This window comes from Xylaria bambusicola, assembly GCF_022495145.1.
Source record: "Xylaria bambusicola strain CBS 139988 unplaced genomic scaffold F5B22scaffold_60, whole genome shotgun sequence".
NCBI lineage: Eukaryota > Fungi > Ascomycota > Sordariomycetes > Xylariales > Xylariaceae > Xylaria > Xylaria bambusicola.
The window spans coordinates 1,009-134,536 of NW_025953613.1; the positions used below are offsets into that span (position 1 = coordinate 1,009).

General features: G+C 46.1%; 32 protein-coding genes and 1 non-coding gene across 33 annotated transcripts; 15 read left to right on the forward strand and 18 right to left on the reverse strand.

Annotated features, from left to right (window-relative positions):
* Positions 1-3,642: 3,642 nt before the first annotated feature.
* On the reverse strand, positions 3,643-7,185 carry F5B22DRAFT_470697 (uncharacterized protein). The gene has a single exon (XM_047972149.1). The coding sequence runs from the start codon at positions 6,973-6,975 to the stop codon at positions 4,042-4,044; it is 2,934 nt and encodes a 977-aa protein (XP_047826437.1). The 5' UTR covers positions 6,976-7,185; the 3' UTR covers positions 3,643-4,041.
* Positions 7,186-7,808: 623 nt separating this feature from the next.
* Positions 7,809-9,467, forward strand: F5B22DRAFT_470701 (acid protease). Its single transcript, XM_047972150.1, has one exon. The coding sequence runs from the start codon at positions 8,088-8,090 to the stop codon at positions 9,336-9,338; it is 1,251 nt and encodes a 416-aa protein (XP_047826438.1). The 5' UTR covers positions 7,809-8,087; the 3' UTR covers positions 9,339-9,467.
* F5B22DRAFT_470713 (uncharacterized protein) lies at positions 9,468-11,254 on the reverse strand. The gene is made up of 2 exons (XM_047972151.1): positions 11,065-11,254; positions 9,468-11,017 (listed from the first exon to the last, which is right to left on the reverse strand). Exons 1-2 carry the CDS (start codon positions 11,133-11,135, stop codon positions 9,598-9,600), a joined length of 1,491 nt encoding a protein of 496 aa, XP_047826439.1. The 5' UTR covers positions 11,136-11,254; the 3' UTR covers positions 9,468-9,597.
* A 235-nt stretch (positions 11,255-11,489) lies between these two features.
* Positions 11,490-13,994, reverse strand: F5B22DRAFT_660630 (squalene-hopene-cyclase). The gene has a single exon (XM_047980308.1). It carries the CDS (start codon positions 13,909-13,911, stop codon positions 11,587-11,589), a length of 2,325 nt encoding a protein of 774 aa, XP_047826440.1. The 5' UTR covers positions 13,912-13,994; the 3' UTR covers positions 11,490-11,586.
* Positions 13,995-15,633: 1,639 nt separating this feature from the next.
* F5B22DRAFT_470734 (cytochrome P450) lies at positions 15,634-18,126 on the reverse strand. Its single transcript, XM_047972152.1, has 6 exons — positions 17,879-18,126; positions 17,747-17,815; positions 17,363-17,682; positions 16,588-17,307; positions 16,053-16,525; positions 15,634-15,989 (listed from the first exon to the last, which is right to left on the reverse strand). Exons 3-6 carry the CDS (start codon positions 17,579-17,581, stop codon positions 15,821-15,823), a joined length of 1,581 nt encoding a protein of 526 aa, XP_047826441.1. The 5' UTR covers positions 17,582-17,682; positions 17,747-17,815; positions 17,879-18,126; the 3' UTR covers positions 15,634-15,820.
* Positions 18,127-22,904: 4,778 nt separating this feature from the next.
* F5B22DRAFT_470752 (uncharacterized protein) lies at positions 22,905-24,253 on the forward strand. The gene has a single exon (XM_047972153.1). It carries the CDS (start codon positions 22,985-22,987, stop codon positions 24,080-24,082), a length of 1,098 nt encoding a protein of 365 aa, XP_047826442.1. The 5' UTR covers positions 22,905-22,984; the 3' UTR covers positions 24,083-24,253.
* An 8,384-nt stretch (positions 24,254-32,637) lies between these two features.
* On the forward strand, positions 32,638-33,785 carry F5B22DRAFT_624571 (uncharacterized protein). Its single transcript, XM_047976133.1, has 2 exons — positions 32,638-32,957; positions 33,030-33,785. The coding sequence occupies exons 1-2, from the start codon at positions 32,817-32,819 to the stop codon at positions 33,420-33,422; spliced, it is 534 nt and encodes a 177-aa protein (XP_047826443.1). The 5' UTR covers positions 32,638-32,816; the 3' UTR covers positions 33,423-33,785.
* Positions 33,786-33,787: 2 nt separating this feature from the next.
* On the forward strand, positions 33,788-35,722 carry F5B22DRAFT_470802 (MlrC domain-containing protein). Its single transcript, XM_047972154.1, has one exon. The coding sequence runs from the start codon at positions 34,006-34,008 to the stop codon at positions 35,524-35,526; it is 1,521 nt and encodes a 506-aa protein (XP_047826444.1). The 5' UTR covers positions 33,788-34,005; the 3' UTR covers positions 35,527-35,722.
* A 197-nt stretch (positions 35,723-35,919) lies between these two features.
* Positions 35,920-36,258, forward strand: F5B22DRAFT_650914 (uncharacterized protein; the record flags this gene model as incomplete). The annotated part of the gene is made up of 1 exon (XM_047979385.1): positions 35,920-36,258. One exon carries the CDS (start codon positions 35,920-35,922, stop codon positions 36,256-36,258), a length of 339 nt encoding a protein of 112 aa, XP_047826445.1.
* Positions 36,259-37,315: 1,057 nt separating this feature from the next.
* F5B22DRAFT_624576 (uncharacterized protein) lies at positions 37,316-40,252 on the reverse strand. Its single transcript, XM_047976134.1, has one exon. It carries the CDS (start codon positions 40,068-40,070, stop codon positions 37,779-37,781), a length of 2,292 nt encoding a protein of 763 aa, XP_047826446.1. The 5' UTR covers positions 40,071-40,252; the 3' UTR covers positions 37,316-37,778.
* Positions 40,253-40,599: 347 nt separating this feature from the next.
* On the forward strand, positions 40,600-41,064 carry F5B22DRAFT_470817 (uncharacterized protein). The gene has a single exon (XM_047972156.1). The coding sequence runs from the start codon at positions 40,653-40,655 to the stop codon at positions 40,929-40,931; it is 279 nt and encodes a 92-aa protein (XP_047826447.1). The 5' UTR covers positions 40,600-40,652; the 3' UTR covers positions 40,932-41,064.
* On the reverse strand, positions 41,025-43,302 carry F5B22DRAFT_470808 (CoA-transferase family III). Its single transcript, XM_047972155.1, has 6 exons — positions 42,856-43,302; positions 42,596-42,798; positions 41,816-42,528; positions 41,676-41,764; positions 41,545-41,623; positions 41,025-41,483 (listed from the first exon to the last, which is right to left on the reverse strand). The coding sequence occupies exons 1-6, from the start codon at positions 43,125-43,127 to the stop codon at positions 41,118-41,120; spliced, it is 1,722 nt and encodes a 573-aa protein (XP_047826448.1). The 5' UTR covers positions 43,128-43,302; the 3' UTR covers positions 41,025-41,117.
* Positions 43,303-44,545: 1,243 nt separating this feature from the next.
* On the reverse strand, positions 44,546-45,456 carry F5B22DRAFT_650917 (endoglucanase; the record flags this gene model as incomplete). Its single annotated transcript, XM_047979386.1, has 3 exons — positions 44,546-44,625; positions 44,721-44,941; positions 45,047-45,456. The coding sequence occupies 3 exons, from the start codon at positions 45,454-45,456 to the stop codon at positions 44,546-44,548; spliced, it is 711 nt and encodes a 236-aa protein (XP_047826449.1).
* A 1,091-nt stretch (positions 45,457-46,547) lies between these two features.
* F5B22DRAFT_470940 (NAD(P)-binding protein) lies at positions 46,548-48,871 on the reverse strand. Its single transcript, XM_047972159.1, has one exon. The coding sequence runs from the start codon at positions 48,475-48,477 to the stop codon at positions 46,855-46,857; it is 1,623 nt and encodes a 540-aa protein (XP_047826450.1). The 5' UTR covers positions 48,478-48,871; the 3' UTR covers positions 46,548-46,854.
* A 580-nt stretch (positions 48,872-49,451) lies between these two features.
* F5B22DRAFT_470902 (thioredoxin-like protein) lies at positions 49,452-50,897 on the reverse strand. Its single transcript, XM_047972158.1, has 4 exons — positions 50,869-50,897; positions 50,329-50,754; positions 49,941-50,218; positions 49,452-49,830 (listed from the first exon to the last, which is right to left on the reverse strand). The coding sequence occupies exons 2-4, from the start codon at positions 50,657-50,659 to the stop codon at positions 49,708-49,710; spliced, it is 732 nt and encodes a 243-aa protein (XP_047826451.1). The 5' UTR covers positions 50,660-50,754; positions 50,869-50,897; the 3' UTR covers positions 49,452-49,707.
* A 449-nt stretch (positions 50,898-51,346) lies between these two features.
* F5B22DRAFT_470830 (uncharacterized protein) lies at positions 51,347-55,122 on the reverse strand. Its single transcript, XM_047972157.1, has 2 exons — positions 54,541-55,122; positions 51,347-54,480 (listed from the first exon to the last, which is right to left on the reverse strand). Exons 1-2 carry the CDS (start codon positions 54,746-54,748, stop codon positions 51,434-51,436), a joined length of 3,255 nt encoding a protein of 1,084 aa, XP_047826452.1. The 5' UTR covers positions 54,749-55,122; the 3' UTR covers positions 51,347-51,433.
* Positions 55,123-57,659: 2,537 nt separating this feature from the next.
* Positions 57,660-61,609, forward strand: F5B22DRAFT_470984 (PGAP1-like protein-domain-containing protein). The gene is made up of 2 exons (XM_047972160.1): positions 57,660-58,368; positions 58,428-61,609. Exons 1-2 carry the CDS (start codon positions 57,820-57,822, stop codon positions 61,281-61,283), a joined length of 3,405 nt encoding a protein of 1,134 aa, XP_047826453.1. The 5' UTR covers positions 57,660-57,819; the 3' UTR covers positions 61,284-61,609.
* Positions 61,610-62,465: 856 nt separating this feature from the next.
* F5B22DRAFT_471006 (major facilitator superfamily domain-containing protein) lies at positions 62,466-64,946 on the reverse strand. The gene is made up of 3 exons (XM_047972161.1): positions 64,688-64,946; positions 63,670-64,619; positions 62,466-63,587 (listed from the first exon to the last, which is right to left on the reverse strand). The coding sequence occupies exons 1-3, from the start codon at positions 64,769-64,771 to the stop codon at positions 62,972-62,974; spliced, it is 1,650 nt and encodes a 549-aa protein (XP_047826454.1). The 5' UTR covers positions 64,772-64,946; the 3' UTR covers positions 62,466-62,971.
* A 954-nt stretch (positions 64,947-65,900) lies between these two features.
* Positions 65,901-68,260, forward strand: F5B22DRAFT_624596 (serine incorporator/TMS membrane protein). Its single transcript, XM_047976135.1, has 3 exons — positions 65,901-66,312; positions 66,392-66,471; positions 66,544-68,260. The coding sequence occupies exons 1-3, from the start codon at positions 66,262-66,264 to the stop codon at positions 67,853-67,855; spliced, it is 1,443 nt and encodes a 480-aa protein (XP_047826455.1). The 5' UTR covers positions 65,901-66,261; the 3' UTR covers positions 67,856-68,260.
* Positions 68,261-71,157: 2,897 nt separating this feature from the next.
* On the reverse strand, positions 71,158-75,136 carry F5B22DRAFT_660640 (fungal-specific transcription factor domain-containing protein; the record flags this gene model as incomplete). The annotated part of the gene is made up of 4 exons (XM_047980309.1): positions 74,173-75,136; positions 74,078-74,102; positions 73,598-73,722; positions 71,158-73,537 (listed from the first exon to the last, which is right to left on the reverse strand). Exons 1-4 carry the CDS (start codon positions 74,391-74,393, stop codon positions 71,158-71,160), a joined length of 2,751 nt encoding a protein of 916 aa, XP_047826456.1. The 5' UTR covers positions 74,394-75,136.
* A 2,526-nt stretch (positions 75,137-77,662) lies between these two features.
* F5B22DRAFT_471105 (GPI ethanolamine phosphate transferase 1) lies at positions 77,663-81,524 on the reverse strand. Its single transcript, XM_047972162.1, has 5 exons — positions 81,062-81,524; positions 79,442-81,000; positions 79,202-79,389; positions 79,005-79,149; positions 77,663-78,948 (listed from the first exon to the last, which is right to left on the reverse strand). Exons 1-5 carry the CDS (start codon positions 81,237-81,239, stop codon positions 77,950-77,952), a joined length of 3,069 nt encoding a protein of 1,022 aa, XP_047826457.1. The 5' UTR covers positions 81,240-81,524; the 3' UTR covers positions 77,663-77,949.
* A 195-nt stretch (positions 81,525-81,719) lies between these two features.
* F5B22DRAFT_624613 (chromosome segregation protein Csm1/Pcs1-domain-containing protein) lies at positions 81,720-83,813 on the reverse strand. The gene is made up of 3 exons (XM_047976136.1): positions 82,845-83,813; positions 82,390-82,788; positions 81,720-82,330 (listed from the first exon to the last, which is right to left on the reverse strand). Exons 1-3 carry the CDS (start codon positions 83,656-83,658, stop codon positions 82,116-82,118), a joined length of 1,428 nt encoding a protein of 475 aa, XP_047826458.1. The 5' UTR covers positions 83,659-83,813; the 3' UTR covers positions 81,720-82,115.
* Positions 83,814-84,231: 418 nt separating this feature from the next.
* On the forward strand, positions 84,232-85,701 carry F5B22DRAFT_639358 (P-loop containing nucleoside triphosphate hydrolase protein; the record flags this gene model as incomplete). Its single annotated transcript, XM_047977705.1, has 4 exons — positions 84,232-84,327; positions 84,385-84,670; positions 84,736-85,108; positions 85,158-85,701. 4 exons carry the CDS (start codon positions 84,232-84,234, stop codon positions 85,699-85,701), a joined length of 1,299 nt encoding a protein of 432 aa, XP_047826459.1.
* A 595-nt stretch (positions 85,702-86,296) lies between these two features.
* Positions 86,297-87,940, forward strand: F5B22DRAFT_471167 (cystathionine beta-l). The gene has a single exon (XM_047972163.1). It carries the CDS (start codon positions 86,561-86,563, stop codon positions 87,887-87,889), a length of 1,329 nt encoding a protein of 442 aa, XP_047826460.1. The 5' UTR covers positions 86,297-86,560; the 3' UTR covers positions 87,890-87,940.
* An 8,338-nt stretch (positions 87,941-96,278) lies between these two features.
* F5B22DRAFT_639360 (carbohydrate-binding module family 50 protein) lies at positions 96,279-100,722 on the forward strand (the record flags this gene model as incomplete). The annotated part of the gene is made up of 10 exons (XM_047977706.1): positions 96,279-96,464; positions 96,504-96,857; positions 96,894-97,190; positions 97,221-97,307; positions 97,338-98,157; positions 98,232-98,235; positions 99,322-99,430; positions 99,718-99,771; positions 99,935-100,130; positions 100,259-100,722. The coding sequence occupies 10 exons, from the start codon at positions 96,279-96,281 to the stop codon at positions 100,720-100,722; spliced, it is 2,571 nt and encodes an 856-aa protein (XP_047826461.1).
* Positions 100,723-101,459: 737 nt separating this feature from the next.
* F5B22DRAFT_650931 (ATPase, V0 complex, subunit E1/e2) lies at positions 101,460-102,053 on the reverse strand (the record flags this gene model as incomplete). The annotated part of the gene is made up of 3 exons (XM_047979387.1): positions 101,460-101,592; positions 101,820-101,903; positions 102,043-102,053. The coding sequence occupies 3 exons, from the start codon at positions 102,051-102,053 to the stop codon at positions 101,460-101,462; spliced, it is 228 nt and encodes a 75-aa protein (XP_047826462.1).
* A 404-nt stretch (positions 102,054-102,457) lies between these two features.
* Positions 102,458-104,006, reverse strand: F5B22DRAFT_471334 (NAD binding domain of 6-phosphogluconate dehydrogenase-domain-containing protein). The gene is made up of 3 exons (XM_047972164.1): positions 103,582-104,006; positions 103,153-103,523; positions 102,458-103,038 (listed from the first exon to the last, which is right to left on the reverse strand). The coding sequence occupies exons 1-3, from the start codon at positions 103,624-103,626 to the stop codon at positions 102,528-102,530; spliced, it is 927 nt and encodes a 308-aa protein (XP_047826463.1). The 5' UTR covers positions 103,627-104,006; the 3' UTR covers positions 102,458-102,527.
* Positions 104,007-104,386: 380 nt separating this feature from the next.
* Positions 104,387-105,683, forward strand: F5B22DRAFT_639362 (pyruvate formate lyase activating enzyme; the record flags this gene model as incomplete). Its single annotated transcript, XM_047977707.1, has 3 exons — positions 104,387-104,479; positions 104,513-104,732; positions 104,860-105,683. The coding sequence occupies 3 exons, from the start codon at positions 104,387-104,389 to the stop codon at positions 105,681-105,683; spliced, it is 1,137 nt and encodes a 378-aa protein (XP_047826464.1).
* Positions 105,684-106,871: 1,188 nt separating this feature from the next.
* Positions 106,872-108,562, reverse strand: F5B22DRAFT_624640 (Arp2/3 complex). The gene is made up of 6 exons (XM_047976137.1): positions 108,353-108,562; positions 108,045-108,286; positions 107,554-107,976; positions 107,401-107,501; positions 107,298-107,346; positions 106,872-107,245 (listed from the first exon to the last, which is right to left on the reverse strand). The coding sequence occupies exons 1-6, from the start codon at positions 108,412-108,414 to the stop codon at positions 107,163-107,165; spliced, it is 960 nt and encodes a 319-aa protein (XP_047826465.1). The 5' UTR covers positions 108,415-108,562; the 3' UTR covers positions 106,872-107,162.
* Positions 108,563-108,719: 157 nt separating this feature from the next.
* Positions 108,720-112,165, forward strand: F5B22DRAFT_624642 (WD domain-containing protein). The gene is made up of 2 exons (XM_047976138.1): positions 108,720-108,898; positions 108,967-112,165. Exons 1-2 carry the CDS (start codon positions 108,882-108,884, stop codon positions 111,854-111,856), a joined length of 2,907 nt encoding a protein of 968 aa, XP_047826466.1. The 5' UTR covers positions 108,720-108,881; the 3' UTR covers positions 111,857-112,165.
* Positions 112,166-113,572: 1,407 nt separating this feature from the next.
* F5B22DRAFT_650936 (uncharacterized protein) lies at positions 113,573-115,975 on the reverse strand (the record flags this gene model as incomplete). The annotated part of the gene is made up of 4 exons (XM_047979388.1): positions 113,573-114,254; positions 114,309-114,669; positions 114,725-115,087; positions 115,159-115,975. 4 exons carry the CDS (start codon positions 115,973-115,975, stop codon positions 113,573-113,575), a joined length of 2,223 nt encoding a protein of 740 aa, XP_047826467.1.
* Positions 115,976-125,929: 9,954 nt separating this feature from the next.
* On the forward strand, positions 125,930-128,038 carry F5B22DRAFT_471880 (uncharacterized protein). The gene is made up of 2 exons (XM_047972166.1): positions 125,930-126,016; positions 126,239-128,038. Exon 2 carries the CDS (start codon positions 126,401-126,403, stop codon positions 127,517-127,519), a length of 1,119 nt encoding a protein of 372 aa, XP_047826468.1. The 5' UTR covers positions 125,930-126,016; positions 126,239-126,400; the 3' UTR covers positions 127,520-128,038.
* Positions 128,039-128,914: 876 nt separating this feature from the next.
* On the forward strand, positions 128,915-129,010 carry F5B22DRAFT_t174. The gene has a single exon. It is a non-coding gene; the product is annotated as a tRNA-Ile (tRNA).
* Positions 129,011-133,528: the final 4,518 nt, after the last annotated feature.

A 133,528-nucleotide genomic window follows, 5' to 3' on the forward strand; every position in this document is an offset into this window, starting at 1 on the left:
TTAATATTATAATAAAATAATATTTAAAAGTTTATTATAGTTATTATTAAAATAATTAAGTAAATTAATTATTTTTAATTAAATTTAAAATAAATAATTAAATATTTAAAACTATAAAGCTAACCCCTTTCTTTATAAATTATAATTAGTACCCTATTATAAAAATTAAATTAATAGTGGATTTAATTAAAACTAAAATAAAAGCTTAATAAAATAAATTTTTAATTATATTAAATATAATTAATAGGATTTAAAAAGTAATAAAAAAAGCTAAAATATTAATAATTATATTTTAAAAATATTATATTAAAAATATAAATATATATTAATTAAATATTTTAAGCTATATAATAGAAAATAGGGTTTAAATTAATATAAAAAATATTAAAATAAATTAACCTATATTAAAATTAAGAAATAAATAAATAAGCCCCTTTAAAATAATAAAAATATATTAATAAATTATAATTATATAGCTACTTTAATAATATAAAATATTTTTAATATTTTATATATTATTAATATATTTAATAAAAGAAGGCCTTTTAAAATAGTTAGCTTTAAATAAATTATATAATAATAAAGTAAAGGGGATAATTTTATAAAATAATAATAAAATTAAAGAAATAAAATAGTTATTTAAAAAGATCCTAAATAATAAAAGAAAAAAAGTATAGGATTTAAATATAAAATTAAATAATTAACCTTTTATTAATTAATTTAGGAATTAATAATAAACTTTAAAAGCTATAAGGATAAATTAATAATATTTTATTATTTTAACCCCTTTAAACTAGAATTATTATATTAATTAAAAATACTTTAAGTAAAATAATTATTAAAAATTATACATTTATTAAAGTAAAGGTATAGGTAATAAAATATAAGCTATATATAAAAGGGGATATAAAAAAAATTATAAATTTATTAAAAAAAAAGATTAAAAATTTACTATTATAATAAAGGTAGATTAAGGAGCTATAAATAATAAAAATAAAATAATTAAATATTAAAGCGTTATTTAAATTAAAACTAAATTAAATTAAATTAAATTAAAAAAAAAAAAAAAAACTAAAGTAAAATTAAATAAATATAAAGGAGTTAAAAAAAGAATAATAAAAGCTAATAGGATTAAAACCTATATTATTAAATTAAACTTATACTTTTTTTAATTATAGCTATATTAATTTAAAACTAAATTATTTAAAGGGTAAGGGGAAAGAAGTTAAAAATTTTAATAACTTTATTATTATTAAACTTTATAGCTATAAAGTTAAATAATAAAAAATTTTAAATTAAAATATTAACGTTATTATAATAAAAAAATAATAAAAATAAAAAATAGGAAAATAAAGGTAAAAATTTATTAAAAAAGAATTGTAAAAATTTTCTTTAATAAAACGTTAAACTATAATAATTATATTTTTAAATTAAAAATAAAATAATTAAAAGTTCTTTTAAATATAAACTTCTTCTTTATTATTAAAATAAGGATATAATTATAAAGTAAAGGTAAGCTAATAATAATAATTAAGGTAAATATTATAAGTAATATAATCCTTTTAAAAATAAAAAAAAATTAATAAATATTAAAAAAATAATTATATAAAGGTAATATATATTATTTTTATCTTTTTAATATTTATAAATATATATACTTTATAAATTTTCTTTTTTATATTTTTAAATATAAAGGTAAAATTAATAATTAAAATAATAACTTTATAATATAATATTAATAAATATATATATTAATATAATATAGTTAAATTAATAATAATAGTAATAATATTAATAATATATTAAAAATTAATATATTAAAATAAAAGTAAATTTAAATTATAAACATTTTTAATTATTAAAGGTATTATTTATTTAAAAAAATATAATTAAAAATTAAAAATAATAAAGGAAATTATAAAATAAAAATAAAATATTAATAAAATATAATTAATATATTAACTTATATAAATTATAATGCTTATTATATTAAATATAATAGATTAAAAAAATATTACCTTTAAATATATATATAAAGTAAAATAATATTAACGCATCTCCCACTTAACCTGGCCACCCAATTGAGCTGGCCACCCCCCCAGCCCATACAAGAAACGTCGGTGCGCTAATCACGTGATAATTTAATAACTTTACGAATATTAGTCGTATTAAATAATAAAATATACCATTAGATTCGTAATAAAAAGAACTATTTAACGGTACCCTTTACTAACTCTTACGACTTATATTCGCGGAGTTATTAAGCAATACGCTAAAGTAAGCGCTAAAATAATCCCTGCTTAGCGCCACTTTAGCGTATTGCTTAATATCTTGCTTAATAAATTTTATAAAAAATAGTAAAAAATACCTCTGGATTCCCCTTTAAGTAACGGATTCAAAGGTACTAATTATTAAATCGTACGGTTAGTATTCGTAAAGTTATTAAAGATTGAAATAATGGGGTTTTATATAGATTATTGGGGTGGCCAGGTCAAGTGGGAGATGCGTTACCTTTTAAATAATATTACCCTTTTTATAATATATATTAAAGTTAATTTAAAAGTAATAAAAGTAAAATTTTTTATTTATAAAAATAGGTATATATATTAATATAATAATAATAATAATAAATAAAAAAAAATAAAAAAAGGTATAGGTAAAGTATTTAAAAAAACCTTTTTTAAAAAATTAAAAATAAAGCTAAGTATTATAATTATAAAAAAGTAATAAAATAAGCATAAGAAAAAAGAAGGAAAAATAAAGAAGCATATAGGATAAATAATTAATTACTATAGTAAAAAATTCTATTATAAAGCTATAAGGCGCTACTATATTACCTTAAAAAAGAATATAGCTTAAAATAAATAATATAATATATATATTATATAATTATATTATAAGTAAATTTAGACTTATATAATTAAAGTTAATTACATTTAAAAGAGGAAAGTATTATTATAGAATTAAGGAAGTTTAATTTCCAATATATAGTATAAATTAAAGAACATTATATATAACGTTAGGAAAGGGAATAAGGGGCGAAAACTAGAACTTCCCTCCTTATATAATAATAGAACAAATATATAAAACCATAGCTGGGCAGTACTGTAACAAACGGATAGTCTCCTCGGTGGTCTGCTCCTTTGCATGTAGTGCAAGTTATCGCTTTGCCATCACCACAACGAGCAACCCTGTTCTCGATGTACTGCGGCATTGCGCTTAATATCTGACAAAATAAGTTCATCGGACAAGGTTCCACATTCACTGATGCTTTCAATTTCCAGCTCAAGCCTCTGCCCCTATCGGCTGTTCTGTTACAAAAGTCATATGGGATGAGAGTTGCTACATCGGCTTCAGTCAAGGATATGTCGGAATTTTCAGGCCGATTGGTGGTGTCCCCTCGGGTTTCTTTTCTTTGCCCATGATTATAGGGAACGTATCGCGCTGTTCTCGCTGACAATGCGATGAGATTGCCAGCTACTTTTGAAGATGGGAACGGGGAAGATAGTGCAATGATTCGAATTTAAGAGAGGTCCGGGATGTCTGAATGTAAGACTTGGAATATTTGCTGAATAAGGGGGTAATCAGTGATAAGTGCAAACGACGGGGCAAAACTAATAAGGTGTAGTATCCAAGCCTCCTTGCAGAATCATGTGTTAAACAAATTTCATTTACTCGCTCTCTTTGAAACGCTTTAGATCTTCAAATATTCATTCATTGCAGCCTAGTCCCTAGGTGTTCTATTTTCGGGGACCTTACGGGCGACTCCAGCTTAAGAACATAGATGCGCGTCCCGCAGATTAACAAGTAATAGCCCGTTTGCTCTGGTAGCAGAAACCCATTCATTCATTCATTCATTCATTCATACATCTGCGATGTCAATTCTTTGTATATTCCTCCGAACAGTCTTGGGTATTCTGCCTCGATGATGAGAAAGCAAGAAACCATCCCCCCACATACCTATTACGACCCGAGGCTGAAGACAGGTCCATTTCACCCCTTTCTCAAGATAGCACTTCCACTTAACCCACCAGTGTCTACCTACATTACGGTACACTGGTCATGGAACGCGCCGCTTGTTCTCTTCAAACTTGGCTGTTGTCCACATCGTATTGTTGACTCCAAATCCTCCCAGTAGATATGATTCATGAATCCAGCTCTGGGGTTCTGGAACTCATGGGCCATGACCCGCAAGCACTCCTCATCTTGCAGATGAAGGGCAAGATAGGCGAGGCCAACTCGTTTATGCTTCTGCCATTGTCGGTCGGTCTCGTACGCCTGCACGTATAATGGGTTCCGGAGCTTGTCTAGCTCGCTCTCGAATTGCATGAACAACACCATGAATCGAGCCATAGTCGAGACGTAGTTGAGACTGGACAGCGGTACATCTCCGCAAATGTCGTTAGAGATGTCCACCTTGAACAGCGCGAGAAGATCTGGTCCTGACAACTCAAGCTTGCCACCCATGCCGCGTATCCCGGGAAGACTGCCTACCGTGTATCCCTCTGGTACCATCGCCTTCCGAAGAGCCTCGGGAATTGGTTGCTCTGTTCTGATTTCACTAGGAGGAGTCATATCGTACGCCATCAAATCCTCCTCGGAGATGCCTCTGGCCCTTGCAAGCTTGACTAAATATGTGTCCTCAAGTCTTTTCTTGCCCGTGGCTGGATCGGTGATGTGCTTTGCCTGGCTGATACGATAAACCCCTAGTAGGGATGGCATTGGGATATCACTGTCTGGGATGCGGTCGGGATTCCAGCCTGCTGCATAACACGCCATGAGATATGATTTAGTTTTGAAAAATTGGTTGTTTCTGAGTTCTTTGACGTCATCAACGGTGCGTCGAACCCTGGGGCGTCGTGTTCGCAATTCGGCGACCCTCTCTAAGAGAGCTTCGCCAAAGTTTGAGGTTGGCACTCTACCATTAGTGAAAAAGGCTGTTGTGAATAGGTCTTGGAAAGATGCAAATAGCCCTACTGGCTTAGCGATGTAGCCTTTCTGGACGAGCATGTTGTGTAGGTGGATCAATAGCACTGGCTCAGGGAGCGTATCAAGGACAACAAAACTGTACTGGTAGGCTTCCCTCAGCCCTTCTTCAAGGCCCACACCGCAGAGGAACGGTGAATACTCCCAAAGACCGTTAGAATTAGTAGTTGTGAATCGAGACGGAGCGATATTAGTGAGGCCAGACATGTACTTCGATTCTCCCAGCCAGTTGATGAAATCATACTGGACGGCTTCCAACAGTTGATAGTTCGCCTCGTGACGTTTCAAATCGCCGTGAAGTATTCCGTCTTTTTGGAACAGCTGCCGGAGAATATCCACCGCCTGGAGAAAGCCTGAGCCGGTCCGCTTATTCTCTCGATCAAGGAATAGGTCAACATCTCGCCGTGACCGGAAGCCCTGGGCTGGTGCTCTGAGGATATGGCCTCGGAGTCCACTGAGAGACCAGCCGCGAGAAACAGAAAATGAGTCAACAATACATTGTAGCTGGAAGATGTGATGGGGGAGGATTTTGTGGCGAATATCTGAACCCGACTTTTGCATAGCAAGATGCGTGACTATACCAGCAAATTCATTCAACCCATAAAGCCGCCTGTGCTTGTCCCAGGGGCCAGTAGTAGACCAGTTCACCAATTCCAACCTGTGGTGTTCCCCTCGCATGGTGTTGCGCTGCACGACAATAGCCGAGAAAAGATTCACGAGATCATAAAGCCAATTGATTGTGTAAGATCGGCGCCACTTGAGTCTCTCGATGTCGCTAGCTCGTTGAAGGTCGAGATTTGGGTCCCAACCGCTGATTTCACTGAGCATGTGCTTTGTTGGTTTTCCACTCCGAGTCTTCTGAAAGTCAGTAACGAAGTCAATAAGGTCTCGGTATGCATAGATCAAAAACTGCTCTTTGACGTCGATAGCAGTTTCCCGAACCTTCCTGGTGTTGGTCTGATCTGGGCTTATCTGATGCAGCGCTATAGTGAAGCCTCCTTGTGCCTTATCCGAGTTGCCACGAGTGATGGTGTTCATGACAGTTTCGTAGGATTCATGTCCAGGGAAGTCGATAAACATGGCGGAAGCTGAACACTCAATCATATTAATGGCCAAATTCGACACTGCGCCGGCAACGGCGCTGTTGAGCCCGTTATATGCCACGTCATGCCACAATCCTTGTAGATAGGCTCGAAGCGAGGCCCAGTCCTTGACAAGCGCATAGACAGCCATCAGGTAATCAGTCATAATACCTTCCTTATCCTGGATGATGCGGTAGCTCTCAATTGGGACATCATCAAGGCTTTGCGATGCAGCCGTTGACTGTTGTTGCGTCGTTTTCGTCCTTGTCTTTCTCTTCTTCTTGTTCGCATTCTTCCCACTTTGTGTCTTCTTTCCTTTGCCGGATGACTTCTTCTGCTGCTGGCGTCTTTGAGAAGCGTGATGCTGTTGATGTTCCAAGTCAGACCCATCATCAGAGGTGCCCTGATCCCCCAGTACGGTATCTTCATCGACACGGAGACCAGCGAATTTGTTGGTGAAGAGAATCTGATCAAGGTCGGCTTGATTGTCGGGAAGAGGGTCTTCCGATTTACATTCTTCAGCCCATGCATTGCCCCCTAGCACCTCGAAGGCTTCGACAAGGGCATCGATAAAGTGCTTGTGAGAGACATTACTCCGCTCGACCTCGGGGTCGGACTTGTTGGCAACAAGCTGCTGGAAAATCCCGTAAGCAGCGGTCCGCGCCTGGATGACTGAATTGAACAAGGCTAGGATGGTAGACGGGATAGGATCAATGTGCTTGGCTATAAGCTTAGAGAGAGACACGAGGCCTGCAACAGTGACCTGGCCGTTTGTGTTGGGGGATTTGGGGACCTTATCGAGCAGAGTGGGCTCGGACGCGATGATGGTATTGGATGCTTTAATGATCCAGTAGATGAGGCGGCTCGTGTCTCGTTTGTAGGCCAAATACAGATTCTGTGAGGCCATGATGGCCCCAGTGAGCTCAAGACTCGAGCAAGTCTGAGCGGATAGGAAAGTGGTTAATTGGGAGATTAGAGTGACGGTATCTCCAGTCGCGCTGGGATGCAAAGTAGTACTGTTCCGGGTGTTGTATGTGCCTTGGTAAGTACCTATGTACCCGGATGGGTAACACAAACACTCGTGACAGTGAAACGCATGACGAGGTAGGTACGTACCAGGCGGTGAGCAGAACCACGTCACCGTGTGGCCGTGCTTTTCGTTGATTTGTTTATTTTATTTTTTCAAGATAATTGCAAGAAAAACAAGTAAATCGTTAACCTTGGATTTCCTCCATGTAACTACCTACTTTAGGATTGATTGCAGGTCTCATGACGATCATGAAGGGGACTTTTGCGCGTGTAACAGGAAAGTAACCAATACCGGAAAGGACCACACCGATCCTAGCAGCAATAACAGATTATTGCAAATCATTCTTCTCTTCCTGTATGGGAGTGTTAGTTATGTTTCGATATCATATTTGGCGGTACCTGTCTTGATGGTGGACTAGATCACCTGAATAGATCTTAACTTGTGACTCAGTTTATTACTCCTCATCTCCGTAAGACTGCATGTATAATCGTTGTATTTGACACGAGACCGACAAGCATGGTAGCCTGGGGAAGGATTCTCACCTTTACGACGAAGTGGCGCTCGTATCCACCCTGCGGGCTTAGATATTCCGATACCATCAATACTGTCATATCTGTAAGTGTGGCTTCTCAAGATTTGTGAAAACATGAATATCGAGTCTAATACTACGTACTTCTCAGGAGAGCCGCTAGCCAGGTCTTTCGCTAATACCGAACAGGAATAGTTATTATCAGTCATTAATCACAATTCAACCGCGCTTAAGGATTGAAAGGAATCCCAAGCATACGATAGTCTTAATGTGGAATTCACAACGCTTCATCTTTTAGTCTTGATGGTGACTCAAGGCAGGGTGTATAAAAGTGGAAGACATGAGCTTCTAGAGAAGCTTCTTTCTAAGTTGAATCCAATCCTTTGCACTCGCAGCCTCTCAAATAAGCGCTCATTCTTGTAAATTATAAATTTCCTCTATCTACCGATACATACCGATCATGCATTCAACGGCAATCTTTCTATTACTCAACTTCATTCCCTCCCTCTCCGCCCGTGCCACGTTGCCTCGTAGGGGACAGGCAAACCTTATCCCGATCACAGCTAAGAAATCCCCCGAGGGGAATTTCTTCGATGTGAAAGTTACACTCGGCGACACCACATTGAAACTGTTGGCCGACACTGGTAGCAGCGATCTGTGGGTAGCACGCACCGGGTTCCAATGTTTTGACCGGATGAACAACACACAGCTCGCACCTCCCGAGGTATGCATGTACGAGGACGTCCCAAAGTACGATCCATTGGCATCTTCGACCTTCTCGAAACTCGACAACCTGACATTTGGCGCTTCTTACGGCGCAGGTATCGCGCTAGGCATCGTCGGCACTGAAGAAGTGAAGATCGCCGACTTCAGTGTACACAGTCAGACGATCGGTGTCGCTGATCGGATTACTATCCCCGGTGATGGGGCGTCGAGCGGCATCCTTGGACTTGGGTATCCTATTTTGACTTCTGCACATCCGGGGAATAGTGTGGCTAACGATACGCTGTCGCTCCTCACGAACAAAGTACTCTATAAGCCACTGCTCTTTCATATGCATGCGCAAGGCCTTATCCCGTCCTGGTTTAGCCTCAAGCTTGACAGACTTCGAAAAGGCCAGTCAGTTGGGAAGGGAGGGACCCTTGGCCTTGGTGTATTACCCGATGTAAAGACCAATGGATCATTCGTTACTGTACCCGTGGAGGTCACAGACGCGCTACCAGTCGAGTTGACCGGTGGCAAGATCAGCGAGTGGACATTGACCGTAGATGGCGCCGTCTGGAGCGCCGGGGATTTATCAGGGGCTGCTGAGACCAACAGTACCCATTTCCAAGCTGTGGTTGATAGTGGGAATTTCTTTAATCAGCTTCCACGCGAGATCGCCGACCAGATCAATGCGGAGTTCACGCCCCCTGCCTCGTACGATCCTGCCACAGACAGCTATCCTGTCAGCTGCGATGCGATTCCGCCTTCATTCGGCATCGTCATTGCTGGAACGACGTTCTCCCAGCACCCCCAAGATATGATATTTCAGCTTCCCAATGGCACGTGCCTGTCAACTATCAAGCGGTCGGGAATGGCAGAAGGGATCGCGCTCAACTTTCTCGGAGCCTCCTGGCTTCAGAATATTGTTGCTATGTTCGATTTTGGCAAGAACGAGATGCATTTTGCGCGGAGGGCAGATGATGGCGCTCGCTGCCGACTGTCGTGATCTTTTTGGCTGGCTAACTTCAGGTTCCTTGTATTGGACTACAAGTTCTTTGGTATGCCTAGTATTAGGATTTTGTAAATTGATTGACTTCGCTTCTCTCTTGAAAGATCCCTTTCCTATGTTAGATGGATTATTTAGGTATCGGGAATCCACAGTGCTAGCTGGGGCGTCGATATGAAAGTGTCAGTGTTACTTTAGACAGCCTCCCCTGCGTCTACATAGACTTCTTCAATCCTATCATAGAGTCATTTAAACCATGTCAAGGAACGATGCCTAAGTTCCGCGCTACACCAGTTAACCCATTAACTCTTTCTTCGAAGACATCGGTAGCTTGCCATTCTAGCGCGACGGGTCCAGGCGGTGTCTGGTGCTGTGACGCAAAGTGCATAGCTATCTCAGCTATGACCCGACTGTTGAACATACCCTCACGACTACCACTCATGCTCAACAAGAGATCAAGAGCCCTCTTGAAAATAGCATGATCGGTACACTTCGCGATGACCAAGAAGAGGGGCGGGATGATGCCTGCTTCGGCCCCAACTGATCGGCTACCAGCTCCTCGAGCTCGAGTTATTGATTCGATTAGGTCGAGAATTTCATTGAGCGTGTGGTGGCTAGTGGACTTAGATGGTCCGCTAAAAACAGCTGGATCATGAGGAAAACTATGCGATAGGAGAAGACGAAATGTGAGGTAGTGAATGCGTAAAATCGTAATAGCTGGATCTTGCAGTGTTTCACGCACTCGAGAGGATTGTGCGTGAAGTAGTTGGTCGAACTTTCTGCTCCATTCCGTGTACGCGACTTCAATCGCTTGCTTTTCAAGCTTGACATCGTCTGGTAGATTGTGCTCTGACCAAAACTTAAATGTATTATTAATCATCAAGAAGCGCAGCATGCCACTTTGCAATCCTATTAGCTCTGCTTGTGCGTTGCCAAGGCTTTCAAATGCCTGGTAAGCTGATACCTCGGACTCCAGCCTGAGAGTTGGCCTGAGAAGAGGTAGCCGAGCATCGTCGAACATACTAGCCTGTAGATCTAGTCGAGTTAGCATCTGCTCTAGCAAACATATCTCCTCGTGATCACGATTATTAGGAGAAGTGCTATCTGCTTCTCTTTGATGGGCTAGGATTGCAATCCCGCTATCAAGATGCCGTAGAGCCGACTCAGTGTTGCCTTGCATATTCTCAAAGCTGAAGAAGATCACTGAACAAATGAGTGGTACAAGTGTCGACACACTTTGCTGATCAATGCCAGCGCTCATATACTTGCGCAGCGATCGCATAGCTCGACTGTAGTTTACCGTAGCCTCGGTAGAAGCTGAACCGGTAATATCTTCAGTCGTTGTATAGTACTGATGAGCACAACTAAGAGCAACCAGAGCTTGACGAACTGAGATATGATCGTGACTGTACTGTAGCACAAGACGAGTCCAGAAGTCCGAGGTCAGGTGGCCAGTCAAGTCGTCGGCGCCTCGGACACAGAAATAATGAAACAGCCGCCGATCTTGTTGGCTCCCAGGGATACGAAACGGAATAGCATATGCTGTTATTTGCGATACGAGTGAAGAGTAGCCAACCTGCTGAACTCCAATTGTGGTTGAGTAACCGCCACAAACCTGTCCCTTTATCAAGCATCGTCGACAATTGGGCCTCGTCTCATCGCACTTGATATGTCGTGCTCTAGAGGTTGTCAGAGCGAATGAAAATCATTTGAAGGGATTACGTACTTGCATGACTTACAGCCACTCCTAGATCTCTCACCTCCCCTTCGTCTTGATTTTGGTTGAGATGGCAACATGAGAATATAAGACGAAGAATGCAAATTTATTGGTTGACTGTAGGTATTTATGGTCTAAAGGGCCATTATATCGTATAGAAATTTAAATTGTAGTGATCCCGATACATCAGTGTTGTTAATCAGACAGCAGAGATGGGGAAATAGTAGTAAATTGGTCTCGCTAGGGGTGAGTGAAATCAGCTTACGGCCAACCTTAGCGTGCACATGGTTCAGCCCGTGAACAAGGCTGAGCAACCTTGTTGCAACTATATTTAGCTCGTCATCGTCTGTATTATTCCCGAGTGGGACAAGTTCCAATCGGGATCTTCGCATTACCATTCGTCAAACGATTAATAAGATAAATCCTATAAGAAAGTCGCCATACATGAACCCAACTTACATACCTATTTCACCCAGTAGAGGTAAAATGTATTCCTCCGCCTTACGTACATTTCCATGTCTTTATATTACCCTAATCAAGTTTTTCTAGTCGGACCTTGCTTGAAGACAGCGGCTTGTTCCCGTATCGCTTGATATAACCTGCAATGGCTTTGAGTGAGAAATGGAACTTGTACAAAGGATACCGATAACCACAGGGCGGAGCGCAAATCGCCTCGGGGGTGCCAGGTAACCAATCGCCCTCCTTCTGCTGGGTCTTAATTAGATAATTAACACCACGCTCAATGGCTGTTCGGTTGGTGCACCGAGCCGCAAGGAGTCCGATGACAGCGTACGCTGTGTTTGGCACTTGACTGCCCTTTGGCTCATGGACATAATCCCTCGCCATGTAACTCTCGAGGGCCTCACCCCAACCGCCATCCTCTGAATTTTGGTGTCTTAAAAGGAACGCGCACGCCTTAGCCACAGCTGGGGAGTTCTGTTCAGTATGGCCTACGCAGGCAAGGCCTTGCAAAGCCCACATCGTCGCAAACGAGAAACAAATACCCCACGTTCCGATCCATCCTCCATGCTCAAACTGGGATTGTAGTAAGAAGACGGCGCCCCCCTTAAGACACCGGTCGATGTCGTCTCGGCGGTATCCGGGATGCTCAGCGGTAAACTCTGATAGCGCCTTCATAACGGATGCCGTGGTCTCTGCATACCGGTGCTCGGTCATAATGTTTTCGAAGGCATCGGTAATATTGCAAAGCTCGAGCAGCTCCGAGCCACGGACGTTCTCATAGGCTCCGAAACCGGAACCACAACTCTCCATACCTATAAGTGAGTCTACGGCGAGCTGGAGACGTTCAACTGGAATCTTCGGAGATACAGAGGAGATCTTGTAGCTCTGAAGGATTGCCAGTACGGTTTCCGCTGTTGCATCTGAAGCAAAGTATCCTTGCATCTTGGTACTGTACGGCCACCCACCCTTAGTTGGATGGCGATTAGTACGATGCATCTCGATGGGGTCGTGAAGGAGTTGCGAGTCTACTAGAAATTCAAGGCCTGCGTCTATGGCATCCAGCTCAGCGGGGGTGGCATTACCGCCATTCGTTACTTGGATAACAGAACAGATTGCTTGCATGGTAAACGATGTCTCCCACACGGCATTTCCATCGGTACCTGATGCTGCTAGCCCTTCCCGACACATCCATAGGCCATCTGCGAAGTGCGGCGCCATACATTGGACCCATTGGCTGTCGCGCCCGTAAGCGTGCTGAAGTACAACGATGTCAACTGGCCAGTAACCAGGCGAATAACTGCAATACTCAGTAGTATGAACATCAGCTTGAACTTGAAACAACACCTCTTCTAGGCCTCGCCGTCGCAGCGTCCTGATGAGTGGTAATTTCGTGAACTGCTCCCAGTGGCCCATGGACGAGACCATAGCAGATTGAAGCAACGACTTAGGCTTCAGTAGGTCAATATCATTGACATAGGACCTCAAAGCTGTCCAGTCTTTTATATCGCTATATGCCTGCTGTGGATATAGTTCGTTGCGGATGGCCTTAATCAGGTCATCTTCGGGTGCTTGAAACCGGTGTCCGTATAGGTAGGACATACCCATAAAAAGATTGCGAATCGGCATCCACCAATTGGCAGGGTTGCCTTGGAACCAGCGTGGAGTGAGAGTTAGCTCCGACGGGAAAGGAAGAATGCCGTCCCAGTTGTATAGGTTCATGATGCAGAGGAAGAAGCGACCCCAACTCGGTATGCCAAGCACGCCGCCCATCGAGGCCAATAAATCGCATGCCTTTTTGCAGGTAGGATGGGATGTTTCCAAACCCAGAACACGTAACATCACGTAGTTCAAGGCAGTACCTATCACGGTTGAGGGACCTGTGATGTAAAGACCCCAGCCACCATCATCGTTACAGGTGTTGACGAGATATCGGCACAGCTCTTGTCTAAAAGGCAGCGGGATGGGGACCCCCACGATGTAACATGCAAAGACGATGCCAGGAGTTACAAACACAGGTCCATCACAGTTTGAACCCCAACTCCCATCTTCCATTTGTAGCTCTCTTAGGAAATTGGACCCTTTCCTCAGCACCTCCGGCAACTGCTCGCTTTGGGGCTTATCCGAATGTTGACCAAGGTGCTGGAGCTCTGGAATTCCTCCATTTTCGAGACCTAGCCAATATCTTTCTCGGAATGTCTGGTGTGGACTTTTTGACAATTCTTCGGGGTTGTCAATATATTTCCACGTATGCCGACCTTTTTCGGCATGAAGTCGCCAACGGCGGAGGTCCGTCCATTCGCCGCCTTTATTGCCGGTAACATGATTGTTACACTTAGCATAGTTCGTATTACTATCCATAGAGACTTCAAGTAAAGATGAATCCTGATCGGTCATGGTTGTTGTTAATCAAGAGTTCGAGGTGTGTATATCAGTACAGTACGCAGATCTTTAAGTTGTAATAAATAGGGGGTCGTCGGCGTTACCATCCAACATCATCATTTTGATTGCGATCCGGCTATTTAAATAGAGCTTATTCTTGACTAAAAACCGTTTATATGGTCAGCAAGTCATATCAACTGGGGGGACTTAGAAATTTCGAGGCTGGATAGTTACAGCCCACCACTTCATGAATTGAACGAGAGGCAAACTAGCGCCAGCCATAGAGCTGATGCATAAATAACAGCAATCGCTCGCCTGAACAATTATGTTCCTGTGGGTGTGAGAGGTGTCTTGGATCCTTTCTCCTCATTGGTTTTTGATTACCTTGTGATCGACGTGCGCAAGATTACTTGAGCATTGATATCGGAATTATAAAAGAAGCAATTAGTATTTCGTTATTGATGTTTGTGTGGTATACATGGTACCGATGATTCAAATGAACGTCATTTGTTTCAGTGGATGACGATCAATGTCTCAAACTTCATGATTCAGCTGATCATCCCTAATAGCGGCAATGTTACTCATGGCTGTTGATATCAGAACTCATTCGTCTGATTGCTCAAGGCTCAGGCTAAAACTTCCGAAGTGGTTGGTGTAGGCACGATATTATAGGAGTTTCCGCGCCAGCGAACCAGGAACGCCGCAATAGCATATCAACAGAGAATGAAGTTGTTAATATATTATCTAATGATAATCCTAGCGCTAGAGAATTAGTAATCGGCGCCTGGAGAGTCAATCTCCACGTCAAGCCCCTTTGCTTCACCGAATCATGTCACTTGGCAGTAAAGTGATTTTGAGAACCGGTTTCTAAGACCGGTCAAAATAGTGCATATCAGCCCCCAGAAATCATATTGCACAGTACGGATATCATGGTAACACCTTTCACCATGTGTAACCCCGAGCGCCTTGCCGCATCTTCATATCGGCGACCACCACCCGATCCAGTTCCGACTGGAGACACGACGACGTAAAGGCTACACAGACCTAAAAAGCGGATCACAACGCCGAACTTTGGATTGAAGACTAGAGTCCCTTCATGAATTTCTCACTGTAGCCGACTTCGAATCCTCTGATGATGTGATCAACCAGTACTCCACATCCACCTTCAGCCCCGGCAGTACTGCCCCGGGTCCATCGTTCCGAACCACCAATTGACAAGTTGATAAACACCTCTTATTACCTCTCGTGGATTTGCGCCACTCGATGCCGATGCGGACCCAGTGGGTTTTCCATGGCCACTGCTGCAAGAAGGGTGCCATGGCTATCGACAGTGTGACTGAATTCGGTGATGTTTGATGGTACTTGACTAAGAAGATTGATGAAGGTTCAGGAGGTGAGTCACCTTTATCCACATGTTATCCGCTAGTGAAGGGCTTTCAAGGAATGGTACGATCTCTTTTTCCAACCTTTCACGTATACTCACCTAGTGCTTACCAGAGTCCCAAGAAATGATTTCTTTATGAGGCTTTAGTGAACCTGGGTGAGGCCAATCAGACAACGGCTCAGTACTCCCATTACCGTGATGCTTCCCTTGAATACCTGGAAGTATTCGGGTCCTAGATGGTGCCAATCATGATAAGCTGTGTCCGTATGACTTTAGGCAGCTAGACATAGATAATCATAGATCTTGCCTAGAGGTCCGAATACAGGTAGTAAACTTTAGGAATATGAGCAGTGATTTGTATTTGTGCTATAAGGAAGCCTTTGTGTATAAATGAGAGTTATCTAGGCCGTTAAAATAACTTGAAGAACTATTATTGTTTGGGAACTGAAATGATTAATTCCTCTCCTGAGCATGTATCCCCACGTAGATCTCCACAGGTAGGTAGAACCTCATCGTATGCGCCTAGTCATTCCACTGCAGTCAATTCAACTTTCGTTTACGTACTACCATCTCAGCTGTTGAGTCATAGAACTGTGTATCAGCTATCTCGTACTTCTTTATATCACCCTGCAAGGGCTTGATGTCATAGTGAAGTATCAGATAGGCCAGGAAGAGCTTTATTACTCGTGTAGCGAACCAACGCCCACGACTGACAACGCAATCCTCATCAGCATAGAATAACAACAGTTATAGAAAGACGGTGTTAACTTACCATGCGGCTCGACCATAACTAAAGAAAAAGTAGGTATCGTTGGGCTCTGATGACTCCAAGCTCCTGTTGGGTTTACCTTCCACTCTCATGTTCGCAAACCGTAGAGCATCAAACGTATGCGCATCTGGGTATATTGAATCATCTGTGTGGATTGCCTCTGCAGGTACACCGACCCAGGTACCATGGGGTACGTGGGAACCATCAGGGAGCATAATGCCATCTTTAGGAATGACTTGCTTCGTAAGGACAAATGCCAATGTGGGATTGAGACGGCCGGTTTCGCGCACGCAACTGTCGATGTTGACTAAACATTCCAGTGAGTTTGGCGACGTCCAGTCCGCATCAGACTTGAATATCGACTCAGCTTCTTGACGTAGAACCGAGTATATATTTTGTTGTTGCCCTTCATGACCAAAAATGTGTACGGCACAGGCTACAAGCGTCGAGTTTATTGAGAGACCTCCCACTGCCACCTGTCATCAAGGTTAGTTAGGCATGTATGCCGAATACCGAAGTAGTGCACTGGGTAGCTCACCAAAAACATTAGTAATTCGGATATGAAAGTGGCCTCGTCCCTGCCAAGAGGGAATTCGAGCTTCCTGACAGTTCGGATACACTGAACCACAAAATCAGAAGACTCATCGACGTCGTTGGCTCTGGAATCAAGCTGGGCGATTCGCTTGGATATTACTGATCTGAGATAGTAGGTTATACATATCTTCTTAACGGCCATGAGGTATAGGTAAAGAGAATTCGCAACAATCAACCTCAGTAGTCCCACTGGAAAGAGTCCAACAAATTCAAGGAGTATCCCTAGGCCATAATAGAAATGATGTAGGAGGCGCCGAAATGCTTTGTCGTTACTCAACTCCGATCCTAAAAACACACTAATAACGGCATTATCGGCAATTTCTCGGACTCTTTGGATGAGCCGTACTTCTTTCCAGCACCCTTCTGCATCGGTACCCAAGCCTGAATCGATAGCATCTTGGATGCACTTATACATATGTGGTTGTGATGCGTCGAGCGTCAGATTAAGCCCCTTGGTAAGGCTCATCTTCATGGCGATCTGAAGCTTTTTAAAATCAAATGAAAAAGGAAAGTATTTGACACTCTGCCTATCATAGTTCACAGGCTCGTGATCCAGTATGCTTTCGGGCTGCCGAGCGAGCCATTGAACATACTGCTGTGGGAGCAAGACTAGCGGGCGAAAGCTTGGGGTTGGGATTACGAATGCATGTTGTCTGGCTCCATACTGGTTTTATGTAAGTATGCAACAAACGCTTCAGAGTGGCAGTGAAAACACCAACCTGTCTGTAACCCTGGTCTACGGTATTCAATGTCACAAGTAGCTGGCTTATGGATGCTCGGGACGCGAAGAACGGTCCACTTCCGAACCCTACAGTTGGAAGGCCTTTTGGGAGTCTTCTTCGAGCAAATGACTCCAGGAATATAACATAGAGAAGCACAATGAAGAAGAAAGTAGCGGATACGGCGACAGCCGCACTCTGGACATGTAAAGCCAGCATAATTCGGTGAGAACTTTGCAACGCGATAATATACTATGAGCATTGGCTGCGCCTTGTGACTCAGATGAATAAACAGGTTTGAAAGAAAATATAGGATAGGTCTACGCAATTATATACCTAAGTTAGCTAATTGAGAGTAACACAGTAGCGCCGATTCTACCTTACCTCACAAAGTACTATCGACGTCCGAATCTGCTTGTAACCGGCTACGCCTCCTGCAGCCCAGGTGTGTGCCTAAAGTGCCATGGCTTGTCAGCTCTAGTGGTTGACCTTGGTCTGAGTATCGTTGCCACAAACTACTAGTCTCCATAGTCCACCAATATGTTCCAACCAAGGAAGGGCTAAAAGGCCTCGCTGCTGACTGCGAAGGTTTGTCTCACTGGAGTCTGCAGGCTGCACACGTAAGCTGGCGTATGATGATGTTCAACGCGTGTGGCAATCTGCGCCTTATAATGGGAGAATAAGTGTGAAGTGATAATAATACTGACTGCAGCTACAACCTAAGAAACATGCTCAGGTGGAGTACAGCCCTCTTACCTCTTGAGAGGCTCTTGTAGATGGGTGAAAGTAATAAGCTAGCCCCCCGCCTTGCGGGCCACCTTCTTACGGGCCACCTAAAGTGTTAGTACTGTACACTCAAGTCTCATATAAACCTTAACAATCTGTATTTTACGAAAAAATAAATAACTAATTGAAAAACATAGCTACAATTCCTAAACTTTAAAATTAGCTATATAATATAAATCTCTATATATAATTAAATTATAAAAAATATTGATCTATTGTAGGAAGTGTATTTAATTGTTGAAGTTATGGTAGTTTTTTTGAGGTGTAATTTATATGGGAATTTACACAGTGCCATACAAAAATTTTCAAACCTACTAACTTCAACCTGGAATACCTATACGAAAAAAAATTGTAAAAATAAATATAATGTATCAAAAAGTGCTAAATTGGTTAATGAATTCAATTCCTTCAACCGTTTATTTTTACCATTTTTATTGGATTTATAGTACGCTGTTGAAGGTAAAAATATTACCTTTTTAGGGTAATATTTTAGGTGAGAAATATACAGTGCGGCGCGCACTAAAATACTATGCATTTTTCTACCTAAAATATTACCCTAAAAAGGTAATATTTTTACCTTCAACAGCGTACTATAAATCCAATAAAAATGGTAAAAATAAACGGTTGAAGGAATTGAATTCATTAACCAATTTAGCACTTTTTGATACATTATATTTATTTTTACAATTTTTTTTCGTATAGGTATTCCAGGTTGAAGTTAGTAGGTTTGAAAATTTTTGTATGGCACTGTGTAAATTCCCATATAAATTACACCTCAAAAAAACTACCATAACTTCAACAATTAAATACACTTCCTACAATAGATCAATATTTTTTATAATTTAATTATATATAGATATTTATATTATATAGCTAATTTTAAAGTTTGGTATTTATATATGCTTTTTTCAATTAGTTATTATTAATTATCTATTTCGTAGTTTTGTATATAAACACCGTACAGTATAGGTGGCCCGCGATGAGGTGGCCCGTAAGGCGGGGGGCTAGCTTATCCCGTAGTTACTAGGATATCATCAGTTGTGAATCTCTAAGAAACCCTCCGTAATGTCGAAATTGTGGCGTTCTGTATGTCTCAGTTTGATACCTTGCTGATAACCTGAATGATAATGCAAGCGTAGCAACCGAGGTAATCCAATACAATCTTTCCTCTGATGGTGTTTATCATCATATTTAGGGGGGTTTTTTTTTGGTTTTTTTTTTTTTAATAACTAGCACATCTAGTATCTGTATAAATAGCTGCTTAGATTTATATTTGATGATAATACACCGGTTGAAATTCAACTATTTATATTTTTAAGCGGAGTGTTATTGCCATTCTAGTTGCTATTAAGAACCTTTTGCTATCATCTTATATACGGCCGTTCTTTTTTTCTTTTTTAAGAGGCCATCTCCATATATGTATTAAGCGCATTTGTCGTCGGTGAAAGTTTATGAAGTCAGCTACTGTTTCATCGTAACTAGCATTATTCTATATAAGGCTAAGATTTATCACACTAAATTCTCTCACTTATAAGCAGGTTCGAATGATTATCTGTTTAAGCAATATTTAAATCAAACGTGTTGTTAGTCGATGAGGAGCTGTTGAGGGTCGAGAGGTGGCACGTACTCACTAATAGGCTCGGAAGTCCATTATGCGAGTACCTTTAGCAGCTCACATAGCTGTAATACTCGTCTCACTACATGGCTAGCAGTCTCACTACGGTCTCGCGCTTGAATTGTTTTATTATAAGAAACCTGGATCTCTATCACGTTTTGGTGCATGTTTAATCGCCTCTCCTCAAAGGTCAGCTGCCTTTTTTCCAATCGCACACAATGTTGACTTATGCACTGCGTAACCTAAACTGCTTGGAATCGCGCTATGACTCAAGCCAATCTACGTCATATGAGTGGCCTCTCATGATATATTATTTTAGAAGTCAGCCAGCATATCACACTATCACACACGTTGACAATACATAGCTCTCACATTCAACTGAGTGCTTTTTAGGTAAACCGTATTCTAACCGTGTATTTCACTAACTACACCCTAATATGCCTTATCTTCACTCCTTGCTGTGCCTGATATCGAATTAAATGTAGCTCCATAGCAGACCATATCAAACGGGTGCCTTGTAGCCATTCCTTCACTAATTAAGATAGGTAGTTGCAGGATGAGAATGCAGATGAACTGATATCAGCCGCCTTGCTAACCTGGTAATACCCGTGCCCCTCTTATACTCATATCTAGAGTGGTCTTCAGTGCTAGCGGCCACACCATGAATAACCACAATTTATATCATGTTCTCACATCCCTTAACCTCCGGAGACCCCGCGCTCCGCGATGAGTCTATTTTGGAAAAGGTAAATGAACTTGATTTTCATCTGTTTCTCGTGCCCTTCGAAGCTTAGAAAGCTACCGTCTATACGGAGTGAAGGTGAGGCCAATAGGCGTTATTATTGTTTACTAATAGGTCTTATTAACAAAGGGCTTGAACAGGGAGGTAGTGGTATATTTAGTCATTCTGCAAGGAGCATGAGTACTATCAGGTTAATAATATAAGCGGGTTTTAATTGCGATTGTTTAATGACTATTCCAGGACAATACAATACCTTCTTGCTTTTATGATAGGACTAGATACAGCCTCATCTTGCATGGTCAATAAGTTAGCCTTAACACCCCCAAGTTTACTAGGTTGAAGCTAGTAGTCACGTGACTACTGGCTTCCTACTTCCACTTCGGCCAGTACTCACCTTAGAGTAACCTTCTAGATAGTAACAACTTCACTCAATCAGAGAGTCAATTCATGTCTCTACGTATTATATACAGACTCCAACACACTGCTTCATTGCAAAGTGTTAGGCTGTCTTGGGTGCCACCACACATAGCTAAGTGAGCGGCTATATTGGGCTATTACAGCGGTATCGGATGGTTGAAAGTTCAGTTATGAAGCGCGTTCTCAAGTCTCTTTCTAGGAGGGCGAGGGGCCTTCTGGCCCTAGGTACTAAATATCCCACAAGATACTAGGCAGGGTAACGAGCGCTTTCATGGCGGGGTTAGAGAATCGATACCCCAAGAAAAAGCCCGGTAGGGCAACCAAGCTACCTATAGGCACATCTTGGCGGGAAAAGCCCCTCGGAAATTATATAAGTAACAGCGCGTTTATCCCACATGTAATAACCCGAGAGAATACAAGTGTTATGATACCTTTCGGGTACCTATTTTTGAACGTAGGTGAGTCTATACAATAACCGTTAGACTGCTCGAACGTCTAACCGCGTCGTTTTTGACGTTCGACACCTAGGCATTCTGGGTTGTAATCTGGGCGGGGCGAACTGCAACTGGGGAGTTACTGTAACTGTCACAAAGTCGTGAAACTAGGTATCGCCACGTGTATGGAGGTCGAGGTCGTATATGTCCATCACCGCCAAGCCTGATGTATCCTACGTACTTCCATTTCAGTGGGGATTGCACCTATTTGGAAGTACCTAAGTTTGACCAAATTGACACGCCATGATTAAATTAAACCCCAACCCTGGCCGGGGGAGGTCTGTCCTAGACCCTTCCAAGCTTTCGGTGCATGGTTCGCCCAAGGTTCGCCAATACCCACTTGAGGCTCCTGGTTGCCTTCCAAGTTCTTTTCATGAGGAAAGAAGGCAACAAAGAGCCTCAAGTGGAGCGTTGACGAGCATGGCAGATTTCTGTCAGGTACAGATTTCATTTGCTGCAAATCACCCGCATGGCATCCTGTGCTAAACTTTTGGGTAGAGCCGGCCAACCTTGTGCACCAATACAATCCTCAGCTTTCGCACAGCGCGGTCAAGACCGCGTGGCAACCTCGCACCAAGCTTGCTACCTACCAGAAATGTATCAACAGACGTATCTCGGTCATCTCGGCTCTCAGGCATATTGCCTGGCGGAGAGTTCCAATATCCGCGTGTTGGCGCAGATTTGCAACCGAAGCCGCTTTCCCCGCATCGTCTCACTTCATCGTAGACCTTATACCTCAAATCGCATTGTTCGAATGAGGAATTCCGGCCTGGCGCCAAAGTTGTTATCACTCTACTCGGCTTCTAGACACAGATGCGATGGCGCTAGACGGGGGTGTTGAAGTAGTCTGTGCAATTCGGGCGAAATGTGCGTTGCATACTCCTCTAGTGGGATAGAAGAATCATGAGATTATCTCGAAATGCCTCTCAAGTGTGCCGGTGCTCGGCCTCAAAAAGGTACCAGAGCAGTATGCCTCATATTGGAGGCATCCTATATAAAGATACACAAAGCCTGGCGAGGCGAACTGAGAAGATGCCTGTTCGTATTGCAATCCCATATTCAACCCACCATCCTTGAGTCCATCGTTGAAGACAATACAGTAAGTCAGCGAACTCGCCCAATATTCCCCGAGTATATCGAATGCGATGATCGATACGTGGTGTCCCTCTGTCATTAGGATGCTAGATAATCCTAGCTAACGACTACATTGGTGTAGGCTTCTGAGTCGTCAAACACATGACGGCTGATCTAAAATGCGTCCGGAGGGCTCGCGAGACCCTACGAGGTCATCGAGCGGTGGCAGCAGTGATGCTGCCGCCGTTGATCATGACCACGGTCACGAACACGACGACCAACATTGCATTCACGACCCGAATGCTAATGCTTTGTTGTCTAGCGCCAGTTTGAGTGACATGCCTTACAATGGGACTTTTCTAGCCGGCCAGACTTCTGTTCTCACTGATCGACTTTCCGTCATGCCAACCAATACATTGGTGAGTACTGGGTTCTTTGTTAGTCATAACACCCGTTAGCCGGTGGAAAGTCAATTGTTAACCACGGTGTAGGATATGGATGGTTTCGCTAGGGAACATTCGTTGTATTGTTACGAAATTGCATCAACTTACGACCCGGGTCTCTCATATGCCTATCCTACGCCGGGTTCTCTGTTGCCTCTGTCTTCAGCAAATGGATACGTAGAAAATGGAAGTGACATCTCAGGATACCTGGAGCCTCCCACCCCGACGCAAGCAGCAGCTTCAGTACACTGGGCCCCCTCATTGGTACCGACGTATACTGGCGAGCTGTCAACAGTTATCCCATCCCCTCAAACACTAGATACTGAGCTCGTCAACGCCAGTGACTGCTTTGCATCAACTCATTCATCTCAGGAACCAGATGCATCTGAGATACCTGAAACTCTTGAGAGCAGTATTTCCAGCATCGTCGACGATTCTACTCAGCAATTCCCAGCTTATCAGTCGCCGGCTTATAGCTCTGATCCGGTGTCTCTGGAAGAAGGTTATGCAGCGTATGAGAACGACAGTCTAAGGTATCGGGAGTCAACTTACCTTACCCAGAACATCCGCTACGACGGGTCAGCCAGTAGCAGCGTTCTTCGCGGTGCTTACCCTAGCAATTCCGGCTATCTAGGTGATAGCACTGGCACAGACTTTACCCCAGATGCTTATTATCCTTGTTCCACTTATGCTAGCGGGGATATTGCTGACTATCTTCCTGGTGCCAATACTCATCCTATTGCATCTAGCTACCCCAGCGTTGAAAACAGTCCGACCAATACTGGAGCTTACCCTGCGCAGATAGAGGTTTCACTGGCAGACCAGGCTCCAGTATCGGTGCACACCACGTCGCCACCATACCGGTGCGACGAATGTAATACAAATTTCCGCAGCCTTGGGGAAATGAAAAGGCACCTCAAGACGGTTAAAGCCCACAAGAACGAGACAACCCCGAACTACCACTGCTTCTGCAATAAAACTGATACCCGCAAAACAAATCACCAACGTCATGTCAGAAAATGTCGCCGGCCCCATGTCACTCAATTCATTTGCATATGTGGCAGGCTGTCCAGTCACCAAGATGATCATGTGGCGCATATCAAGGGTTGCAACCCGAAGCGCCAACGTCGACAATTCATTGCTTCTTAGGTGGAAACATGGGCCCAGACTTTGTCGAAGCGATTTCGCGACCTCATGATTTGGTAATTTCGTCTTGATCTTTTTCTTTTGTCTGCTTTTTGGTCGATTTCGCAACTAGTTAGGCCGCGTTAGCGGCACCTCGCAGAGGGGCAGTGCTAATAAGTCTCCCCTACCATTCCGCAAGTCTTTGCAATATGCGGGACGTCCATTCTTTACATGGAAAATATCCACGAGCCTATCGCAGTAAGCAGGATATCCGTTCTTTAGATACACGAAAGGTATAGAATATACATTTTCCTGCTGCGACCTGCTAATAGCCCCAATGCAATGGCACACCTGTGATTGACCTACATGCCTCCATGGATTCGAAGCGAAACAAAGCTTCCAATCAATTCACCACAACCCCTTCTTCTGGAGTCTAATCGTCATTGTAGGGGGTACTTCGCAGACTTAAGCTATAAATTTGTCTCATCTCTCTACTTACCAGCAGCCCAACTAAAGGTTTGTTTACCAAGATAAAAGTACAAAAAGAAGACACAAGAACCTACACATAAAACAGCATATACAACAGCACCCATACTACCCCTCACTTCCTATAAGCGGGGTTAAATATGCAGTTATCGATCTGGCTCCAAGTTGCTAGCACCTTTCCTTCTATTTATTATCCGTACGCAAGGAAATGTTAGTGCAATTATAGGTGCACCACCAAAATCCTTAATAGACGCTAAAAATAGCTATAAACCTATAAAATACCAAAAGGGTCTGCTTGGCAAAAATTATTAGATTTTTATTATATAGGACCTAAAAATACCGTTACAACCTACTATAATATTTAATAATATATATATAGGAGCAATAAAACCTAATATACCTATGTATACCAACCTCTAACTTCCGAAGTGGATAAAGGTATAATTAATAAACCCCCTATAGCTTAAAATAGTTAAAAAGAATAAAAATAACAATTATAAAATATTACTTTAGGAAATAATTATTAAATAATATATAATAATTAACTATAAAATAAAAATCTATAAAGAGGTAATTATTAATTTAATAACTATATTTAACGAATTTGTTAAATTATTTAAAGGAGATGTTAAAGCGAATTATTAATAAATAACCTGGAATTATATTAAAATTCTAGGTTAATACTTAAATATAGCAGTATATATTTAATCCAAAGGTAATATTATTATACCTTTATACCTAATTAATATATAGGTTAAAATAAAGATATTAATAGTTCCAATATTTTATATATTTATAATATTATATACTGAAGTAATTAATAAGGGTAGAATTAAACTACCTATTAAATCTATACTTAAAGCAAATCTAATAAGGTTAATAACCTTATAAGTATTATTAAACTATAACGTTATATTAATAATAATTATTAAAGCCTAAAAGAATATATATATATTTATAAGGTTAAACGAAAAAGCGCTTACATTTAATTAAACTAATACTTATATAATTAAAATATTATTCCTATAATACCTAGGTTTCTTAAAAAATATAATCCAAAACGTAATATTAATAAAGATAGGTTAAGCAATTAAAGCTATAAACCTAATTATAAAAAATAAAATTTTAAAAGAAAAGAATATAGGAATAATTAAATTAATTTTATAAGCCTAAACTATAAAGCTATTAAAGAAATAAATAATATATATAATATTATAAATCTTTATAATAATAACCAATTATACTATTAATATACTTATACCTATTATATAAATAATAATAATAAAAGAAATTAAAATATAATTAAAGGTAACTTTAATAAATATATATATATTATATAATAAGGTAAACCTATATATAAGAAAAGTTATATAAATAGTTTCTTTTAAATAATTAATATAGCAATTTAAATTATTTTTAATTAATAAACTTTTATAATAAAAATAATATTAAACCTATATTATATAATATAACCCTAAATATTAAAAATACTATATAATTAGGTTTTATAACTAAAAAGCGCTATATAAAAATTATAACATATTAATAAAATAATATAAACCAATAATTAATAAAATATATATAAGCTTTTAATAATATATAAACTACTATAGCCTATACCTTATTAACTATAAGGACTACCTATATAAGCTAAAGAAGGTTAACAATAATATAATTCTATTAATATAAGTTAAAATAAAGGCTATCCAATATATTAATAATAAAGTATATAATAATAAAAATATACTATTAATATTAGCTATAACGGAAAAAGAAGTTATTATAATAAGCTAATTAAAATAATAAAGTAATAGGAATAAAAGGAAGGCTTTATTAATACCTTAAAAACCTATACTATAGAACTCTAACCTATAAGGATATACCCCTTAGGAACCTATTTAAGAAATAACCCCTATAGACTAATTAATGGAAAAATCGTTTATAAATAATATTACTTTAAAATCTATATCTATAATTAATAAAAATAAAAAAATAGGGGAAAAGTAAAAAAAAAATAATATAAAGGAAGAAATAATAATAGTTATAATAGCTAAGTAATTAATTATACTAATACCGCTTTTATAAATTAAAGATATAAAAAAAGCAATAGCTATAATATATATTATAACTAGATTTATAAAAATTAATAAAAAAGTAATAAAAGTAATAAAAGTTACCTAAAAGAGATAAAAAAGTAAATTAAAAGGTAAAGCGAGGATTATTAAAAGGGACCCTAATTTATAATTAAAAACCACTTAAAGGAAATAATAATAACGTAGGCAATCTATATTATTATATAAAATATAAAGTATAAAATAAATAATTATTTTATACTTCTATAAAAATATTAAAAAAAAGAAAGAAATATTATTATAGTTATAAAGCTATAAATAAATAAAAAAAAGAATAAGAAAATATAAATTTATTAAAGATATAAAAACTATAGGCTAATAGATATTTAAAATATTAAAAAATAAAACTAGCCTAAGGTTATAATATACATTTAAATATAAAAAGAATTAAAAGTTAAAATAAAATACCCCATATATTATTAAGATTTAATATAATTAAATATTAATAAATATAAATTTTTAACATATTATAGGGTATTAAATATAAAGGTAATAATAAACTATATTATAATATTAAAGCTTTTAAAAAATTGCTTAATAATAAATAACCTAAATATACATTATCCGGATTAAGAACCAGGAACTATAACCTTTTACGGAAGGTAAAGGGTTTTAAAATAATCAACAAAAATAAATATATACTTTATAGAAAAATTAAATAAACTAATATATAAAATAGGATATATTATAAACCTACCTTTTTTAAATATACCCTATATTAATAGTTAAATAATAAAAGAATTAAAAATACTATTAAACTATAAACCGTTAAATATAACTCTTCTATAAAAACGATTAATTAAACCTTAAAAAAAATAAAGGAAAATCTATATTAAAAATAAAAAATTAAAAAAATTACATAATATAATTAATATTAAGCTATATATATTATTAAATATTAATATTATAAATATACCTAATAAAGTAAAAGAAGTAGCTAAAGTATTAATAAAGCTTATTTTAATATATATAAATACTATTAAAATTAATAAAGGTAAAAAGGGTAAAACTGCTCCTTAATAAATATATAATTATATAAAAGTATAATTAGCATTTAGGGAAACTTAAAATATAAAAGATAAAGATATTATAAAATAATAGTTCTTCTTAATAGTATAAAAAGTAAAAGTGGAATATTAAAAAGAAAGGATAAATAATATAAAGTTTAATAAAAACCTTATAAAAGTTATTAATTAATATTAATAAAAAAGTATAATTAAAGTACTACCTTTTATAAATAATAAAAATATTATAAAAGGTTAATAAGGAAAAGCAGAATACTTTATAAAAAGGATCCTTTAACGATTTAATATAAATAACAACCTATTAAAGGTTAATTTAAATAAACCTATAGGAATACTTAAACTAATAAAATAAAAGGAACCTAAATTTAAAGTATAGGTACCTTAAATATTAAAGCTACCCTAAAATACTAAGGTTATAATAAATAAAGTAAAAAAATATATTATAAAAGTTATATTTATATTATTAAAAAAAATTATATAATAGTTAAATACCTTATAATAATATAGCTAATAATAAAGGAGTATTATAGGGCACTATTAAAAAAATGCTTAAAATATAATACCTTTTTAAAAGTATAAAAATAGGCTAATATAGTTATATTACCAAAGGTAGAAAAAATAAACTTTATAACCTATAGGTTATAAAAACTAATTACCCTATTATTTTATATAAGGAAGGGATTAAAATAATTTATAATAAAAAGAATAATTTAAATAATACTTTAAGCAAAATTAATCTACCTATAATATATAGGAGCTATATCTAAGAAGTTAGTAATTAACTTAATAGCCAACCTGGTTTATAATATAAAATTAGCATTAGCTAATAGCAAGGTAGCTATATTAGTAACATTAAATATATAAGGTACGTTTAATGTATTATTATAAAATAAACTACTAAATAAAATATAAAAATAAGGGTAGCCTAATATAGCTATCCTATTAACTAAAAGCTTTTTAACTAAAAGAAAAGTTATTACATTTTTAAAAAATATATTAATAAACTTAAAAAAAGTTATATATAAAACCTTATAAAGCTTATTAATATTATTAATATTATATATATTATATATATATAAATTAATAAAAGAAGATTCCAATAAATAAAGCTACGCAAATAACTTTGGAATTTTAGCTATAGGTAAAACCTTAAAGTAAAGTACCCAAAAAGCGGAAAAATAAGTTAATAGAATCATTAAATATAAATAAAAAAATAAAATTGCATTTATATTAAAAAAGATAGAAGTAATTTATTTTATAAAAGGAAAAATAAAAAATAACCCTATAATATACTTAAAAGATAATATAGAAATATAACCGGTCTTACTTATAAACCCTTTAAAACCCTAAAAGACCCCAGCATTATAATAGCTTGGAATATTTTTAAGTAGGAAGTTAAAGTTTTAAAAATATATAAAAAAACAAGCAATTAAAGGAATAAAAATCGTAAACTATATATATACAATTTTAACAGTTATTTAAAAACTATTAATAATAAAATTATAAAAAGTTATTAATATTATTTTATTATTAATACTTCTTTATAGATATAAAGTATAATATAAAGAAAGAATAAAACTAATAAGTAAAATAGTAAATAGGAAAAAGGAAACTATAAGTATTAAATTAAACAGATATATTTTAATAATATAAAAGGCCCTATTTAAAATAGTATAAAGCATACTATTTATATAAAGAACTTTTTTTAAATATATACTTTTTATTATAAATAGGATACTAATAATAAATATAATATTAAAATAAGCTAGGTATAAGTTTATCTTAAAAATTAAAACAATATATAAAATATATCTATTAATATTAAAGTTAACATTAAAAATAATTTAAAGGGGGAAAAAAGCAAGGTATATTTAATATATATATATATATATACTTATAAATAATAGTAAACCTATTATTAAATATAAGAAAATTAATACTATACCTATTTAAATACTTAAAAGGATATATAAATAACCTTATAAAGGGTATAAAAAAAAAGGAAGTAATAAAAGCCTTTAAATAATAATTTATAAAATAATCTATATTTAATATTATAATATTTTTAAATAAATTAAAAACTATAAAAGGTTTAAACTATAGCTATACTTTATATAAAGGGAAGGAGTTAATTATAAAAAGCTATAAAGGAATAGACCCTATTAGGGTAATCTTTAATACAAAAGTAATAAAAGCCCTATATACCTTATAAAAAGCTATAAAATAATACCCCACTAATATTATAATTATACTATATATAAATAATATAATAATATTATTAAATATATAAAAGGATGCCTTAATATTATTATAATAAGTATTTATTAAACTATATTAAAACTTAAAATATTATAATATTAAAAGTAATAAAAGAATAAATATATAAATTAAATATAAAGCTAATAAAAAGCTATTTAACCCAAAGTTAATATTAATAGTAATAGGATTAAAAAAGATAGCAAAATATTAAATAAAAGAAATAATAAAGGATTAAATCAAAAACGAAAAAACCAATATACCTAATAGGTTTATAATTATAAAAATAAAATATAAACTAGGAAAGTACTTAAAGGCATTAAACCTATTAAAAAAAGCGTTAAACTAATACCTAAATATAACCTTTATATATAAGGACTACTTATAATACTATAAAAAATTCAAACATTATAATATAAAAATATATTATATATATACCTTATATATTAAAAGTATAATTAAAAAGGGATTAAAATATATAATATATTATAAAATTATAAAAGTTTATAAAAATAAATAATTTTAACTATTAAAATTAAAGTTAAAAAATAATAACAAGCTATAATTAATAAATAATTAATTAATAAAACTATATAACTTTAATATAACATTTCTTAAGGATTAATATAAATATTAAGCTTAGCTAATTTAATACCTTTAAGAATTTTTAAAGTTTTATTAAGCAATTAATTATTAGGAAAAAATCTACCTACCTTTTTAACTAAAGGAAAAATAGTACTATATAATAAAGGATTTAAAAAAGATAAAGGAAATAAAAATAAAGAAAAAAAGGAAAAGTAAAGAAGAATTAAAAGTAATATTCCCTTAAACTTTCTAAATATAATAACTTTCTTTAAATTATAATAAATAAAAAAATATAAAAATAATAAAAAACGATAAAATAATAAAAATAAGCTATAAAAATAGCTATTAAAAATAATTATTAACAATTAATAAATAATAAAGCAAGGGTAAAAGCTTAAATTAATAAAAAATACTACGCTAAATATAACAATAAAAGATAAAGGGATAAATAGCCCTTAACTTAACGGATTAAACTATAGTAACCATAAGTAATAAAATGTTAAACCTATGGAAAGTATAATTTAATAACTTAATTATAATAAAAGGGATATAAAGAGGGAAGACTAAAAAAAGAAGATTTAATAGAAACCTTATAGAAATAACTTTATATAACTAACCTAGCTATAGCTTACTACGTCCTAATACCTTAAAGGAGGTTAGAGTTGCGGTGGATAGACTGCCCCTCACGATGTTAAAAACTACAATAACAATAACAACAATAACAATAATCCAAGTTGCCAGCCATCTCCTGCCATAATTGCTACATGATACCACTAAGATTAATATGGCAACAATATCAACGCGATGACTTCCGATGGACTATTCTTTACTTTTTATTTATTTATTTATTCTTTTTCTTTGCCGATGAAGAGAAGCGAGGTTAAAAGGAGACGAAATCAACTAGATTTCTATCTTTTAACTTCCCAAGTCGTTAATTATAAGCGGAAATGTTAAGGCTGAAAAGTGTTAAAGTCAAAGATGCGTAGTAGGCTGTGATGAAGTTAGTGAGAGCTTCAAGCATGGTAGTAGGAAGGTATAGGTAGGCCAATCGCTAAGTGTCGGAAGATTACTAAGGTTGGTAGTAATAGATGTATCTTTAGTTGGGAACGGTATATTAGCTGTATCAGCAGGTGACTCTTGGTCGTAGCAGCCTGACAACTGTAGATTTAACCCATTTACCACTGCTTCGCCAGTTAGTGCGCTCATCAGCCTGTGGTGTGTGTGAGGCCTCAGCTTGTAGGCGTATGTCCTCCAAAGCTTAAGCTGTGTGATTGGTTGTTTCCATTACTAGGTTACCCCATATTCTGTGAGGCATTAGAGTATCCCTTTGGCTTCCACGAAGCCTCCGATACATTGCTGTCTCCAGTTTTACTCACGTGCTTTGTTACTGGCTATCCCTGCTAATGGATCAACAGTAGTAATACCTATATCTCATATGAAAGATGCCCTAAAACTGATGTAGCGATTCGTAGTTATACATCAGTTCAAATGAAATACAAGTTCCAAAAATATTCAGAGCTCTGATTGCTCAATTAATTTCTTGGCATGTATACGGAGGTTTCGTGGAAGCCAAAGGGATAGGCATGTGCCCAATTAAAATCTACTTCGGGATGAGCTATGCAGCAAACACCGATTTCGACGTTTTGAACCAATCCAACGTAGCTCACTAGAGTTTGAGGCCTAAGCCAGGTTCCTGTAAGTTGTGTGCAGGCTTGACTTTATTGCCTACGCCTCTAAACCTTTAATAGCGGTGATTGGTTTGTTTCTATCGTTAGGTTACTGCGTTCTATGTATATGTGAGGCATAATGTGAGGCCTAACATGGTGGATCTATTGGAGAAGCAGTGGATTTCTTTAATTTAGATATTATCTAAGAATAATGTCGTCATTTTTGTTGTTGTTTAACCTGAAGAAGAATATATGCGACAGAAAGCTACTGCAACAGATTAAGCTTGAAGTGAAAAATGATCCCCAGCATAATGCCTCAAAAGTTGTTTGCAGGTTTCACATCAACCAATCAAGTAGTGGGCATTCTATGCAAGGTGACTAAATTGCTTCTAGGGTGTCGCACATCATCCAATTCTCTAACTCGCTATGTTCAGCCAATCATACCTTTTCTGTGGGAGATAGGGAACCGAAAATGGGCTTCTATGAATGAACATAAATAGACAAGGTGAGTAGCAGAGGTTTTCGAATTACAAGTGATCACCACCGCAGCTCGATGACTGATTAGACCATTCGATGATTTATGTCAAGTTAATAGAAATCGACAACAATGACGACTTGTTCACCATCGGAGTACCCTAACTTTCAACCTTCGGGCTCTATCACTTCGAAACCCTTGGGATACCCAGGATTTCAGCCATCAAAAACCCCTACCCTTCAATCATTGGAGGGGCCCAGCTTCCATTCAACGGTCTGCTCTCCTCTTACGTTAACCGTTTTACCTTCAGATTTATTTTCACCAGAGGCTAACATACTAGATCAGCCAAAAACTTGCCGCGAGAACCCGCAGCATCAACTTCCAGAGAGCAGCAGAATACCGTACGAAGATTATGAGAACTTTACGCTTGTTGGGAAAGAGGGTAAATATCGTGTCGAAAACCGGTCCTGGAACGATGGAGACCTCATGGTCTACGAGATCGTAAGCGAAAAAGGCAACAAACTCGAGGCGCAACAGTTTGACCTCCGCCCTCTGCCTGACAATCTGTACCAGGCACGAAAAAGAAGGATTCACAGACTGAGGAAGGCTCACAGAATTGTCGAGGAAATCAGGTTAGATGAGGTAAAAATTCTAGTCACATTGGCTACCAGACGCCCCCCTAGCTCCATTGGGGAGAGATCACCGAGACAGAGCGGCGACTTATTACACTGCCTATAACAGACTTGCCACGCGGTAATATTATGACTTCGAAACGGAGTGGTCAAGCCACTCCTGGTAAAGGCCACAATGGCTCTTTTTGCAGCAAGTGTAATGAGTTGGGGGAAGGGGACGGGATATACTCCTGCCAGTGGATTCCTTACTTTACGGCCTTTTTCTGCCACACGCCCTTCTTTTGAGCTGCCGGCAGCTTTAATTTCAGCACTGACGCTCGTTTTACTTGTTTCGGTTATCCTCATGGCGATGACTCTCTGAAGTACCCCCGATAGCATTTGCTATTGGCTTCTCTCTTTGCACCATCATGTTTAGATGGAGCAGTAGAGAGGTAATAGCTTTGATCAATTAAGTATTTTTAAGTTCTTTCCCAATAGAGCACCAAATGCTTGCCAGTTACCATGTGCATGTAGGAAGTGAAAGGACAAAAAAGGTCACCTAAGGACTCGAATAATATTTGTGGAACGCCTTCGGATTCTACCTCTACCCCACACCGTCTCGACTGCTAACTTGAACTGAACATCATCTTGTTAGACACACCTTCAACTTGAAGAATTTCCGTTTAACAGATTTCGTATATATATCAATCATGACGCGCCGTCCGGTGATCGTTGTTGCTGGTCTAGCGTGTGAAACGTCAACGTTCTCCGCTTCACGAACCCAAGCGCCAGCATTCCAACCCCGCCGAGGTGACGAAGTCGTCGACAAGTACCCCTTCATTCAGCCGGGGTCGGTTCTTGGAGAATCCGCTGACTGGCGCGGCGCGCTCATCGGCCACGCTCTTCCAGGGGGCATCGTAACCCGAGATGCTTTTGAAATGCTCTCCGCCGAAATCCTATCACGCCTCAGAGAGATTACAGCATCGGCAACCCTCGATGGCATGTGGTTTGACATCCACGGCGCGATGTGCGTGGAAGGTCTCGACGACGCAGAATACGAACTTCTCAAGCGTTGTCGAGAGATCATCGGCCCAGACGTTCTGGTGTCTGCATCTATGGATCTCCATGGTAACGTCTCACGGGAGTTGGCACACCAAACAGATTTGATCACATGCTATCGAACTGCGCCACATATAGATGTCGCCGAGACGAAGGAGCGCGCTTGTAGAAATCTCCTTGGCCTCATCAATCGCCGTGAGAATGGCGAGCCCTTCCGCCCCTATAAGGCGTGGATACCCTTGCCGGTGCTTCTGCCCGGCGAGCAGACGTCAACACGTGATGAGCCCGCTGCTCACATTTATGCTGCTGTTCCGACGGTTGAGGTTACCGAGGGAGTGATAGATGCGGCAATATGGGTTGGATATGCTTGGGCTGATGAGCCTAGGAATAGGGCCGTTGTAGTCGTAACGGGCTGGGATAAGAGCGCCGTCTCGAATGGCGCAGAGAAACTGGCTCGGGTATTCTGGGATGCTCATAAAGAGTTCAAGTTCGTTGCACCAACGGGAACATTCGCGGAGTGCCTTGATGTAGCGCTACGATCTGAGAAACGACCATTCTTCATTTCCGACTCAGGCGATAACCCGACAGCGGGTGGTTCCGGGGATGTCACATGGGGCCTTGCACGGCTGTTAGAGCGACCTGAGTTTAAGGAGCAGTCTGGACCAGTGGTCATATATGCTAGCGTGCCTGGGCCTAAAGCTGTAGAGCAGGCGATTGAGGCGGGAGTAGGCGCCATCATCACCGTTACCGCTGGAGCAGAGGTAGACAACATTCATGCTGGCCCATTGACGATGACTGGAAGAGTGCATTCTATAAAATACGGAGATCGCCATGCTGATATTGAAGTGGTTTTACAAGTGGGAAGTGTCTACGCCATCCTCACCAAGCTGCGGAAACCTTACCATCTGGAACGAGATTTCACCGAGCTCAACCTTGCGCCTCGATCAGCCGACATCGTCATCGTCAAGATAGGATACTTAGAACCGGAGCTCTACGACATGGCAGCAGATTGGATGCTAGGCCTCACCCCTGGTGGCGTTGACCAGGACCTGATGCGGCTTGGTCATAAGCGTATCTTGAGACCAATGTGGCCTTTCGATCGAGACTTCGAGAAGCCGGATCTGACGGCTAGGATCGTGGAGATGTCTAATGAAGAGCTTGCTAGTTCTTAGTTCTTGGTAGAGCCCAGATACCAAAGTGGACGACGCCTCGATAATAGAAAGGCTTCAATGACTGACACACAAACTGTGCCACCTCAATGCCGTCATTGACACCGGGAGGTCTCATAACCTTGTCGCTGACATCCTTCCTATTTTAGTTTACCATTGAGATTGACCCCTAGCTAATCTCGGCAGTCAGACACCACCTTCTGTATGCTCTCCCTCGTGATGACGAAACCTGTAGCGCAGGGATCTTCGCCTTTCGGGCCAGAAAAGTACCAGCTCCCATCGCGCGAGCACTGGTGAAGCTCTACCTTGAGGTGCTGCATGTGTGGCCATGATAAGGGATAATCTGTTCCAACATCGCCACTGGAACAAAAAAGATTAGATGTGATAAGCACGAGAATGTCTAGTTCCTCCAGGCGACTCGCCAGGACCCCCAACCCAAGAGATACAAGGTCCGTGCCTTCGAATTTGGAGCTCGACGAAGATGAGTCGACAAGTTTAGGCATCTGCGCCGCTTTTTATATCATCACCGTAGGGGTTGGGCTTCCAGAACCAGACGCGGGCTTCAGTCAACGAGGCGGTAATAAGGGCATGGCATCGCGCACACACCGCCAGAACTCGGCGCGTGCATCACGCCTAGGGCCTTCCCAGACCCGGGCATATCTGCGCAAGGCCTGTGATGAGGACGCAACTAGAAGGCGCTCCTATAGCCAGGAGCAATCGAGCTCGCGAAGATGAAGGAGGCAAGTCGCGAGTTCGAAGAGCACGCGCGGAGAGACGGGCTGCATATGACCAAATTCCATTCCCAGGTAAGCCACATAATTTGGTCTAGGGAATACGCGCAGCCGAGTGACGCGGCTAAGGAAGGGTAATCTCTCCGGGTTCTAGACAGTGAGGTGCCGGGTATGAAAGATGCGGTGCAAGCAGTCTTGGCGGATGAGGTCTAGCTTTTCGGTAGACTATTTATTTGACATGTCCTTGATGTCGTGTAGTGCGTCCAAAAACGCGTGCACTTGGCCTGAAAAGTGAGCGTTGATGGCCTCAAACTTAACGTGCGACTCCCTACGCGCGAGGGGCGCATCAGATGAGTTGAGGAAAAGAGGCCTTCCGCGTAGAGAACGCACTCGCTGGGGTCGACGTTGAGACGCAGTCGACGCGCGTTGAGAGCACGAATAGTTTCGAGGGGGCCATTGAGAATGCCGTCTTTGGAGGGTGGCGCCGATTGAATGCTATGGGATGTCATCGTAAAGATTATTGCGTTGCTACCGCAATACGTTGCTATGTGATTGAGTCGTGCGGCACCCCTGACAAACAAATTATGACATATGCAACTACTCAATTACCCTTAATCATGATCATTACTATCTTTGGACACGATAGAATCAAATATTAGAAAGATATTTATTCATTGTCCGGCTACAGGCGTAGCCGATATAGCAGGCCGAGCGGAGCTATGGACCGTCTCGCTTTGATGTATATCTATCTGCTACATCACATCTTTATTGTAGACGACTAACTAGAAGGTAGAATTGACAGAATCACCTCCTGAATCTGTCTCATGAGCGATTGTATGTAAACTACTTCAACACTTCTCATCCTCAGAACAGGCGCACAGTCGTAGTCACAGCAGCGTCAACAAGCAGACTCGCACCATTAATATAGCTGGCTGCACTAACCATAACACCAACAATGAGAATTCAAAGGCAGCAAAACCACTAATTAACACCTTCTGATAACTATAAACTGTTGAAAGTGTAGGTGGTAAAGGAGTCACTTCATGTATACGGTACGGGTCAAGGGTCACGAAGGCACTGTTCATGTATATAAGACGGTCTTCCCACCTCACTCAAGTCAAGTAGTTCAGTTGAATGTAACCCTCATATACCTTCCATTTCAGCATAAACCATAAAGATAGTAGTTGTCAGTTCTGCGCTAGCGGTTTATACACACAAGGGATTATAGCCGAGAATATCTTTCGGTCATCTTGCTGAGCCAGGGGTTTCAAGTAGCAAAATAGTTTCAAGACTGACCAACGAGCACTTTTTCCTAACCACTTCTATAATAGTCTTGCGTATGAGCAGTACTCTATAAACTTTCTTAGGTTCCAAACATCTCAAAACCTGTGAGCATGACAACCCTCTTAACACCAATCAACTACCTATCCCCAAGCTGAACAACAGTAGTATGTCCAGAACAAAGTTACAGTCATGGTTCTTTTAGTAATCGAGAGCGAGATTATAGACCGCGATGTTAGTGCGTTAATCTTTCATATCAAACAGCGTAACTTCCACTCTCCCAGTGCCAGGAGATCGTTGAAGTTTCACGTAATGATCTTCGCCCTTCAAATTCTTCTCAACATTGCCATCGGGTATGATTCCTTCTCCGTGGATAAGGGCTTCCGTGTCAGGACTAACCACCTGGGACAGCGTATGCCAGGTTTCTCCAAGGAGAGTGTAATGCGCGTGTCTGCAGAAGAGTGCTGTCATAATTCCTATGGCGATAAGAGATGAGATTGTTAAGACGATAACGGCGATGAGTCCAGAAGCCTGTTTGGGTACTTTTGCTGTTCTGGATAACGTGACGTGTGCTTCATAGGACTCGTCGTATACTTCGAGGACATCGTAATACACGGTCTGAGCCAGGACTGTGTAGACACTCTGCAATGCCACAGCTGCTCGATTGGTCCGCTCTATAATCCCTGAGAATATGCTACCATATAAGGTGTTCGCCGACTGCGTCGAGTAACCCGTGCAAGGATCACAGACAGCAATTGTCGAATTAGGTGTCAACGCTTGGGCGGTACTGATTAGGTAGGATTCCAAGGCCGAGGTGTCCTGTTGGTAACCCGGAAGGGAATCGTTCTTATTAGTGAGGAAAACATGCTCTGGGCTGTCCTCTATGCGATCAATCTCGAACACCTCTCTTTCAGCGAGACTCTGAATCTTGGGATCAGCCCCAAGTAATACCTGGATATCCGTTGTATCGATCACTTCACCAACCGTGTTCGCATTTCTCTCCGCTGTGTTTGCTGTCTTGGCTGACTTTGACACAAGACTAACATCAGATTGCATGACATTAAGCCCCATGAAGCATAGACTGATATTCACGGAATAGCCAGGTTGCAGCTCAAAGTTTGCCCATTCCTCATTCACCGTGTAGTTAGGAGTCGGGATAGTCTTCCCTAAATTCTCACTCCAATATTCTTCCTTGAGATCGCTGCTAATGACTAGAATTGTGGAAGCTTCTGGTCCCCAGGGGTCATCGTCCAAGCCCCAGTATGATGGTGAACCAGATGTAACATCAATGAGCTCCGGAAAGCAAAAAGTAATCTCGGGTTTTGTGACTCCCCAATCTTCACCTAAAGTGAAAATATGGCACCCAAAAGACGAGGGTAGGCAGCGTTCAGAATTGCAAAGCCTCGAAGAATGAATCCCGGCCTTGGCAAAGGTCTCGTTATATTGCAAATTCCCCTCTATAGCGCCGTAATAGAACCGATCGCTATAATTCATCGTTTTGAATTGGCTATCAGAGAATAGAGGGGGCATACACGCGACCCTTGAATTCAGGACAAATGCCTGCCCTTCATAACCACGCAGCGAAGTCCTATTACCTTCATCACTGAAAGGTAAGAATGCTCGGCGCTTGAGCCCCGTATCGCTAAGGCCCCGCTGGTTTGGTTGCGAGGAGTAGCCGGGTGGAGATTCTCCGAATGAAGCAAAGGAACGAGGCCGCTGACCCCAGTATGGTTGGCCCAATGAGTATGAGTTGTTCTCGGCCGTGAGGTTAAGTCTCATGGTTGAGGGGAATAGTGCCAAGCTTGTATCGCCCAAATCCGAAAGCAGAATGGTGGACGTAAATTGTGTTGCAAGTGTTGCGAGACCCAAAAACACAACGAGTACCGACTCAGGGTGAAAGAATGTTTGAGTGGGAACGTCTGTTAAGAATGCTAAGATGAGGCTCCAAGGGCCATCGTTTACGCATCGAGCAACAGAGAATCGCGCAGCTTGGGACTTGCGGACCCTGCGCCTCTCCAGAATGAGAGCTGCGCACATGGAGGTGCAGACTGCAATCTGAGCGGCAATGGCCACACGAATGGCAACAGACGCCAAGGTGATAACCTGGGGGAGCCAGTCACGAAGCATAATCATCCTCCAAGCTGGCGTGGCGTTCTCACCCCCAGCATCCGGCCCTTTGCCAAACCACAAGAAGATGAGGAACGATAGTGTACCAAGGATGACTATAGTTCCTCCCGCAAGGATAATAGTGGAATATATGCCAAGAGCTTGGCGAATTGTGACTTTTGAGGGGGGCACTTCATGTACCTTCGATTCTGTGTTGGCATCTCCATAGACGGTTGAGCTGTTACTATTTAGCTCGAATTCAACGGGCGAAGTAACGCGAGACGCGTTGGTTAATGTAGTCTCGGAAGTTGAAGATTCGGTGGGAGAGTTCTTTAGTCGAGACAACGCATCTGGTGCCGGGTCTATAATTGGGCTATGAGAGACTGCAACTAGTTGCGATTCTGATCGCGGTGCCGAATGGGAAGCCATTCTCACAGTCGGACAATAAAAGAGACCAGGTAACTAGGTCATATAAGAGTAAGAATATAGACTACAACCATTGATGATGATATCAATCACCTCAAGACATGCTATCCCTTTTATAATTACTTCTTGAGACTTGGCATAGATAGCATCTCTGCTTGCTGTAGCATCTTGAGACACCACATCTCTTATGGTCCTAAATTTACTTCTATGATGGCATGTGCTGGGCTATATCTGTCTCCTTGGTTTATCAGGGAAATAATTGTTCTCATTCGTCTATGAGTGCATCTGAAGTCGTATTCATATGTACGTCGTTGCATCTGCATACTTGAGGGCCATTCAGTTATTCCAATTATAGCAACAAGCTATATCTTCGTTCCCCACCCAGGTGGGAGGAAGTCTTGGAGAAGTTGGGGGCGGTGGTTGCGCGCCGCCTGATTGGGCTATAAGGATTGAGTGCTTAGATGAGAATAGGAAAGCCCACCGAAAATCAGTTTCAGCTGATATCGTGCTCATCGAGATTTGCTTCTAGAGTCTCGAAATCATTCATTACATTCATCTCGCAGCCCCCTAAGACTATTAATATCAATGTGCTGCCGACTCTCCCGGGCTCTTGTATCATTCATACTCTTAGCTGCCGAGACGCAGCCGCGAGGCGCACTGATATCGAAACAGGCTTCAGCTACTTGCCTCTGCGTGGGGGTGGACAGTCAAGAATCCAGTCAAAGCAGTGATTCTGCTCAAAGATTGTGGGTAATATCATGTATTCTATCTTCAGACTATAAGCCTTCAGTCCTAGGGGGGCTTGTACCAACTGTTCGCATTCATACACAACACAAAGTTGTAGGAAAGTTTCAATTCATCTAGTGCAGAGAAAGCCCGAGAGCTTATCTTGATTGCTGTATCCCGAAAAATCATACTAGTTCTGAAACTGTAATGTAAATGATACAGGATGTTGCTGATGCATAGGGAAAATGTATCTACTTCTGTAGCGGTCGCATTTATCTAGGTATCGAGCTAGATACCTTGGTTTACCTGAGCGCTCACCCAGCACTAATTATTCCCCGTAACAACCTCTACCGTAAGGTCCTTAGGCCAAACAGGCTGATCGACGCCATTTCCACGAGTGCCAACATGATACTTCAGCTCTATGCCACTCGCAAACCGAGCAACAGGCTTGGGCCGAATGAAAGTCGTAGAAAGATTCCTAGCCTCCATAGGCTGGAAGAAATCTGGAGAGAAGAGAGTTTCAGAACCATGCTGCACGATGACTTTCATCATAGCCGGAATGAGATAGAACATAGAGTGATAGTGGCGGAAAGCAGGCGATCCATGTCTTTGCCATAACTCCTGCCAGACCTCATCGCTATAGGTCCCACATGATCGTACGAGCCATTGTGAATAGTAGTTCAGAGAAACCTTAGAAGTCAGGGGCGTCAGTCTCGGAATGGAATTTCTTGAAACTACGTAATTCACTCACATCGATTGCGTAACTACCACCGTCTTGGGCGCGCTTTATCAGCGCTTCTAACACAGCTGTGCTACCGGCCACGCCAGTACTTGTAGGAACACAGTTAGTAGAATAATACTAATATCCTAGGTTTTGCCTACCAATAGTCAGAGTTCGGGAAGACCGGGGTCACGGCCTCACTCTCATCATTACCCATCGCTTTCGAATATGCGCGGGAGACGCCGCAGCACTGAAAAAAAATGAGCTATTTGAACATTGGTTCAGGGGAGGTTGGACTGACCGCATCACTGATCTGCTGCCACCCACTCCGATGGCTCCACGGTCCATGCCACCCGTAGCAGTTCTCTCGCCCGTGAATGATGCCACGCTCTCTGTCCTTAACCAAGTCGAAGATGGCCTGTCGACCGAATCCAAGACGCTCCATAACACCTGGTCGGTATCCATCAACGACTACATCAGCTTCTCTTATGAGTGTCCTTAGTTTCTCCTTGTCAGCCTCATCCTTGAGATGCAATGATGCATTCCATTTCCCCCAGTTCAGGTCCTGGTGAAGGGCAGATATATCCGTGACATGTGGCGAGGTGATTCTCATGACGCTGGCGCCCATCTCGGCCAGGCTGCGAGAGATAGCAGGGCCAGCGATAACGCGACAGAGATCAACCACCTTCAGTCCAGCTAGAGGTCTCTTCGAAGAAGCTGGATAGCTGTCGTTTGTCGGCCACCAACTTGCTGGTTGTGAGCCGGTCCTTGAGAGTTCGTACAGTCCGATGCGCCCGTTTGCCTGGCCATGTTCGCTGGCAAAGTATTCCTCGGAAGTCCAAGCAATCGTCCCGGCCTGCTTGTATTTCTCATTCATAAGTTCGTCGAGTTCGGCTGCATCAAATTGAGAGACTTTGTCTTGAATAGTTTCAACCACCGACTCATAGGTATCATCTGCCTTTCCAAATAGGGGCAGACCCAAAGCAGTCAACGACGGGTCGGGGTTCATGCTTCCTAGTACCAATATGCTTTAGCTTAATGTCTGAGTTTCTCGCTCATGTCCTTGCGGCACTATACGCACCGTGAACATGATAGAACCTCCCGTCTTTTGTTTTGTAAATGTTAGTAGCTAAGATCCTATGATCTCCCTCGGTAGACCGATGTAGATCTCGATTAGGGAACATCCGCGACAGCTCCGGACCGAATAAGTCGATCTGGGAAGGCTTCCCGTTCTTGAGCCATTTGCTCACCATTGGGCTCATAACAAACAGTGTAGCATGATCGCTACCCCTAAGAGTCAGCACAAGATGTGGGATAAAGTAATCGTCCCAGTTAACTTACGTATTAATAGTGATATCAGATAGTTCGACATTATACTTGCGTGACACAAGAAGATTCAACATACTAGCCTCGAAAGCCTTCAGCGCAGAGATACTCTCTGCAAATCGCCAATTTATCGGGATGCTCGGCCGGCTTGACCCCGTAAACTGCACATGCTTGGCGAGATCCGCCAGGCCGGACGGGAGGTCTTTGTGTAACGGGTTCCTCAATATGCCATCTTCGAAAATGGTTTTTGCTTCATCTGGAACGGAGTATTCTGTGACAGAGCCCATTGCTTTTCCTCAGACTGGTACAGCACAGATATTCGATTACTATGCAATAATGATATGTAACCTTTACAGATCATACTATGGAGTTTACATGCATGAACCACTAGACCTTAGATAAGTAAGAGAGATGAGAGAGATGCCCCGCAAAGCTCCGCCTTTCTTGGGTGGGATCGGGAACGTCCCGAATCTAGCACAAGTTCCGGCTACGCGGCAGTAGTGAAGGCTTACACATACTTAGTGTCGTCATACAAGCTAGATTAGTACTAACGATCTTCGTTGTCCCAGGTTAAACCCGACCATCCGACGCTGCCTCGGTCGCTCAATTCATTGACTCTTCGCGATAGAAAACCACGTTCGGAACAGTGTCAGCCCCTTTGCCTCCCTCCATTTGTCCTCGAAGAGCTTCTTTTCCAGATTATATACTATATAAACTTTCACACAGCTCTCGGAGGGTTCAATTCTCTACTAAAGATATCTATATTCGCAGTGTGGTACGTACCATACAACCGGATCACGCGATCTGTGATCCCTGTATCGAATTCCGTATCGCTCCATAAGCTTGTGAAAGTCGCTTCAGCACGCTTCTCCGTGAGAGAGTGGACCATAAAGGGCCATAAACTATACATCTCGCCATACCAAACCGAAAGGCAATGTATGGAATGATATATACTCAACTAGTCTCGCGCCTAGAGTAATAGTTTGGGGAAACCGCGGGAGCGGCCGAGTTGGTACGGTCTAGCGAAGCATAATAGAGCTACACGGTGCTCAACATTATTAAATTGTTGGCCAGATTCAACTTTTGATCTTTTGTGCTACCAGTTCTCCTTTTCTTGTCCACTCTAGCTGTTTTGACACCATCACACATACTGGTAAAATGCAAGATGTGCATGCTATGTACACCTTGCTGAAATGGAAGATATGAGGGTTACATTCAACTGAACTACTTGATCTGAGTGAAGGGGGAAGACCGCCTTATATACATGAACTATACCTTCGTGCTCCTTCGTGCCCCTTGACCCGTACCATATACATGAAGTGACTCCTTTACCACCTACACTTTCAACACGCCTACAGAATCGCTCGAACATCATGACCCTAGTTAACGGCGGGCATCTGCCGTCCGCAGTCTTCAAGTGAGATCTTACCGATCGAGACTAGTGTCTTCAGAGATATATACGTTGAATCATTTCCCGCGAGTAATCCGAATCTCACTGAGATTCTACTGGTGGGACGTTACAAGGTAACGCGAGTTAGTTCGCCATCGAAGATCTGTCAAGGGGATAGCCGCACACGCGCTCTGGGCGAGTGAAATCATCAAGCAGAACGCGACGTTAGATATCTTCATGGAAACGAGTCGACTTTCATTCTATTACAGTCTATAGGCTTCTAGCGACTCTACTATGACCACATCTCGAACCTTCTCAGTTGACCTCGCCATACCAGTACCAAACGTTGAACTTGGCATTGTTGCCCGTGAAAGGCTCAGTGCCGAATTGGAAAGCTATAGAATCAAATTAGCACGAGTCGGATTTCAACCCCGCAATTTCCATTCAGAAACATGGCGAGGCAATAAGGAATACTAAGCGGAAGACGTACTGGTGAGATACTGCGAGGAAGCCGGGTAGCCCTGAGCGCTGGCGATGTGATTGAAGAAGGGCTTGACGTCGGACTCGAAGACGGCGATCTCCTGCGGCGCGACGAAGCTGAAGACCTTCATGGGCCCGTTATACCCAACCCACAAGTCCCAGTTGCGGCCGGCAACGTTGACAGTGCCTGTCGAGCTGCCGATGGGCTGGACGTTGCCTTTCTTGGCGAGCCTACGTGATCAATCACACTCTGGTAAGCAAGGGCTCGCTAATCATTCCCAACTCGTTCGGTTGGTTCTTGGATCTCTGCGTAGATATGGGGCGCAAGACTCTTACCAAATCATCAGCTCATAGTCGCCGCTGCTAGTATCGTGGTTCGGGTCGGCGGCGGTGAAGATATCATACGCGACGTCCGCGCGAAGATTGCTGCCAGCGTACGCCCACTCAGCCTTCGTCGGCATACTGCCGATGCTGCTAACGATCTTCTTGCTTGACAGAGTGCGGCCTGAGTACGGGTAGCTCTTGACGTTGTTGTCGCCGCCGGACCAGTTCCAGTCGGTGTGCCACTGGATGCCCGGCGACAGGACCTTGTCGATGTACGTGCACTGGCTGCCGCTGCCGGCGTCCTTGCCCCAGGCATTGTTGTTCACGTAGTACCCACTGGAAGCGAAGTAGCCGTACTGGTCGCAGAGGCTCTGGGCCGAAGCCAGGGACGCGAGAGCGGAGGCGGCGAGGACGAGCTTCATGTTGTCTTTCTTTTCTCCAAGCTGAGATCCGAAGGCGAGTGATCACCATGACCCTTCCACGAGCCATTGCCGCGGCGGACAGTGCTCTATTTATAATAATGCATTGTATCTGCAATTAGATGTACTAGTAGATACCTGCTATTACGGACTTGGTGACGATCCTCTCTGTGCTAATGTAGCTGCATGGAGCTTCCTAAGATGGAAGGTTGTGTTGCTGTTGTTTCAAGCTAAGAATACACTTGGGCGCGCACGATAGATCAGGACCTACTTAGATTGGAGTAGGCAGATGCGGTGCACCCCTAGTGAATCCTGAATCCCGGCGCAGGGGCTGATGATGCGCCCAAGGTCTTCGTTGTGACATTGGACCTTCATGTGAAGGTATCTAGGCAGGTTCCTGAATCCTCAATCGAATGTGAACCCTCCGCTTGGCCGACGTATTTCCCTTCTTGGAGGATTAATGGCATAGTAATATCGTTCCCAGCCCGACTCACCGGGTCTTCCTCGGCCCCTCATAATTATCAGACCCGGAGACGTCGGCATACCCTTGAGCAATCCAACGATTGGTTCATCGGTAGGTACCCTCCGTTCGTGCCAAGTGCTAGATTCGGGTCGCGGCGGACACCCAGATCTACAACGGTCTGCTTCCGATATAAAATCCGGGGAATCCCTTCTCCACCAATACGAAATTCGCATCGTGACCTACGGTTCTTACTTCGTAGTAGTTTGCAGGCTTTGATGTCAGACACGGCTTTAGAAAACGGCAACTAGGGCTACACTAGACCAGCGTCAGTTGCCAGCTAGCGTGCAGCGAAGCGGATATACACATGAGGCTGTCGTTGCTGTAGCCACGCGAGAGAATAGACGTACCGACGAGCATTGCCGAACAACAGACGAGAATCGAGGATGCAGAATGGCCATCTGATATTCAGGCCTCATAACAGGCCATGGCCGTGAATCGAGATGAGGTATAACCACGGGCACAGCCTCCGAAGTTCCGAGCAGTCGGTTCCGCCAGGGGGCTCCATGACACGCGCCTTCGGCCAAAACATCACCGCATTAAGGAACCATCAGGGAACGTACATAGGAAATCTAGGACCCAATACAGATCGACGGATCCATCCCATCAATCTAAAGATAGCCGGGATCCAGGATCTATCCTAGTAGAACCGTCCGATGTAGTAAATGGCATATAGCTAGCTAGATAGTATTCGTACCCGCACCTATTATATTGACTGCAGGATATCAAAGGCAGAGAGATCGTGATGATGCACATGATATGTAGATAATTAGATGAACCACACAATCAAATAACTAGGTAAACTACTGTAACGCAAGAACCTGTGCATCACCGTGCTCCGCCGAAAAAAAAAAAAAGCAATTCGAAAAAGCCTACCTAGGTTACATAGTCCCGACATTCTCATCCCACCAAGCCTTCCAATCAACCGTCCTGCCGGCCCTCCTAGCCTCCTCGGCAGCAAACACCATGGCATGGCTGCGAATGATCTCCTCCAGACTGCACCCCACGAACTCCTTCTGCGCCCTCGCGGCCTCCCACCCGGCGTTCTTGACGCGGTCGACAGCGAGCACGAACTGCCTCGTGAGCCCGTGGTCGCCGCCCCCATGGCCCAAGCTCTCCAGCTTCGGCGCGAACGTCGTCGTCTCGCCTGTGCGGAAGTCTTCTATCGTGATCGTCTTCGAGTCGGCGTAGATCTCGCCCGAGGTCCCGTACACGTACGTGTACCGCTGGCACTGCTTCTTCGTCTGGGCGATCATGTGGAACGTCGCTTGCTTGGCGCCGCGGGCACTGTTCGCCGCGTCGTCGAGGTCCGATAACGTGTCGTCGTTCCACGTCATGACCACGACCTGCTCGTCGCACACGTCGTTGTCGGACTCGAAGACGCAGCGCCCGAACCAGTTCTTGCCGTCTATCACCTCCCGCGGCGTCGTCTCGTCGTAGTCCTCCGCGAGCTTGGGGAGTATCGCGGCCTTTGCGGCGTCGATGTCGCCGCCGAAGCTCTCTATGTCCGGAAGCACGATGCTGATGGGCCATCGGACGTTGCCCGTCTCGACGCCCATGTGCTTCGGGCCGACGTAGATTCGCTTGCTCGAGTACAGGCAGTCCTTCTCGACAGGACAGCTTAGGCAATTGGTTGCATTGCCTGCGGCTTTCGGTTTTCTGCTCTTCTTGAAGAATTGCAGCGACCCATTAGATGTCACGGAAGCAGGCAGATGTTCGGGTGCATGCGATCCGGGCGCGGGGGAGCACATGAGCCACAACAAGATGTCAATGTCATGACAGCTTTTGGTAAGCAATGACGGCGCCGTGATAGATTCCTTTCGCCAGTTCCCGCGCACATAGCTATGTGAGAAGTGCCAGAATCCCACGGGCTCTGTATGATGTACGCTGAGGATGTCGCCGATGACTTTGTCCTCGAGGAGCAGCTTTCGCAGCATCATGTTGTGGGGCGAGTAGCGCATCACATGTCCGATGGAGAACACCTTCGACGACTGCAGGGGCGCCAGGGTGCGGTAGATATTGGTGCAGTCCTCGAGTGTGGTGGCGAGCGGCTTCTCACACATAATGTGAAGCCCGAGTGGTGCGAGGCCCAATATCACATCATGATGCATCTCATCTCGGACGCAGATAAAAGCCGCGTCGACACCCTTTGGGACAATCTCGCCTGCGTTCTGCCGTTTCTGGCGATTTGTTTCCCATGCGACGAATTCTTTCCAGTCCCTAAAGCTCGATCCATCCGGCGGCGGCGCTGTCTTGCCCCATATGAACTTGCTCCCGAAATCCTGGCGCTTGTAGTCGTCGGGCTCGGCCACTGCGGCGATTATGCCGTTGCTCGACTGCAGAGAGCATCTGGCGTATGTGCGACCACGAGATCCTGCGCCGACGATGAGGAGTCGGGGCGGCTCCACGGACATTGGGGGTGGGGATGGCGGCCGGATTTCAGCATCGCCCAGGTTCTGTTCCAGGTCTGCAGGCCCTTCATCCAGTACGTTGTGGGGGGCCATTATTCCTGAGCATCAATGAAGGACTTCGTATGGGATGTTCAATTGCGAGACGGTGAACTCGGACGGATGTCTTACTTAATCCAGGACCTCTTCGTCGATGTCCAAGGGCTCTTTGTATTATTTTATGATGCTTGTAAGTAAGCCGAGATTTATCCAGAAACGCACCACTCTGTATGAACAGGGGAAAGGGGTATAAAAAAAATCAATGATAATTATCGTAAGGTTACTCGTGTATCGTAAGATTAACAGATCATTTTCTACCTGAGCAATGGCTTAAAGAAGACGTCGGTGAAGGGCAGTGGTAGGTCAACCATGGCGTCTTTGTGGTGTCGTGCTTGTTACCTACTGTTACCTAGGTAGTAGACATCCACAGCGGAGACGATCTAGATGTGTGTACCTACATGTAGTCTAAGCCAGGCTGGTTCATTGCTAAGCATAAGTAGGTCCCATACTGACGCCGATGCTACTGTTAGTTCTCCTCCGTCTGATCAAGAAGTTCAAGGTTCCATTCGACGTCGGCGTGTTGCCAACTTGACACAGCTCATTGGTTATGGCTGATGATCCCCGAGACCACCCTCCCACACAAGGCGCCACAACTCTGCTTCCACCTCCCGACTATCACATCATCGTAGGCTGCACTATCGAGCAAATCACCAATAAGCATAGATCCAACGTGGTATGCGTCGTGCATAAGGCAACAGACTAGAGAGGGAGACATGTGATGCAGATAATAACAGCTGGATGGATGCAATGTTCTTCACCTAACTCCCCACGGGTAGGTAAGACATTGTACGACAGACGCTAATTCTATGCCCGTCATCACAATTCTCGGAACAATGAGCTGCAAGCAGTGTGATCATTGATGTGAATTGGACTGGGCCAGCCAGCAAGAGACGACTTGCGGGGGATCTACAGTCATTGACCAATCAAAAAGAAGGGTTTAGCAATCCGGCAATCAATCACCTTGCTATCCCTGAGTTTGGAAAAACCTACTATGTAAGATATGGATGGTTACGGAGCCTTGAGTTCATACAACATTACCATCTCAAAAGTACATGTAAGCAAAGGTAACAATCCCACCTGCGATGTAAATGATGTCATTTATGTAAGAGGAGATATGAAACTGCACGATAATACACCATCGGTAGCGTAGTCATTCTGAAATTGCAGCTATCTTCCAACTCCTAGGTACCAAGCCTAGCCACATGCTCATCCTATGAATTAAGCAATTCAGTCAGCTCTCAGCGGGGTGCGGAAGTTCTTCATTCCCTCGTTTCTCCAGTGAATAGCCTTCTGCGCACTAGGTCGTTCCTCGAGCTTCTTGTACCACGCCTCGTAGTGCGGATACTTGCCCTGTCGCGCACCCCAATATCAGCAAAACGCAACCCATTCTCAAAGCAACCAAATAGTAAAGGAAAGGGGAGGAAAGGAAAGGGTAAATTCAGTATTTCATTTCCGCTCACCTTCTCAATCTGCACATCCAACCGACCGAACGCGAAGTCCATGATCTGCTCCCAGATGAACCAGCTGAGGTCCGCGACAGTGCACTTGTCGCCGACGAGCCAGACGTCTCTCTCCGCGACCCGGCTGCCCTGCGTCTCGCCTGCGCGGCGCGAGAGGTGCAGGTCGAGCACGGAGCGCACGCGCTCGGCTTCGGCGCGGTAGCGCTCTATTGCGGAGGGCAGTTTCTCGGGATGGATCATGGCGAACCAGATGTACTGGCCGTAGTACGGGCCTTGGCCTGAGATAGCAATGTTTTAGTGATGGAAGCCGAGTCGCATGTAGAATGGGTGAGTAGAATTGATGAGATTTAATGCTCATAAGAGAGGAGGAGGAAGGGTAGTATCTAACCTGAAATCTGATACCCAATCCACTGCTTGACCAGCCACTTCTCCTCGAAGCTCTCATACGAGATCTTCCGCTCTCTATCATACTGCTCAACGAGGTACTCCACAATCGGGCCCGATTCAAAGAGTCGGAGCCCCGTGTTCGGGTCCTCGATGGCAGGCACACGACCATTCGGATTGAGGCTGAGGAACGGCTCTTTCTTCATGTCCGGGAAATCCAAGATCTTGTGCTCATAAGGCAGCCCCAGCTCCTCGAGGAGCATGCACACCTTGAGGGGATTGGGGCCCATCTCGAGGCCCCAGACGATGATGGGCTTGAGGGATGCGTTGGACATGGTGGGTGAGGTAAGGAGTCGCGATAGAAAATCGTAATGAAGCGAGACTGGAAATAACTTGGATTGGGAATGAAAGATGAATGTCGTTCGTGATCCTCATCGGCAGGACTTACAGGAGTGGGAGTATGTGTCTACCTTTATACCTCATCAGCATCATCATCATAACCCCCTCGTACATCTTCCCAACTGCATATTCCCCCTAGCACGACTAGGTTCATCGTGTCCATCCACCAAAAGGCCCTTGCTATACGGCGCATAAGTGGATCACCAATCCGTAACAGTGAAGCCTTTTTCAGCATTTAGGCCAGTGTTTCGTGACAATAGCGGTGACGCCCCGAACCCGCTGAGGCGGAGGCGTGTTCCCTAACACCGCCCCGTGCCACCGGGATAGTCGATAAGTCCGCGCGGGATAAGGAATAGCGGGCACCTCTCATACAAACCATAACAATATCCCACCGGAACGCTCCCAAACCCGGCAGTCCCTATATTGTCTCGATTTGAAATCACGGTGAACCCGGGGTTATTGAATAATCGACTCAGGTAGTCCGACATCTTCATCTTCCAATGTCCGCTGATGATTATCCCGATAACACAGCTCATTAGTCACATATCACTCTAGAATACAAACGTTACACGCACGTGATCTAGCAAGTCCAAGCTTGACATTATACTACCTAATAAGAGGTCTATATCCATGCGACAAATGTGCTCCTCGCCGGCTTCGATTCGGCAATACGTAATACAAACAGTTAGTAGATGCAATTGACATGAATCCTACTCTAAATCCTGACCCTCACGAACGTAAGCGCCCCAATTCATAGGCGGAGCCTTCCTTCCATCACACCCATCGCCTTCTTTCCAACCCAGATCATCCCACGCACCAAGCCCGCAGAGATGTCTCATAGTCGGCCGTCCATGCGGACAGTTCCACGGCTTATCTAGTTCGCCCATATGTCTGACAAGTTTCTCCATCTGCTTGATTGATAGAGATTTCCCAATCATGACACTACTTCGACAAGCGCGCATGGCGAACATCTTGCGAACCTTGGACGGTCGCGGAACGGTTTTCGCGGACGAGGACTGGTGATCTTGAAGGAGCGAAATAAGCTCTTCCAGATCTGCCAGGGAGAAAGTCGTTTCCCGACTCAGTGGCAAACTAAGCAACTGACACCGAGTCCCGACGGGTTGGTCACCGCTATCATCCATTTCAACTATGAAGCCATTGGTTTCGAGAGCGTCGATGTTCTGTTGCACGATATCTTCTTCGACAGCTGTGAGCTCGAGCATCTTGGGATGAACTAGTCTTTGCGACTGTACAACGGTGCTAGCTTGTAGCCGTTCGAAGTTATATTTCTCGTCCGTCGCATGCTGGTCAATGATGAATAACTCGTCGTCTCTACCGCCGCTGCTTGGTGTGTCAGAACTATTATCTTCGGCTGGGCGGGAGGCTAATATGAATCCCAGATTGAATTGGCCTATGATCTTCATCTTTTCGAAGTCCGACTTAGATATAGTCAAAGACAGCTTCTCCTCAGCATCATCGGCATCAAGGCGATCGGTTTCAAGCATCTTCCCTGGAGCGGAAAACGTGCGAGCAGCATTCCCTTGTTGCAAAGCACGAGCATTGCGGATAAGCTCAGCGTCCACGCGCAGCGTCTGTTGAAGTTGGCAAGTGGCATCCTTCTTTTTAGTGCCGCCTTTAACAAATATCTGTGTGCGTTTCTGCGACTCCACTGAAATTGTCTCTTCCACACCTTGGGTATCCTTATTACTTTCTCCATCTTCTATTTCTTTCTCCGCTTCTTCGGATTCGCCATCTCTGTAGTCTAAATCGCTACGACCGGTTGGGGATGTCGCTTCATCCTCTGAACCTTCGTCGAGGTTTGCGTCCTTTTCCTGGTCCTGTTGATGAGAGGAACTATGTTGGTCGTCGCGCCTACTAGGTAAATCGCCAGTGGGTTCGTGGTCGCTTTCTTCGCCAGAATCGTCAGTTACAAATAAATGTTCACTTGATGAATCCGAATCTTCCGAATCGTTCTGTATCTCTGTCGTGGTTTCGATTTGTGGCTTATCAGTCTGTGACCGCGCCGTTTGGGCGGCGAACATTTGGGTTAACCGCCCATTGAAAGAAGGCACGGGAACATGCGCTTTCGCAGCTTTTCGGGAAACTTGATCTTCATTTTGTTTAGTGCCAAGTCGTTGCCTTTTCGGTGTCGAACCAATGATACTAGTGACGGTATGATCCCCAATTGTAATGGTAGCAACTTCTGGCAAAGAACGCTTTGATGGTAATGAAGGGGAAGCCTTGGTAGATACGGTATCTCTCATGCGAGAAAGAGGAGCTATGGATGGAATCGATGGTTCCAAAGGTGCATCTTTGGCCGGCTCAGGCCTGTCCGTATTCTCATTAAGACCTTTATCCTTTAATCTCTCGAGACGTGCGCGAAAGTCCTCTGTATGATTTGAGACTTCACTCGCACCTCGATCCTCTGGTGACGCTTCTGATTCGATACTCGATGCGGGCGAAGATGGGGGGCCTCCATCTAGACCATGCTTCTCTTTGTGAGTGCGCTCTATTACTTTGTTGCCTTTCGTCGCAGGAGCCTCACGTAGCTCGCACTTCCGCTCAATCCAACGGCTAATCAAGTTACCCCTATGACCACTTGCTCCAGTGTCACTAGTAGCAACTTCTGTGTCCTCGCTTTCCGCTCTCGGTTCAGCTCTTGTAGGGGTCGACTCCTCACGTGCAGTACGATCATTTGCTCCAGTAGGTTTCGTGTTCTCTCCAGATGCGGCTGTATCGTGACTATTCAAAGAAGCTTGTTTTAGGAGGGATTGCTTTGGTGTGTGAAGTTGTGAGGTCGGAAGTGCATAGTCCTGCGATTCGAATAAAGTACTGAGTGACTCTCTAAGAGTGTCCAGCATCCGAGTCTGGTCGTGGAGTAAAATGGTTCTCTTGTCCGGGCTAACATTCACATCATAGAGATGAGTGTCAAGCTGGATATCAGCAAAAATGAAAGGGGATTGCGAAGCATTGTAGGACTTGTACACTTCGTTGAACACTTTAGCGAATTGGGGTAGCCCACATGGACGGCCATTGACGAAAAACATTTGTCTGTCTGGAGTCTGCCGTCCTTCACCGTACGCTGGGCGAGATACATGTCCTCGAACTCGAATCAGCTTCGTTTTGCTGTCCGCTCGGGATGTGAGCAGCTGACTCGACGTATTGGTGGGTTCCAACTCAAGTTCTAGATCCAGTGGGATCAAAACTGTCAAGGTCTTTGCCCCAAAAACGTTTACGATATTCTCACGCGTAGTTTGGTTGCCTTTGGTTGAGAACAGGACCATACGTTTGCCTTTATTAGGCTGTTGTGATACAGAAAACTTGAGTCCGGTTTGAATGCATGCATACTGGTTGAGGATCCCGAGAACCCTATTCCATTCCCGTTTGATGTTCCGCTCGAGCTCACGGCGGCGCACAGGCAAATTTTGGAACAGACCTTCAACCAACACAGTGGTGCCCTTCTGCGCGGCGACAATGCTTGTACTGCGTAGCTTTCCAGACGTTTCGAATTCCAATCTCGAGCCTTTGGGGGCATCTGAGGCTAGGCACGTAGTGACTGAGAACTTGGACAGTGCGCAGAGAGAGGACAGCGCCTCTCCGCGGAACCCAAAAGTCTCAAGGCTTTCTAGGTCAGAGTAAGTGGAGAGCTTTGAAGTGTAGTGCTTCAGCGCCAAGGTCTCATGGTTTTCCTTCGATATGCCTGAGCCATTGTCCTGGACCTCGATGGCATCCAGGCCTTGGTTCTTAAAACGAACCTCTAGAGACGCATTCGTTAGCTAGACTGCCAGCCACCTATTCCAGAATCAAGCGCACTCACCAATGTTGGTTGCGCCGGCATCTATGCTGTTTTCCACCAGCTCCTTCACAACAGAACATAAATCAACTATGACTTGGCCGGATTGAATCTGGTGGATCTTGGGGGAGGTTAGCGACAGTAATGCCTCGCCACCTAGGCCCTCGCGACAAGCTACGTACAGTTTTTGCTTCGATGGGCTTGATAGTCGCCATAGACGGCTGACACCCATATACAAGTTTCAACTCGTCAAGGTCTACGAGTATCACATGCGTCCAGTGTGGATACAACTGCAGGACGGGCTCTCAGCTGGGCTGGACAACAGGTGGGCCGACCTTGGAAAAGGACGTTAGCAATGAAACATTGGTATGTTGGTATTGGCAAGTGAGTACCGCAGCTATTTCAGGCGTTTGTTGCTTCATTTGTCCAGGCCAACTGTACACCAGAAAGTTGATTCGTTATCCTAGGTCGCCAGCCTCAACGCCGCAGTGACTTAGCTTGGGGGTACCTAGGCAAGTAGGTATGTACCTTCTACAGGCCAGCTGAAAGCGCCACAAATGGCTGGTGTTGTGGTTGAGCATACCTAGCGCTAGACAACTACCTACCTAGGTAGGTATCCTGCCTGCTAAAGAGGTAAGAGGCAGGTAGGTACCTACTAAGTACCTACTACCTACTGTACAGCAGTGCACTGCGCGCTGTTATCAGAACAATCTTCAACACTTTCCATTTTCTACCATACCTATCAAGGGTTTCTGTTCATGTCTTCACAAATGGTAGCTACACCACTTCCATGGCGATCAACATGATGTTTCATGCCTTGGCCACATGATTCATCACACGCAGGAGGGGGAGCTCGATGCGATGCTACCTACCTACCTCACCGTGACGAGTACCCGCAAGGGTTGACCCCTTATCGCGAAGTCTTTCCCAGTGTCTGTCTGCCAGTGTTATATCCATCCGTCTGCCATCCGGTTTTCGCGGACCAGCATTTTCGGAAATGGGATTGCAACCAAAACGAGCGCAAACCGACCCCTGTATGACGTGACGGATCAATGATTGACAGATCTCATATCGACGCCATCACCATATGGGTAAACTTCTTTGCCATACTACCTCATAGTGTACACCATCTTCGGCTTCCGTCACACAGCTATCTAGAGGCATGATGTCTCGCCATGGAAATATTTGCATCAAATACCATAACACTACAGTCAAGTGCAGATACCGGTATCTCATTTGGTAGGAATTTCTCGTGTTCGAACCCCCCAGGTCGTGGGTGTCAAAGGTTACATTGCAGAGAGGCAACCTCACACCTATCACGTTCCCCCCCCCCCCCCCCCCCCACCCCCAGTCGACAGAGGTTGGACGGCGCAACTAAACACGAACCCGCTGGCGAGCTGTTGTAGAAGTAGAAGTAGAAGTAGAGGAATATAGCGACCTACCAATATGGGCAAACTCGAACAACCTTCCTTTGAGTATTAGTGGCGAATTGCAGCGATAATACGAGCTCTGTCACGAACAAGTGTTCTAAAATAGTTGTGTTAGTTCATTAAATTACACTGGAGAGCTAAAATGCACTGTAGGAAGCTGGCGAGGTATCCCATAGCCGATAACATGGAGAACAACTTAATATAATTGTATATACAAGCATTAATATTTTTAGTGCTGGGCCAGGCACAAACGAAAGCTTTGAGTATCTAGTACATGTAAACGTTTGAATGTTCGAAATACATAACTATAATACTTACACGTAGGTACCAGTAAATACCTAATAGCGAGCCCTAAGCTTGAAAGTTGCATTTCACCAGCGCAAAATAGGCTAATGGCTTATCTAGCATGGTAAAAACACGCAGATCGAGATCATGTACCGCCGAGAAATGTATATGACCTTATTGCTCTCTTCAGATGTCTTTGTCTCGATCTTTCTTTTTTGTTTTGGCAGCGATTCTTGGAATATTCCAAGAGAGGACATGGACAGCCATGGTGAAACAAGCCAGAAATGAGCAACATAGGCATTCGCTCATGCATCTTTGCTCTGTCGAATTTACATGTAACTCTACCCAGCCTGGACACGTCATGGGCATCATTTCACGATTCAAGTGGAACCGCCGGCGAATGCCGACGACAGAATGCATTCCATCCAAGCTACTGTACGGTAAGTAAAAAGTACTTTAGTGCTGGCCCTGACCTCTGCCACTTCGTAGATCTCGTGCCAAACACATCATCTGAAGTCCAGTGCCTAGATTGAGATGTACATTACCTAGGAAGCATGACAGATGAATAGCCGAGCGATAGAGCCGAGATGCCCAATCGGTTCAAACAAGCCCCCTGGAGCGCTGATATGGTGATACCTATCTGATCAATAATCCTGCTTCGGCTGTAGCAGGTACAGTACAGGTACATAACCTGCCTCTATCAGCAATAGAGGCAACAGACTGCCCTGGAAAAGAAGCCTAGGTACTTTAGCTGCACGCTGCAGGTGGCCAGGTCAATAACGAATCGACAAGGATTGATCAGTGAATAGGTACCCAAGTACCTGTTAGTTATATGCAGGCAGTTGACCTTAGTGCGCATCCGCTAATGAATAGCGGGTGGGTGTGTTAAGCTCTTTAGTGTAGCTCTAATAGGCGCCAAGAGGGCACAGATAGGTACCAAAGTAGAGAGAAAGAAAGGAAGAAAAAAAAAACCACAGAACCGCCAACCCCCCCCATCCGTATTCTCGACGGCACGAACTTCACGATTGGAGCAGTCGGGTGTCTTTTGCTCTCTCTCTCTCTCAGGTAGCCTACCGTCCTCTCGTTCGACACCGCTCCGGAACGCCGCTTGCCGGACATTACGTTCGTTAGAAACCCCTCTCCCTCCCCCCATATCGTTACCTTTCTGTCGTTTCCTGTTTCGTCGTCAAGCTTGGCCCAGCCAAGATCTGCCGCGCGTCGGATACTTAGTGCATCTACCGATTACATACCTACCTCCTAGTACTTAGATAGAGTACTTAGTGTAGCTATCACGCTCGACGCTCGCTCCAGACCTCCCAGCCAACAGCCCCCAATCTCTCTCGGCTCGCACATGGAGCGCCTGGGTCGTTGTTGCGCAACCCCCGATATCGTGTCAGGAGTCGAGTCGACAATTCTGTGCCGCCGAAGCCCTGAGACACCGTAGTACGAGCTCATCCAAGCCAAGCCAAGCCAGTGCCAATCCATTGACGTATCACGCCCGCGCATTCTACTCACGCCCTCGACCGCTGTCCACGGCACGGAAAAGCTCTCACGCTCGCCACGCTCGCGAGAGCTTCTTTTTACCTCGATGCAGAGGCGCTCGTCCGGGTCGTCCCAAGACAGTGCTGATGCTTCTGTCAAGGCTTCCCGAATCCGTGACAATGCCACGTCCAAGAAAGTCTCATCCACGACCCTTCGGCCTCACGACTCTCCCCCTCCAACGTCTGCACGAAACCGAATTCCTAACGGCCAATTGAACTGGCAGCAATCCCAGTCACAGAATGGTGCTAGCGAAAACGAATCAGGGGCATCTCCTCGTGCCGCCAAGACCTCGGGTGATATAAACACAGATCACGACAAACCACCATCGTTGAAGCTCAAAAGCCGCCAGTTTCAACCAAAAAGCCCCTGGGCCATCTCAATATGGACCTTTTTCACCAGCATTGTCGGCATTGCTTTGCTGATTTCGATAGTATATTCTTCAGCTAATCTCCAATGCGACCCCAAAGGCTGTCGCATGTCATGGATGAGTCCTTCATTCATCCACTTTTCCGATTTCGATACCGAGCATACGAGATTCGCAAGCAAATACTCGTTGCATCTATATCGCGAGCAGGGGATAGAGAACCGGCCAAAGGTATGCATAGCCTTGTTCGAGGATGTCTACTTGTTGGCTAACGGGCAAAACCCCATTAGGTCAGGGGTATTCCAGTGTTGTTCATACCGGGCAATGCCGGTAGCTATAAACAAGTCCGGTCTATTGCATCTGAGTCGGCTCGCTACTTCCACGAGACTCTTCAGCCTAATCTAGCAGCTTCAAATTCCGGCGTTAAAGGTCTAGACTTCTTCACCGTCGATTTTAACGAAGACTTCACAGCTTTCCATGGTCAAACGATGTTGGATCAAGCCGAATACGTCAACGAGGCGATTCGATATATCTTGTCCCTCTATCTTGACCCGCAGAAGTCTGAACGAGATCCTAATCTTCCCGATCCTTCATCCGTCATCATCCTAGGCCATTCTATGGGTGGTATCGTTGCCCGTACCGCATTCGTCATGCCGAACTTCCAAGCTCACTCTATTAACTCGATTGTCACCATGTCTGCTCCGCATGCGAGACCGCCGGTGACTTTCGATCCACTGATAGTAAAGATATACCAAGATATCAACGACCATTGGCGACATGCTTATTCGACGAAGTCGGTCATGGAGAATTCCCTGGCCGATGTTACTCTCGTATCTATTGCAGGTGGCGGATTAGACACTGTAGTTCCGTCAGACTATGCGAGCCTAGAATCAATCGTGCCCGAAACCCATGGCTTCACAGTATTCACGTCAACAATTCCAACCGTGTGGACTAGTATGGATCACCTGGCTATCACGTGGTGCGACCAGTTTCGAAAAGTTATTGTTAGGGCTCTGTACGATATCGTGGACAGCCGCGATAAATCACAGACGAAACCCCGGGCAGATCGAATGAAGCATTTGAAGAGCAGGTTTTTAACTGGATTGGAGCCAAGTGCTGGAACAGCTTGGGGAGAAGCGTATCCGACCATTCTTTTAACTGTGGGGGATGATTCTAGCAACATTGATACTCGCGAGCGGTTTGTGCTCCGCAACCTTGGAACAAACAGGGGATCGAAGGTTCATCTACTACCCGTCCAATCGAGCGAGCTTCCAAGGGGTGGAAGATTTACTCTACTCTCTAATCGTGAGCTTGACTATCCTGGGGAAGACGCTAAGCTGGAAGTTCTGCTCTGTGGTGTCTATCCATCGCAAACAGGTCAAGCGAGTATGCCATTCTTAACAGATATAGACATGTCTGGTGATAGCAGTACTTCGACTCGTCTAGCATGCAAAAGTGCTGCGCAGGATGCTATAGCCTTGCCAGCATCTACGCGCGATACGAAGACCCCGTTTTTCTTAGAAGGCGAACAACAAATCCCACCATTTTCATATCTCCAATATGAAGCCGATAGACTCCGAGATTATCAATTTATTGCCATTGTGGACAGGTCGGAAGCTCTAACCTCGGATTGGATTATTGCAGAATTTGGGGATGCATCCGACTCCCATCTAACACAATCAATTAGCATTAGAGAACTTGTCATAAGTGGCTTGCAATTTGAACTCTCCCCTGACCGGCCGATGGTTGTTGATATTCGAATCCCGTCCATTCAGAGCAGCCTGCTGGCATATCACATGGAACTGAAGGAGGAGGTAAATGGCGAACCGAAAGAACTATTTCGCCCTCTTGTACGACAATACTTGGCTAGGCCTTATGAATCGAAATACTTCGTGGATGCTAAGGAAATTGACGTCAGCCTCCATGGAGTGTCACCATTCGTTCCCCCACCCTTAGATGCCAGCCAAAACGATAATGGCCTGGGTATTCAGCTATGGACAGATCCTACCCGACAATCTAGCATTTCGATTCGGCTCACGATTGATCCAATTGGTAGTCTAGGAAAACTCTACATGCGGTATCGGACTGTTTTCGCGTCTTTCCCACAGCTCGTTGTAGGGCTAGTTCTACGGAAGCAATTCCGTATTTACGACAACACCGGCACATTTATACCATTTTCTGAGAGCCTTGGAAGCTGTCTCCAACGGTCACTACCAATGCTCCTCTTGTCGATGACTTTTCTATCACTGTCAATCGGCCAGTCTGGATCGATGGACCACAGAGCCATTTGGTCATGGTGGAGTAACACATCGAGCACTGACCTAGTACAGAATGGTTTATTGGTAGGGACAACAGACCCATTCTTCTGGTTTCTGATTCCCATGATAGGGGTCGTGTGTGTTGGTGTCTGCGTAGTCTTTCACTACATAGCACTTGTCCTTCTCGAGTTCCTGAGCATCATCTACGGTTGGGTTTTCAGTCCCAAAGTACCAAACGACGACAAAAAGAATGCGTCGGCCTCGAAACTAGTTCTAGCACCCGTCTTTACGCCATATTCACCGCGCAGACGATTGCTCACTACGAGTATCATGGTATTCTTAGTCTCCACAATCATCCCATACCAATCTGCGTACGCCGTAGCTTGCCTCGTACAACTCTTCACCAATGTGCGAGCGCATTATGTCGCCCGAGTAAATCCCTCCGTCGCCCACATCAATTTCAGGAATTACGTACATACCATATTCCTCCTGATGCTATGGAATTTGCCCATCAACCTCCCGACAGTTGTGGTGTGGGTACGGAACTTGGCCATAAATTGGTTTACCCCGTTCTCGTCCCAGCACAATGTGTTATCAATCCTGCCTTTCATCTTACTCGTTGAAAACCTCACAGCCGGTAGGATGATCCCCGCCGTCACAAGTCGACTGCGCCACCTCACGAATGTGCTCTTCTTCGCTACAGCAGTGTATGCGGCTGTCTACGGTGTATCATATGCGTATGTGCTGCACTATTTGGTGAATCTCATTGCGGCGTGGCTTGTGGCTATACATGCCACGGCTGATTCTTGGGCTATTGCTGGCATCAAGTCGCTTTTGGTCGAAGACTCGCCTAGTACGAGCGATTGTAAGCAGAGCAAGAAGCGGTAAACGGATGGGCTTCGGTTGATCGAGTTCAATAGCCAATTAGCTGGGGAAGAAGCATTGAGGCAAGAATCCTCTTCAAACGAGATACTCTACACCACTTCAAACTTTCGCTTGGAAGGGGACAAAAAATGTCACCTATTACCCTCCCTCTCTCTCTAAATCCATCCTTGCACAACACATTTCACATCGCAACCATTTTTCTTGTTCCTTGTCTTTTTTAACTTGCATCGCAACAAACATGGGCCGGCGTTTACATTGGGCGGTTCTAAGGCGAAATTATTGGCTAGAGGTGAACTGGATGGGTCTTGTCTTATTTATTGTTGTTTTTTTTGCCTTTTGTCTTTTGTTGTTATTTAATTTTTAATGTCATAGTTTGATGTTGGGACGGTGGGAAGGAAGACTTTCCGCTCTGATTCTGAGTCATACTTATGATTCGATAGGATCGATGCTCAGTTTGATTGTTGATATATAGTTTGGCGGGGATCATGGTCTCGGGTCGTTGTACCTGTGACAAGAAACAAATGCAGAGAGGAAAGGAGGCAGGTGAAGAGAGATAAGGAGAGGAACAGCAAGTAAGACAGACGTGCTACTGGCTATACTGTGCTGTGCTATGATGTGGGATATAGCCATCGCAGCGCGCGGTATTTCTCTCGTCTATCGTCTATCCATCGAGAGTCTCTCGGGGATCGCTAGCAATGCACAGGACGAGACGGGACGGGACGGGATTGACTGGGCCACTTTGGGCGCACATTTGGTGAGAACGCATTGCAATACAATGCATTTGCTTTGCTTTGTGCGCATTTGCTTCGCAAACTGAATTAGGATAGTAATAGCGTCTGCGTCTGCGTCTGCGTCTGCTTCTTGGCAAGCAGGTACGGTCCGAATTTGAATGCGAAAAGCTCGAGAATTCAAATTCAAATTCAAATGAAAGTGGATTGAATTGAACTGTACTGAAACGAAACGAAATTGCATACATCAAGGTGCAGCATGCCTTGATGTGATGTGATGTGATGTGATGTAATACCGCCTGTTGTGTTATGGTTATTCCGAATAAGCTCAACACAGATTAAGTTCTAATTTCAACGCATATATAAATAAATAAATTCTCATACGCGTAGCAAAAGGAACGAAAGTAAGGGTAAAAGTATACCTAGCATAGAACCAACTAACGGACGAGGTATATCTCGATATTCAACCATCAAGCACCTAGCTCAGTTCATGTAATTATAGTCTACTGTGTATCTACCTACTTACCTACATAGGTAGGTAGGTATATAACCCGACTTCACAAATATGCAAATACATGTACACACACATAAAGTACTTACATACACACATACAAATATCTATTTCACTAGGTATTTCAGATATATAAACCCAACCAATATTCGCCGGCCCAATCCTAGACGCCAATCTATCCAAGTATCCAAAACTTAACTTACCTAGGTAGGTACCCAAGGTATCTATCTATTCTACCTTATCCATGCATCTTGCGCTCTTTTTCCTATCTAAGTCTGTCTGTCTGTATGTACGTATGTATGCAAAGGTGTACTCTGACTCCACCTCCATATCTAGGGACAGGGGTATTGTGATGGTGATATGTTAATAAGTCCACGATCGAAGCCCGTCGTGATTGAGATGAATAAAAAAGATGTAACAGAAAAAAGGGGAAGAATAAGCTATACCAACATTCATTCTCCCGCATGTCCCTTCCCCATCTCTCTGAGTCTTGCCCTGCCCTGGTGCCAAATGACCCAGAGCGTGACACCAAGACCAAGCGCACACGCCGAGAGCGTAACAACATACGCGTCGCGATAGCACATGATCCCTTCCTCGCATCTTCTCTTCCCATCTTTCTCGAATACCGAATGCGCGTCTAGAACAAATCCGTAGAACAGATTGAATATATTCCCCGAGACGACGGGGGCAAGGGTCATAAAGCCCCAGTTCTGGGAGAGGCCGTGAATGCCGAAGGATTCTGCTACGATGGAAGGGAAGACGCCAAACAGGAACCCGTAGCCGAGACCGCTAAAGCCGGAGACGAAGCCGAGGAGGTGTGGGTTGATGATGTTGAGGGCGCAGATCTGCGCGAGGGAGAAGATGACGGCTGCGATGACGAGACACCATATTCGGCTTGCGTGTAGGCCTTTGACGAGAAAGTCGGAGCCAACGCCGCTGAGGAGACGGCCGGAGAAGCTGCCGAGTGATAGAATGGAGACATGCAGTTGTTGATGTAGGACCAAAGCCTTGTCCGGGATGGAGTGGTCATAGTGTTTCCAGAGGACTGAGGCGTCGTTACCGATATTACTAGGCATAGGTTAGCATGATTTTAGCCCCGACGGCGATATCGCGGGATACACCTATAAATGTATGTTAAAGTCGAACTTACTTGATAGTCATGAGTCCTATACCAGATAGTATGCCCATGATGGTAAACAATTGCCAAAACTCGAGACTCTTCAGAAGTTTCCAGCCGCGGATATCTACACGATGAGAACGATCCATATCAACACTACTCTGCACTAAGACCTCACCAGGCAAGGACGACGTGGTCGAGGACCGGGACAACAAGGAACAACTCTCGTCCGCTTCAGTTGGGGCACATCCAGTGGGAGGTCCGGAATTTTTGACCGCGATCAACTGATCTGGGCTCGCGCCTTCGACTGGTTCCTCGGGGTCGGGGAGTTGGGAGGTGGCAGCGGAGCCAGTATATTCGGGTGACGACATACCAGGTTCAAGAGAGTCTCGTGACAATTTGGATTGCTGAGACGTTGTTCTTAGTAGTTCTCGCGAATCCGCCATTCCAGAGTTGGCAGGCACAACATGATAAGGCGAATGATGTGGAAGCACGCGCAAGAAGAAAAACCCAATAAAGGTCATCGCAAAGGTCCCTATAGAAAGGAGGAGGAGAAACTTGCCGGGGCTCCCGGGGAAGAAGACCGAGCCCACGAAAGAAAAGAAGAAAGCGCTTAGGCCGAAGGCGGCAATAGGAAACGCCGTGGCAGTGCCCCGATGAGATGGCCAGTTCAGAGCCGAAGTCTTCACGGAACCCGCAAAGGCCATGCAGCCACCTAGGCCGGTGAGGAAAGAAGCGAAGCTTAACCATGCAACGGAACCTTGTCCGGCGTCATAGGCGCGTTGCAGGGGTAGATATCCCAAGCCGAGTAACAAGGATCCGGCCAAGACGGCCGGGCGAGATCCGCGAGTGTCGACAAACATGCCTATGGGAATGCCGAGCGAGTACATGCCCAGATTTCCCGACAGCCCTATCAACTCGCTTTCAGTTGCAGAGAGATGCAACTTGTCGGCGAACTGAGGCGCCCATGCTGAGTAGACATACTGTGCGAGGACGGTCAGAAAGCACAGAGGAAGTAAGTCAAGTCAAGTCTGCTAGGTCATAGTCTTACATTAGTACCCGAAGCAAGAGCGATCAAGGTAGCAGCAACGCTGGATATTATGCGAGCACGGTTCATATTCTGCTCGACAGTCATGGTGGGCAATAGCGTTTCCGATGGTGATATCCTCCCACGATAAGCCTATACTTTGGCAGCACGGTAGAGCTGAGATTAAGGCGACTATATGTAGCCGGTAAAAGAGAAGAATAACGAGCGTGAGTCGGCGATCATTGAGTGAGTTCTGCCTAGCTTTCGAGTATCGAAGTTGGAGATACGGTAGGTGACCCAATGCGGACCTGGTGAGGTCCTCGTGAGGTGAGTGAAGTCAAGTGAGCAATACAGGGGTAAAAGGAGGTGTGAAGCTAGCGAGCGATCGAGCTGCACTAGCTAAATTCTAGAAGATTGCGGAGGCGCATCTAAATGTAGTTAAAGGGTAATAATAGTATTATGACAAGGCGTAGACAAAAGAGTGAACGAGAGAACAAGAAGGCCGGGAGCGATACTATCAGCGGCAGATGGAAGGCTGTCTCGGATTACATGGCGCTCACTTTGGGTCGCGCAATACCGGTACGTCCATCCAGCTGGCTCTCGTACTGGATTCAGGACTAGACATGTACAATGTACAGTAGGTACGCGTAAAGAGGATCCTCAGGTGGATCACAGGAGGGAGGAAATTCGGGGAGTATGGAGAAAGCTAAGGAGCACGAACAGAACGAACAGAACGAACTAGGAGGAGTGTGGAAGGAGATAGGCTGGAGATAGTTGGCCGGCATTATGACAAAGGCTTATCTCTTCGAGACACTAGTGTTCAGCCCGTTGTCATGCCGTCTCTGCCTCTTCGTGTCTGGCATGTCTGGCGCGTGTTCCTTCGACTGCTGCTCCGATACGGAGCCCAGACAGACCAGACTCTGACAGACATCCCTGTCTGTCACTCCGGAAGAGTCTGGTCTCTGTCTGGTCTAGCCAGCCAGGGGGTGCAGCGACAAGTGGCTTACCTATTTCCGTCGGATTATTGGACCAAGTTGTGCAGTTGTACATATATGTACATATAGATGAAAAGCCAGCCAATGAGCACGAATCAAGGTCCTACTTCGACTGGTTTACTTATTCGTCAAACAGCTCACAGGCCCGAAGATACGTAAGTACCTAGGTAGGTAGTAAGCTCGGTTCCAATCGTGTGTTCGTGGCTTGAGGACTTGGAGTTTCATGCTACAGTGCAAGCGGTGCGACTATGCAAGATTCAAACAGTATTCCGGGTAGGTAGCACATGACGTAATCCCCCTGGCTCGGGTGTCCCTTCCAAAGTTCCCATGGATTGAATCGCGTGTGGCTGGTGCCAGGTGTCAAGCCGTAGAGGTAGGTACCTACCTAGGTACACATTGTATCACCGCCACCTCTCATGTCATCAATCAATCCAGGCCTCCACCTCTTGACGCCCGGGTGGCTATCAATCGCATCGCATCACATCACATCCTGTCGCCTGCTTCATCTCAAACACTGCATCCAGCCATCCTAATCTACAGAAATTCGTTCACTATCCTGGGGACACACAGGCGCTTCTGCCGTTGTCCCAGATCTTTCACAAAATGGGTGCCCTCCTATCCATACCCATGCTGGCAGTGCCCAGCGTAGGCACCGTAAGTGTCGCATCCGTCGTCATATGAACCATGATTCGCATATCCATCTTCCCGTCTTCTAACGCCGTGCCATCTCTAGATCATGTCTGTCGCTGCGAGCTGCTGCGGCGCTGCAACTTGCTCCATGGTCTGCAGTGCCTGCGGCAAGTGTGGTAACAGGTAACTTGCTCTCCTCCTCGACTGCTTGTCGATCTCGTCATCGCCACCTATTCTCTCTAACACTCAGCATAGTGTCGCTACGCGTATCGCCTACGCCCTCCTCTTACTCGTTAACTCTGTATTATCGTGGATCATGCTCACACCATGGGCCATCGAAAAATTGCAACATCTCGCCCTCGACTACGTTAAAATAAACTGCCCGACCGGACAATGTTATGGATGGCTCGCCGTTCACCGTATCAACTTCGCACTTGGTCTATTCCACCTGATATTCGCCAGCCTCCTGTTCGGCGTCACTTCTTCCAAGAATCCCCGTGCCGCTCTACAGAATGGCTACTGGGGTCCCAAAGTCATTGCCTGGATCGCCTTCATCGTTCTCTCGTTCCTCATCCCCGATCAGTTCTTCCAGTTCTGGGGCAACTACATCTCCTTCCTCGGCGGCATGCTCTTCCTCGTCCTTGGCCTGATTCTGTTGGTTGATCTTGCTCACAACTGGGCAGAGTACTGTCTTGAAAAGATTGAAAATACCGACTCTAGGTTCTGGAGAATTGTTCTCATTGGATCCACGCTTAGCATGTATCTGGGATCTCTGGTTATGACCATCATCCAATACATCTTCTTCGCTCAGGGTGACTGTGCCATGAACCAGGCAGCAATCACTATCAACCTTCTTTTCTGGCTGGCCATCTCCTTCATCTCCGTACACCCGTCCGTGCAAGAGTACAACCCGAAGGCCGGTCTTGCTCAGGCCGCTATGGTTGCTATTTACTGCACGTACCTTACCATGTCCGCCGTTTCCATGGAACCTGATGACAAGCACTGCAACCCCTTGATTCGTGCACAGGGCACACGCACTACGTCCGTCGTCATCGGCGCCATTGTAACCATGCTGACAGTTGCGTACACTACCACGCGCGCCGCCACACAGAGTTTGGGTCTTGGAAATAACAGAGGTAGCATCAGACTTCCCGATGACGATGATGAGCATAACCTCGTCACTCAGCAACCCGGTCGCCGTGAGATGCGGGCTGAAGTTCTTCGCCGAGCCGTCGAGGAAGGCAGTCTACCAGCAGACGCGCTCTTATCCGACGACGATGATGAAGACGACGAAGGTAATGGCAAAACACCCCACGACGACGAGCGCGGACACACACAATACGACTACTCAGTATTCCACATCATCTTCTTCCTCGCCACATGTTGGGTGGCTTCCCTACTCACAAGCTACTCGGAGGGCGACGGAAGCACCGACGGTGAATTCGCGACGGTCGGACGCACATATTGGGCTAGCTGGGTCAAGATTATCAGTGCCTGGTTCTGCTATTGTTTGTATATCTGGACACTAGTCGCACCGGTCATGTTGCCGGAACGATTCGATTCCTAGTAGGCGCGGTTTATTCAGGAGTTGGGTGGCACGTCCAGATTAGCATGTATAACGTTTTTGGCGGAATTTGTTTATTTTAGTGTATAAGAGGTTGATCCAACAGCCCAGAATATCCCTAGTAACGCGGGGCGAATCAATATATTTTATTTGTTATAGCGTGTTTAGTGCGGCTTGTTGAAGAGATTGTCACGTAAATTCTTTGCGTGGGAAAATGCAACTGGTGTTTTGATACTTGCACTCATAATGTGTTGCATACCTACGTATTCAAGATCCCCTTTGCCTAGACTCTCCTTTTCCGACACGTTGAGACAGGATCAAGTCTAAACTAAGATGTGATTAGTCTTGGACGCCTCAAAGCTTGTTTAATTGATTCATCGAGATTATTACTATCCACCGCCCCTTATAACCATTTCGTCGTTCTCTTCGCATCATTGGAAGAACAACCTACTTGGTCTATAGTCGGTTACCATGTTCGTATACTGGGCTTGAGCTCGGAAAGTTGCTGTCCGATGGGGATAGTCCTCAACTATCGAACTTTCCGGATTTGTCTACAGTTAGGTATACCTTCATGGTTGTCTGAACCTTAACCGCTCCGGCCTGCAATTATGCTATGTAGTCTGTCACCAGCGTTGGCGGTTCCAATGCGGAACTTGCGAGCAAGGCGAAGCGGTGCGGTTGTATAAAGTGCTTTCCGACCGACTTTAACCGTGTGTTGGAGTTTCGCTCCAAGTATACTGAATAATAAAGATGTGGCGAGTAGTTGAGGGTGACTTCTTTTGACGAGAAATAGAGGTTTGACACCTGATACCTGTGTAAGTCCTGGACGGACTTGCCTTGTAATCGCCCACCAGTTCCCTCGCGATGACCTGCGGAAGGGGATGCGTGAGGGAGGTTCGGTCTGTGGCCGACTATATGGTTGCGGTCATTGACTTGTTATGAAAGAGGGACGCTGATGTAAACAAACCCCCATCTTTTCCCAGAACATATTCATTATTGATCATATTCTTCTCTATTATTGCTAGCCATCGTGTATCACATTACCCCTACTTTCATGTCTTTATTGTACAAAATACGTTCATCCCCATCTTGAACACATTGGAATTAGTATGATTGGCCCCATTTCACCCCTTTCCGCATGCTTATTGTCCTCTAGTATCACACGTTAGAGATCTAAATGGGTGTTTATCGTGTTCAAACAGATAAACATCATCATTAGGGTGAAAGCAGGACTATATTTATACCCTCGCAGTAGAGCAAGCATCTCCTTAAGATCCGAGCTGTAGTACTCCATACTAATCAATACAATTGACAGGATTTCATATTTTACGAGCAACTTGAGCGTCGTGGCATGGTACTAGTCACTTCAGGCAAGCCAACGGGATGTCTCACAGCATACCCCATCTACCACGACTAGACGCTCGATTACATTTGCACTCTATATTTTCCATTGCTGGCAGTCCGAGCTGTCACGAGCCGAGTTCCATAGGCTACAGGAAACTTACAAAAAACCCCACTATCCAAGACTCTGTCGACGTTTCCCCATCTGGCTACTCGCCTAGGGAAACGTCGACATTACGGCCAAATTCCTAGAACATCAGCACATCGACGTTAGTCTTCAACCCGGATTCGAACAAGAAGACTCTCTTTTCCTCTGGCTCTGGGCCACCCCAGCAGGCCGACTGAGATATCAAATCGGTCAGTTGCAATACGCCCCAATGAATCTAAGTGTGGGAAGATTTCAACAACATCGAATTTATTGCACTTTTTATCATCGACGGTATTTCTACATCACTAGTCGTCATACCTAGCTACCATCATTATCCCAGCTTGAACCATTCCTCGACCATTAGAAAAGGGGCACTATTAGATTCCTTCAAAAAAGCAAGGAGCACGTCTGAAGAAGCTCGGGAAAAGAACGTACCATTAGTCATTTTGGCTTTTTGCCATGGGATTCAAAGCCAGCACCTAATGCTAGACGGAGACAGACAGACGTAAGGGGATATCCGCAACAGTCCTCAAAGGTTATCTGGAGTTCGGTACTCAAGTTACACTCATAAGACTCTTCTCTGTCGACATTCTCAATAGTTCCATTTTCCGCTCGCATGGCGAGCTCTCCTTCTCCCCTCCCGATAACCAGAAGTTATACTTCAGCCTTTATCAAATTATTATGCCAGCATTTATTACACGATTATTCCACGTTGATCCGCTAGCGCCTGCAGTTTGTTGCTGCTTCCGCAGAATACAACTAATTTGCCCACAACTAATCTATCAATAGTGAGAGCCGCACGCTCGATCTCTTTGCGCGGTTTTCTTCCCACAGCGGTCTAATCACAGCCAATCGATTCTCACGGCTTGAATCTCTTCAAAAGACCTCAATTCGAAACCTCCTTTCCCGTCGTCATTAAGATTCTGTATTTATTTATGTCCAGAGAGACCTATGTGTGATATTTGTGTGTGTGTGTTTCGGGGCCAGATGGGGGTTCGGGTGAGGAATCCGTTGGAAAGATTGAAGTGAGGGAATACTCGTACGAATAGTCAAAGATGAGGAGATCTCGTGATGATTGACGATCTGGGTTTCGCCCTCAGCGGTGTTTGCGGGCGAGGTACTCGTCGAGGGAACCTAATTATGCCGTCCCGCAGCATGGACAGGACAGGACAGTAAGACATACACATATCTACACCCTTATAGCCAACCACTCGGTATTCCTCAAGATAGTCTCATTATGCCGTGGCCATCAATCATACATTAATTCAACTTTAATATTAAAGCATTATCTACCCATATCTAAGATATCACATAAGATAATCCCAACAATAATTCATTCATACCTCTCTCTCATGAAGCAACAATGCATAGATCATACATTTCTTGTCATCAAGGGTATTTATTTACTTATTTACCAACGCATACCTATATATCCCGCCTTAAACATCCCACCTCGAACACCCAGCAATGCTCAATGCTCAAAACCAAATATATACCATTTAGTTCCCTTTTGAAAATTCTAGACATATATCCCACACCACACATAATACATCCAATATACCAACACTTCCAGTACCTAGTCGCGCGCAGATTTTCATATCATAGCTTTCATGTGAACTTCTCAAAATATTTAAATTTTCGAATGTTTATATATTTTTATTGTATATCTCACAAGGGGTCCATGCCAGGTAAATTAATATCATTTCCATTAATCCCGAAATATTGAAACCTGTAACACAAAAGGGAAAATGTCTTGTTAGTTTTCTGGTTTTTTTTTTCTCAATGTACAACTAAAATTCATGGGTATCTTTTTTACTTACCAGTCCTCTACATTTAAGGTCGCCGGCACCGGCTGGCCGTGGGCGGATCCAGTACTCCAGCTGTCACTAGGACTGTGACCTTCCTGCATGGTGGCATTCACGTCGCCGCCAGGCCATAGTGTTCCAGAGGCGCCTGAGAATCCTCCTAGTCCTGGTTGTAAGAAAGTGTTAGCCTGCAGCGGACTTCCGCCGGTCGTTTTTTGCATTCCTAGTCCATGGAAGTGGTTCGGTTGGCCGGACGCCGGAGACGACATACCCTGCATCTGCGACATGACATTTGGGTCTGGATTCTGCTGATTTTGTGGAGGAGACATCTGGGGCATCGGAATGGTTGAGCTTTCGGGGAACAGCTGATCGGTATGGAAATTCTCCCACAGGGCTTGCGAAAGATTTGGCGAGTTTCGAGTAACGAGGTATAAATCTGGCGGCGTACCGGGGACCGAGAATGAAGGGTTGAACGGCGTCGCTGGTCGGGTATGCGGCCTACTATTAGTCCCTCCCATAAAGGTATCGCCTGACTTGACATTAGGCGAGGTAAGCGGAGGGCCCATGGTGGCTTGGTTTGGTATGGGCTCGTTTCGCGGTGTCTGCGGTCGTGATCGTTCGTATGACTCCTGATGTATGGGTGTGGGTGTAGTTACGCTGAAGTCAATAGCCATTTCATCATATTTGCGCTTAGCAGCTTCTTGTTGCCGCTGGTGTTGATCCAGCTGTGCAAAAGCTTGCCTGTCTTTTCTATGCCGCCTACCAGCTGCTTTCTGCAGCCTCTCTTCAAAAGATTTGTTGCCCAGGATGGACTCAAATAATGTGTATACCATCTTCCCCACAAGCCATACCTTGGAAACCTCTTTCAAAGCATCCATACACGTCCGAATTCGATCATGCGTGACTCGTTGGATAGACGACACTGGTGACCGCATCTGATATACATGCATGATGAGCGCAGAGAACAAGCTATAAACGACAAACGCGGGACAATAGCGTAGCTCTTCGTGGGCCGATAGATTTTCAATGATGGACGTGACCATGCCTGCGGCCTGGAAGGCGATAGTACGTGATGGATAAGCGGACTCGTCGGGAAACCTAGGCTGGCTATGACTGCTCAAGTTCGGAGGCATATGTGCTCGGTGAAGCAGACATAACGTCGTATAATAGTTTGCATGGAGCAATGCGCTCCAAAAATGATGTCGGGGCATCTCCCAGTATACTATCTTCGGACAATTTTGGAGCCAATCAGCCAGTGCCATGTCACTGTGAGTAAGATCAATGGCATTCTGGCGGCGCCCACGGGATGCCACCGAGTATTGCTGTGAGAGGACCAAGCCCATGATCTCACATAGTTTGACGTATTGTAAAAAGAATTGTACGTGAATGGGGTCTGGTGCGAACCCGTCGGCATGATTGGGCTCATCTTCGATGAAATCTTCCTCAGTCAGCATTTCAACGTCGCAATCCTCCAAATTGATGTTGCATGGGCGTCCCAGAGCCACGGCGACTGATCGGTCTCTGGTGAACAAGGTCCACCAGATGCGCTTCCATAACCTCTTGTCCGCCGCACTGAGCTGTGAGCCTTCTACACTCCTGTGCATGCCTGAGCCCTGAGCAACAATTATAGCAACACGACTCCAATAAAAAACATTTTTAGTCACGTCTTCGGGTCCTTCCCAGTACCAACCCATCAGCAACAATGATTGGACAATGGTCACTCGGTCATCCTCGTAGTTGGCATCGTATAGAGCCTTAGCTCTCTTGTAAAATGTCAACGCCGCTGGTGTCGTTGAGCCATTAGCGTCCATAAGCTGTTGGTTTTGGCAAACACGGGACCCGGCAAGCAAAATAGCTTGGAGTAGTAGCAATGACGGGGGGTTTGCGGGATCTCGATATTGTCTCATAAACCGTGTCCTATTGAGAACAGGCACGATAGGGTGCACCCATTTGAAGTAGGCCTCTATGAGTTCATCACATAACTGTCGAGGGGGAAGCAGGAACGCGCCACGCCGATGCAGGATATCGATTTCGATATTGTCGAGTTCTGTCAATCTTGCTCTTGATCCGCGGACATTTTCGGGCAATGGATAGTGAACTACATCCGATGCCCCCTGACGGTCGTGGACTAACAATGTGAGGTTGGAAGACTCGCCTAGGAAAGCGACGCGACCGGCTTCAGTAATGGGTGCCCTCGTAAATTTGGGCTTCATGACTAGATTCACATAAGTATCATTATCGACCTCCTCCTTCCTCGCCTGTGCATCTGTCAGAGTAGTGGGTGGGACGCCTTCAGATGTATGGTATACGGCGGGTGGTCTTGCTGGAAATGTGGTTGAGGAGCCAGCCATGGGCTGGGGAGACTGGCTGTCGTTGGCATCTCCACGCTCACTGCGTAGCAGGGTCAGTTACGGAAGATAAGTGTGGGTTTAAGCTTAAGGCGATGCACACCTATCAGAGTCCTTTGTTGCGTTCGCTTGTGTCTTCTTTCGTTTGGGTTGAGGGATCTTGCATTCGATTTGGAAGGCGACGCAGTTGGTGCAAGGAACGCCGAGGCTCGCGGCGTCGCATCGGACCTAGCATCTGGTGAGCCATCGGTACCTAGGTAAAACTCATATTGGCGCCGACGAGAGCCGGACACATGTGAGACATGTCTTGCAGAGCAATTGACGACATGCGGTGGCTGATGGATGCAATGGGGAAATCAATCCATACCTTTCTAGCATGGCATGTCTGTAGATGGAAACTGATTAGTCGAGAGCTCGGCCAAAGTGGTATCGAGGTTGAGATGCCTCGGCACAACAAGGAATCCCACTTGCGCCCCAGATAGGGTATGTTTGGCGGCAGTGCTACTGATAAATAGCATAGCCCCAGGGTAGTGCGGCACGGCGCCCAAGATTCACTACATCATAAAGAACAGGGCACACTCACCTCACAAGCTCTCGAAGCACGTTGCCTGGACAAGATATCTTGTGGTTAGCCAACCGATGGCGCGATGCAAAAACATTACGCAAAAGCGGGCACACCTTCGGAAGCTCAGCTGGCCTTGGGCATTCTGTGCGGCTGTTAGTGAGCCAGACAGACCGCCGAACGTTGCGCTAGGGGGCGTCGAGGATTGCGCTGGAGAATTGGACTGATTTGGGCCTTGATTCTGGGCTTGAATCTGGTTCTGAATCTGGTTCTGATTCTGATTATGTTGTTGTTCGGCCAGCTCGGCAGTGCTGGGTTTAGCTTCGACTTCGGCCATAATGAGATCAAGTAGGAAGAGGATTCAATAGGCGAGATGGCCAGACGAGTCACAATCGAAATGGCAGGGTTAGAATCAATCACCTAGAGGGTTTCCACGACCCGTATCGCATCGTACTTGGGAAGAAAGAGAGCCGGAGGAGAAAGGCGGGTGGGTGGCTTCACAGCACCTGGCGCATTGGGATTATTAGCAAAGCCGAGGGGCTATCCAGTTGAGTTGGTTGGTTGGTTGATGCGATGGTCCGTTGTTTGTTTGCACGTCGAGGTTGAAGCGAGTGTGGGTGTGCGCGTGAGAGCGAAAAAAAAAGAAACGGAAGACGAGTCTCGATTCGGCGTACAGGCGACAGCAACAGCGTTATTGAGAATCCGATGCGAGCGACGAAGCAGGTTGCAGTGGTGGAAAGATCCGTTGTTCTGTTCGCAAAGGTCCCAAGGCCCCAAGGTCCCAAGGCAAACCAAGACTGATAGGCAGGAGGTAGTAGGTAAGTACTCTCCTTCATTTACTATGTAATGTACCTGCTAGGTTAGTGTAACGGTCGACAGCGGTTTCACCGACCCATGATCTGATAAAAGTTGAGTGCGAATAACCATAGCTCTACAGAGAATTCACGAGCAGAAACCATTTTCAATCACTCTCTACAATGACTTCAAGGTTGTAGGTACATCTTTCAAGCCATTTGGTCATTTTCGTTTAGGTATCTCGGGTGTTGATTGATTGGGCACGACTTGGATTCATCTGGAGAGTGCCCTAAGGGTAGATACTTAATAGGTACCTAGGTAGGTAGTTAGGTAGCCACAGAGAGCTAGGTCTCGCCAACCACAGCCTTTGTATTGTCACCCTATCGCGACATCATAGAGGCATGTAGGGCCTAAAGACCTCAGGCAGGCAGGTAATGGAGGGGACATGTGTAACAGTATTGAAATACCACTATTTCAGTAGGTACCTACTTACTAGTTCAGCGTCTAGGCCCCTGGAACAACCCTGATACTTATATAGTAGGTACCGACCATGTAAGTAAGGCGTCGTTCCCTTGGAACTGTCTTAGTGCCACGGCTAGCGCTCTATTAGCATGGTATGACACTGGAGCACATTGTTTCAGAGGACAAGTTAGCGGCCGGGAGGTCCGAGTGTTACAGAGCCAGCCAAGCTCGTCACCCGCGGACTCCATGATTTACTTACTACTATGTATATACAAAGAGATGATGCTGTTGAGGTTGAAAATGAAATTGACAGGTAGGTAAGGTATGTAGGAATGCATAAATCTCCATCAAGATTTCTAGCCGCATAGAACAAGGTTACGTCAAGCTGTCACTACCACTCATTAGGTAGGTACTAATTGGATACGTATGTCTCGATTACTCACCACTACTAAATCCCTATAGATAGATGCTTCATTGAGGAAGAACATGATCGGTTCTGTTACGGATTGATTCCAATAAGAGTTATTGTGATGTAGTCTCGGATAACGTTTACAATACAGTCTGAGTTAGGTACATACGACATACTCTACCTACCTAGGTAGTTGGGCGAAACAATTGAAGTTTCCAAGCATGTGATAGCAGAAATACCGTACTAACCAGGAACAGGGGCAGTCACATGTGCGGGCCTAAAGTCCACCTCCCTCGACCTCCCTAGCTCCCCGGATAGGTACCTACCCCTCCTAAGACATTCCAAGTGCTATATGCGCACAGAAAGGCTTGGAAATCCGAGTAAGTCTGCTCAGCATGGGCATCAAGCTTCTTCATGACCGGTCCACAGCAGCCTGTACCTATCTACCTATTACTAGTATATACCATATAATATACCTAGGAATCTATTCGGTTTACATGCTACACCCGGTACCACCACACTAGCGCCGGGCGCGCACCCGTAAACTGCTTACCGGACCGTCTCCGGCGCAGTGTCTAGACAATCCGGGGAAATCGGCCACATTGCCCAACCAACATCATTCCATGTGGACGGAATTCCCGGGTCCGTGGCGTTTGTGTGGTAAAACCAGTCGTATTCATGATTTGCGTGTCGCCTGTGCCCCGCCTGTGCGCGGGATAAAAACGCGTGTAAATAGAGATAGGTATCGAGGTGTTGATGAATGCTCCAAGAGGGACCGAGGCATATACCCAATTAGTCTAGGCCGCACTAATATCGCGCCAGTGAATACACTATCGGTACTATACGTGTATACACGTAAGGAGCGATATTCTTGTTGTTGAAGTGCCTGATATACTTTATATACCTATGTCCAGGAAGCACGCATTTTATTCTGATAAGGGGCGTTCAATCAATCATATTGGACTGCAGAGGCATCAGATAAATACCATTAGTATTGAGAGCTATGCCGAGGAATCCCTTGCAGTCAAAGTCTAGAACTACATCAAATAAGGCGGTATGGCAACTGCTAAATCTACATGCTTGGCTATGTAAGTAGGTACCTATGTAGGTGAAATCTCGAATAATAAACCGGTAACTTTCGCTAGCATATATACCTATGTTCCCAGAACACCCCCAGAGACAAGCCCATCACCACGACCGGCCCAGCTCCTATACAATACACCCATACACCTAGCCGGTAGCTCACACAAAGTTCTCAGGCTGAGGAGGGCCACAGACAGGGTAGATGGCTCCTAAGCATCATGAAGCAACACTATACGAGCATTACATGAAAAATCCAAACAAACATTCATCCCGCAAAAAGAACTTGAAAACACAATACTACCTCACTAAACCAGTCCATTTAATCGCCATAAAATACGAAAGGATAATTCTCAAACACACGACGCGAGCTCCAACAACTCAAGTAGATCCCTACATATTACACGCGCAACCTCAATACCAGCTGAACATGCAGTTCGCCTTTGCACCCCGGCCGTACCGTACGGAGGACCATTGCAGGCTATTCATGATCTTCCAAGACATGCAGGCAATATTGGAAAGCGAGGGTATACAGACTTCGCTTCTTGAAACAGACCCAGGCGGTCTGGGCTAGCAGACTAGTTGTATATAGAGTCGAGTCAAGCCATCAACAGCCGAGAAGGAGTTGGTTGGTCAAGGACTCATGTAGTCCTAGTTGTTCATTATAATCTGAATTCCAAGTTCTAAGCCTAGTATCTCTGCCCTTGTTATACTATATCAAGAATCTACGAGACGCACTTTGAAGCCTGTACGAGAAGAAGTCAGAGGACATACTAACTTCTAAATTCAAGAGACAATGCGAATTCCCTTGAATGGAAATAGGGTTTAGATCTTCGATGAATATATACATACATGCCTTTGCTACATGTTAGATATACATACATATTCCTCTATACATTTTAACATCGACCCTTTTAAATCTCCTTCCCTGGCCATTTCACTGATCATCATCGCCATCCAGCCAGATTTGAATGTACCATACATATAGACCTTCGTCTGTAATATTTCTCATACGAAACCAATAACCCTGCTAACACACAGGAACTCTCCATCACACATCAAACAAAATCACCACACCATTTCTATTCGAATATTTCTTTTCCTATTCTCTATCTATTCTCTATCTATCAGATCTACTAGTACACCCCTAACTTTCAAACTGATAAGCAAAGGAAAGTTCTATCCCCTTCTTACCATGTTCATCGATACTATTCCCATGCTCATCAAACCTGGCCTTCAGCTCCTTCTTCTTACCCCCTTCCTTCCCTTCCTTCCCTTCTTCTCCTTCTTCTCCTTCTTTTCCTAATCCCTCCCTCCTAACCCCACCCTCAAGCTCGACACCCGCAATAAAAGCAGCACTAACGCCCTCCAGCGCAGCAACAAACACACAAAGCATGCTAGCAATGACGAAATGCGTAATCGTAGATCCGATCTCCAACCACGAGCCCTCGTCCTTGACAACCCAGAAGAAGTACAGCGTGAGGATATCGCTGAGCGCCATGGCGAGCATGAACAGCGCCGAGGGCGCGACGCCGATGCGCTTGTTGAGGACCCCTAGGTTCGCTGAGATAAGGACAAAAGGGATCATGAGCTTGAGGGTGAGGAGCGCGCCTTGGGAAAAGGGGTCGAAGATAGGGAATAATCGGCATACGCTTTCGAGAGAGAAAGATGATACTGAAGCGACGTTGCCTGTGCTGAAGAATGCGGCTTGGAGGAGCACGAAGAAGAAGAGGGCCACGCGCGCGTCTGAGAGGGATAGTGGGCGGAACTGAGATGTGACTTTCTCGACGACTGCCTCGGCAGTTGATTTGGGAGTCTTTTCGACTGCTTTGGAGGATTGGAGGAATACGTAGCCGTGGTGTTCTAGTCGAACCCAGGTTACCAGGGTAAGGGAGAAGGCAAAGTAAAAGAGCCCTTCGTATGATATCGTGAGTAGGACGAAGGTTGGTGCACATGTCAAGAAGATCACGAGGAGCCTGTGGAGATAATGGGGGTTAGGCTGGAGGCGATGGGCTAGAGGCATCAGGAATGATATGACTAGCACGAGCCAGCCGACTATTTGATTGCCTCGAGGTAAGCCTTGCTTTGCTTGTAATGATAAAGCGCTGGACCGGGTTACAATCATGGCAAGGATAACAAGACCGGTCTAAGTCACTGTTAGTAAGGGATACTATACACAGGGCCAAATGGAGAACCACTTACTTGTACTCCGATGAGAGCCCTTGAAAGACCATTATCTTTATTTTGGGATTGAGGTTTGGTAGAACCAGAGAAGTCCGCAAGTAGCTTATCTTCGAATATGAGGTAGATAATACCGACGGCTACCATTAGGGAGCCTCCGAGCATGCTGCTAGTGGTTAGTCACTGAATAGCACAATAGATATTTGGCAGTAACCTACATCAACTGCACATCTTCAACCTTGTTGGCGGGGAGTAATGTGAATGTACTCATTAAGAGGCACGAGGTGAACCACGTAGCACTGAGACTGAGATGTCTCTGGATGAAGGAGATACCCAGAAACACAGGGAAGAACGAAGCTATGATGAAGAGGACTGTGAAGACCTCACGGTGAATGTAACCAAGCGCCTAATGCGAGTTAGAACTTGCGTTGACGACTGGCTGAGGAAACGGTACATACCAGTGACTCAATAATCCCTACGTAGATGGTAAAGTTCAAGATGAATGACAAGACTTTGGTCCCCGTTTTGATGTGACCAAGTAAAACTTGCCTTCCTCTCACCAGACTTTCCCGGCGTGCGTACACTTCCTCCCAGAATAAAACCGGGAAAAACGCATACGCATAATATGTCAAGGGCGACTCAGAGATGTATATGGAAGCGTACAGTGAGACAAGGATAGATGAAAAAAAGATAGTCCCGCTGACTGTTCGCGACGGCTCTGCCGTACCTTGTAAGACGTGTAAGTCGATGACGGTAGTTAGTGCGAAGGCCATCCAGCCTAGATACCCTATTGTGACAAGAGCTCTAAGGAAAAGCCAGTCGTATGTCTGTAGATAGCGCATTCCCTCTAGGCCGAGCTTCATCAACGCGGCACTCTCCTCGATGGCTTCCTCGTAACGTCCTGATTCGATCAAATCACTAATCGACGAAAACCGAGCGCTAGGAGTCTTTCCGTGCTCTGCGCTCAAGGGTTCGTAGGGCTGATATCTTAGTTGTTTGGATTCTTTGTTTGCCTCCTTCACACGATACATCTCTAGGATTTCTTGAGCATTTACAAACGATGCTTTGGCTTTTCCCTTGGTATCTGCTGATAGATATGATAACGGTAGTTCGCCCACAGAATTCGCCGGGAATTCAAGGCCAACCAAATAAGCCATAAGCGCGGCGACGTCAGCTTGCTGCGTATCATGTCTTTGAATCTGATCGAGATTCCAGTCCGCAGAGTATTCATCATGCCCAGGCGCTATGCCCTCCTTGTATATCTTGGGTTTGGCGACGCCAGAGCCCCAAACTATGAGGGGTGTTCTGGTATTATCTGGATGACCGTCTCCATGGCTTCCCCAATCGCTCATTCCGTGATCCGCCGTGAAAACGAAAGCTGTTCTGTCGTCGGCATAAAACTTATTGATCAGGTTCGTTATTTCCTTTACTCCTTCGTCTACGACCTTGATGTTATTCAAGTACTCTTTTGAATAGGGCCGATAGGAATGGCCAGCTGTATCCAGCCCCAAGAGATGGAGGAAAAACACTATTTTATCTTCTCGAAGGGCCTTGTTCAGAGTGCTGTTCTTCTCTGCAGCGGCAAAAAGTTCTTTCACATGGTCAAAAACCCAGAGATCAAGGTGGAGCGCATCTTGCGAAAAGTCCTCAAACTCGGCATCGTAAAAGTCCGCATCTATCCTACCCGGTGTGGCGCCTTGCTCAAACATAGGAAGAATATCTGGGCTACCCCAGCTCCATGTATGCCTGCTTCGATTGAAGACACTGTCAAAGTTGACAGGATTGAGTTTCCAACCCGTCGCGACAGCTGAAACATCTTCGTATAGACCAGCAATCAGGGCAACGTGACCGGGACGGGATTCGGTGGGCACTCTTGTATGGGACACGCCGAATGTGCCATGTTCCAAGACGCGGGACCGCAGGAAGGGCGCGAGTGGTCGCGGGGTTAGATCCTGGTCGGTTTCTGGATATGGCTCGGGAAACGATTGGAAGGTTTTGTCAGCGCGCAATCCGTCACCTAGAAGCGCAATGTCAGCACCTGGGAGCCCCCTCTGTCCATACGATGAAGTAATCCATACCAACAAAGAGCACAAGCCTATCGGCTGGGGCTTTTTCTCCGGCTGGCCTCTCCAGCTGGAACAGCTGCATGCCACTAACAATTGGACTGACAAAGTAGATATCAAAGATTGAGTAGAGATATACCAGGTGAAATACCATGGCTATGGCCAAGAACTTGAAGCGACTGACGCCCGCCATGGTGAGACGTCGCAACGATTAGATTTAGAGCAAGCGGTCGAGGTTCGCAATTCAGGATGTATGGGACGATGTAGGATAGGGTAGACGACAGGATCCATGGAGATCCGGATTAGGGACAAGAATCGTGCAGTGAAGTCGTATGTGATTATGATCTGACGGTGGTAAATACAATCGTCGTAAGAGCCGTCGTGGACTTATATGTGTCCACACGAAAATAAGTAAAGTATGATCCTCGACATTGGTAGTGGTGGTGGTGATGGTGATGACCGTCAAGGTCCCTAAAACTTAGTAGCAGTAGCTTAGCAGATCTAGGCAGATCTAGGTTAGGTAAGTGGTAAAAGTCCACTGTGTCCAATTCAACGGCTTCTACCAAGACACCTAAGCCTGTTAAAGCTAGACTCTATCCTCTGCTCGGTAGTATTCATGCAGCTAAAGTCTTAACTGGAACAGTATAACATTTTACCCCTGCAGAAGGAAACCCTCTGCCCCTGTCTCTGCCCTGTCCAAAGGATTTGGGATAGGAGCTGACCATACCCAGGCAGACTGGAGGTAGGTAACGAGCACAGCACCTACGAACAAGATATACCTAAATAATTGAGCAGCTTACACGATGAAGCCCATGTTTGTGATTCTGATCAGGCTGCATATACGCGCATCTTGTGCTATTACGAGGCCAGGAAAATCTCAAATGTCACTCTATAGACTACCTAGGTATGTCTCAAGCCCCTCATAACGCCAGAATAACTAGATGGGTATCATAAAGCATCGTAACCACACCATCTGCCCGATTTGTCCAGCCTTGTCTTGAACGTTCACACCCTAAACTGCTTAGTTCAATGGGTAAAGTCCCCATACACCAGCCGCTAAGGCCGTGAATTACTCTGGTCGGTCATTCAAGGCCTTCACCACTCTTGAATAGAACTTCGCCGCATGTAACCGCGGGAAAGTAATTTCCTCGACAAGATAATCCGGCAGCGTATCGATCAGCTCCTGGTCTCGAGCGCCATCAAGCTGAGGCATGTACATGAACTGTGCATCTTCGAACTTGTCTGATGACCCATCGAGTGCAATCGACAATTTGAAATGGAGAGCTGTGAAATCATTCATTAGTCTCATTCTCCCTCGCTATGTTGCTATTCATTCAACTTACTTCCATTTCTACCTGTTTGCACACAGTCGAACACTTCTTCATCATTTTCTCGCTTAACGCCGCAGACCAGCAAGCCCGTCAGGTCCCCATAGAGGTTTTCTTTCTTCTGTGCCACTTGAGCTGCAGCTTCTGCAGCGTTGATAGCATGTCGGTTATTTGCAAAGTTGTTCTTCATGGCACTACCGGGAATCTTTACGTTGGCTGGCTCTGCCGATCGAGCGGCAGTAAGTTTTGTCGACAATGTCTTGATTTCAGCCTTCGCTTCCGTCAAAGAGCCTTGTAGTTCTTCAACCTTCTTTTGACTGTCTTCAAGCTGCTTTCGAAGTTGCTCGACCTCTTTAGCTACCTCTGTCTCGCCGGCTAACTGGGCCTTGAGAGTGGCGATGAGCTCTTTATCCGCTATTAAACGTCAGTATAATCCTCGTAGTTATGTGTTAAGTTCAAGGTGAGATTACTGTTTGCTCTTTCTTCGCTTTGCTTTCTTAGTCGATCGAAATTTCGCTCTGCTTCCTGAACACCAATTTCCCGTAGATCACGATATTTAGCTTCGAGCGCCTCGTTTTTCCGAGTAAGTTCTCCAATGCGCCGTCTCAAGCTTGGGTCATTTAGTTCGGAATCAGAAGCGGAAACAGGCCTTCGGCTGGCAGTAAATAACGTTTTGGATTGAGGTCGTTGAACGGAGGATATCCCTTGACTAAGATACCGAAAAGGTACCACCTCTATTGGATCATCTTCCACTATATCGGTGTCTGCTATATCAACTTGCTGAGTTTCAGGAATCTCTATTTCTGGCTGTGTCTCGGGAATTTCGGCGACCTCGGCTTTCTCGGCTTCAACATTAATCTTGGGTTTGCGTCCTCTTCTGACAGGCTGAGGTGGAGTGGTTTCACTCTCCATGACCGATAGCTCGTCTTCCTCCTCAGCCTCAGCAAGTCTTCGTGCCTTAGTCACCCTTGGTCGTCCTCTTCCTGGCCTGGGCTTGGCTTCGGTATCCTGGTCTTCTGGCGCATCAATCGCATCGCTAGCAGGTCGTTTTATGCCTCTGCTTTCTGTCGAGTCCTCTTGGATGTTCCCAGCTTTCTCAGCCAGCGCATTCCGTGCCGATGCTCGTGGCACTCGAGTTGACTTGGCTACTCGGCCTGTTGCGGCGGCGCGGCCTCTCTTTGCGGGAGGCATGGTTTTCGTTAATGGCTGTGTTTGATGGGTAAATAGGTCCAAGTCCTGCTCCAAGTCCAACTCAAGTAGCGTTGTGAGCTTTCCCCTTGGCATTGACTGACTGAGATAGTTAAATCGCGATATAAATGTTGAGAATAGTCTTGAGTAAGTGCAGTCCTATAGACGAGCGAGGCGATTATTAACTGTAACAGATGATAGCCTCAGTATGAGGGGTGGGATGTGTTGTCGCGATCAGGTCGCGCTCAAAGTAAACAAGCTGGTGGGGGTTGTAAATGCTGTAGGTACATGGATACTTAGATAAGAAGTACACTTTCCTAATCTGCAAGTCAGGCCCCACCATTTCCGATGTACCGATGCGCCGGGGCGGGAACACAAAGTAAGGGCTTGAGACTCTGGTAACGTTCTCTCTATTTGCATTTATCCTAGTATAACGTTACACATGCATTTATGCAATAAAGGCATGGGGCGACTCTCCCAAGTCCCCGTCCAATATCGCCTCGGCGCATCAGGCTTGGCCGTGATCTAAGCTTGGAGACCTGAATTAAAAGTCGCCTCACTTTTCTTCGCATTACAAGGGTGTCCCGATGTCTCTGTGGATATCTCAACCCAATACACCCATATTTCCGCGCCCATTCACCGTTGTCTGGGCCATTTGAGCAAGCACAAATGCTTCTCACCTGGCTGAAGGACACCTTCACCATGGTCGACCGCAAGAGAAAAGGTGCCGACTACATATGGGATGTGGTTCTATTATTAGGAACGGTATGGCGTTATTTCCTGAGCGCGAGTGGCGCTTTCTCTTGCTGACGCTTGAACAAGGCTGGCCTGGCATGGTACCTCACCAATAATGCCTTATCGAGTCTCCAAGGAACACTTGCCGATCCCGACAAAGAGAAACACGAACAAGCTCGTATCAGGGCGAAAGCAAACCTCTCCCGTTTACGAAAATCGCGAGAAAACGGCAATGGCGAAGGTGACGAAGCCTTTGGTGATGACTCGGCAAATGGAGGCCGGGAAGGAACCGAAGACCTAGTGTTGAATGAATATGAAAACATAGTTGCTCTTGAGGTCGTCGCACCGGAAGACATTCCCGTAGGGTTTGATGGTAAGCTACGATCCTCCTGCACCGGCATCACCAGCATATGTAGCAGGCACTGACTTTGGTTGAAGATATTGGTGGCTTAGACGATATAATTGAGGAGGTTAAGGAGTCGGTCATTTATCCATTGACCATGCCTCATCTCTACTCACATGCTGCACCGCTACTGTCAGCACCATCGGGTGTCTTGCTATACGGACCGCCGGGTTGCGGCAAGACGATGCTGGCGAAGGCCGTTGCACGTGAAAGTGGCGCGTCATTCATCAATCTACACATCTCAACGCTAACAGAGAAGTGGTATGGAGACTCCAATAAGCTAGTGCGCGCGGTATTCTCGCTCGCTCGCAAACTTCAGCCCACAATCATCTTCATAGACGAGATAGATGCTGTCTTGGGGACCCGGAGAAGCGGAGAGCATGAAGCTAGTGGGATGGTCAAAGCAGAGTAAGCCGATTTGTTTCAAGTTCTTCTAACATTCACTAAAGACATGCAGGTTCATGACACTCTGGGACGGTCTCACCTCCGCAAATACGCGTGGGCTGCCAGCGCGAATCGTTGTCTTGGGGGCAACCAACCGAATTCACGACATCGATGAAGCAATCCTAAGGCGAATGCCCAAGAAATTCCCAGTCTCATTACCTGATAAAGCACAAAGACTTCGGATCTTGCAACTTCTGCTGAAGGATACGAAGACAGAGCCTGACCATTTCAATATGGAGTACATCGCAAGAATCACGGCTGGTATGTCGGGTAGCGACATCAAGGAAGCTTGTCGAGATGCTGCCATGGCACCAGTTCGCGAATACATTCGGGAACACCGGGCGAGTGGGAACGCCATGTCGAGCATCGACCCAACAAAAGTACGCGGCATTCGGACGGAAGATTTCTTCGGGCGAAAAGGCGGCGGGCAAATCCTGATGCAAAACCATTCACGTGCCAAGTCTTCCAGTGACGAGTATGAGGATGTCGAGGATGAAGAGGAGGTTACAGCGGACACATCAACGTCTGCTGCAAAAGTCACGGAGCAATCGGCATGAGCTATTTCTGGGTTGACATGAGGACTTAGACTGCTTTGTCAAGGCGTTACGGAGCACCAGGTTTGATTATCAACCTATATGTCTTGTTCATATTATGGGATTATATACAGGACGGATATAACTAGACAAGCCATCGATGGTGTATAAACATGGGAATGTATTATGGAATATTATCATAGCCGTCTCCTGAACACGAGAACGTACAAAGAAGCGACCTGGGTTGTAGCTACAATGATCAGAATGGAGTCTATGGTTCCTAGCTCAATGCTTCTCCAGCGCACGCGACAGGTGCCGATTCATTCGTCCTCGCCAAGAGTGCCTCGGACATAATTAGCCATATCAATCCATTTCTGACCGACCCACGGGGCGCGGCAGTCGGTGGGACAAGGAGTCAGAATGCGTGCTTCAATAGCGGTTTGAGCCGTCTTTGACGAGGTGGGGTTCCAAAGCACGTCATCCTGCTAAAGTCGCGACCGAGGGTCCTCACTTGTTCCCCGGACTTTTTAGAGGATTTTTAGAGGCCCGATAACCGGAACGCAATCAGTAGATACCTACTAGGTAGTCTAAGTTGACTCCTCCTCCTCCTCCTCAACGTCGGGCCTGGGACTGGCTGAACATCCTGGAGCAGAATTACCTACCTATTCTTACCGGTTCCTGAACATACATATTCATCCAATTGTACCTCGCCATCACCACCTAAAGTTATCCCATTAGCCCATTGTCCAATTGACTTGGACCCCGCCAACGTCTCCCATCTGTCTCTACTTACTTACCTGCTGAACCATCGCTTGCCTGTGTCTTCCTAGTCCCTTCATCACTGTTTGTTACCGCGAGGTAGATTGGAATCAAAGAGGACATCATGTCGTCTTCACCACCACCACCAAACAACGACTCCTCGTCCTCGTCGTCTTCCAATGGCAGCGATGCTACCAAGCCCATCAACAAGGCCTTCGCCAAAGTAGACCTCGACGGCCATAATCTCCCTCCCTCGCCCGCTCCTTCGAGCCCCTCGGCCGGTCGGCGCCGATATGCCCTTGCCACTGAGCTTGTGTACACCGACTCCAAGGATCAATATGGCGCCTCGAGCATCCCCATCTATCAGTCCGCTACATTCAAGCAAACCTCCTCCGCAGGCGGAAATGAATACGACTACACACGGTCCGGCAACCCTACCCGCACCCATTTAGAACGCCACATGGCCAAGATCATGAATGCCACCCGCGCCCTAGCTGTAGGGTCCGGCATGGGTGCCCTCGATGTTATCACTAGACTCCTTCGTCCCGGAGACGAGGTTATCACGGGTGATGATCTCTATGGCGGTACCAACCGGCTACTGACGTACTTATCATCCAACCAAGGGATCGTTGTGCGCCATGTGGACACTACTGTTGTGGAAAGAGTAAAAGAAGTCATATCAGACAAAACCGCCATGGTGCTGCTTGAGACCCCAACCAACCCACTGATCAAGATCATCGACCTGCCTGCTATTGCCAAATTCGTTCACGAAGCGAACCCCAAGGCCCTTGTTGTGGTCGACAACACTATGCTATCGCCCATGCTCTGCAATCCTCTCGAGCTAGGCGCAGACATCGTCTATGAGTCAGGCACCAAGTATCTGTCGGGGCACCACGACATTATGGCGGGCATTATCGCTTGTAACGACCCTGCCATTGGTGATAAGATGTACTTTACTATCAATTCGACTGGTTGTGGTCTCTCACCTAACGACTCGTTCCTCCTCATGAGGGGAGTCAAGACACTAGCTATTCGTATGGAGAAGCAACAAGCAAATGCTCAGATGATAGCTGAGTTCCTCGAGTCACATGGATTCCGCGTCCGTTATCCTGGTCTCAAGTCACACCCACAGTATGATCTCCACTGGTCAATCGCCCGGGGCGCCGGAGCTGTCCTATCCTTTGAAACTGGAGATATAGCTCTGTCGGAGCGGATTGTTGAAGCTGCCAAATTGTACGCAATCAGCGTCAGCTTCGGGTGTGTCAACAGTCTTATCAGCATGCCATGTCGCATGAGCCACGCCAGTATCGATGCGAAGACCAGGGCTGAGCGGCAGATGCCCGAAGACTTGATTAGACTTTGCATCGGCATTGAAGATGCCCAGGATTTAATTGATGATCTGTCTCGTTCGGTGAGTAGAGTAACATCCGCAAACATCATTGCACGACCATGACTAACACCCACAAAGCTCGTACAAGCTGGTGCTGTAACCATTACCCTCGACGGCTTCCATGCAACAGGAACTGCACCAACGAATGGTGATTCTGTATAGAAACTACTTCGCCTTATCTAGAAATTCTGCAGGATCTCGTACTACCCCTACGTCAGAGCACACGCTGCAGGTCTCGGCTAGAATTAGTCCTGCACACTCATTACTCCTTAGGCATTTGTACTCATTCCACCACATGGCGCTGTAGGAGACACACGGAATCGCTGTATTTCCCCTGGTCACATGTCTCTGGCTCATCATTGACGAATCTACATAACCCAGACTAGGCCAGATGATTATCGCTTGCTGTGTGCCCTGTCCACTACTATTAGTCTCAGTGGCCACTAGAATTGCGAATGGGGAATTTCTCACGCAGAGGGCAACTGCTGCGTCACTTCACTGAAGGGAAGCGCTTTCCTTGACGACTCCGCAACCCATCGCTCTAACATGACTCTGTTTGGGGGTTCGGTTTTCGTACCGACTGGAGTTTTAAAAGGTCCGCTATGGTCTAAGTTAGAAAAGGCTAGAAAAAGCGGCTGCTGGCAACAAACGTTTTAGCAGGTTGGTCGTTGTTGTTGGCTACGCTATGAGGCATGTTGTCTCAATGTAAAACTTGGTTGGTTCTTGTCACGGGAGACAAGTATCAGAATTAAACAAAAACTGGACTGGAGCGAGAACAAAATAATGACACACTTGAATGACCTCTCAAAATGACTTGGGATGAACAGTGCTGTATCGCGTAGGCATCAAGGCAATGCCAAACCCCCTCATTTTATAGTCGCAGATGCCAATCCATAGCACTCCGACTGGGTATTCGATTCGCGATATGTCCCATCTAATACTGCCAGTCGTGCAATGACTGAGGCTTTTCGCAGCTTTGTCATATCACGCAAGATTGTTAAGTGTCCTTTTGTCATTGGTCCTCGAGAGAGCAGGGGCTGGGGTAGACGATCGCCAAACTGATGCTCTCTCCGCAAAGATTTGATCATTCTCACGATGTTGTACGATGGACGGCTTAGGCTCTCGTAGGCGAGCGAAGGACCTGTCACGTATGTAGGTTGCTGTCAGGCCCATTCCTAGGACCGTCGCACGACGCACGAATATCGTGGCTTTGTGGATGATTTTTTTTCTTTGCTATGCCTCAATGAGGACCAAGGCGCGCCCCTGTTGTCTTTCATATCCTCGCCAATTGGCTCCTTGAGCGAACCGCCCGATCGACTACCCCCCCTAAAGGAGGGTAAGACAAAGCTTACTTGACTGAAACCTGCCATCATCGATTGAAGGCCTCGGCGAGGTTCGTGTTGTTCGCTCGTCCTCCACACCTCCGTGTCGACTGCGCCCTGCAATTCCCATTGGCCTCCGTACCGGTGCTCACCTTTATTGCATGTCCGCGACATTAGTGTTTTCCCTTCTCCGTGTCCTCTCTCGGTGAACTAGGGTATGATCAACCGGTGAGGCTAAACAACGCGAAGATATGTCTGCCTTTTCAAAATGAAACTTGGTTGCAAAAAACAGCAAACCTCGATTTCTCCTCATAATGCGTGTTTCTTTCTCCCAGCCTACAAATTTGAGTCCTGTCGCTGACGGAAAAAAAGTTGCACGAGATTCCCAAGTCCTCGCATACCCCAGGCCGAGTAAGGGTCATGCGTATGCGGGAAGCCGTGGTCTATAGTGGTCTCGTCTTGTCGGTATTCTTGGCAGACAAGACCCGCCCTCTGCCCTCCCGCGCACTGTCGACGCCTGTGGCAGCGGACCTATTGCTCGGCTTTTCGTGAGAATCGATTGGCGTTTGTCAGTTCCCATGGAGCTTTCTCCGTGGACTCCCGAATAATTTTCGAGTTTGCACATCTCTTCTTTTTTCGCCTGACAGCCTTTTCCTGCAGAATCTTGGTGGCACGCCCCAACGCGGGAAGCCGCAGCGCGTTCCACGTCAAAAAGAGCCCTGAAAGCGAAGCTATCCTTGCCTGTTGTCTGTTTGTCTTGTCTTAGCTGGATCCAATTGGGGATGACCCTGCGATCGTAGAGGCATCGTGAGTTGGAGAAGGATATGTGCGAAAAGTCCCTAAGGAGAGGAGGGGAGAAAGTAGCGGTCAACGACGAACGCGACTCGCCTCATTGTTCTAACCAAGGACGGGCCGTCCTCCTGCCTATCCCCTCGCACACTCAGGATCGATGCTGACTGACCACGCCTCACATCCCACGTATGCGAGGAGCAAACAATGCCAGGGTGCTGGTAGCCACAAGCGAGGAGGATAAACTTGACGATCGCGATCGCTCTCACCCGCCCTGTGTCCATAGGCCTCAATGCTGCTTGCCCCCAATATGGTCCCGTGCATCGATTTTATGTGATAGAGCTCTCTGATTTGCCCTCTGTCGTCGTTATTACGAGTTTCTCACATTCCTTTATGCCAGAAGCCGAGAAACAGCAGCAACAGCCACCGTAGGAAGTAAATCCATGAGGAATGTTGTCCTCCACGCTTTTCATTCTTTTCGCCTCATTTTTCACCTTTCGGAAACACCCCCCGAAATACCGAACACTGACGAGAGGATGACGATTGATTCGTGGTACGGACTGGGACAGACTGACAAAATTCTGCAGAGATTGGTAGATGGAAGAGTAAGGGGATTTAGAGTTAGTCCATAGAAATTAGGTTATCGACGCAGAAAAAAAGTTTGACAATACAGACACAACGAGCATTTAAAGGGCTATTATGTGACGATAGTTCAAATGAATTTGGCAAAAAAGGGGGGACTACGTAAATGATATACACTGCTAGCCTATCTGTCCGTCTATATTGCTTCTTCGACCGCCCTTTCCTTGCCGCCGGCTATGAGATGATTGATGGTAGGACTAGATAAGAAAGATCACGTAGTCCGGCTGGATATTACCCGACTTCTAGACCACGTCTGGGTTGGATAGATTGGCGGTGATTTGACACGCGCTTTCTGGACACAGATGTATGTCCGCGGCACGAACGGCACGCATGCTACACACATACTTACTTACTTACTTACTTACTCACTTAGTACCTTACTTGCCTGCCTGCCTACCTATGTATGTATATACATATTGGTTTGACTGTACACGCATCTATACTACGCGGAGGGACAATAGGTATTTTTAGAACCAGATACGTGGCAAAGCAATATACATCGAATAATCATGCCCTACAGCTACATATTACTCTCTAATGAATTAATCACATTGTTCAACTTGGTTTTACTATCTAATCGGCATCGCTTCATTGCCTAGGTATGCCAATGTTCGCATCGCTGCTTATATGTAAAAATCTTGTGAGGAGAGGGGGGGAAATGCTGAAGATGGCGCTGTGTCACGACGGCGCTGGATGACGCCATATCCACCCGTCTACATCACGCTGCATACTTACTGTATACCTGTGTCCCTTTGCCTCTGCTTCTGCCTCAGGGCTAGGCTAAGATGATGTACAGTAACTCGGTACGAGACCTTGGCGCGGAATACGCAGGAGCTAGGTAAGCATTGTGAGGTAAAAACTGCCATTTTCGCCGGTTGTTGATTGGGTCGTGGTATGATTTGGATGATAGATAGGCCTCATGTCTTTCATTTGTCTTTTATTTTAGTTTTATTTCACTCTTTTTGCTTTTGTGTTTTGCTACAGGCACGACGTGTTGGAGACAGCTATACTGGATGTTTACGCCGGGATGAGATACTTCATAAACACGCTGATTTCGGTATGAAGTGCATCGCGCTGTCGCGCGTATCATATTGCTTTCTCAACTTGAAAGAGTTGAAACGGTGTGTATTGAACAGAAATGGTGCACTATACTAAGGTTGCTGACTGAAATATGCCGATCGAGGCCGGGATTAGGACTCTACTGTGTGAACCTTCGAACTTTATAGATAGAACATGATACTCATTGGAGTTCAAAGTGTAGATAAAAGTTATAGATGAGGGAGTGAGTGAATGATTAGATGCCTGGGTCGAGATTTCTCGTCAGGGCAGCACCGCGAATGTAACCGCAGCCGATGTTTACAATTCGACCAATACTCCTCATGTGAAAATAGCAGACGATGGGCAAGACAATATTGTGTCGTCGTCTCCTATAGTGACACAGGGGTTCGCTTTTCTGTCGAGCTCCAAGATAACTTATATACCTGCCACGCCGGTCTACAATATCGTGCAAGACTGAGTCCCCAGCACTTCATACTATATTCTGGAGCTCACTGACGACAGATTCATCAAGCCTTACAACGTCCTGTTAATCTTCGCGAGTCCGCATCCCATCTTGACTGCGAATCTTGTGCCATTTGTGTCGGCGCCAGGGAATTGCATGGTCTACCTTGAAGACACACTCTGAAATAGGCAACTGCGTGACTCGGGACGGATGGCGGTAATGAATGCAAACCAAATGAAAAAAGGCTGAGTCTCCATGGATAATGATATACTAAGTAATGTAGTTGTTCGTTTACATTGGGTCAGTAGCGAAGTTGTTAACAGACGTCTTCTATCCAATTTTGAGAAGGTCTTCAGGGGTAAAAAGGGGGTGGCCTTGGCAGAAGAGGCATCATTTGCCCCGAGTAGATTCGGCCGTTTTTTCCCATTCAATACGGTGCCCTATTTCCATCAACACGCCGATGACAACAACAGATGACTTATGGTGATTCTGAGATGTCTAACATTGCGCCAGGTGCCTGGCGGATGATATGGTTGTTGCTACCTGAGTGACGAGAGCCGAGCAGTGGTCATAAAAAATGTTTATTTAGAAGACGACGGGCTATGTGATACCATAAAGTTTTATTACCCTTGTATTTTATGAAAAAGAAAAAGAAAAAGAAAAAAACGAGATATATAAACGAAGGCAAAATTTCAATTCTGAAGGAACTTGACAAGAGATAACTTTTATTATACAAAGGCATATTTCTGAAACTATTGTATTTTACAGCTCCTCGTGTATCAAACTGAATAGATGATGAATACATATAAAATCAAGGTTGTAGGAGCCTGTAAGTGAAACGGTAGGTAACACACATCTTTGTTTCTGTTCTCTGCTTGGTCACACGGGCTTTAGCGAGATTATATAGATTCTACCGTGAGTTTACAACGACGAGCCTCCACGATCAACGAGTCGAAATTCCTATAGCTCTGAACAGCAATGGCCACCACAATCAATCAAAGTTCGAATCGAAATGACAACTTAGATGAGCACATTGGTATTTCCGAGTTAACAAATACTATAAGTACTCGCTCAAGATACAGCTATTTGTTCATTGAGAAGACATCACTGCGCCAACTACGAGGATCACAAACAGGCATCGTGGTGCTCTAGAGATTCGTCATGATAGGGGTTAATGAGCCCCCCTTAGAGAATATCCGGCTCTCTTTATCTTTCAAATAAAACACTGTATTACACCCATATTTCGCTTCTCACCTGTCATGGAGGTATGTCCCGGAGTGAGTAGAAGGTCAGTCACAGTCAAGTAGGTAGGTAGAAGGGTAGTATAGGCGTCAATATTCATTGAATCCTGAACCCTCCAACCCTCGAAGGGGGGGCCAACACCCCTTTATATAGCCAGTAGGTCTAATACAGCCACCCCTAGGGTCTATGTGACTATATCACCTGACATCATCTCGGAATACCCGTCGTCCTCGATACGAACTTGCTACAAAGAAGAAATCCATGAAATATTGCTACATCCATTCTCGTTCCTACACAAATGAAATGGAAGCCTTCGCTTCTCTCCATCTCGACTTTTCCTTATTACAATAGACAACTCGATAACCACATATATCATCCATCACCCGTATATCTCAAAGCCGGAAAGGACCTGTTCCCGAAACCTCTTCTTCTACCGCTCAACTAAAACTTCCCCAGTCGCCGAATTGCCCTCTCCAGCTGATGTCTGTGAAGATAAACACACTGATAAACGCCGTCATCTTAAAATGGTGAATTTCGAGCATCTACATCTCCGCACGAAGTTTAGCGATTCGTTTTGGGTCAGGCTGGAAGAAACCCAAGTGCTCCGAGTCATAGGACAGGTATTCGGGTGATCAGGAGGAGCATGTGCCCGTACCTGAACTAGTCGAATGAAGGAGCTGGGGAGAGCTAGAATTGAATCATCTTTACGAGTTTGCTCGACAACTCGACGCTAGGAGATGCGTGGGCGGTGCTTATTCAAGAGGAAAAGGAATTCATCTGTAGTCAGTTAAGACAGGCTGTGGCCGCGCTCAGCGGAGCCCAACATCATTCGACCCATCCATTTGTGTCCTATGTTTGATTTAGACAGTTGACTTTCGCGCATCATGAGCACTTATACGCGCTCTACCTATACTTCCGCGACGAACCCTAGCCCGGGCCATTAGCAACGTCAAACACTTTACGTCAAACACTCTAGAGATTGTGTGATGCTAGGCTCTACTCTACAGTTGTTGAGATCTGAATCGCCCTAGGAGGCATATCTATGATTGCCTCCTACACATGCAGCATCTATTTCACTCGCGGTGAGCTTGGTCTTGAATATACGATTGTTTCTAAAGCACAGGGCTCGTGCAGTGCCGCTGGGGTTCTGGATTGCGAAAGAGGCCGGTTGGCATCCCGGATATTGGACGTTTTAGTGATATGAGTGGTGTGAGGCTGGATGGTCTGACTTGCTCATGACCCCTTATGAAGATGAACGCACGGCTACATCCAGTACGCGGATGTGGCCGTGGGCATGCGATTAAGTAGAACGATTGTATTAAGTCGGGCCAACAAGCTCTTGACAGCTCAACTTCACATGTCTTCATTCTCTTTTTCGGCTTACAATTACATAGCCGTGGGCCTCAGCGAGCCAGGCATCTTTCAACTGCTTTCCTATAAGTCCAGTACGTTCCAAAGAGGGCACGCTTGAAGGGCCCTTCTAATACCCATTCAGCCTCGGCCTCATGATGATATCATGTGTACCGTATATGGCCATGCTAACGATTCGTATAAACTAATTCCATAATTTATTTGTGAGAACGGCTGTCTTACTTTGACATGTCGATGCCAAGCGAAAACGGTGAAACCTGCTTATTACTTACAAGTTACTAGTGTATCTGTAGTGTAGATATCCGTCTTGATCTGATGATAGTTTCAGTGATAGTCAGTGCTACGGCCCTACCTTAGGCCACCTATTAGGTACCTACCTAGGATACCTATCAGGGCTTGGCTAGTGTAGCGCGGGTATAGCCCTTGGCCAATGGCCTCCGCTGTAGATTCTTAGGGTGCCCTTAGGTGTCAGAGTCAGCCCACCTGCAGAATTCAAGAACAGAACAGAACAGATGGAATTCTCGAATAGGACACACCCACGCCCTCCATCCGTTCCATTGTTCCATTCGGGATTCGGATGTGCACTTCTTCTTTTCTGTAGGCTAGGCGGTGGCTAGGCGAGGATTGAAACAGCGAATGAATGAATCGTGTATACGGAGTATACATGACGTTTTTACCCTACTGGCCCTACTGTATGCGACGCTGATCATATTAGTACCTAGCGGGTAGCTAAGTGGTTGGTACCTCGCATCGCTCATTGACGATTGATGCCGATATTCCGTTGGACGTCTTGTCTTGTCTCGTCTCTGCACTTTATTCAAACAACAGACCTTGTACGACACCACTATCATCGCTAAAGCACGTCGCTAGGTGTTGTCTAGAACGTCAAGACAATAAAAAGTCGCACATCTTAGGTAAGGAGACTACCTGTTGCTAGTGGCGCATTATCTACAATTAATCCTATAATTAATCTGCAATGAGCGACCCGCTGCACATGCCAACGCGTAAGTTAGGTAGAGTGCAACCGGGTCCAGCTAACCTTGGAACTAGGCAATTTCACCATTTCCGTCCGCTTCTGTCCTGGCTGTCCTCTCCTGGCCAGCCTGTGTGGTAGGGGAGCGAGTGTAGATCTATCTTGCTAGCGCATGGTCCGAAAAGCCACCCTTGTCCGTCAGTCAGTCCCTGTGTGCCTGTCGAGCCTGTGTCCCTGTGTCCCTGTAACCAGGACCTACTACCAACCGCCAACCAACTACTACTATACATCGTATTACCACCACCACCACCATCGATAAGGCCGGCCCATCGAACCTCGACTTCATTCCTCATTCCACCTCTCAAGCCTCAGATCTCCCTCACTCGGGATCCCGACTCCTACTGTAAAGTCTGATGTCGGATTGCAAGTCGAAACCCATGTCATCTCGTTAGCCCGCCCGCCCGTCCGTCCGTCCGACCGACTGACCGACAGATCGTTGTCAACCTCCCTTGCTTTGATGCGCTGTGGCCTTGAGGCCCGCGTCCTGCGGATCCCAACATTGTCCAACCGTCCGTAATTCCCTCTCCGCTTCAGCATCGTGGACCGTGGAAGATGGCCGACCAGACATTGAAGCCGCCCATTTCGAGGTCCTCGACCGCCTTGACACCCGCTGGCGTTGACAACCCCACCACTGCACGGTCAAGAAACAGGAGAGCCCCGAACAGCAATAATGCACCCAACACCGCAACGTCGCCCACCGGTGGTCCGTCCCGCCAAAGCCCCTCGCCGAGCCGGGGCGTGAGTCCCATGCCATCTGCGCGCCTCTCCAGCACTAAGCTCCAGTCTGGCGGTTTGTCAAGCCCCCTCAATGGCGCTTTCTCCCGCGGCCTGCTCGAAGGCTCCTGGACCCCCAACTGGTCTTCGGTTCAAGACTTTGCTACGTCGCTACTCGATGGTGGATATAGCAGCGAGCCTTCGCGCCCCAACAGCAGGAACGGCCCCAAGTCGCAGCCAAAGTCATTCTGGAAGGGCTTTGGAGCCTTGACCCGCAAAACGTCTGAGACATGGGGCCCAGCCCCTCTATCAAATGACCGCCCTGCACCAGATGACATCGCCGCGGGTTCTCGCGCCAGGCGGGAAGCAGAACTGATGGCAAGGAAAAAGGCCAGCGTGCTGGAGAGTCACGAAGGAGTGAATGGGGGGCTAGATATAACTGGCAAATACAAGAGGAGGAACTCGGACGAAAACATGCGGAGCGTGAGCCAACCGGTTATAGAAGAATTTCTGGTGTATCTGCATCATGTACAGCCTACGGACACGTACGCCGGCATAATCCTCCGCTACAGATGCATGGAGCATGCATTGCGCAAGATCAACGGCTTATGGTCGCGGGACAACATCCAGATTCGCAAGCATCTCTTGATTCCTGTGGATGCTTGCGAGACTAAAGGCAGACCATGTGATCCTCCTTCCCTTCAGTCTCAAAAAGTCGACCACCTAGCTATGACGCCCCAGCCCTCTAGTGTTAGTGGCCTCGGTGATGATTCACAACAGCGGTTGCACGATGACTACTTCGGGTCTTTGAACGGGAAAACGAATGAGCACGCAATACAAGAAGCTGATGAACGGCCGTGGACCCACGTACGGTGGGTGAAGTTGGATTCTCTACAGGAGCCAGTGGAGATAGTGAGAGTTAAGCGCACGAACGTAGGGTATTTCCCGCCTAGGAGAAAGAAGAGCATCCATACCGCTTCGACCTATTCCACTCCGCGTCAGTCCCTTGAATTATCGAAGGCGGTTTCAAACACTTCTGTAATTGCAGGGAGTCCCGGCGGAAACTCGTCTAGGCGACAGAGCACCATCAGCACACGGCCAGCGGCCTCGAGTCTTAGTTTCGGCTCGCCTGCGTCCGGTCGGAGCCGAGGCAATAGTCTGGGGCAGATGGAAGGGGTTCCAGCGTGGATGCGCAAACCAGGAGGTGTGGGATCGATGGGGAAGAGCGTCAAGGCACCAGGCCCAGCCAATGACTCCTTCAATACATGGGTCAACAAGCGACTGCCAGGGTTTAACATTGACTCGCTCCCCTCCATGTCCGTCATGGGATCTGAAACTGCACATTTCGGATTCTCGGCAAAGACGGAAGAAAGCACCGGTATTGTGGAAAGTCCCTTTGAAGAAGGGCGCGACGCGACAGCCCCCTCACGGAATGGCGTTGGTCTGGAGAATGCTGCAGCATCCATCGAAACGTGGTTACGCGGGGCTTGGGCGAAGCGGCCTGGCACACCAAAGCTAGGATCGCTACGGAAACCCCCTGATGACCTCGATCTCATCGAGCTTGCGGATACGACTAGTGATGACGGACGGCCTGGCAATCCCATTGGCAGCTCCTCCTCTCACGGCAATATTTACGACCAGAACATCCACGGCTCAACGAGTAGAAGCGCGGGAGAAGGCACGGCATCAATGCGCGGACGACCAATGCTAATGGGAGGTGATAAAGGGAAAAAGGCGGATTGAATTGAATTGCAATCGAAGAGACGAAAGGACGACTGAAACGTGCCACAGTAATGTTTTGCAGAAAGCAAAAAAGAACATTCTTCAATTGGGAACACCATAGACGGTTTTCTACCTACCGTTGTCGATTCGTTGAATCGATCCTTTTTTTATCACAACACATTAATATATCATCATAATACCCCTGAACGGGAATCGATTCTTGCTCATGTTTTATTCGGAGCGAACGTGGTCTGTCTGTCTGTCTGTCTGCATCATTGACGGCGTTTTCTTTTATTTTGAAAGGGGGGAATAAGATGAGCGGGTCTTCTTCTTCTTCTTTTTTTTTTGTATATACTTTGTCTAGTTTACGGACAACATTTCGTTTCAGAAGATTATAGATTAAACGCGGAAATCGTGTAGTTGTTAGTTGAAGATGTGTTGAGAAGTGTAGATGATGCGGGCTCCCTTTTTTTTTTTTTTTTTAAAACCCTCGAGCATATAATTTGACCCATAGAATAGATATATCCAACGCACTGCTCGTAAAGTACGCGGGTCTAGATCCTTAGTCTGAAATATTATTCAGTATATGTTTTTAACGTTCGATATACTCTGAATAATGACTGCGATTCAAGATTTAGATATACCTAGATCGGTACCGTGGGTTAAATATGTTAATACTTATTATGCTCGAATACCTACTTACGTCAGAGCGCGCGATAAGATAAGACATGCTATGTATGGTCTGGAGCTCAGACACGACTTCACATGTTCGCGGGGAGGGCATCTTTCTACCTACATAATCTTTATAACTAACGTTATTTGATAATCTTGACACCCTGGCGCACAATTCAACACGCAATCCACGTCCAACGAAGACGGAACAAGCAAGCATTTACATATATATCATTGCGCTCGTTAGTACTTTTTCCGAATATGGGATTGCGATTGCGATACCCGCCCGGCTTCGTGTTATAGCGGGGACCGAAAGTCGGACGAGGACGACGTATGCGACATACTCTCTCTCGCGCGCGCTACAATTGAAAGAGTTTCGAGAAGGATAGAAGAAGGGAAGAGCTGAAATACTCGCGCGAATCATACCCAGCCATACATACATACATCCACATACACATATTCACACAAATACAATCAAACATCATAGTGGTAGACGCAAAACAATGCCCATCTGCATCGAATGCCGGCACCCCGTCCGCACGCTCTGGACACAGTACAGCGGCGCGGGCGACGCGAGCTCGAATATCCGGCTCACGGTATGTCGGAACTGCGGGCGCTTCTGCGATAAATACGTCGAGCACGACTTCGTCGTGCTGTTTATCGATTTGGTCTTGATTAAACCGCAGGTGAGTGGGCAGGCAGGCGGACCTATACTTACTTGCGCTTGTTTTTGTTGCGGCTGGGGAGACTCGTGTGAAAGAGATAGCATGAGACGAGTATAGGAATGCTATGAAGATGGTGACAGGAAGGCATGCATGGGGAGGATGGAGAAAGGAACTGTATGGGTAACGACGCAGGCTGGGCTGACGAAATGATATCGCAGGTCTACCGACACCTTCTACATAACACGTTAATGCGCGACCGGGATCGATTCGATGTACGTCTTCTTCTCTCCGCTGCCCACTCAACGGAACCTCTGTCTTATTCAATACTTTATCCTCCCCGAACGCTAGATTACGTCCAGACGACTGTGTCGCTAGCTCTACGTGTGGGAAAAGAGAAAGGAGAAAAAGATGGCTAATTCAAACCCCTTTTCACAGCCATCTATAATCCGTCTCGGCACCCTCCTCCTCTTATTCGACGTATACCTAACGTGGGCGCGCATCGAGAAACAAGTCGTCCCAGACTCCTCTTCTTCTTCTACGCCATCATCAGACGCTGCGACGACGGGAGAAGGGGGGAGTAATCTAGGTGCATTAGCACAGCAACCTATCGTGTTCCAATATATCTTCTTCCGTACGTCCTTTCTCCCCCTTACATTTCCCCTTCCTCTCCCCGCTATCTTCTCCTTTTCCCTCCTTACATCCCCTGAATCTTTGCAAAACATCCCCACCCAACCATCCCACTAACATTCTTCCTCCCAGTAATCCTCTGCACCTTCTCGACCCTAGCCTTCCACCTCTCCATCCGCTTCCTCACCTCCTCCCCGCTATCGCCCTTATCCCTCCTCTCCTTCCTCCCCTCCTACCCGCGTCCCAACTCCGTCTCCACAGCCCTCCTCGTATCCTCCAGCACCAAGCTCTTCCCCATATTGATGGTCATCTGGGACTACGACGTGCCTGCCGCCGCCCGCAGTCTGGGCTGGGCCGTCGTCGCGAATAATGTCGAGGCCCTCGCCATCTTACTCGATTGCGGATACGGCGTCGCCGTCTTCCTGGCTGCGGCCGGAGCGGTCACCAGATGGCTTGTTGGAAGGGGGATACTTTGGTGCGTGGGTTTGCATGGCGTTGATTCCGTGGCGGAGAGCGATGTCGCTGTTGATGGACGTGCTTTGTGGGCGCTGCTTGGAAGGGTTAGGGAATGGGGGGGTATGTTGGCTGTTGGGTGAGGAGGGCTGCTATCGAGAGGGTTTCATAATTTATTATTATTATTATTGTTTTGACATTTAGCGAGCGAAATCTACCTTGTTTGTTTGTTCCCTGTTTCCAGAGGTAGGGAGGTTTTATTTCGAAGTGCGAGGTATGAATCACGCGATGTAACGGAATTAAACTGAATCCCTTGTATTGCGAAATGGGAATGGCATTATACATACGTTCATCTATCTATAACATAGACTCCCTTCCCCGACCTCCTCTTCCTCCCTCCATTTGTGGTGGCCATGGTGGTTGGAGGCTAGTATTCAGCTGTTGATACAAGGCATGGTAAAACCCTCTGTTCTCTTCTTTTTCCCTTTTCTTTCTTATTTAGTGTCCCCGCCTTATCCAGTCCTGCTGCGGATTTCGCCCTCCTATTCCTTTCTATGTCCGCTGTTGGTGGTGTACGGCTTTTTCGTACAGATGTCGATGCAATTGAGTTGTCGGATCTGCGGTTCGGATATTCGCAGACGAATTAATGGTGTGTTTTATGTTTGGTGATGGGCTGTTATGCGATGGTATGTGAAGGTGGCGTGGTTTAGTAGTATCGCGATCATGTCGTGTGGTCGTGCGTGATGCCAGAGGTCGATCGTGTTTCGATTGTCGTCGATGGTAGTCATAGTGGTTGGGGTTCTATGGGTAGATGGATATACGTGGACGCATATCTTTGTTGTCCGGCGGTTCGGTTCGATTTGATTCGATTCGGCGTGGTTTATTCGTGCTGAAACCCGTCCTTGATATCTAGCCGACGCGGCTCGATCAACGGATGCAGTTGCGCCATGAACGTGATGAACCACATCAGATAGCAGCTGATGAAGGCGATGATAAGCGATGACCGCCATGTTCTGATTTCAAAGATTTAACGTTAGCTTGTTTCCTCTTCTGGGCGTAATTGTAGGTATTGCGCTCCGTGGATCTCGATCAGTCTCTTTCGCTTATTCGTTTCATTTGTTTTCATTCTCATTCTCCTTGATCGATTTGGGATATCGGGCGTTTAGACAGCGGAGTGTACGAGATTCCGACGATATTGAATCGCTTTGCTGGATACAACGAAAGTAATGGGGCTACTCACACTTGGTTCTCGCCTTTGGGCGATAGGAACCACGCTCCGACGCACATGGCGGCCACGACGACCAGGCCGATGAAGATGCTGTACCTGAATGATGCATGACGCTATGTTAGCTAACTTATCCTTGGGAATATTCTTAACCAGCTAGTCAATCCGTCCATCCATCCATCATCTTCTCTTCAACACTGCCCCGTCAAAGAGAGGACGAGCCATGGACAGAACGTACCCTTGCGCCATTGCTGTCAACTAGTATTTCGGGAAGGTTTCGATGCTTCTGTATGCTCGCTGATGCAGTAATAGAGACGACAGACAGGCGGATAGACGGAACTTCAAGGCTGAAATGGGGACAGAGATCGTGGTTGTCGACGCTCGTTGTGCCGATTCGAGCTGCCTAGGTAAGGTAGATGCTATGCTTTCCTAGAGGTTATGCTGTAGGCAGTTGGATTGGCTCAAGCTCGATCTATCTGGGACAGCTACAGAGTGCCAAGAACATGCTTAGTCAGTTATGCCCCCCCACACTGCCTTATTGTCAGCTCTTACCCGGGAGCCACCTACCTTGCAATTCAATATGAGCTTATGAGTGACACGACCACATTTCTGAACATACACGCAGGCCTCCCTTTTTGGATTCATCTTTGTTCATTGTGTGATATATACATCTATAGCTTCTAGGATATGATATATCTAGTATGCTCCTGTTGAATTAATCCCTTAAGCGTCATTCTCATACTTCAACCCAGTCTGCTTCCTCACAGCTCCGTAGACACCAGCCAAGTCCGCCTTGTCACCTCCAGCATGCTCAGCAGCAATCTTAAGATACTCATCAGAATGCGGTAAAAGCTTGAGATCCACGCCAACGCTCTTAGCCAAGTTCAAAGCGTGGCCGGCGTCCTTGCGCGCATTATCCGCTGAGAACAGCGGCTCCTCCATCTTCCAGTAGACGCCCTCGACCATGCGCTGCGTGTAGGCGCTGTACACGCCGCCGAAGATGTCGTCAACGAAGGCCCGGACCGGGTCGACGCCGACGCCGCACTTCTCGCCTAGCGTTAGCGATTCGCCGAGGATCGTCACCATGTTGAGGACGAAGGTGTTGCCGATGAGCTTCATCTTCAGCGCCGCCTCGTATGGCTTGTCCTCGAAGGGGATCTCGGATCGCCCCATTACGCCCTTTATGAATGGGCGGAGTTTTTCTATTGATGACTTTGGACCGGCGGGGACAAAGCTAGAAACATATGTTAGATCGTGAGATCGAAGTATTTTTGTTCATGGACATGTTCTTTGCGTCATGCCATATATAATCGTGAGAAATATAGTGTAAGTGAAAGAAAATACTCACATGAGTGCACCTGCATCAGCAGCAGCAGGAGCGCCAAATACAGGTGAGGCGATGAACTCGGCACCCTTTGCCAACACGGTTTCAGCAATCTGCTTCGTCGAGTCGGGGTGAATTGTGGAGCATTCGACGATCAGCTTGCCCTTGACATCGGATTGGAGGATGGAGTCGACGGCTTCCTTCACAGCTGCGTCGTTGCTGACGATAGTAAAGATGATGTCTGCCTTCTTCACGCCCTCCTCGATGGTGTCGACAACCTCGGTCTTGCCTGCCGGCAGGGTTGCCGCTAGATCTTCTGCTCGCTTCTTGGTCCGGTTGTAGAGAATCAGAGGTTTTTCTAAATTTCCTTTCTCAACTAGATTCTTACACATGCCCTATTCGACACGTTAATTAAGTATCCGTGTATGACTGTAGCGCGAGAGATTCACTTACTCTGCCCATATTCCCAAGGCCGATCCAGAATAATTGAGGAGCCATGATGACGGATTGTTTCTATGTCTCAATTCAATCAATATTTTGGATTCACTCTCGCTCAAGAATATATAAATGATGTTGTCTAGAAACAGAGAATTAGAAATGCCGTTCGAAGCTGCCGAGATAAGCACAAGGGGCAACTATAAGTCTATAAATAATGACGTCCGTCTACACTGGATATTGAGCGGAGAGGGGCCGGGAGCAACAATCGCCCTAGATTCAAGCCGCTTAAGTAATAAATCAGTCAAATTAGTCAAAGTCTATCTATCTCTTTTTCCCTGGATATCAATTAAATTGTTAATGCCCTTGAATGAATCCCTTTGACAACCGCTTCGTTAACTCCTATGTCGGACTTTGTTAGCCCCTCGAACGTTCAAAAGATCTAAGCCCCGCATAATCCCGAAACTTTGGAGACGTCAGACCTCAAGTGGCCATTAGTAAGGCTCGTAAATCACTCGCATTTCCTCTTCCCCTCCGACGCAAACCGTTCTTCAACTCGGTCCTAACTGTTTCGGCGCCGACATTTGCTCGGAGACAAAGCGGCCGTCTTCTATTTTAGCCTTGAACAAGGCGGTGGATCATAAGAAGCTTACCACCACCGCCCCGTTCGCGTCTATCTCGGAACAGCGATTCATGACAGGCCTGTTATCGTGAGCTTGAGCATACTGGCTGGTTGGTCACTTGGAGAGCAGGAATCGCTAGATTACGTGCGCATGCATCAAGACATCCTAGCGATGGGGACAACCAGACGTAGTACCTCACGATGTTGTCTAGCAGTAGTATGCGGCTGCGGGCCGTAACGGCTTTAGGATGTGGAACTAGACCCGTCCTCTCCCTTTCACCCTCGTCAAACATCGTCAGCGCACAGCTGCGATGGCGGCGACGGCAGCTCCATCTGGCTCCGCCTTTCCTGCTAGATGACTACATCCCTCGCTACCAATTGCTCTCCGAAGTCGACGCCGCAAAGAAGCGGTCGCAGGCATACGCCCATCTGCAGAACTGCAATCTCTGCCCGCGCCTCTGTGGTGTGAACCGCTACGAGACGACGGGCATGTGTCTCATCGGCGCAAATGTCACGGTCAATGTCATTGCGCCGCATTTCGGCGAGGGTAAGGAACCCCCACCCCTTGTCTCCGTCTCATGTACGGCTCTTAGTCAGGAAACCGACACATGAAATATATAACACATTGCAGAGCATATAGTATATAGCGTACAGCCGACTAACACGCCTCCCAGAACCCTGCATCCAGGGCCACAACGGCAGCGGCTCCGTCTTCTTCTCAGGGTGTAACCTGCGGTGCACATTCTGCCAGAACCACGACATCGCGCACCAGCGCAGCGGGTTCGACCTGACGCCGGAGGAGCTCGCGCAGTGGTACGTGAAGCTGCAGGACGTCGGGCACGTGCACAACATCAACCTCGTGACGCCCGAGCACGTCGTGCCGCAGGTCGCGCTCTCGATCCTGCACGCGCGGACCCTGGGGCTGGCGGTGCCCATCGTGTACAACACCTCTGCCTTCGACTCGCTCGCGTCGCTGGCGCTCCTCGACGGGCTCGTGGACATCTACATGCCGGACTTCAAGGTCTGGTCCGCGCGGACGTCGAAACGACTCCTGAAAGCAGATGATTACGCCGCGGCTGCCACGGAGAGTATCAAGGCTATGCATGCGCAGGTCGGGGATCTGTGCTTCACGGGCGACGGGATTGCGAAAAAGGGGCTTCTCGTGCGCCATCTCGTTATGCCGGGCCAGGAGGACGAGGCGAGGGAGATCGTGAAGTTCATCGCGGAGAACGTCTCGAGGGATACTTTTGTGAATATCATGGAGCAGTATCGACCTACTGCGCACGTTGGGAAGCCGAGAAGGAAGACGAAGAAGAAAGAATCTGGTGCTGGGATAGATGGGGAGGAGCAGAGCGCTGAAAAGGAAGACGGTGTGCGGTATGCCGAGATCAATCGCGCCGTTTCTGGTGACGAGGTCTCTGCTGTCAGGAAGGCTGCTGAAGCCGTCGGTCTTTGGCGATTCTGCGATCCGCCTAGACATGATGGCTTTGCTATATAAGGGCCGTCGGTGTATTGTACGTGTATGATATGGACTCCTTCGCCTGCTGATATTAGCTTGTATTAATGTATGTGTATCAGTACCTAGACAACTGCCTAGACTATGCTATTCTATATATTACCCTAGGTACGGATTGAGAGACTGGCTTGTTACTGCGAGTAGCTGGTTGCAATGCTGGCCCTGTGAAGAGAAGCGTCTCGCTAACGAGCCTTACATAGAGTTCTAACCTACCTAATCTTCCTTGAGCATATATATATCTAGATAGTCTTACGCCCCAACATAGAGTCGACCCAAATCAAGAAGTGGCCGAGTTGGTACGGCCCAGCGAAGCATAATACCTAAGTAGTGTTATACAGCGGTTAGCATTCATTACTTGCAGCGTTGGGCACCGGGGGTTCGATTCCCTCGTTGGTCGAAGTTTCTTTTTTGTCCCCATCTTGCTCACCAGCTTTACACCTTAAAAGGATATACCTAAATAATCTATCCCCTCCCATATAAGGTGAAACAGGTGAGAAGTATAGTGACCGAGTTGGTACCGCCTAGTTTGCAAAGCATTATAGAAGTGTAGATTGGTCCGAGTTCCTGTTCTTTTTTCCTTCCCCCTTTCCCCAATCATACCAGCCCATATCCAAAGTTTGAGCCTAATACTTTAAAGATATATACCTAAATTATATGCCCTCTCATACCAGTGGCAAAATCAACGAGATAGTGGCCGAGTTGGTACAAGCCTAGCGAAGCATAATAGTATTACACAGCGATCAGCATTCATTAAACAGCATCGTTAGGCATTGGGGGTTCGATTCCCTCATTGGCCGGAATCCTCCTTTTTCCATCGTTTTTCACCTTTTTGTCATATATTCATTCATTCACGCCGTCTGCCTCGTGCCGTTGTTTACGAATCCCCTTTGCCCACAGACCTTCTCCTCCTTTCCCGAGACTCTTGGAAACTGTAGCTGATGTGAACTCGGCTAGCCATACTAGCTGGCCATGGAGTCTACAGAGAACGTACGATGTAAATGGCGGGATCTTTCTACACCCGAGCCTCAAGAATTATGTATTTCATGACTCCAGTTTTATGACACAGGATACAGACGTTGTGATGTCACATCTACATGTATCTGTATAGCTTCTCCAAGCCGGACTCTTGAATCGGGAAATATACCCGAACTTGACAACGAGGCATAGTAATTCCCTTTCAACAAGATACACAGGGGAGTTTAAATATCGGCGCTTGGCCCACTAACCTACTCGACTCTCGAAAAAACACGCCCTTATAACATATTCTTCACCACATATTTCTCATAATGCTCGCAGCGGAATCAGGGAAACTAAAAATGTCGTGAACTTGAAAATTATCATTTGTAGTTTCGCCAAAATTTTCAATGATTTTGAATTGACGCTAGGATCAGATATGGAGCACCACCACCTATCTTAGTAAACTCTTGTTGCGTGTTGAGGTCCGCCCAAAGGGTAAGTCTTCTAAGCACCCTGAACCCTGAACGTCCTTCCACTGGCTGTCTTCCTTTCCTTCTCTTCGTTCTCTGGCCGGGCTCGGCGTAGGACTATGCCAAATTAGTAAGAGCGAAGAGGTCTCATATTTTGTAGTAAGCTCACCTTGCAAGAAGTCGGCGGTTCTCCTCCTCATACGTGAGTGGATGTATGCCTAGATTTGGTTAGAATGGAATTTGATCTTGTGATACATCATGCTAGTTCATACCTTTGAGGCCTTAATGTGGTAGTGGAAATAATCCCTGAAGGTCTGGATGTGGGAGATAACGTCTGGCATTCGCTGAGGGGTTAAGTGTCGAGGAAACAAGACTGGCGGCACAAGTCAGCAAAATTCTGATGGGAGCTTTAGATCAAGACATACCAAAAGTCACATATCCGACCTCTCCTCCAGTTGTTGTCGATACGCCGGGAACTCCTTGCAATTCTAGTGGTGGGTCGTTCCTGAACAAGACCTGCGGCGCATTTTGAATTGCTCGTCTCCGTGCGTCGACGAACTCTTGGATGAAGACCTTTCCAAACACTCTGTCGGTCTCTTCGCGGAAGATGGTGCTGAAGATGACAGTCACGCGATCATGGCTTGCCTTGACATAGATGGCTTCCTCGTCGCGGTAGTGGATTGCCATGACCTCTCCTCCTTCTCGAACGCCCTGTGGTGCCTCTTCACTTGTGTATTTGGAAGCTTCCTCTTTCAGCTTGTAGTGTTCTGAGTAGGCATGTTCAAAAGGGGCGGCCATGGCATTGCGTTTGAGGAGGGATATCTTGTGGATTAGTGCGTCTCGTTCCTCTACATAGCCACCGAATCTCGTCAGCACCTACGTAACCAATGCTCAAGATATCATGACCACTGCTCACCTTTCTCGGCGGGTAGGTTCTCGAGGTCTACCAAGACGGAGAAGTCATAGCCATTCTCGGGGGCGACGACATATTGGCCGTATTCGCGTTGGAGGACGTCCTCAGCGCCATATTGGACTAGCTCCTTGAAACATCGAATCTGTAGCGACACTAGAATCTGGGTCTTCGTTTCGGGAGTGGAGATGTGGAAAGTGACGCCATCGAAGTCGGATACGGTCTGGTCAATATGGGCGGGCGGTGCTCTGCATGCAATATCTAGGTTGAGTAACTGACGCTGGCTGAAGGGGGCGTCGAAGGCTGCAGCTTACCCTGAGAATCTCTCGGTTAGGACAGACTGAATCAGCACATTTTGGTAGTCGAGGAGCAGCATCTTAGCATTGAACTTCTGTGCTCGTTCGACACTAAAAAGACGATTGGTAGGCCCGTGGTGTTGGTGTTGGTGTCGAGATGCGGATTGTTGGCGTAAGAGTAGGTACTTAGGCAGTGGAGGTGGAGCAAGTCACAGCTGTGGTTCATGGAGGCATCGTCGTTGAGCTTTTGGTGGGGGCTGTGATGCGGCCCGCTTACGTCGTTTGTCTATACCTATGTCTATCCCTGTAGCAGGCCGCTATGGCATGTACTCAGGTACCTACTATGTCCTTCGTAGGTGCTTAAGCTAGGTATGCCTACAGGCGGCCTGCACTATTAAATGGCCTGTGCGTAAGAGCTTTCGATAAGACCTTATTCATTCTTATCGCCTTGTCCCTCCATAAAAAAGTTTGGGGACAATTTCTGGCCGAGGAATGCCTGCTACCTCATACCCAGGCCGAGTTCTTATGCGAGGAATTGGTCGCAACCATGGTCAAATCATATCTGTAAGGGAGAATCTACGGTCGCATACCCTTGGGAGGCCTACTGGACTAATCACGCATTCCTACTATAGAAAATATGAACATGCGAAATCCTTCGGTCTAGTAACTTCTGCCACCTCGAACATTCTCTGGACCTCGAAAGATGGCTCTACCACGAGCGCGGGCCAGGCCATTGTTGCTGCCAACGAGGAGGTCATCAGCTGGGATATCAAGACAGGCGATATACTGAACCGATGGCGCGATTCGAGCTGCGCCGCGCAGGTGACTGCCATTGCCCAGAGCAAGGTTGACAAAGACGTTTTTGCCGTCGGATACGAAGATGGTAGCATCCGCTTATGGGACAAGTACGGAACCATTATAGTAAGCTTTAACGGCCACCGATCCGCCATCACGATACTTGCTTTCGACCGATCCGGCGTGCGATTGGCGAGTGGCTCCAAAGATACCAATGTTATTGTCTGGGATCTCGTAGCCGAGGTTGGGCAATACAAGCTTCGAGGACACAAGGACCAAATAACAGGATTACAGTTCGTCGAGCCACAAGAGGAGGTTGCCGAGGAAGATGGTACGCAAGCCATGGTGCTGGACAGTACAGGAGACCCGTCCGAAGGCTTCTTATTAACCACCGGCAAGGACTCGCTAATAAAACTATGGGACTTGGGGTCGAGACATTGTATTGAAACTCACATTGCTCAGACAAATGGCGAATGTTGGGCCTTGGGACTTTCCCCGGATTACAGTGGTTGTATAACAGCAGGGAATGGCGGGGAGCTCAAGGTTTGGGCGCTTGATGCAAATTCCCTTGCTTCATCCAGACATCAGGTGGACGTGCCAGCAAATATCCAATATCTACAAGACAGGGGCACATTATTCCGGCAAGGAAAGGACAAGGCTATTGAGATCATCTTCCACCCCCGCCTAGATTACTTTGCTGTACATGGGTCAGAAAAAGCTGTAGAGATATGGCGGATACGATCCGAGGCTGAAATAAAAAAGAGTATGGCGCGAAAGAGGAAGAGGAGGCGAGAGAAGCTTGCGCAAAAGAAGGGAGCTCAAACAGACGGAGATGCGCCGATAGACGATGTCGAAGAACAAGAGGAGAACGTCAGCAAGGCAGATGTGACGGACGCTTTTGCACAACACCTCATAATTCGTACAGGAGGCAAAGCTCGCGCTGTTGATTGGGCCGATATTACAGGCAGAAAACGATTACAATTGCTGGTTGCTACAACTAACAACCAATTAGAATTATACCACGTCCCTTTGAAGCCAAAATCATCCAAATCAAAAGATGAGGATGTTCCAGACTACGAGAGAGCGCTGTCCGTCGAGATTCCCGGACATCGAGCAGACGTTCGATCATTGGCCCTTAGCTCCGACGACAGGCTCCTTGCCTCAGCATCAAACGGTTCCCTAAAGATCTGGTCAATGCTGACTCAAAAGTGCGGTAAGACCTTGGAGTGCGGATATGCATTATGTTGCGCTTTCCTACCGGGTGACAAGCTGGTCGTTATCGGTACGAAAAGTGGCGAGATCGAGTTATTCGAAGTGTCAACGGGTACACTCCTAGACAGCGTAACAGCTCACGAAGGTGCAATCTGGTCTCTCCAAGTTCACCCTGACGGCAGATCAATTGTCTCGGGAAGCGCTGATAAGTCGGCCAAATTCTGGAAGGTCCAAGTCGTCCAAGAGCCGGTCTTAGGAACAACTCGAACAACACAACGCCTCAAATTGTCACACGCAAGAACACTGAAAGTCTCGGATGACATTCTCAGTTTGAAATTCTCCCCCGACGCCAAGTATCTCGCCGTGGCCTTATTGGACAGCACCGTGAAGGTGTTCTTCACCGATTCTTTAAAACTATATCTAAACCTATACGGCCACAAGCTGCCTGTCTTAGACATGGACATATCATACGATGGCAAGTTAATCGTGACATGTTCGGCAGATAAGACGGTCAGGATATGGGGTCTCGACTTCGGAGACTGTCACAAAGCGATAATAGCGCACCAAGACAGTATTCTCCAAGTCAAATTTCTGCCCAACAATCGCGAGGGAAACGGTCACCATTTCTTTAGCGCTGGTAAGGACCGCACCGTCAAGTACTGGGACGCCGACAAGTTCGAGCAGATCCAGCGTCTACACGGTCACCACGGTGAGATCTGGGCATTGGCCATCAGTCGCAGCACAGAGCCACCCTTCATCATCAGCGCTAGTCACGACAAGAGTATACGGGTGTGGCACGAGACAGACGAGCAGATTTTCCTAGAGGAAGAAAGGGAGAAAGAAATCGAAGAGCTGTACGAGAGCACTCTCACGGGCTCCCTCGAGCAAGAAGCCGACGAAGAAGGCCAAGACGGCGAGATAGCAGCCGCGACAAAGCAAACATCCGAGACACTGAACCACGGCGAGCGTATCGCAGAGGCGCTAGAGCTAGGCATGGCAGACCTGCACATCATTTCCGAGTGGGAAGTATCCAAGGCCGCCAACCCGCACATCGGGCCCCCGCAGCGCGACACCATGTTCCTCGCGCACGGCAACATCTCGGCCGAGGAATACGTGATGAAGATCCTCTCGCGACCAGCTGCCTCGGCCCTCAACGACGCGCTCCTCGTGCTCCCCTTCGCATCCATCCCGCTGCTCTTCACGTTCCTAGACATCTTTGCCCGTCGCGCGATGAATATACCGCTGACATGCAGAATCCTATTCTTCATGCTGAAAACGCACCATCGGCAAATCGTCGCCAGCCGCACCATGCGCGCCACGCTCGACGAGATACGGATCTCTCTGCGCAGAGTCCTGAAGACGAAGAAAGATGAGATGGGGTACAATATTGCCGCGCTGAAAGTCGCGGGCATGCAGATCCAGGAGAACAGCGTCAAGAATTATGTCGATGAGAATTGGGATGATGGCGTGGATGCGCAGAGTGTGAGGAAGAGGGCTTTTGTGCATGTTGCGTAGATAGATATCTAGAGCGGAGGAAGGAAGGAAGGATGGGTGGTGTGTATTGTATTACTTGCTTAGCCGTGATGAAGGTGCCTTCATCACTCACTACCTAAGGTATATAGATACCTAGGTTTGGCTCGGAGTATGGGTTTGAAGAATTATGTATAAACTGCTGCTGCTGCTGCTACGTCTACTGCTAGAACAATGATAGGTAGTAACGCATCGTAACATGTTTCGTAAGTCATGAGTTAACTCGCTTACGACCGTGATGATGAAGTTGAATATAACTACTTACTGCATCTACTATTCCTTTTATCCCCCCTCTCCTTTTTTTTTTTTTTTTTTTTTTTTTTTTGGATACTAGGTAGGTAAGTAAGTAGGTAAGTAAGTAGGTAAACCTGTTAACGACAAACAGCGCTCGAGGCTATCAAAACTCCTATTAATTAGTCAGTCAGTCAGTCAGTCAAAATAGCATACATACATGACATGATAGTACGGCCTGCACACGGACAGAGTCGCAGTAAAGCAGGAGTAGTACCATTAGCATCTTCATCTTCATCTTCATCTCATCTAACCTCACCTTATCTAATTTCACTTGACTTGACTTGACTTCACACAGCACAACACCCATACTCACTCACACAGCATCGCACATACATTTTCTCCCCGCTACTAAATCAAATCAGGTTCCTCACAGCAAGTAAGTACACCCCTTTGCTTTCTTTCTTTCTTGCATGCTCGCTGCTCAATTATTTGTATCTAGGTTAAATACTCAGGTAAAACATAGAACCAATAAAACATACTGTTTCATCATCTAAGTATTTCTCGGGAATCATTTCGCTGCAAATGCCTTGGCTTGTTTTGCCTTGCTTTCGAAGAAACATCAATCAATAAAGAGCAAAAAGCAAGGATGAAAAATGGATTCAAGTTTCGAATATGCTTTCGGGTGTAAGTAAGATTGTCCTGTCCTGTCCTGTCCTATTCCGGAGTTCCTTACTCCCCTCCCCCATCTCTGCAGAGTGGAGAAGAGTAGAGTAGAAGAGTGAGTAGGTGAATGTTCAATTCCATTGGCATTTCACCATGATTTTCTCAATTCCACGACTTCAAGCCGTCTTCTGAATCTCCGCATCGAGTATTCCATCCATCCATCCACCATGTTCTCATCGCGCAACAAGCGATTCGGAACTCCATTCACTTCAACGCCCCTCATTAAACGCCTATGATTTCATGGAATCAACCCCCCCACCCCCTTGTCGAATTAAAATCGTGTACGAATAGCAGAGCCCACTTTACAGGGTTTTTGTTCAACCGATGTTTCATCGACACAACGGTTGTCGTCATGGAGAAATGGGAGAAAAAAGCAAATCGGAAAAAAACTATCCGTGGGGAATAAAAAATCGATGCAAACCCCCGTCTATATATGAAGTTCGAAAGATGAAAACGACCATACGCTCCGCAATGTTGAAGAATTCAAGAAAGATGCAGAAGAAGTTCGAACAGCGAAAAAGGAAGGAAGGAAAGAACGTATCATCATGCCGCTTATGCTTTGTCGCCGTGAAAGTAGAGTGGAATAGAATAGAGTAGAATCGCTCAAGATGCCTTTAGGGGGTAGATAGGTCCATTCCTATTTCTGTTCTGTATGTGAACTTAATGCGCTGCGCTGTTTTGCAAAACGCTTTCCCATCATCATATTGTCAGCCGCTCGAAACTTCGAATCAATGGATTGACTTCCTACGACTGCTGATAAGAAGTAAGCTGAGTAGGAGGAGCCGCGGCGTGTTCGGACAATCCCCACTGTTGATGATTGAAATGCCCATGGTGGTCCGAGCCCGCCATGGGGATATCGGAGGAGGATCCGGAAGACGCAGATGGTGATGAAGACCGGATGATGGGGTCGGAACGTATCTGTGAAAATGCAGACTGCTGCTCGCCCTGACTAGCGAGCATCTCCTCTGATAGCGGTACACCGATTCGTTGGAAAGGAAAGTTTTCATGGGGCGGGTGATGTAGTGGTTGAGCAAACATTCCGTACGTATCGAGTGCTGAACCAGGTGGAGGGTTCAGTGTCGTCGGTTCTGTCGTGGGATTGTGAGAAGGGATATCAGTATACGGATACTGTTCAAAACTCTTTGTCAGTAACCGGGGACTGCTCAAATCCACTCTAGTGCTCATAGGATGAAGAAAGGAAGTGGGAGCGGGAGCTTCTGGAGGAAAACTAACTGATGTGTGGGATGCGCCATTTGGAGTTGGGCCGCCAAAAACGCTTGTGCGAGTGGAAGGCGGGGAGACTCGCGCGCGTTGTCGAGCCCTACGACGACTGTCGGCAGCAGGCGGTGAGCGGCGTTCATAGCCCGCGTTCCATGGTAGTCGTACTGAATGGCGCATACTACTGTCAGGTCTCACAGGAAATTGACTGTCCAATACTTCAGTAAAAACACATCATGCATGCCAGCATTGTATTACTTACCGAACACGATCCGTAGCGTTGGTAGCGGTGGACTGTCCAGGCTGATTCGACGAGTCTGATTCTGAAGGATCACGATCGTGTGGCCGGGCTTGCTCACGTCCTTGATAACCTTGATACTCCTGCAAATACTGGGCTGTCATATGGTACGGAAAACGACTACCTGCATGGTTGCGCCGGGCAGACACGGTCTGGAGCTCAGAATGAACCTTATCCCTACAGTAGGGACAGCTATCGGACTCTTTGAACCATTTCTTGATGCAATGATCACCAAATACATGCTTACACTTGGGTAGTCTGAGTGGCGCCTCATTAACGCCCTCAGGATTTGCTACTCCAAAATCGTTGTAACAAATTACACAAGCTATGCGAGTTAGCTCTAGGCCAGATGACCAGCATAGAGGGAATAAAAAACTTACTTCTCTCACTCTCTGGTAGGTCTGCTATATTGACGCTCTGTAGAGATGCCAGGGCTCTTTTTGAAGCTACTCTTTTCGCAGGCCCACCTCGCATGAATCGGCCAGTAACCGGTCCCTCTCCATCCGAAACCGCCGCTGGATAGTTCTCAACATACTCCACCAAACTGACATCCGCCCGTCGAACCTGCAGTGGATTGCTCTCATACAACCATTCCGACGGTGGTGAAGCAGTATATCGCGACATAACTCGCCTGGATCGACTCATGGCCGCAGTGGTGGCTCGGCGTATCTCGACTGGGTTCATGACGCGGTCGCTAATACGCTGTGGTACGGTTGACGTCGTTCCCGAAGGAATGTGTGAAGCTATGGTTAATTGTAATGTTAGACCGATCTTCTCTATCTGGCACGACACGAATAACCGAATAATAACTTACCTGCACTACTTTCTTCGGTATGCGCAGTAGTTTGTGGCACAGAGTCCGGCGTTTGGCGAGGGAAAGGCTGCGATGCGTCTTGATGCGTCAACATGTTAGGAAGGAAACTAGGAAGCTGTTGTCCGGGGCGACTATTTTCGTTTCCAAAAGATGTTGCCTGACCCATCTGCCTTGGGGTGGTGGACTGTCTGGAAGGTGAAATTTGCGGAGCTGGAGCTGGAAGTAGCGAAGCCGCTGAAGGTAAACTAGTATTCGCTCTTTGGACGAGCGGCCTTAAGGGTTGCTGTGTATTAGGCTGGTTTGAATTCGAGCTCGCCCCAAACCCCCCTAGATTGTCGTAGCCAAGTTGACCCTGAAGGCGAGGTGCAGGATGCATCGTGGTCCGAAATTGCTGGAAAGCATTGGTTTGCGGGTGGGCATCTGGCCCGCTTGGTATGGGACAAGCTGGAAACTGCGATTGTGAGGGTTGACTGGAGGCCGTAAAGGGTGGTGAAAATGTGCCCATTGCTAATGGATCCTGCGGATAAGGCGGAATGATAGCCGGCCGCCAGTTCTGCGGACTCCTCGACTGCCAAAGATTCCGGTTGTTAATGTGGCCGTGCACTGGGTCATATTGTACAGTGCTTCTGGTCGACGAAACTTGAGGAAGCTGGATATTACGCTGCTCAGCAGCCGCACGAAGCGCGGGGCATCGATTTGCCGCGGCGGCAGATGAGGGACCAGTTTGGTAGTGGTGGTGATGATGGTGGTGATGGTGGTAATGTGGGTGGTGGTGATCAGGGTGCTGCATTGTATAATCCATACTGGCGGGGTCCATTGCCGGTGACCGGAGTGGCAGCCTTCCAAAGATGAAGACGAAAAGGAAGGGCTGTCACTCCAGCTTTGAAGCTCGAGAAAGAAAAGATTTAGACCGCCTAGAGCCAGCTATCTTGGATCGGCACGTATGAGGGTCGGATGATGAAGGTAGTGGTGAGGGGGGTCGGGCGGTTGAGAAGAGATGCTCGACTGTTAGTCTCTGGTCTAGTAACTTAGCCAGTCCATGGGTCCAGACATGGACTGTAGGGAACAGGGTATTGTCACAAGTCGAGAGACCGGGGGTTCCGAGTCCAGGACTTGGCTTTTTGTTGGCGGAGGATCCTCGCAGGCCCTTTTTCCCCAAGAGCAGACGAGGCCTACTTAGTACGGCGGAACTGGGATAGAGACCTAAGGTTACGACCGGTATATGCACGCACTGGAGCGAGCTGGAGTACACGGGGCGTATTGGGCGTGGTGTGGGATGTTGGACGGGCCAACAGGGCGTGCCAAGGATGGACCGGTACTGTACGGCTGATATACTTGAGTATGTAATCATGTACGGAGTCGCTGGATTGGAGGCGAAGATAGTCTGGAAGACTAAAATAGAAAGAAAAAAAAAACGAGCGCTTCGAGATTGGTGATACTGCGGTTGACGGAAGCGGAGGGGGGGGAGGGGAGGAGGAAGAGAGAGAAAAAAGAGAGTTGTTAGAAAACAGTAGAAATAAAAACAATGGAATCTAGCACAGAGCCCAGACTTATTATGGAGGCGTGGACGATAAGCCGTGTATGTATTGTATTGTAGGTATGATACATGTATGTAATGAGATGTAATGTAATGTAATGTGTGCGCTGCTTGTTGCCTCGCTCTTGGGCCGCTTTGGGAGCTCAGTCGCAGTGAATAATAGGAAAGCTCGGCCGCTGCTGCTGGGTGGTTCCCGCTTCCGAACCGAGTGAGTGGGTGGATGGCTGAATCACGCTCTCAATAGTCACAGCGACCCTGGTGAATGGGGAATACCTGGCTGGGCTCGAAGTCGGGACCAAAACGATCAAACGCACAGAGCTCGGGGCAAACAGATACTGGATTGCTGCGGAAGAAATACTAGAAGTAGTACTACGAGCACCGATATTCCTGGATGCAGGCGGTTCTGCTACTACTGGATGTATGTATCACAAAGGATAACAGGACCAACAGGGGTAAAAAGGGCACAGACTACCTTTGGTCTTTGGACGCTGGAGACGAGTCAATGGTCAATGGATGATGACGATGGTTGAGTATCAGCCGTCACCGTAAATAAGTAGGTACGTACTAAATAAGTAGGGTAGGTAGGGTATGTAGGTATTTCGAGCTAAGAGTCGAGGGAATTGGATGAGGTGGTTGTGTCGTAAGTAAGTAAGTAGGTAAGTCAGTAAGTAGAAGGTAGAAGGGAATACCGGGGCCAACCTCGCACTCGACGGCGGTGGCTGTCGTATGCGGGCTAATGACCTCGAATCATTTGAATGTTCAACAATGCCTACCTACTTACATATGTAGGCAGGGAGGCGGTTGCTCTCTCTCTCTTTCCCTCTTTCTCTCTCTCTTTCTCTCTTATGTCTCTGTCTTGTGTCGGTGGCTGTCTGACTCTCTTCCAGCTTATCCCAACTAATGCCACTTCTTGAGGCCGGCAGTACATGGCAACCGATCACAGTCTTTGAAACAAGTCACATCTCAGGACAGCACTAACCGAACACTTGGGTACATAGGTAATAACACACATAATACACCTAACACATCTAACACATCACCCACTAAAACTAGCAGTGCCGAGGTGCTGGAGTTCGAGTAGCAGCAACTTGCTTATACCTACTTATACGGAGGAGTCCCTGACACCAGCGGCACCCACGATGACCCTGGAGTGACACGGCGGTGTAGCCAGATCGCCAGGGAGCCGGGGAGCCAGTTGTAGGTAGGTGATGCAGACCATCAGTGTTGGGTTGGGCGTTACCCAGGTATTGTTCCAAGATGTTAGGTAAGGTGTTATGTTAGGCGTGAGAAATTAGGTAGAACGAACCCAGATGGTACATGATGTAGGTGGGTAAGTAGTAGGTAGGTAGGCACACACAATGCCCACCTACCTAGGTACCTAGATGATGTGCACTTGAATACCTACATATGTACCTACTTAACCTACCTACATGTAAGTACTACTACTGTAGGCTGCTACTAGGTATGTACCTATCGGTGTGTCTAGGTTAATATGTACTGGGGCAAGGCGAACAGAAACATGATCTGGACAGTGGATGGATGCAAGGCGAATTAGGCGACTAGGAAGGAAGGAAGGCAGGTAGGCAGGAAGGCAGGCAGGAAGGAGGGAGTGGAGGGAGTGGAGGCAATGTTGGATGATTTCAGATACGGAGTATCACGGCTCGTCAGGGCAGGAAGAGAGGGCAGGAAGAGAAAGAAAGAAGGCAGGCGACAAATAACAAATTGGCAGGCATATACGAGCAGTGGTCACCAACGTACATAACATACATATACTATTTATCTAGACGGAATAGTGATAACTAGTAGTACTTACTTCATGACGAGAATGTGACGGACCGGTGGTGGCCATTCACATTCACACAGATAACACATGCCGCCAGCCAACCAGCCAGCCAGCCCTGGAGTTGCTAGGTAGGATACAGTAATACCTACAGGAGCATGCACGCTTGTATCTCCCAAGTTAGCGGGGCTTCGCGGGGGCTTCTAACTTTACCCTAGGTACATACCTACAGTAGAGATAACAGAGACAACCTAGCAAGCATCTATCCACCGAGTAGGTAGTGTAGGTACGTGTACTTGCCGCTATATTTGTTTGCGGTGTGAATCAACTACTTTACTTGCATTTATCTAGTGGACATATGTTCGTCACCTTATCATACCAGGCAAGGTAAGTACATGCCTACGGTAGGTGCAGGTACAGGGTGGGGGTTACCACGTAACATGAATTGAATCATGAGGAAATGCATGACACCACTTTGTTGTTCCACGCCAATCTACGACTCAGCCCAGCAGCTATGGTAGCGGATAGTTTGGGCATTTACCGAGCCTACCTACCTACCTGGTACCTCATTCACGGCAGAACATCGTCGCACATGTAATTACATGGAATAACAAGGTAATGACAGGGCCGAGAAAAAAAAAAAAAAAAAAAAAAAAAAAAAAAAAAAAAAAAAAAAAAAAAGGGAGTGGGGGAGGGGCGGAAGGAGGTGGGTAACAAGATACCTAGAAGTAAGGTACTATGGTAACAACAGACTTGTATCAGATGACGCTCAATTTTACTGACATGTCTGGCCACTTGAGTCAGCTCACACGCAACCTCTCCATTTCATTTGTCCGGATTAACCAAAAGGAAATCTGTACTCTGTCCTTACCTACACAGTACATTAGAGGACTAACTTAAGTATGGTAGAGTTTAAGCTTGAGATAGACGCTCAGGTACCCAAGGCAGGGTCGAGGGTAGCAAGTACGGACTCTGATACGGAGTAGATATAAATATCATCAGCATCACTCCCCAACAGGCCCCATTCCTGCCCGCTCCTCTCCTGCCACTTTCCTGCCACTTTCCTGCTCCACCAACTGTAGGTACCCTGTAGATCTTCCGAAACCCGGCCTACACTATGCCTCGCTATTACGCCCATCGGGATAAGGGATGCGAAAGAGGCGAAACAAAGCCGCAGTCAGTGGTGGGACAAGAGTAGAGGCAAGGACCTTCTTTTTTTTTTCCCCCTTTGGAACTTTGGTCCTTCCTGTTTCCCCTGCTTTTCAACTCCAACGCCTAAGACATGTGGGTTTTGGGGGCCTCTTTCTACATTTGTATTTTTATTTTTTTTTTCCAAGAGTTGTGCCCTTTGTCTTCACATAGCCGCCGGATATCATCCTACCTACCTGGAAGGTGACACCATTGAGGCCCTTCAAGGCAGTGGGTTCGAGAGTTCCAACAGTTCCAATGGTTCCAATGGTTATCGTCACCCCGCATTCAATGTACCTACGTAGGTAACGTATCATAAGTAGCTCGCTAGGCACCACCCCCCCCCTCCAGGTCACATTTAGAACTCTCGACTTCTACTTAGGTGTCTACTTAAAGCGCACGCCCGTCTCTCACATGATCTCTCAGACCTTACAGGTTTCCAGGGATGCGCATCACGCGTAGCTACATGCCTACATACTAAATCAAGACCAGGGCCAAGATGGTTTTCCAGCTGTGTAACTTGTCGTCTTCGCCTTGCAGGGCTTGAATTTGCACGGCATCCGCGTCTAGAAGCATCTGGCTCAGTCTTGTCTAGAAGACCAATAAATTGGCATTGCCTGGACTGGGCTGGGCTGCTGGACCAGCATATTGGAACATCACGGACATCTAGCCCTGCCACCTATCTCTACCCACGCAGATGCTTTTCACGACTCACACCTACATCTGAGTCAATCTGATATCCTTTCGCTGGTATTCATGTCCGTTATCAGGTACTTTCGGGAAAACGCTGGCTGCGTTCCTTCTTAAGCTCCAGCATTTCATCCCTTGCTTTAGCTCTTCAGTCATGAACCATCAATCGGGTCCGTTCTCGCAAGTTGATAGCTGGCTAGGGCAGAGTGGGTGCGACAAATGCCATCGCGTTCAGCAGCCTCCTGATATCAGCCGCATACTAGCATGTGCACATACGGCTCTCAAAATACAACAGTGACGAGTCGCCACTTGATTCTCTGTAGGCATTACTTTCTGCAACGCTCCACCCAGGGAGCGAGATGTCGCCTTACCTCATGGCGAAGAAAGCCATGCTGGCTAGATTCTCAAGGTAGCCGCGTAACTGCTGCGAGACCGTCCGTCTTTGTCAGCTATCTATAGTTCGATGCGGCTGCGCTGACCACACAGTGACATCGTCATACCAAGTCCTTGCGATGCATGCAAAAGGCCGAACCAAAAGGATAGATCGGTATGTCTGCCCCAGCGCTACTTAAGTTCCATATAGCCCTGGCCGGGACAATACAGTATGATAAAAGTAGGCGAGTGGCGAGCCTAGTAAGTACACACGTGTGAGTGCGACAGCATGAGGCGGCGGCGAACCTCGCCTAGGGAATTAAGGGGTAATAAATTTACGTGGGAAAAATTCTGCCGGTCCCTGTCCTTGCGCGTGAGAGCCATTTACTCAGCCATGTGATGAGAATGAGAACCGGCAGGATGGGTCGTGCCACGTTCTGCCGCCGTCGGGCTGTGAATTCCTATCAGTCTTGGGTGCATCATGGCAACAAATAGCAGGCCACAAAACCCAGCCGATCTCCGTCTCGTAGTGTCATCTTTAGGCGTCATCCATCATCGCAGCTAGCGCAGCGTATCGTAGTGTAGAAGAGCAGGAGGACAAGCGGCATCTGACGCATTCTGCTCTTTTGTTTTCCCCTTTCCCCAATTCGCCCGTTGGCCAGCCCGGTTATTGATCGCGGCTGGGGTAAGTAGAGCATCTCCCTGCGCTCGCTAGCTGGCTATGTCCGCGCAGGCGAAGATCGGGGTAAGGTAAAACGCGGACGACTTCCGAATTTGCAGGTGTATGCTTATTGCGATACAGCTGGCGCCCATCCACACCGCCTAGTCTAGGTAGTTGTCGTTCAGCATGCTAGGCGAGGAAAGGGAGAAGAAGAAGAACCGGCACGGCAAATTAAGGACCGATTTGTTTTGTCATCCGGAAGAGATAAACAATAGATAAAAAAAAAAAAAATAGAAAACTCCGAGCTCGCTTACGTCGTGTTCCGTAACAAGGGACAATGACCGACATAGCCGGCAAGGCTCGCACTAATTAGCTATTCCAACAAACATTACATTTCATCACAAGCGAGTGGCCGGACAATTTGAACAAATTCCCTTCCCATGGGTACCAGCATCTGACTGGCGTCAGCAGGTCCCGACTCAGCCGACACGTGAGGGTTAAATGGAACATTACGAATCGAAAGGCAACAACTATGTATAGCCGTCGTTTTAAGTACATACTTAGTCAATCAGCGAGTGAGTGAGTGAGTGAGTAAGTGAGGAGGTCTAGAGCGTCACCTGCCTGCACACATGTACTTAACTCGGTGCCTACAGATGTGTGTAACGCGTGTTACGAATAGATGTTACCTAGGCTACATGCAGCTCGGCTTATAAGGCGGGTGAAAATACTACCTACCTACCTACTGCTCACTATAAATGCCTCCTACCAGGCATGTAATTAAATGCCTGTATATGTGCGCTCAGGGCATACCAGTACCTACCTACCTATAACATCCAGCACAGCACATACGCAGTGATACCTCAACCCACCTCATGCCTCATGCCTCATGTGCGTACATAGGTAGGTAGGTAGGTATGTAGGTATATATGTAGAACAGAATCCAGGATCATCGAGGATTACAGGCCCTGTCCAAGCGCCCTGCCCAAAGCCCCGTCCGTCGTCTTGAATCGGATCAGATCTTACAGTACACGCTGAAAGCCTCGGTGGTTATCCATATCCCCGTCGTTTCTCTCTCTCTCCCTTACTTACATTCCAGTCTTAAGTGCGTGCAGGTGGCTGGCGCTTTTGCGCTCGCATCTACCTATACGGGATATCCAGAGTTGTCTAAGGTCTATCGGAACGCCTCACACAACACCACCTTGCTTTTCTTGCGCTGTTGCCATGAGGACTGTCACAATTCGCTACCGTGGATCATACATACACACATACATCCAACCCTCACATCCTGCTGATGTGGGTTGTGGGCCGACGAGACATCACACACTTGTCTCCATGTGTCACTGCACGGCGGTTCTAGGTATTATGTATGTATGTGTGTATGGCCTTGCTTCTCGTCATCATGATTGCGTCGTCCTATGCCTCCCTGTCCAGTTGCCCTCTCACCAATGCTACCACTATCCCTATCATATCACTCAGACCGCACCTCTCAATCAGCTCTGCACAAAGTGGCGAGTCGCCCCAGGCAGGTAGCGTAGCCCGCGTGCGTCGTGGTCCAACTTGGCGGGTATTATATGGCCGTATATATGAGTGAATGGGATGCACAGCGGCCAGATTTTTTCAATGCCACCATCGAAATGCCCTCGACTCCTGTTCCAGCTTTCCATGCCGCCGTTTCTGTTTGTCAGGCAAGTTTTGAATGGGCCAGGAAATGCCAATCAGGGCCTTCGACTAATATAGTGTGATGTGCGGCAAGGACGATCATTCGTCGCCGTCTGGAGATGTACGTCCGCTTACGTGTGCTCCCGGGAGAACGAGACCTGTGTGTGCGTGCACCACTACCGCTACCACTACCATTGATGGGCGACAAACAGCGATGCCAGACTCTTACACACGGGACTGCGCCTCGCACGGCAATGCCAATAAAAGGCGTCATCGGTTGGGAAATGCGACCTCACTAAGACCGACTCCCCGGACTACAAGTACTTAGTAGGCAGCTGGTGCCTATCATATCATGGCTCGCTCGCTCGCTCGCCGATGCGTTGCGTTTTTTTTCCTTCCACCCCCTCGACCTTCCGAGGTCAGTAATCGTTGTCCCTGTTGAAAATGCGGGCAAGGACAAACGCAGGCTGATTAGCGAAGCAGTAAGTGCATGCTTCTTCCCCCCAGCTCCCACCCCAAGGGAGATCCTACACGCATGCATCGTTACCAACAAGTCACACGAACCCCCCGACTATTCTCTTTTTAGCCACGGCTGCACGCACTTTGGAACACGCTGGGTTGTGATTTTTACTCGCTTATGGCTCGGGTTTGGCTGGTCCAACACTCTTCGGAGCTTACGGTCATGGACTCCAAGGTTAATATTACCGTATCCGTGCTTACTTACTTACCAGGCCGGCCGGGCCGGAATAAATCCAGTCACACGTCAGGTATTGTGCATACGATACTTGTATCGCCTACGGTACCCATTTCGTTTGGCCTGACTGACTGTTAGGAAGCGGACCGTATTTTATCATTCATTGTTGGCTATCTTCGGTTTCGAGCAGGGTCTAAGTTCCTTCGGAATCTCCTTTATACCACCCGCACTGGTGTTCAATACGGGCCCATGTTACCTAACAATTGTTTAGGTACGAACTTTGCGGCTGGTTTTATCGTATTACCTATACCTATACCTACCCTTGAGACTTCCTAGTCATCAAGTCCCATTCCCTCCAGGGTTCGTAGTGAACTTCCTGGAGTCCGGGGAAACGGGCAAACATATGTGCGAGTGCGCCGGACTTCCATCTCCGCCGGTTCTGTTGCCGGAGGAGTAAACTGGTTCCCGCCGGGACCGGTGGAAGCTGATCCCACCATTGGTGCTCTGACTCCTCGCTACCTAGGTATCAAATGGTCCCTCCCCCATAACCGGATGGAAAACTTTGCGAATAGCCGCCGTAGGCGGGGCGCAGTATCGAAAACTAGTAACTCGGCCATGTCGAGGGTCATCATAGACTTTGTCTGCTATCGTCTGCTTTGTACCGCTGCCACCTAGCATATCCGAGGTGGTATGTATCGGGCACAAAGGTCAGATATTGTAAACCCGTGTTTCGAATCCCTAGGCGAGGAGATACTACTATCGAGAATTACCCCGCCATTAGGATCCCACGTGCTGAGAGCCGAGAGTAAATCCCGGAATACTGTGATAATAGAACCGTTATTTGCATCGCTGATGGCAAATGTCTATTCCCACTGCACATCTGTCAACACTTTGTGGTTCGGTGCGCATCTAGTGCCATCATAGTCGTCGAGCTCTAGGCAGAACCAGATGTAGCGGACGAGAGCCCGATGGCGATAGATTATCGAACGGAATTAACGGGGCGCGATGGTGTTAGTTTGTATACGAGCGAAGTCCTCGCTCAGATCTGCTTGTCGCTCTCGAGACACTGCGAGACGGTGTGCAACCGTCTTGCATCACGGCTTCTTCGAAGATAAGAAGCCGGATTTCTCGAGACGAGCCATGTCATCCCATGTTTGAATCCCATTGCCTCTTTGCCAAGTGCTGTTGAAAATATGGTGTGATGGGCCGAGAGGGGTGATGATTTCGCGATGTAGGTAGCACTATGAGTTGGACAATTCAAGATGTACGCGTGTGCGAATGTGAGCGGGAATGAACTCCGGCGGCGGCCAGATGTGCGGTAGGTATGATAGGAAACAGGCCAGATTTAGACACTTTATCCGACGAAGCTTTGATAATGCGATTCAAGTTTGAATTTTGTTCTATTCATATGGCTAACCTAGCATCTTTATCGTTTGGTCGCTGTAAGATGTATATTTTTATATCCTAGGCGCTACAAGTCTAGGTAGTGTATTGAGTCCCTGAGTTGCGCTGCATACTTCTATACGTGTATCCCGTCATATAGCGAATAGCGGGATTCCCGTGATCTGGCTGGCCTTCATCCACCTTACCTACTTGTACGTGTATTTAGATAGGTAGATAATGAGAAGAGCGTCGTCGCTCTTTTGTGTGCTACCTATACCTGCCCCTACTACCCACTGTAGCTACCTACCTCTAACTTGATCTAATACAACATCGTCGTACCTTGTCTTTCTTCCGACACATGCCACCCGTAATGCTGTAACAGCGGCGGTTCGGAACATTGTGTCGCATCGACATTTTAGAAAATTTTGTTTGGGGCTTTTCCATCCTTCTGTTGCGAAACAAGGTCGATCCCCCCGGTGCGCAAAAAAAAGGACCCCTCGGCATGCCGCCTGATGTACAGATATGGCGCCAGATGACAAGCACACCATACACGACATGCTACTAAGTAAGACTACGGTAGTAATCTTTACCCAATACTCCGTCCCATCACAAACACGGGCCAGGTTGATTCTCGGTCTAATGTGTCCCCTCTTGTGACTTATGCAGGCACTTTGTCCTAGGCTCACAACCGCCGTCCCGAAGCTATCCGGCAATTACCATCTATCTTACATAGTACTTACTATGTAGTAGTTGCTGGTTGGTTGGGGTGTTGGCCGGTCAAGTAGTCTGGGCAGTCTACCTGCGCTACTAGGCGTCCGGGATCACAAGCCATATATTGGCCGTGTTCAAGCTAGGTACCGTATTTCTACAGCTTATCATGCAAGGCCTGGTGAGGTAGGTACATATGATTTCGCCTCAGCCATGCTGCTATCAGCCGGACTTGATCTGGAAGCCAAAACTTGGCAGTGCGTGTATGACAGCCAGTATAGCTGAGTGGCCAGCCAGAGGGGCGCATAGCCGAAGTGTTTAACGTACAAATAAGAGAGGGTGGCTCAACTCTGCGGCGCAGTCGTCCCCGTTAAGTTGTTATGTTCGCTTCCGCTGATCGCCTATTAGCTTAAGTGTTGGTGCTCTATCCATACTAACATGGCTATCCAAATAATTAAGACGCGTTTCACACTTAAACGCGCCTCAAACTATACTCGGTCATCTTAAAAGTGTCCAGCTAAATGATCTGGCAGGGCATACATCATCTTCTCGAGATGCCAAATAGTCATAATGGAGGGTCGGCAATCGTTGAGCGCTATTGATCTTCAGCGTCTTACCTATCGTCGCGTGAGGGTCAAAGATAATACATTAGATGATAACCTCTTACCTTCGCGACCTCTATCCAAGCGCAAGTATTTCATCCTACAGACACCACCCACCACCAATATCGGCCTTCTCTCCGTTTTGCCTCTCGAGATCCTTCACGAAGTTATATCGCAACTAGACATACTCTCTCTCTCTCACTTCCGGCGCCTTAACAGACAAGCTTTCGAGCTCATTGGGTCTCATCCTGCGTATAGGGTGATCGCCAAGTACGCGCGCAATGCTCTATGTGGGATCCTGGCTGTAAAGACTGGCAAGTGGATTACCTGCGACACCCTCTACCAGATATTATGCACTTCCAAGTGTGAACAGTGCGGCGACTTCGGCGGCTACCTGTACCTCATCACCTGCAGGCGAGTTTGTTTCCTTTGTTTCACGTCGAATCGAGCGTATCTACCGATGAGACTCGATCACGCCAGCTGGAAATTCGGACTACACCACCGTGTCATCAAAGACCTGCCCTGCGTGAAAATCGTATACGGGCGATATTCGCCCGACCAGAGACGCCCTATCCACAGCGTCCTTGTTGACTACGAGTCTGCTCGCGACGCGGGCATTGCGAAGCACGGGTCGGTGGAGGCTATGAATAGTTACGTGTCGGACTTGGCTGCCCAGAAAGATCAGGTATTCATAGACGCCAAGAGAAAAGCCGAGGGTGATAGTGATGCAGAGCTTCGAATTACCAGGAAGCACTGCACCTGGCGAAATAGACTGACTACTTGGGATCTCACGGATAGAAAAGTCGGGGAACCATTCCGCTATGTGGCGATTGTCCGAGTGCCGTATTTCGACAGAGCGTTGCGGCAACCGGAATGGGGCTTTCATTGCTTTGGATGCCGCGACTTACGCCGTGATCGACAATTTCATTTCCGACGCAAGTTTACTGCTGCTTCGTTTCAGGAACATCTGGACCGGTGCGGAGATATCGTGGGTGGAGAGCATCGCCTGGTCAAGTCTCGGAACGACATTATTAATGTCTTCAGACCCTATGGTCCTCATTCGACCAATCACTTTGATGACACATAGGAGACGCAAGCTCATGTCGCTTTCTTGGGAATCCGATCGAAATATTTCCACTCTGTCGCTTTGACGGCTGGTAGTTCAATGGCGGCGTGACTTAGGAAATCACGAAACTTGGACATCAATCAGATTCAGCCATGGGAAGATAGTTCCATGTTCTTCCGACTCCTAGAGATGCAGCAGCGTCGACTCAGCGGCGGAACCCGATGAATCAGCTCAGCTGTTCTTCTGTAACTCAACAGAGGAATTTGAGACGGATCTATCCATTCGTAGGCCACTCTCTCAGGTTCTAGTCATGATATTTCATGCGCAATCCCACGAACTTGACAACAACCATCCGTGGATAGGTCGCCTAAGAGCGAAGATTCTCATTCCATCTAGATTAGATGGTCAATCCAGGTCGGGCATCACGTCTATTTGATGCCGATATCTGGAAACAGTACCTCTGAGACGAAAGCGAAATGCAGCTTAACCTAGCAGGTTTGCGCGAGATGCGCCCCTTCTAGTCTCTGGGCTCGACGAAAAACACATGTCATCCGGGGAGTAGATCCCGTTATCGATGGTGAGTTATCGCACCGTCTTACAGTTGGCGGATTTCGCCTTCGAGAATCAACTATGTATGGAAGGAAGCTAATTTTATTGCAGGTTAGGTAGGTAGGTGACTTGCCGTAGATTGGTCTGAAAGAGGCTAACTAGTTCTCGATTACCTAGGTAGTGAGAGACTTCTTGAGCCATCATCGGGATTGTTAAGTGCGCTTAAATAGGTATATATAAGTGTTTGCTTTGTCTTCGTGACGACGGCATATGATAACCAACCAACAAGACATGCCTATTTTAAATTCATGAGAGCCGAGAGGTGCGGCGTAGATGTTGAGTACTATCTACTCCTCACTATCTACTCATCTGTACCTAACTGAATGAACATGTTCCTTGAGCAGTAGTGTTAGGTCTATATAAGGAAAGGGAAAAAAGGCGTGCGCGTCTTTCATGTTATATATAGGTATTCTGTATGTATGTAAATACACACGGCGCAGTCCAACATGAGAGAGGGGCCATTTTACCTAATCGCTGTCACTGTGGGTAGCCAAGTACCAACTCGTCTAGCTACCGGTACTTAAGTACCTACCTAGGCAGGTAGGGAGTATGAATGGCCTCCATAGGTATTCACTATTGAAGATCACCCAGGTCAACAAGCTTATTCTTTTGATTTGATGACTGACGGTTGAATACTGAACGAAGACTAGGGTCTTATAGCATGCATGGTTGCTGTTGCTTGATGACTTGCTCTGACGCTTAGAGACGGAGGACCTACCTAGATGGGTAGAACAGTTACCGATGGCAAGATATATAAACTTAATTCAAAGCTATTATTCCACAAGCAAATATCTGGATTGGCGACAGGCTCGGTTAGCTCAGTTGGTTAGAGCGTCGTACTAATACAATCATAAGTTGTATCAAGTAATGCGAAGGTCATGAGTTCGACCCTCATACTGAGCATTGCCTCCTCCCTTAAATAGGGGTCAACATTTTTATGATTTTTTTTTTATCTATGTTTCCTTTCACGGATCTTTTTGCATCTTGTCCTATGCGTTTCTTTTGAATTCATCATGGAATGTATGTAAACAGTACAACAATAAAATAAGACGAGGATCGCTATAAACCCAAGTCTTACCTAGTTGCATCTCTACATAGTACACATCATAGCATCTTGCCTATACTAAGTACGGCTTACATTGTCGTTTTTGGGAATTCCGGCAGACCCTCGGCACCGTCAATTGGTCAAGTCCAGGCTCTAACGCAGCTAATTACGTGGGATACCCCGGTTCCCGAAACTAGCCTGATCATCATGCACAGCTACTCTCTTTTACTCTAGCTTCATTGCGGTCCTTTGGAAAAGTCCGGGATTGCTCGGGTCCGACCCGGATTTGGCGCGGGTTTGCACTGGAACTTTTGTATCAACTGCGACGTGGTGTGTTAGGTGTTCAGACAACCGTCGGCGGAAGATCAGCATCCCTAACCTATTCGCGGAGACTACCGTATATTCCCGTATAAAATACCCAGTCTCGCCAGCCCACTGCGTCGCGTCCAGCAGATAAAATAGTAATTTGTGGGCGGGCGGTCTCGCCAACACTTGCCGAGTTGGTAGCGCTTATTGTGTCGACTCACCATCACCTCTCGCCCTGCTCCTCTAAACGAATACCCTATGTACTATGGTCTGCTGCAGCTGTGATTTGGGTAGATTGGCAGAGAGCTGATTTCCGTCTTGGCCACTATGTCCTACAAGGTTCTACCTATGACATATCTCTCCCTCACAGCGAGTAATAAAGGGACCCGGCATATTTTGACGATTCAGCTTGCCTTATTGCCTAACTTCCTAGGTAGTCGATGAGACCACAAATAGTCCACCTTAATTGAATCATGAGGTACGATCATTTTATCTCACCGCTACTCGTCTAAGTATGGAGAAAGGGGGACAGAAAAAAAAAAGACACACATCGCTTGCGATTTTCAGCCGGTTTTTTACCAACTGCATCGCGATCAATGGGGCAACCGCTCCAAGACCAAAATCGCTGGCGCCCAGCACGCGCGACGAATCATCTTACTACGCTTTCACACCTTCTGTCCCTTGGCTGTTACTCTCAACCGGGTTGTCCAAAAGTCCTACACATGCATCATCGGCTATACACAGTAGTGTGTCACAAGTTGCTGCGCTCCCCTTAATTGCCTATGTTAAGTAAATGCGGTAACAACGTGGCTGACTAACTGCGCGTGACCACGCTGTGGAAGCTGAGAGGTAGTTTACTCCCGACCTAGACAAGCAGTTCTTACATATTGAGAATTGTGTACCACTACTTATCGCGTATATTAGAGCAAATTTTGTGAAGGGCTTTTGAGGCCCGCCGCCGCGAGATCGGAATGATTGAATGAGATTGCTGGCGGTTGCACATCGCACAGCCGAACATTGGTATGCTACTCTAGAGAGCTAATATCTTACACCACGGCCTCTAGCCTGCGCCGCCCTTTTTTATTTATTTCCTAAGCCCCTAAGTTTCAAGTAAAATAACACGTAGATTGCGGGTCAATGACGAGTCAGTAACGGGATTGATTGATTACACTTGTCTCGCTCCCAGGTGAGAAAGATATACCTATCGGATCTCAGTATGAATTCGTGCAGCTCGATACCAGTACGCACCGCGAAAAACGATGTTCACTCATAGACATATGTCATATCACTTACACGTATAAGCAGAAGTGAGAACATACGAGTTGTTTGATGTTTCAGCGATGACCAGGCAACGTGTGCCTATCAGTACCCAGTCCGTCAGATCTCATCAAGGGAATCAACGCTCGTGATATGTACATGTCGCTTTCCTCACATGGGGTGTCTATCTCTATTCGCTTGTCCTATGACGATTTGAATATCATCTTTCAAACTCGACAGCCTGGAATAAGACGTGTCCCCTTTCATCAAATGTTATCTGAGTAGCCGTATGTGTGTTATTATGCATCGCTTAGCCTCAAGGGGCGAGTCAGCCCTCTGCAAGCCTCCTGAAGGGTTGGCGATGTGTCAGAACTTTGAATTACACGCAAGTCACGTAACCAGCCCAACTAATCCAGTGCTAAGGCAGCCATGAAGCTATTACATTGTGAATTCAACGTATGGTCTGCGTTTCATGGAGGCACGTGTAAACTCTACAAGAATGACTCGATAGGGGTAATATCAATGACTCGCTTCATATGTTCTATGGATTAAAGGGTACGAAGGGCCGTGAACGACCTGTTCCTTTACATATGGCGAGGCCCCCCGCCTCGTCATATGCAAGTTTGATTCCATGTTACGCTCATGAGCATTGCATTTTAGCACAATGAATCATCATCTTATCCTAGATTAGGCCGTTAATGTTCAACTAGACTAAAAGGAGCCATATAATGATATTTCTGTCCTCGATTTTAACTCCTTCGTGAACCCGTGTAGTTATGGGCTACCGGACCTGCATCTACCACATTGCGGACATCAAGGTATGTGTTTCATGCCGTAAGTTACGATGATACAGCAATCCACCGAGACCAAGGCGTAGACAATATGTGTGGTGTCTTGCGCAAGTGTAGGGTTGAGATAAATGGGAACAGGTTTATATATTGTCATTGCGCGGCTATAGGCTTGAAGGACTTGGAAACCGCCATCTCTTTGAATCCTGGTAGATGCTATAAGTTAGTCTTCCCGATGTATATGTCCGACGAGTCAATATGGTATCGATCAATGCAGCCTCATGTGAATTGTACTGCCTGCTGTAATGTAGCCCTATCCTTTTCTGTTCGCCCATAGCGTTAGTCTGAAGTGTTCGAATCTAGTATCCAGAGAGCATGTAGGACGCAGCTACATAAAACAAAATCTAGCGCTGATACAGTATCTCAGCTTCAAGAACCCTCCGTACACGGACAAACCTAGGAGGTGTATGCTTATTAGAACTTAAATAATTTGGGATCAGCTTTAGTTATATCTAGCTACTGAGTACAGAACAACAACTACAAACTACAGAAAACGAGCCCCTTCTTTCCAACACTTTCGAATGAGATTGGATACCTGACTCCTATGCTTCATTTCTAATGAGATCTGTCGGGCTCAAATCACCTTGATATAGACCTATAGAAGGTTAGCAGAGCAAAGTGTCTGATGACCGCTAGGTTAGGTTTTGGTAGTGCACATACATTAGCCTTCATTTCTCTCAAAGCAGTACACCAATATCCACGACCGAAGTACCTCTATAAGAAGCTCTTAGAATCTCGATAGACGACGAATTTAGAATAAAACATGAGAAAGACTTGGAAGCTGAACTTTGGAATATTTCACACTACACACATAGTACCTGTGTTCTTGAAGCAGTCACTAGAAGGTAAAGAAACCTCTAGTCTCTTTCCATTGCCATCAATCAGTCAAGACATAAGACCCAGCTTTAAGTAAAAAATCTGCGTTTAAAATCTCCTCTTCATAAGACAACCGCTAAACAGTCCAAATCGAGATTCACACCAGATTCTAGTAAACGTAGCCCTCACAGAACGACTTTATGAATAGTAACGGAACCGAATGAGTCGTGGTTTAAATGAAAACTAGGACGCAAAAGAAAGATGTAGATCTATACCTTTAAATCATAATTAGCACTCTCTATCACGGTACCATATATAGTATATACAGACGGTCAGGTTCCGGACCTTATAACCTTTTACCTTTCGCGTAGTGTAGTGGTAATTATAGTTCTTCATTTCTGTTTCATCACACTAGCTATCTAAGAAGAAGTAATGGGAACAAACCTTTTCTATCAATTACAATCAAGTTGTGAAAATCACATGTTGACTGCTTTCGGTTTCAAGAGCCCTGAAATGAGTTCTGTGCCTCTAAAGTATGCAACCCCAGCTATTGCCGAGCAGCAGGTCTGCCAGTAGAGTTCGGATTACAGCTAACGGGTCCGATTGGGGCCGAATTTGGAAGGTATTAAACACTTTTGAAAATACCTTGTTTATCGTAACGATTACTAGACATAAATATTGATGAAGAGAGAGATATGGCTGCAGCCTTTACCACTTCGCTTTGCAGTAAAACATTATATTTTGTGTCTATCTTCCATCATGCTATTAATCATTGATACTGACATTGACACTGCCGACAGCGTAATTAATGTCTACTTAGCATTTCAAATTCAATCTCAGTTGTTGAGTCAGTCTTATTATATTAATTCTATTGACCTAAGGGTCTATTACAGCATGTTTATTGCCACTCTCTTGTGCTAGTTGAAAGAAGAATAACGTCTCACGCGAACTCGATGTCGCTCCTTCTGTTTCGTGAGGGTCGTCGAAAGCTTGTGGACGAGATCTTTCTGAGGCTAATTTGAGCAGCGACGAGCAACTCGTGTCACAATTCTTGGTCTTTCCAAATTCCATCAGACCACAGGTTTAAAAACTTTACAAGTCAGAATACGCGGAAACGCTCCACTCTCAGACAAAGATAGGGGTTCATTT

What these genes read in the sequence shown, in the direction of transcription:
- F5B22DRAFT_660630 (XM_047980308.1), bottom strand. Translation starts at nt 13,911, where the DNA reads ATGACCGATCAGGATTCATCTTTACTTGAAGTCTCTATGGATAGTAAT.
- F5B22DRAFT_470713 (XM_047972151.1), bottom strand. Translation starts at nt 11,135, where the DNA reads ATGTTGCCATCTCAACCAAAATCAAGACGAAGGGGAGGTGAGAGATCT. An exon ending in AGTGGCTGTAAGTCATGCAA is followed by an intron (nt 11,018 to 11,064) that starts GTACGTAATCCC and finishes GACAACCTCTAG; the next exon opens with AGCACGACATATCAAGTGCG.
- F5B22DRAFT_624571 (XM_047976133.1), top strand. Translation starts at nt 32,817, where the DNA reads ATGACGACTTGTTCACCATCGGAGTACCCTAACTTTCAACCTTCGGGC. An exon ending in GGCCCAGCTTCCATTCAACG is followed by an intron (nt 32,958 to 33,029) that starts GTCTGCTCTCCT and finishes ATACTAGATCAG; the next exon opens with CCAAAAACTTGCCGCGAGAA.
- F5B22DRAFT_624613 (XM_047976136.1), bottom strand. Translation starts at nt 83,658, where the DNA reads ATGCCAAGGGGAAAGCTCACAACGCTACTTGAGTTGGACTTGGAGCAG. An exon ending in AAGCGAAGAAAGAGCAAACA is followed by an intron (nt 82,789 to 82,844) that starts GTAATCTCACCT and finishes GACGTTTAATAG; the next exon opens with CGGATAAAGAGCTCATCGCC. An exon ending in GCAAACAGGTAGAAATGGAA is followed by an intron (nt 82,331 to 82,389) that starts GTAAGTTGAATG and finishes ATGATTTCACAG; the next exon opens with CTCTCCATTTCAAATTGTCG.
- F5B22DRAFT_624640 (XM_047976137.1), bottom strand. Translation starts at nt 108,414, where the DNA reads ATGCTGCTCCTCGACTACCAAAATGTGCTGATTCAGTCTGTCCTAACC. An exon ending in GAACCTACCCGCCGAGAAAG is followed by an intron (nt 107,977 to 108,044) that starts GTGAGCAGTGGT and finishes GTGGCTATGTAG; the next exon opens with AGGAACGAGACGCACTAATC. An exon ending in GGTCGGATATGTGACTTTTG is followed by an intron (nt 107,502 to 107,553) that starts GTATGTCTTGAT and finishes TTGTGCCGCCAG; the next exon opens with TCTTGTTTCCTCGACACTTA.
- F5B22DRAFT_470701 (XM_047972150.1), top strand. Translation starts at nt 8,088, where the DNA reads ATGCATTCAACGGCAATCTTTCTATTACTCAACTTCATTCCCTCCCTC.
- F5B22DRAFT_470752 (XM_047972153.1), top strand. Translation starts at nt 22,985, where the DNA reads ATGGATGGTTTCGCTAGGGAACATTCGTTGTATTGTTACGAAATTGCA.
- F5B22DRAFT_470802 (XM_047972154.1), top strand. Translation starts at nt 34,006, where the DNA reads ATGACGCGCCGTCCGGTGATCGTTGTTGCTGGTCTAGCGTGTGAAACG.
- F5B22DRAFT_470902 (XM_047972158.1), bottom strand. Translation starts at nt 50,659, where the DNA reads ATGTCCAACGCATCCCTCAAGCCCATCATCGTCTGGGGCCTCGAGATG. An exon ending in GATTGGGTATCAGATTTCAG is followed by an intron (nt 50,219 to 50,328) that starts GTTAGATACTAC and finishes TTGCTATCTCAG; the next exon opens with GCCAAGGCCCGTACTACGGC. An exon ending in TGGATGTGCAGATTGAGAAG is followed by an intron (nt 49,831 to 49,940) that starts GTGAGCGGAAAT and finishes GGTGCGCGACAG; the next exon opens with GGCAAGTATCCGCACTACGA.
- F5B22DRAFT_471006 (XM_047972161.1), bottom strand. Translation starts at nt 64,771, where the DNA reads ATGACTGTCGAGCAGAATATGAACCGTGCTCGCATAATATCCAGCGTT. An exon ending in CTCTTGCTTCGGGTACTAAT is followed by an intron (nt 64,620 to 64,687) that starts GTAAGACTATGA and finishes GTCCTCGCACAG; the next exon opens with TATGTCTACTCAGCATGGGC. An exon ending in ATAGGACTCATGACTATCAA is followed by an intron (nt 63,588 to 63,669) that starts GTAAGTTCGACT and finishes ACCTATGCCTAG; the next exon opens with TAATATCGGTAACGACGCCT.
- F5B22DRAFT_471105 (XM_047972162.1), bottom strand. Translation starts at nt 81,239, where the DNA reads ATGGCGGGCGTCAGTCGCTTCAAGTTCTTGGCCATAGCCATGGTATTT. An exon ending in TAGGCTTGTGCTCTTTGTTG is followed by an intron (nt 81,001 to 81,061) that starts GTATGGATTACT and finishes TTGCGCTTCTAG; the next exon opens with GTGACGGATTGCGCGCTGAC. An exon ending in GGGCTCTCATCGGAGTACAA is followed by an intron (nt 78,949 to 79,004) that starts GTAAGTGGTTCT and finishes ACAGTGACTTAG; the next exon opens with ACCGGTCTTGTTATCCTTGC.
- F5B22DRAFT_470734 (XM_047972152.1), bottom strand. Translation starts at nt 17,581, where the DNA reads ATGCTGGCTTTACATGTCCAGAGTGCGGCTGTCGCCGTATCCGCTACT. An exon ending in TAGACCAGGGTTACAGACAG is followed by an intron (nt 17,308 to 17,362) that starts GTTGGTGTTTTC and finishes ACATAAAACCAG; the next exon opens with TATGGAGCCAGACAACATGC. An exon ending in AGTTATGGTCGAGCCGCATG is followed by an intron (nt 15,990 to 16,052) that starts GTAAGTTAACAC and finishes TTGCGTTGTCAG; the next exon opens with TCGTGGGCGTTGGTTCGCTA.
- F5B22DRAFT_470940 (XM_047972159.1), bottom strand. Translation starts at nt 48,477, where the DNA reads ATGGCCCCCCACAACGTACTGGATGAAGGGCCTGCAGACCTGGAACAG.
- F5B22DRAFT_470808 (XM_047972155.1), bottom strand. Translation starts at nt 43,127, where the DNA reads ATGGGCTCTGTCACAGAATACTCCGTTCCAGATGAAGCAAAAACCATT. An exon ending in TCTGATATCACTATTAATAC is followed by an intron (nt 42,799 to 42,855) that starts GTAAGTTAACTG and finishes TCTTAGGGGTAG; the next exon opens with CGATCATGCTACACTGTTTG. An exon ending in GGCAGCAGATCAGTGATGCG is followed by an intron (nt 41,765 to 41,815) that starts GTCAGTCCAACC and finishes ATTTTTTTTCAG; the next exon opens with TGCTGCGGCGTCTCCCGCGC.
- F5B22DRAFT_471880 (XM_047972166.1), top strand. Translation starts at nt 126,401, where the DNA reads ATGGAGGGTCGGCAATCGTTGAGCGCTATTGATCTTCAGCGTCTTACC.
- F5B22DRAFT_470817 (XM_047972156.1), top strand. Translation starts at nt 40,653, where the DNA reads ATGTGCTGCCGACTCTCCCGGGCTCTTGTATCATTCATACTCTTAGCT.
- F5B22DRAFT_470984 (XM_047972160.1), top strand. Translation starts at nt 57,820, where the DNA reads ATGCAGAGGCGCTCGTCCGGGTCGTCCCAAGACAGTGCTGATGCTTCT. An exon ending in GGATAGAGAACCGGCCAAAG is followed by an intron (nt 58,369 to 58,427) that starts GTATGCATAGCC and finishes AAACCCCATTAG; the next exon opens with GTCAGGGGTATTCCAGTGTT.
- F5B22DRAFT_471334 (XM_047972164.1), bottom strand. Translation starts at nt 103,626, where the DNA reads ATGGCTCCTCAATTATTCTGGATCGGCCTTGGGAATATGGGCAGA. An exon ending in GCCTTGGGAATATGGGCAGA is followed by an intron (nt 103,524 to 103,581) that starts GTAAGTGAATCT and finishes CGTGTCGAATAG; the next exon opens with GGCATGTGTAAGAATCTAGT. An exon ending in GCTGATGCAGGTGCACTCAT is followed by an intron (nt 103,039 to 103,152) that starts GTGAGTATTTTC and finishes ATATGTTTCTAG; the next exon opens with CTTTGTCCCCGCCGGTCCAA.
- F5B22DRAFT_470830 (XM_047972157.1), bottom strand. Translation starts at nt 54,748, where the DNA reads ATGGGTGTCAGCCGTCTATGGCGACTATCAAGCCCATCGAAGCAAAAA. An exon ending in TGCCGGCGCAACCAACATTG is followed by an intron (nt 54,481 to 54,540) that starts GTGAGTGCGCTT and finishes ATGCGTCTCTAG; the next exon opens with AGGTTCGTTTTAAGAACCAA.
- F5B22DRAFT_624576 (XM_047976134.1), bottom strand. Translation starts at nt 40,070, where the DNA reads ATGGCTTCCCATTCGGCACCGCGATCAGAATCGCAACTAGTTGCAGTC.
- F5B22DRAFT_471167 (XM_047972163.1), top strand. Translation starts at nt 86,561, where the DNA reads ATGTCGTCTTCACCACCACCACCAAACAACGACTCCTCGTCCTCGTCG.
- F5B22DRAFT_470697 (XM_047972149.1), bottom strand. Translation starts at nt 6,975, where the DNA reads ATGGCCTCACAGAATCTGTATTTGGCCTACAAACGAGACACGAGCCGC.
- F5B22DRAFT_624596 (XM_047976135.1), top strand. Translation starts at nt 66,262, where the DNA reads ATGGGTGCCCTCCTATCCATACCCATGCTGGCAGTGCCCAGCGTAGGC. An exon ending in CAGTGCCCAGCGTAGGCACC is followed by an intron (nt 66,313 to 66,391) that starts GTAAGTGTCGCA and finishes TGCCATCTCTAG; the next exon opens with ATCATGTCTGTCGCTGCGAG. An exon ending in TGCGGCAAGTGTGGTAACAG is followed by an intron (nt 66,472 to 66,543) that starts GTAACTTGCTCT and finishes CACTCAGCATAG; the next exon opens with TGTCGCTACGCGTATCGCCT.